The sequence below is a fragment of the Mesoplodon bidens genome, assembly GCF_964165515.1.
Source record: "Mesoplodon bidens genome assembly, chromosome: 1".
NCBI lineage: Eukaryota > Metazoa > Chordata > Mammalia > Artiodactyla > Ziphiidae > Mesoplodon > Mesoplodon bidens.
The window spans coordinates 84,447,660-84,575,389 of record NC_138176.1 but is presented as its reverse complement, the minus strand read 5'-3'; the positions used below and the strand labels follow the sequence as shown (position 1 = coordinate 84,575,389).

General features: G+C 38.8%; 2 protein-coding genes and 1 long non-coding RNA gene across 4 annotated transcripts; 1 reads left to right on the top strand and 2 right to left on the bottom strand.

Annotated features, from left to right (window-relative positions):
* Positions 1 to 49,696: 49,696 nt before the first annotated feature.
* PRSS12 (serine protease 12) lies at positions 49,697 to 122,284 on the top strand. Of its 2 annotated transcripts, none has more exons than XM_081226599.1 (13): positions 49,697 to 50,208; positions 66,856 to 66,994; positions 69,946 to 70,124; positions 73,833 to 73,983; positions 83,729 to 83,907; positions 85,665 to 85,806; positions 89,048 to 89,244; positions 93,686 to 93,827; positions 103,741 to 103,946; positions 107,624 to 107,702; positions 108,441 to 108,563; positions 117,574 to 117,854; positions 119,797 to 122,284. In XM_081226599.1, the coding sequence occupies exons 1-13, from the start codon at positions 49,719 to 49,721 to the stop codon at positions 120,102 to 120,104; spliced, it is 2,616 nt and encodes an 871-aa protein (XP_081082725.1). In that variant the 5' UTR covers positions 49,697 to 49,718; the 3' UTR covers positions 120,105 to 122,284. The 2 variants fall into 2 exon arrangements, with proteins under 2 accessions (XP_081082725.1, XP_081082724.1); XM_081226598.1 differs by lacking the exon at positions 49,697 to 50,208 and adding an exon at positions 56,560 to 56,592.
* LOC308613635 (ADP-ribosylation factor-like protein 6-interacting protein 1) lies at positions 64,258 to 65,286 on the bottom strand (the record flags this gene model as incomplete). The annotated part of the gene is made up of 1 exon (XM_081227399.1): positions 64,258 to 65,286. One exon carries the CDS (start codon positions 65,284 to 65,286, stop codon positions 64,675 to 64,677), a length of 612 nt encoding a protein of 203 aa, XP_081083525.1. The 3' UTR covers positions 64,258 to 64,674.
* Positions 122,285 to 122,380: 96 nt separating the features above from the next.
* LOC308613678 lies at positions 122,381 to 123,421 on the bottom strand. The gene is made up of 3 exons (XR_014015298.1): positions 123,036 to 123,421; positions 122,743 to 122,785; positions 122,381 to 122,532 (listed from the first exon to the last, which is right to left on the bottom strand). It is a non-coding gene; the product is annotated as an uncharacterized lncRNA (long non-coding RNA).
* Positions 123,422 to 127,730: the final 4,309 nt, after the last annotated feature.

Below are 127,730 nucleotides of genomic sequence, written 5' to 3'. Positions count from 1 at the left end.
GCAACTGCATCTGCCCGTGCTCTTCTCCACAACTCACTAGCCCTTGAGAAGTTTCCTATTTTACCATAATGCATTTTATGGATTCTTTAGAGAGGTGGGAGGGTGATAGTAAAGTATGTCTTGGTTTATGTCCTAGAGGTCAGAGGCTACGGGGGCCCTTTTTGTGCTTGTGCATTTGTCTTAGCTGGAAATAACCCTGAGATATGAAAACAAATAGCCTACTGATGTTTGTGGCAGAGGTGCTCAGTGATGATTCTCCTCTCTTCATAGGAAGGCAACAAGGACCAAAGTCTTAAAGTTATTACCATTATGCACCATATTTGTCATCTTATTCCAAATTCAAAGTAGCAGAAGTAGACTAAGACGTCATGTTGCCCCAAGTTTAATTGGAAATTGTGGCACATACTTACCAACATTAATAACAGGTCTGTTCTTTGAGAGAGGATTTAATTTTTGAAAATAGTATTAAATCCTCCAGATCAAAAGCAGGTGGGTCAGGCTAGGCCAAAAGTGGGCAGACTAGGCTCTTACTAATTGTCATGTCTTTCTCAAGAACTAGCTCTGAAAGGCAATTTCAAAAGAGGAATCCTAAAAATCCCTTGAGTAATGGCAGCACTGTTTGAAAAAGTATGTTAACTTCCAAGGGGCCTATACTGTAAAAGACAATACTAATTTGTACATATGAATTAAAGTGTGTTTCTTTCACACTCAGCTGCATCACCTGCCAGTCAGGTAAGCTGAGTACTGATTTGAACGATTTTTCAGTGATGTGAATAGGCATTTTGTTCACTCAAAAATTTATTATAGGGCTTCCCTGGTGGCGCAGTGGTTGAGAGTCCACTTGCCGATGCAGGAGATACGGGTTCGTGCCCCGGTCTGGGAAGATCCCACACGCCGCGGAGCAGCTAGGCCCGTGAGCCATGGCTGCTGAGCCTGTGCGTCCGTAGCCCGTGCTCTGCAGCAGGAGAGGCCACAACAGTGAGAGGCCCGTGTACCGCAAAAAAATATATATATATTATATTTATTGAGCATTTTATATGGCAGACACTGTGATGGACCCTTGAGTCTATCAAAGACCAAAAACCGAATCAGTCAGTTTTTCTTTAGGGAGTTTACTACCTAAAGGAGGAAAAAAATTTTTCCTGGTAAAGTGTAGTGCAGGTGCTGGTGGTATTTAAGCCCCATACTCACCTGAACTCTGCTCTGTGATGATGGTTGGGCTGGGAGTTTGCAAACTGTAGTTCCCAGCTTTCCTTGTCAGACAGTTTCCTGTAAGATTCTGCTAAGAATTCTTCACAGGCAGAAAATCAGAAGGTGGAACATGGGAAAGCTATTGTTCCTTAGTTCTCTTCCTCTCTGCTTCTGGTATCCAGGGCAGTGGCTGTGTCCTTTACAAAGTCCAGCACTAGCTGCAGCAACCCCTCCTTGGTGGTCCTGTTTTCCCTTTCCCTACACTCACGTGGCATCCCCAAAAGAGCATTTGCTCTTGGGCTCTGATAATGCCACCTCCACCTTCTGTTCTACCAGCTCTAGGACTAGTAGCCACTTCCTGCAGTTAGGAATTTCTGATGTAATCTCACCTTCCCCTTTATGCTCTTTTAGCCGTCAACATTTCTCCATAGCAAATGCTGTCTGTTTAGAATTCCTTATTTGATTTCTGTTTTCTTGCCTAGGACCTGTACTGATGAAGATGCAAATGTGAACTACCTTTAGTATTTACAAAGCCTTTGGAATGCAGCAGAGGGTTGTCCCGGTTTCCACAAAGAAAGGGATATAACTCTGAAATCTGTATCCCAACCAATGAATTTTAAAATACCAGACCACACCTGTGGAGTACTGTACATGCCTATCAGTAACATTTGTTCATCACAGCAACATAAGGACCACTAGGGAATGTGTGTGCTGGGGAGAAGGGGGAGAAGAAATTTAGAAAGTCCCCACATATAATTCATATTCTTTGAAAAAGCAATTTAACTTCTAGGTACTTATTTTAAGGAAGTAATGAGAGATCCACGTAACAATGAATGCATCTCCCTTGTTGGGCTGCATCCCATAGGCCTACAAGTCTCGTGCTTGCCCAGCTTCAAGACTAAAGAAAGAGCCCAGAGTCAGCAACAGAGACATCAATGCATGGGGGAGACTACACGTCTGAAGCAAAGTCCTGGAGCAAAACCCCACCGGGTGCCATGGAGGGCAGGCAGAACAAGGTGGCCGTCTTCGCTGTGGGGAAGGGAGGGAGATCACCAGTTACAGGGGAAATAGATGTCAGGTGGGCTCATTAGTTACCAAGGAAACCAGTAGAGGTGAATGCCCCTCCCCGCCTTTGATAAGAAGGCTAGCTGGGGCCTGGAGCAAGTACAAAGGAAGGTCAGTCATGTGAGTAGGCTGTAGGTGCAGCAGGCGCTGGTCGAGCAGGGGACACACAGAGAGCAAGAGAACAACCATCTTGAGTGGCCTGACCATACATTCCCCCTAAGTTCCTTGAGAATGACTCTTCCAAATCTATGTATCCAACTGCCTATTGTCCATCTTACTAAAATGTCCCTCACAATCTCGAAGTTAACATGGATATAACATGAATTTGTCAGTCACCCCCATCTTCTCAAAAATAATTTTTTAATTCTACTCCTAAGGTGTTTCCTATTTCAGTGAATGAGATCAATATCCACCCATTTTCCTAAATAAAAAGCACTCTACCTCTCCTTCAGCCTCCTTATCTACTCTGTGCCTGTAGTTCCACCCTTGACCTCAACCCTCACACACACACACACACACACACACACCATTCTTCATTTCTGCAAACACAACTTCTGATGATACATATCCTGATTCATATCCTAATTTCCCTACCAGTTTCCAGCCTATCAGATTCTTCCTAGAGATTTGTGGAAAATTATAATTTTATTACTTCCAACTCTGCTCAAAATTTTTTCATGTCTCCTCAATGTTTGGGGCAGTGCTGTCCAAGAGAACTTCTGTGTGAATATATCTTCGTTTCTTTGGGATAAATGTCTGGAGTGCAATTACTGTGTCATGTGGTAGTCGCATGTTTACTTTTTTGTTTTTGTTTTTTTAACTGCCAGACTTTTCCAGAGCATATGTATCATTTTATATTCCCACAAGCAATGTGTAAGTGATCCAGTTTCTCCACATCCTTGTGTGCATTTATTATTTTACCTATTCTGATATTTTATATACATACACACACACACACAGTGTGGCTTACATAGCAATTTGATGAAGCATAGAACATTGCAGACACATTCCTTGTTTTGAAATGAAAAAATTTCTGATGTTACTAAAAGCATCTCGTGGTTTTAATTTGCACTTCCCTAATGAATAATGATGTTGAACATCATTTTATTTCTTTATTTGCCATTACATACCTTTTTTGGTGAAATATCTCTTCATGTCTCTTACCCATTTATTAACTGGATTGTTTGCTTTTTACTGTTGAGTTTTAAGAGTTCTTTGTATGTTCCAGATATTAGTCCTTTGTTGCATACACAGTTTTCAAATTTTTTCTCCCAATCTGTAGCTTGTCTTTTTGTCCTCTTAACAGAGTCTTTCACAAAATGAAAGTTTTAATTTTGATGAAGTCTAAATTTTATTTTTATGGATCGTACTTGTGGTATAAAGTAATAGGTAACATTTTTTTTTGTGTGGAAATAAGCATCCTCTCTTTCCCTCACTTCCCTTGTCCAAACCATTGGCAGATCCTGTAAGAAACAATTCTAAAATATAACCTAAATATGTCTACTTTTTCTCCACTTTTACAACTATCTCCCAGGTTCAAATTACCATCATCAACTCACTTAATTTATTTTCCTTCTTCCCTTCCTTTTCTATTTTAAAACTGTAAATTAGATCATGTGATTCCTTAACTTAAAATTCTCCAAAAGTTTCCCATTAGGCTTAGAGTGAAATCCAAATTCTGCTACAGCCTATGAGAACTTACCTCATCTGGCCTGCCTATCTCTGACCTCACTTCAGTATACTAACCTCTGATCTTCCTGCACCTCACCCTAGTGCCCTAAACTACAGCCAAATTCTTTTCTGTTTGTCTCTCAAATACAACAAGCTTCATCCTGCTTTTGGCCCCAGCATTTACAGGTCCCTCTTCCAATGTTTGTATGACTAGCTTTTCCTCATTAGGTCTCTCCACAGTCAACTGCTCCAAGGTGCCTTCACTGATGGCCTTATTGAATGAAGCCTGTGTTTCTTTTATCACTTTGTGTTATTACTCTGTTTCACTATTATTATCTTTTTGCACTTGACCAGGTGAAGTTATTTGTTTACTTCATCTACCCCCACTTAAAGGTGGGCAGTGGCCCACCTTTATCAAAGCAGTGGCCTTGCCTTTCATATTCACCCATCTCAAACACCAAGCACATAGGGGTCATTCAAATACTATTTATTAAATGTTTAATATTTCCATTTTCTTTTTGAGTATTCAACTACTGGTAGATTCAGTATGTCCTCAAAAGGGACTATTTATAATATAATGTTTCTAATTAATTACAGAAACAAAGAAGGTGAGTTCTGGTTTCTGATAATTTCAGCTCATGCTATCTTACCACTAAGTCATGTCCTTTATTCATGTCTCATGAAGTAAATTAAAAATGTAGAACAATATATAACTCAAACATATCTTGATTCTAACTGCAAGACAGGATACTGTTATTGTGTTTCACAAGTTTCAGAAACCATGGAAATTTTTATCCTTTGACTTCACCAGTAATTCTATGATTTAACCTAGGCAAGTCTGAACAGGTCTTTACGGCTTAGTGTCTTGCTGTGTTAAAAGGATATAACACAAGCTTACCTCATCAAGATGCTATGTAAAACAGTTTCTATTTATTCCAAGTACTGTATGATTTTGTGTCTATATTTGTGTGGAATAGCACATTTATTACACAATGGCATCAAAAGAGTTATGCCACAAAGGATGCTACATTCTTAGAGATACCTCATCAAGATGCTATGTAAAACAGTTTCTATTTATTCCAAGTACTGTATGATTTTGTGTCTATATTTGTGTGGAATAGCACATTTATTACATAATGGCATCAAAAGAGTTATGCCACAAAGGATGCCACATTCTTAGAGATACTAGTGGGATTATATTACACCTGTTAAATTAATTTTGGGGATTGTGTTGCAATTAAATCTAACGATAAATTTGGAATTTAACTAGGCTGAAAAATTGTCTCGGATCATTTTAAATTGTGTTTTTAGAATAAGCCTCTTAGATATCTCAGGATAGCCTCAAAACTTTTGTAGAAAATCAGTGAAATATATCTTATAAACTTATAATTTTATAAAGTTTATGTGTGTGTTTATTATATAATTAGAACATTGAAAACACATTCCTTATTTTGAAATGAAAAAACTTTCTGATATTATTAGTATTCATTTACTTGAAACCCTGTGGAACTCAACACAATAATAGAACACAGGGATAGAAAAAAAAAAACTGTCATCTTATCCAAGATGTAAGTCTGATTCTGAAAGGATTTTCAAAGAAGCTGAAACTTGAAATATACTCTACAGTTTCATAAAATGCATTGTGTAGAGTTTTTAAAAGAATTTTAAAATGTCAAGAGTCTTTTAGTCACCTTAATATAACTAGCAGTAATATTGTAATAGAATTCAGCAAAATAACAAATGTAATTTAGTTTATAAAATTACAATTTTTATTTATAAATGTAAAGTAGGCTTTTAAAATTCTGGAGCCATGAAGATGAATTAGCTTTATGACTTGGATCAAGTGATCTAACCATTTTGTATCCCAGGTTCCTCAACTGTAATTCAAAGGGAATGAAATAATTCAGTGGTTCTCAAAGATTTTGGTCAAGGACCCCTTTACTCTCTTAAAACTGAGGACCTTAACGAGCTCAATTTGTGTTTGTGAGGATTTATCAATCATTATTTACAATATTAGAAATTAAGACTGAGAAACACTTAAGAATTTTTAAATAACTATTTCACTATATGTTAGCATGAACAATATATTTTATGAAAAATAACTATATTTTCCAAAACAAAAGATTTTTTTTGAGAAGAGTGGCATTGTTTTACATTATAAAAACTTGTTTAATGTCTGACTGGATTCTTATATTTTTTCCTGCATTAATTTTGCTGTCATATGTTGTTTTGGTTAAAGTATATGAAGAAAATCTGGCCTCATGCAGATATTTGGAAAGGGTTTAAGCCTTTAAAACTTTAATATTCTTTTAAGATAACTATGGATATTTTTCATCATACTGCATGGAAACTTGACATGTGATCATTTTTAAAGCCTAGTTGCTATGTGAAATCTGAAACCGTAGCAATGAATTTTTCATATCAAAGAGTAATAATAACTTTTTGGAGAATGGCTTGAAAAATGAATAGAAATTATGCCACCCTTTAGCATACCACTGAAGAGTGATGTGATGAGAGCTTTTTATTCCTTTATCTTTATTTGACTACTTTTCATTATTGAATATTCTTTCATTGTTTTAAAAAATATTTTTTTGGTGAATTTTCTTAAGGCTAGATAATAGTTAAATAATCTCTCTATATAGATGGGTAGTTAAATAGGTAGCACAGTAAAATGACAAATGCTGAATATCATTAATTTAATCAGAAGTTCTGTGAGTCTCTCTCAACTGAAAGATAGAAGTAGATTGGTGGGAGAGGAGAGAATGTAGAACAGTGTTAGTGACTAAGTACAGTCACAGTAATAGTAATAATAGAATAATTCTCTGATTCAGTTCTACCAGCAGAATCATGGGAACCTAACTCCTAAATCTTTTGTTCAGGATCGAGAAGTGCCCAAAATGTCTCTTAGATCTATTTACAATCTGAGTCTTCTTAGTCCTCTCTTAGCAGCCTCCCTTTCTGCTGCTGATAATGGCCTCCTGGGTCCTATATCACCAGATCTCTGATCATCTGTTCTTCCCTGAATTGAAGACACACCCTGCTCCTCATCTGTCTGTGCCATTAGGACAGACATAATGTAACTCTCCTCAAAATGACTTTATTCCATTCTTCATTTTATTTTGAGAGTTTCTTTCCATCCGACACTCTGGCTAAGAGGTTAAAGATTAGATCCTGTTCTCTAATGATTTAGGGATCTTATACCTGAGCCAGGGAACAGCTACCCAAAGTAGCTAAGCCAGCCATTGCCCTTCTCATGAATTTTACAGTTCTTCAAGGAAATAGACCCAGCAAGTCCACCTGCTTTCACCATAAAAGTAGCTGGTGGATACAAAAGTGGTACATGCTTTGGACCTCATTCTGGGAAACTACGTACCCAGAATTTTGGTCTACCTTGCTCTCTCTCTTGATTTTATTTTCTCTCAGTCTCAGATACTCCTGTGCCTGCATTCTCTCACTCTCTCTAGCCCAATTATTACTTGCTTAATCATAAGCAAGTAAATTTGATCCATGCTCCAAAGGTTTAAATACATCTCTGTGTCTTAGAATCATCTGAGGATATTTACAAAAGTTTTATTCTAAGGCTGTGTCTACCTCTTTCGAGATACAAAGTCTGTGTGTATGTGCCTGGAAGAGGAAGGAGGAGATGACAGGGAATGGTGACCTACAGATGAAGAGAGCTAGGCATTTGGAATGGAAGTTTGGTTGGAAGAAAAGTTGCCCTTTTCTCTCTCCTACATTGTTCTGGCCAATTATTCCCCATCCCATTGCCTCTTCAGGGCCTAAAAACAGTGGCATCAGCTCAGTGCCAGCCCAGGATAATAACGTGGTAGCATATAACAGTTAATGCAGGCAAGCTGGCTATGCCCTGAGCATTCATTTTACCCCTTCATCCCCTTCACCCCAACTCTTCAGCCAGATAATTACAGCTGAAGGAAATAGTTTCTGGAAGGAGCAGTGCCCAGGTTGGTAAAGGTGTTAGAAGGTCTCCTAAGGGATAGGATTGCCTGGTAGATCATGGAAAGGGTGGGGATGGGGAGTGGTCAATCCACATTGCAACATCAAAGACAAAGAAAACATTTTAGAAGATTTCTGAGAGACAATTCATATCGCCTATAAAGAAATAAAAATCAGATTGACATCAGCCTTTCATGATCAACTCTAGATGCAGGAAGAAAAAGTAGTAATATTTTCTTTCAAAGGATTTTACCAAAACAACTTTTAGCCTAGATTTTCACTTCTAGGTAAACTACAGTTTGTTTGGTTTTTTTTTCCCGAGTTTTTTTTTTTAACATCTTTATTGGGGTATAATTGCTTTACAATGTTGTGTTAGTTTCTGCTGTACAATGTAGGTAAACTACATTTGTGTGTAAGGGCTTGATAATACAAGCAGGCAAAAGTTTATTCCTCAGAATTCTTCTTTGAGAGCACTCTTGGAAGAAATACTCCATCAAGAGAGAAATAAATCCTAGAGAAAACAACTATATATTTATATTTATATTTAAAGGTGAACAATAAGTTAATTAAGCATTGACTCAAGGAAAAGAACACAAAAGAAACACTTAAAATATATTCATACCAATTCGGAACAAAAGTGCTAGATGGCACCAATATGGCCTGGTGAAGGGCTGGGCCAGAACAGAAAGAAATGGGCTGATGCTAAGGTCCTTATCTTGTTTGAGGCAAGACATATTTATTGATAAGCTTAACCAATTTATAGGAAAAATTGATTCTAACCCTTTGGGTTTTAGGAAGAGATAACAAAGAACACAAATAACACAATACATAACTTTTAAATTAGCAAAAGATAATATGCATTATCCTAAAGGAAGTAGGAAAGGAAGAAAAGGATATGGCAATTGAAAAACTCTAAATAAGGGATCAGAAAAGATTCCAAATATTACAATAATTTAAATCAATGTCAGTGGGTTAAATTAAAGATTACAAGGCAGAGATGTTCATATTGGATTAAAAATATAACAATTTCTGAAAAAAAATATATTTCCTAAAAGAGACTCTTTTTATTTTCAGAGAGATACATGGGTGAGCGTTGTATCCTCATTGGCATCTGCAGCACTGTCCTCCCTCATTACTGGACATCAAGAACCTACAGCCAGATCTTCACCATATCTGTTTTCAAGATCATTGCCAAAGCTTCCTAGAAAGCTTGGTGTTGAGGTTAAGCTTTACATCAGAAAATTTCTCTTCAGAGCTCTCCTAATAGCATGTCAATCAGTGTATATAAGGCCCTCAAGCTCTGGGAAACAATGAGGAAAAGTGCCACAAAAGCTGTCAAACACATCAATGAAACTATTGGGACTGCCTAGTAAACAAGGGACTGAGTGTTATGAATAGGAGATTGACAAACTGATGACAAATTGGCACTGAGAAGGAATTTAAATAGAAAAATTGTCAAACTAGGCATTCCCCTTGCTGTCAAGGCTGAAACTGCTGAAAAAGGGGCTCCCTCTCCTATCTTATTACCAACTAATCTGGCCATTCAGATGTCATCTAGTCAGTTCCAGTTTTCAGTGTGCTCAAGAAGGGATCTTACACCAGCAACAAGCTCACAATGCAGCATTTCATAATCCTTCCCTATCGGTGCTGCAAACTTCAGATAATCCACATGCACCAGAGCTGAGGTCTAACAAAACAGAAGAATGTCATCAAGGAGGAATAAGGAAAGATGCTGCCAATTCGGGGCATGGGTTTTTTTCTCTAAATGTCCTAGAGAATAGTGAAGCCCTGGGCTGCTAAAAAATATCATTGGAAAGGCTGCATACATGGATAAAGTTGTTGACATAGATGAAAATACCTCTGGTTCTTCCAGGGTTGGAAATAGCACCTGGATTTCAAGTCCTCTGTTAACTCTAGCTGGCATATCATATCTGACTAGTTATCAAACATGTACACGTTTTTCATCAAGGATGATTTGGTGGTGTAGTGCTGTTATGTATTTAACATCCTTTTGACAAGGATGACTGGGAAACTTGAAAGAAGTTCCCCAGCATACAGTTTTCCAGGTGGTAGGAGTTGATCTCATAGTGACCAACCCAAAGCAAACTTCCAAGGTTATGATGGGAAGTCATGCCATTGCATTCCTTTTTTTAAAAAATAAATTTATTTATTTATTTTTGGCTGCATTAGGTCTTCATTGCTGTGCGTGGGCTTTTCTCTAGCTGCGGTGAGAAGGGCCTACTCTTGGTTGTGGTACACGGGCTTCTCACTGCGGTGGCTTCTCTTGTTGTGGAGCATGGGCTCTAGGCGCGTGGGCTTCAGTAGTTGTGGCACATGGGCTCAGTAGTTGTGGCTCGCAGGCTCTAGAGCACAGGCTCAGTAGTTGTGGCACATGGGCCCTAGAGCGCAGGCTCAGTAGTTGTGGCCCACGGGCCCTAGAGTGGAGGCTCAGTAGTTGTGGCTCATGGGCTCTAGAGCGCAGGCTCAGTAGTTGTGGCGCATGGGCTTAGTTGCTCCACGGCATGTGGAATCTTCCCAGACCAGGGCTCAAACCCATGTCCCTGCATTGGCAGGAGGATTCTTAACCACTGCACCACCAGGGAAGTCCCATGCCGTTGCCTTCTGCTCACAGTGAACCAGATCAGCTCTGCAACTGAGTCTTTTCAGGTGTGGTATTTGGCTCAGTCCAAAAGGTAAATTCTCACTGTTTCCCATAATTCTATAGATATTGAGATATTATTATTGTCAACATGGACAAAACAAGACCATCCCTGTTCCAATCTAAGTGCTTGGCCAAGTACAATCAGGCAACAAAGAAACCAAAAATTCCTTAGACAAGCATTACTGAGCTGAGGAGGACCTCTGCTGCTATTCTAAAAGCAGGCAGCCCAAGATAGTATAAATACCTCTTTTGCCCATTTACATTTTGATATGCCCACTGCTAAACTGGAAACTAAGCTTGCATCTGGAACATGTTGGAAGAATATAGATTTTGTGTCTGGCTCAGAATTATCATGTAATCTCATCTTTCTCTATGAAGCTATATACTTACAATGTAGACCTTAAGGTCTTTGCAAGCAAGACCTCCTGTGGCTTTATGTGGTGGGAAAAAATTCAGTAACATACCTGAAATATTTTATAAAGGTCATATGTTAAGGGATAGAAAAAGAGATATCAGGTAAATATGAACAAATCTCTTTAAAAGAAACCATGATAGGGCTTCCCTGGTGGCGCAGTGGTTGAGAGTCCGCCTGCCGATGCAGGGGACACGGGTTCGTGCCCCGGTCCGGGAAGATCCCACATGCCGCGGAGAAGCTGGGCCCATGAGCCACGGCCGCTGAGCCTGAGCGTCCATATCTTGCACGTCTGGAGCCTGTACTCTGCAACGGGAGAGGCCACAACAGTGAGAGGCCCGCGTACCGCAAAAAAAAAAAAAAAGAAAAGAAGCCATGATAGCAAAATAGAATTTAAGGCTAAAGTTAATCTTTAAATAATCATATACCAGTGAACTGTAATGATATGAATATATTAGCAACAAGCAATATGGCTTTGAATTATATAAGGAAGCAGAAAGCACTACTGAGAGAAATTCATAAGTCAATTTAAGCTGGAGATTTTGTCATCCCTCTAAAAAAACTGATTGAAGAAGCTTTCAAAAAAATCAAAATTAAACAAAATTATAACATGATTTATAAACTGAAATGAAGAAATAAAGATGTAGAATCTTACACTCAACAGAGTATACATATTATTTTCAAATACATATGGAACACCCACAAAAATTAACCAGGTATTAAGTCATAAAGATAGCTTTATATATTTAAAAGAATCCATGAAATATAGATTATTTTCTTTCATCATTTAACAATTTAATTAAGAATAAATACTAAAAAGATGTCTGGAAAAAAATCCTATAAGTCTAGGAACTAAAAACGATTAATAGCCCCTGGATTAAAAAGAAGAGGAAAAAATTTAAGGGAAATTTTAAAATTCTTTTAGGTGAATGAATAACTTTAAATACATTTATCAGAAAACAAGAAAGATTGAGAAAAATAAAGAAAGAATTAAGCTCAAAGAACTGGAAAAGGAAACAATAGAAAACATACAGAAATAAGAAGGGAGGAGATAATACAAATGAGGAAAAATCAATAGGAAATAAAGAAATCAATAGAGATGATAAATAAAACCTATTTCTTTGAAAAGATAAAGTACAAATATCTGACAAAGCTGATCAACCAAATAAAAGAGAGTATAAATTAAATTTAACCCCCAAAAGAGAATTAACTACAGAAATAATAGAGATTTTAAAAACAACAAAAACTATGAACTATACAACAATATCAAAAATCTAAATAAAAAAATAATTTTCAGGGAAAAAAGTTGCCTGAGAAGAAATAGAAAACTTGGATAATGCGCTAACCATGAAAGAGATTTCTAATCATTCACCAGGACTCCAGTCTAAGTAAAATTTATGGTCAAGCTTCCTAATTTTAGTTAAGCAAATACACTGTAGCTAGTATACTCTGTAAAGGGTTTATTAAAGCATGTATAAATCACAGAATTGTTGGAAAGACTGAAATAACAGACTATGGCTGAGCTTTCAAGAATGATCTCCAAAACCCAGCAGAACTGAGCCACCAAAAGAACTCTGGCCACTATTATGATTGGGAATTTGTTGCCAGCACTGCTGGTTTTAGTCTAATACCACCACTGCCAAAATTTATACCATAAAAATGAAGGTACAAAATTACAGCTATAAGATAAAATAAGTACTAGGGATGTAATGTACAACATGATAAACATAATTAACACTGCTATATGTTATATATGAAAATTGTTAAGAGAATAAATCCTGACTTATCACAAGGAAAGAGAATTTTTTCTATTTCTTTAATTTTGTATATATAAGAGATGTTCACTAAACTTATTGTGGTAATCATTTCATGATGTATTTAAGTTGAATCATTATGCTGTATACCTTAAACTTACAGTGCTGTATGTCAATTATATCCCAGCAAAACTGGAAGAAAAAGAAATGAATGCACTGTACCCTGTTTCCACGTGACTCAATCTTGAATCAAAATCTCCCACAAGTGAATCTTATTGCCAAACCTTAAATCACATTCAGAATTCTAACTGTCAGGGAATCTGAAACATGTAGATTTTACTTTCAGTTTCTGCATGTTATAAAAGGGTTAGAATGAGATTGAAAAATTAATCCATAGAATCATACAATTTTTTGAGTTCTTCAAAACTTTCAAAGTAAAGATAATTCCAACCGATATAAAGTGTTCCAGAAAAAAGAAAATGAGGGAAAGCTGTGCAACTCATTTTAGTTCTCAATTCAAATTAACTTATTAATTATAATCTTCAGACCAATACTAGATTAGATCAGTAGAAGAAAATAATCTATTAGCCCATTTCACTTATGAACAAAATGTGAAATCCTAAATCAGTATTAGTTGAGTTCAACAGTGTTTTAATAAATAAAACATGGTGATGTAAATTTCATTTTAGAAATGTAAGGAGGTTCATCACCAGAAAAGATAGCAATACAATTTAGCACATTAATGACCTAAAGGGGAAAAAATTACTTCAGCATATGCAGAAAGAATATCTGGTAAAGTTTAAAACTTATTTATATTTTTAAGTGTTAAAAAATTAGGAATGAAGGATACTTTCTTTAACTTGATAAAAGCTTTTAACAAAAACCTATGAGAAGATTATGACACATTATGAACAGGGAAGAGAGGCTTGTTATCACAGCTCCCATAGTGAGGAGTTCTTAGCAAATACAATAAGATGAGAAAAAAGTAGTAGATGTATAAGGATAGGATAGAATGGATACGTCTGTCACTGCAGATTATGGGGTGATCTTCTATTGGAAGACTTAACTGAATCAATAGACAAACTAATAGAACTAATAGGAGAGGGACTTCCCTGGTGGCACAGTGGTTGGGAATCCACCTGCCAATGCAGTGGACACAGGTTTGAGTCCTGGTCTGGAAGGATCCCACAAGCCACAGAGCAACTAAGCCCATGAGCCACAAATACTGAGCCTGTGCTCTACAGCCCGTGGACCACAACTACTGAGCCCGTGTGCCACAACTACTGAAGCCCACTCTCCTAGAGCCCATGCTCTGCAACAAGAGAAGCCACCTCAATGAGAAGCCCGTGCACTGCAACGAAGAGTAGCCCCCGCTCGATGAGAAAGCCCGCGTGCAGCAGCGAAGACCCAATGCAACCAAAAATAAATAAATAAATTAATTAATTAAAATTTATTTTAAAAAAAAGAACTAATAGAGTTCAGAAAGATTGTGCAGATTCAGGATCAATAATAGGCAACAACAATAATAATAGCAAATACTAAGTAACACGTAAGCACTTACGAAGTACTATATAAGAAACTTTATAAATATTTTACTTATACTAATTTATTCAAGTTTCAAGTAAATATCAAAACAGTCTTCTGTATCAGCAGCACACAACTAGAAATAAGTATGGAGAATATGCCTTCACTCACATTAGCAACAAAAACTACAAAGTACATAAGATATAAACTAGTGAAGAAGTACTAATCCTTTACAAAGTACTTTTCAAATTGTATTAACTGACATAAAATAAGATTTAGGTAAAAAGAGAAAAGTAACATGTTCATGGACGGGTAAAACTACACTGTAAAAATATCATTCTCCGTAAATGAACTTATAAATTCAATGCAGTTTTGATGAAAATTTTAGCAGGGTTCTTTGTGAGGAACTAGAAAAATAGTTTCTGTGCATGGAAGAATAATGGACTAAAGAAAGGGAACTTGTCTTATTGGATATATTAAGACGTCTTATAAAACCATAGCAATAAAAACAGTATGGTACTGGTATAGGAACAGATAAAAAAATAGATGCAACAGAATACAAAAGCAATGAACAGCGTCTGTTATATATGAGGATGTGGAATGTAGCAGAAATTAGCATCACAAATCAGAGGGGGAAAAGAGAGATTATTTAGTATATGGCTCAATATATAGGGAAAAGTAAATTTAGATTCTTACCTCACTCCAAATACAGAACTAAATTCCAAATAGATTAAAAACCTAATTATAAAAGGCAGTATATAAAGTAATAAAATATATGAGGCTATCTTTGTGAACTAAGGATGGGAAAGGATGTTTAAACAAGACTAAAAAAGTATAAACTTTAAGGGTGGGTGGTAGAAATTGATGGATGTGTTCATATTAAAATTAAGTATTTCTATACGAAGAGGACATGATAGACAAACTTAACAGGCTGGTGGCAGATTAAAAGATGTTTTAAAAATTTAAATCTGAAAACTGATTATTAACAAATAGAGTACATAAGGAACTACTAAAATCTACAGGGAAACAAAAATTGGACAGGAGTAAAAATAGATAATTCATGGAAGAGGAATTCTAAATAGCCAAAATGTGTATGAAGAGATGCTCAACTTCACATGAAGTCAGAGAAATTCAAATTAAGTCAACATAATATTGGGAAAAATTTTAAAGTCAGCTAGTACCAAATGTTGGCTAGAATGAGGAGGCATGAGAAACTTTATGCACTATTGGTGGGAGAGCAAACTCATAACACTGAGTGAAATTAATTAGCCATATATTCAGTATACATCATTCCTTCAACTGGGTTTATACTGTGTACAAGTTTTTAAGGGGACATTTATGAGGTTAATATCATTGCATGATTTGTGTTATCAAGAAGTTACAAGAAGCCTTGATATCTGTCCCTAGAGAAATGAATAACCAGAATGTGTGGTGTATACATGGAATGGAATACAGTACAGCAATAAGAAGTAGTTAATCATTTTAAGGTATAGCAATATAGATAAACCTTAGAAATATAGAATGAATTCTATAGGGCAAAACAATTTATGTACATTCAAAACATACATGCATAGAAAATAATATATTATTTCTCAGGGTTATATTTTCAGATGCCTAAGGACATATATTGAATATACTATTGTAAACATCTCTGATGGGAAGGACAATGTAAATGAGAATGGGTAGGACAAAGGGGAAAGAATAATGAAATAAAATGAGAAGGGTGTTGCATGGACTTATAATAGCAGAAAATGAAATCTGTGTATTTGAGAGCCATATGACTCATGGATAATTAGCATGTTTGTCCTAATTTGGGAGAGGAATAAGTAATGTTCCCAGCAAAAGGATGCACATGTTTAAAAACAGATTCTTGGAAGATTTGAATGGTCTTATGTAGAAGACAGATGGATATCTGATTAGTATAAATTCTTGCTTTAAATATATTCCTCCATCAAAAGTGTTAGAAATTAATCTGAAATTTGCCTCCAGCAATCAGTCTGGGAAAGGAGTGGAAATTTGAAAATGTGATTTTTTAGTATTCAAAGAGAATTGCTCTGTAAACTGGAAAATGCAAAATACTCTGTAAGAAGTTTGCCTTTTGTTGAGTTTCATGTAATTTGTCAGGTAGTAGTTTAAAAAGCATCAGTTTGTTTTCTTCTGATGGTATTATCTCATTCCGTATACTCATTGACTAAACCTTTTATTCATCAATAAAATTTTCCCTATCATTTATTCTTGTGTGAACCATATACTACAAATTATAGCTTGTAGATGCTGCTCTGTCATGCTTAGCATATTGCATTATTCAATTGCTTTGGTATTCTTGGTATTAATCTTAGACTCTTTAATGTCTTCTGGGTATAGTGTCACCTCTGTCCACATTGTACTTAATAAATCATAGCCATGTCCTCTATATAATGAAATGAAGGTTAAATTCTATGGACTGTAATATTCAAAGAGCACTACTTTTTGATAGTCCAACCTCATTTAGAAGTTTTCATGGTTGTTTTTCTTGGTTAAATAGAAAGTGTTCAATATAACCATCTTTTCCTACTACTCTTTCACATTTTAGAAAAAATGTGATTTTCATTATTAATATTTTAAACAATATTCTTTAATCATAGTTAAATATTTCTACTAAAATATCTTGGAGCTTGTCAAAAATATTCCTAATAATGTTATATATATATATATTTCTTATTGTTTCAATATTTTGTGATTCTTATTCAATATTTCATGTTCTTTTCTAACTCACTGAAAAGTGGGTCAGTGTACAAATGTTCTGAGCATATTAATGTTCTTCTTTCTAATGTTTTTCATGCCATGGCAACATAAAATATGATAATATTTATAAAACACCCATAGAAAGCTCTGTGAAGCTGCTTGTAGCCAGAGGTAACTGCCCTGCCCTGTAGGTCTTGCCCAACCAACCTGAAGCTGAAGGGAGAGCTATTTCCTACACACTTAACACCTATTTGTGCTCCAGCAACTCAACTGGAAAGCTCTGAATTAATGCTTTGAAATTTTTCAAAAGAAAGAACTTCTTTCCCAGCCTCCAGAGGTAAGATTAGTTCTACAACATAGTGAGACCTCCTCTCTTATACAGAAAGAAGGAATAAAAGATGATAAGTTGTATGGCCCTTCAAAGAGTAGGGAAGACTCAGGGAAAATATCTGGAGACTACTTACTAGTAGTAGTAGTAGTAGTAGTAATGATTTATATTTGGAATCATGACATCAATGTCTGTCTAGATTTATTAGTATTTAACAGACGCTAGCAATGGGGCAGGCATAGAAAGGTGACAGGCAAGCAGGAGAGGACACTTGGAGTAACAATGGGGTGGACAAAAGGAGACTACGTTGCAGGTGAGACAAGGTTATTTGAGAACAATGATCCACAAACTGCTCAATCTTTTAATGTCCAAGATAATTGGGTGAAACCCTGAGTAGGTAATGATTGGACTGTCTTCATTTCCCAAACTGGATGCTGCAGGATATCTTTGTGAGATATTCAGAAGTGTTTGGAGGTGGAAAAAGATGAATCTCTTTATCAAATAAGTGTGAGAAGTTCTGAAATAACAAAGTTACACTTGATGCCTGATTTCTGAGTCTTTAATATGCTGCCATTATTTGTACGTTTCTAGGAGGAAACAGTAATAAATACCCTTTCTCAGATGAGCAAACTATAATATACAGCCTTTCTCAAATGTGTTTGGCCATGTGCACTTTATTTTTTCTCAGACATATTATTAACCCCTTCAGGACACTAGGGTTTTTTCTAAGATAAGAGTAGACCTATCTTACTGCCTTAAAGTGTGTCATTAGGAACAGTATGTACCAATTTTGAAGACTAAACTAGTGGTAGTAACTTGTACTTCAGTTGAATCAATAGAAGTGTTCTTCTTTTTTTACCTTTAATTTGTCTTCTATATCTAGTCAATATCTTTTAATAAACACTTGTAATATAAATCGATCTGTGACACATTTCTCAATTTATATAGCTGATTTCATCCAATCAATCTTTCAAGAGGTTGCAATTTTTCCCTATTCTGGAAAAATTTGGGGGAAAGTTATACATAGCTTTTATAGCATTTTAGTATTAATTTTACGTGCAATATTAATTTTTTTCTAATATGGTTAACAAAATTAGAAAATTAGACATTAATAAAACTGATTAAGTTAATTTTCATTTATAGTAAATTTTATTTCATTCATTAACCCAATTCTTTTGGGGTTTTTTTTGAATTTTTGAATTTTATTTTGTTTATTTTTTTATACAGCAGGTTCTTATTAGTTATCCATTTGATACATATCAGTGTATATATGTCAATCTCAGTCTCCCAATTCATCACACCACCCTCCACTCCCCCACTGCTTTCCCCCCATGGTGTCCATACGTTTGTTCTCTACATCTGTGTCTCAACTTCTGCCCTGCACACCGGTTCATCTGTACCATTTTTCTAGGTTCCAGATATATGCGTTAATATATGATATTTGTTTTTCTCTTTCTGACTTACTTCACACTGTATGACAGTCTCTAGATTCATCCAGGTCTCTACAAATGACCCGATTTTGTTCCTTTTTATGGCTGAGTAATATTCCATTGTATATATGTACCACATCTTCTTTATCCATTCATCTGTCGATGGGCATTTAGGTTGCTTCCATGACCTGGCTATTGTAAATAGTGCTGAAATGAACATTGGGGTGCATGTGTTTTTTTGAATTGTGGTTTTCTCTGGGTATATGCCCAGTAGTGGGATTGCTGGGTCATATGGTAGTTCTATTTTTAGTTTTTAAAGGAACCTCTATACTGTTCTCCATAGTGGTTGTATCAATTGACATTCCCACCAACAGTGCAAGAGGGTTCCCTTTTCTCCACACCCTCTCCAGCATTTGTTGTTTGTAGATTTTCTGATGATGCCCATTCTAACTGGTGTGAGGTGATACCTCATTGTAGTTTTGATTCACATTAATTTAATCCATTTACATTTAAGGTAGTTATCAATATGTATGTTCCTATTACCATTATCTTAATTGTTTTGAGTTTGTTATTGTAAGTCTTTTCCTTCTCTTGTGTTTCCTGCCTAGAGAAGTTCTTTTAGCATTTGTTGTAAAGCTGGTTTGGTGGTGCTGAATTCTCTTAGCTTTTGCTTGCCTGTAAAGTTTTCATTTCTCTCTAGAATCTGAATCTCTACCCTTGCTGGGTAGAGTAATCTTGGTTGTAGGTTTTTCCCTTTCATCACTTTAAATATGTCCTACCACTCCCTTCTGGCTTGCAGAGTTTCTGCTGAAAGATCAGCTGTTAACCTTATGGGGATTCCCTTTTATGTTAATTGTTGCTTTTCCCTTGCTGCTTTTAATATTTTTTCTTTGTATTTAATTTTTGATAGTTTGATTAATATGTGTTTTGGCATGTTTCTCCTTAGATTTATCCTGTATGGGACTCTCTGCGCTTCCTGGACTTGATTGACTATTTCTTTTCCCTTATTAGGGCAGTTTTCAACTATAATCTCTTCAAATATTTTCTCAGTCCCTTTTTTTTTCTCTCTTCTTCTTCTGGGACCCCTATAATTCAAATGTTGGTGTGCTTAATGTTTTCCCAGAGATCTCTGAAGCTGTCCTCAATTCTCTTCATTCTTTTTTCTTTATTCTGCTCTTTGGTAGTTGTTTCCACTATTTTATCTTCCAGGTCATTTATCCTTTCTTCTGCCTCAATTATTCTGCTATTGATTCCTTCTAGAGAGTTTCTAATTGCATTTATTGTGTTGTTCATCATTGTTTGTTTGCTCTTTAGTTCCTCTAGGTCCTTGTTAAATGTTTCTTGTATTTTCTCCATTCTATTTCCAAGATTTTGGATAATCTTTCACTATCAATACTCTGAATTCTTTTTCAGGTAAACTGCCTACTTCCTCTTCATTTGTTTGGTCTGGTGGGTTTTTTACCTTGCTCGTTCATCTGCTGTGTATTTCTCTGTCTTCTCATTTTGCTTAACTTACTGTGTTTGGGGTCTCCTTTTCGCAGGCTTCAGGTTCGTAGTTCCCATTGTTTTTGGTGTCTGCTCCCAGTGGGTAAGGTTGGTTCAGTGGGTTGTGTAGGCTTCCTGGTAGAGGGGACTGGTGCCTGTGTTCTGGTGGATGAGGCTGGATCTTGCCTTTCTGGTGGGCAAGACAACGTCCGGTGGTGTGTTTTGGGGTGTCTGTGAATTTATTATGATTTTAAGCAGTCTCTCTGCTAATGGGTGGGGTTGTATTCCTGTCTTGCTAGTTGTTTGGCATAGGGTGTCCAGCGTTGTAGCTTGCTGGTCATTGAGTGGAGCTGGGTCTTAGCATTGAGGTGGAGATCTCTGGGAGAGCTTTTGCTGTCAGATATGATGTGGGGCCAGGAGGCCTCTGGTGGACCAATGTCCTGAACTCGGCTCTCCCACCTCAGAGGGGCTCAGGCCTGACACCTGGCCGGAGCACCAAGACCCTGTCAGCCACACGGCTCAGAAGAAAAGGGAGGGGGAAAAAAGAAGGAAATAAATAAATAAAATAAAATAAATAAAGTTATTAAAATAAAAAATTTTTAATTATTAAAAATAAAAAAATGAAAGAAAGAAGAGAGCCACCAAACCAAAAAACAAATCCACAAATGATAACAAGCGCTAAAAACTATACAAAACAAAACAAAACGGACAGACAGAAACCCCTGACAAATGGCCAAACAAATCTATACAGACAAAATCACACAAAGAAGCATACACATACACACTCACAAAAAGAGAAAACAGAAAACAATTTATATATATTAAAAAAGAAAAGGAAGAGAGCCACCAAATCAGTAAACAAATCTACCAATGATAGTAAGCTCTAAATACTAAACTAAGATAAACATAGAACCAGAAGCAAACTAGAGGCAGAAAGCAAACTCCAAGTCTACAGTTGCTCCCAAAGTCCACCATTTCAATTTTGGGATGATTCATTGTCTCTTCAGGTATTCCAGAGATTCAGGGTACACCAGTTTGATTGTGGAGATTTAATCCACTGCTTCTGAGGCTGCTGAGAGAGATTTCCCTTTTTCTTCTTTGTTTGCACAGATCCTGGGGTTCAGCTTTGGATTTGGCCCCGTCTCTGCATGTAGGTCACCTGAGGGCGTCTGTTTTCACTCAGACAGGATGGGGTTAAAGGAGCAGCTGATTCGGGGGCTCTGGCTCACTCAGGCCAGGGGGAGGGAGGGGTACGGATGCAGGGCGAGCCTGCGGTGGCAGAGCCCAGTGTGACGTTGTACCAGCCTGAGGGGCACCATGCGTTCTCCCAGGGAAATTATCCCTGGATCATGGGACCCTGGCAGTGACGGGCTGAACAGGCTCCCCGGAAGGGAGGTGTGGATGGTGACCTGTGCCTGCACACAGGCTTCTTGGTAGCAGCAGCAGCAGCCTTAGCGTCTCATGCCCATCTCTGGGGTCCGTGCTGATAGCCGCGGCTGACACCCATCTCTGGAGCTCATTTAGGTGGTGCTCTGAATCCCCTTTCCTCGCACACCACAAAACAATGGTCTCTTGCCTCTTAGGCAGGTCCAGACTTTTTCCCAGACTGCCTCCTGGCTAGCTGTGGCACACTAGCCCCTTCAGGCTGTGTTCACGCAGCCAACCCCAGTCCTCTCCCTGGGATCCGACCTCCGAAGCCCGAGCCTCAGCTCCCAGCCCCCGTCCGCCCCGGCGGGTGAGCAGACAAGCCTCTCGGGCTGGTGAGTGCCTCTCGGCACGGATCCTCTGTGCGGGAATCTCTCCGCTTTGCCCTCCACACCCTTGTGGCTGAGCTCTCCTCCGCAGCTCCAAAGCTCCCCACTCCGCCACACACAGTCTCCGCCCATGAAGGGGCTTCCTAGTGTGTGGAAACCTTTCCTCCTTCACAGCTGCCTCCCACTGGTGCAGGTCCCGTCCCTATTCTTTGTCTCTGTTTTTCCTTTGCCCTACCCAGGTACATGGGGAGTTTCTTGCCTTTTGGGAAGTCTGAGGTCTTCTGCCAGCGTTCAGTAGGTGTTCTGTAGGAGTTGTTCCACAAGTTGATATGTTTTTGATGTATTTGTGGGTGGGAAGGTGATCTCCACATCTTACTCCTCCACCATCTTGAAGGTCTAGGGTATTGTTTTTAATCATGAAAGGGTGTTGAATTTTGTCAAATGCTTTCTTTTGCATGTATTGAGATGATCATGTGGTTTTTTTTCTTCACTCTGTTAATGTGGTATATTACATTGATTGATTTGTTGAACTAGCCTTACATTCTAGGAATAAATCCCACTTGGTCATGGTGTAAAATCTTTTTCATATGCTGCTGAATTCTGTTTGCTTGTATTTTGTTGAGGATTTTTGCATTAGTGCTCACAAGGGATATTGGTCTGTAGTTTTCTTTTCTTGCTGGGTCTTTGGCTTTGGTAGTGCTGGCCTGATATTATTGGCCAACCAAAATAGCTTACAGCTATTTTCTATTACAGCATCATTTATTCTTCACAGCCCTTATTACTCTATGATATTTTCTTCTTTGTGTTTTTATTTGCCCTACCACCACACATGCATGCACATGCACATATGCGTATGTACATACAGATGCATGCACACTCCTTAGAGTATAAGCTCTCTAAAAGGAGACATGGGCTTCCCTTGTGGCACAGTGGTTGAGAGTCCGCCTGCCAATGCAGGGGACACGGGTTCGTGCCCCGGTCCAGGAAGATCCCACATGCCGCAGAGCGGCTGGGCCCGCGAGCCATGGCTGCTAAGCCTGCACGTCTAGAGCCTCTGCTCCACAACGGGAGAGGCCACAACAGTGAGAGGCCCGCGTACCGCAAAATAAATAAATAAATAAATAAAGTGCTGTTCAACAGAAATATAATGTAAGTCAGAGATGTAATTTTGAATTTCCCAGTAGCCACAGTAAAATGGCTTTATTAAAGGATTAATTAATTTTAATTACATATTTTATTTCATCTAATATATCCAAGATATTGTCATTCTTACATGTAAATGTAAAACGGTTATTAATGATATATTTTACACTTTCTATATTGTCTTCAAAATCCATTGTGTATTTTATACTTAGCACATCTCAGTTAGAACAAGCCACATCTTAAGTTTACAATAGTCACATGTAGCTAGGGGCATCCATTGGACATCTAGGGTCTAGAATAATATACAAAAAACTGGGTGGGAGATGGGAGAGGGAAAGAGATTTATCTTTTACTGTATATACTTTTGTAATTTTGATTCTTGTGTTCTGTGTACTTATTGCCTACACAAAGAAAATTGAAAAAATGAATTAATAAATTAAAAGCATCATGTTTTTGTCTGTGCATGTGTGTGCATTCTTCCATGTCAGTGGTTTTCAACTGGGGGTGATTCCCCCCTCCCCAGGGGACATTTGACAATGTCTAGAGATATTTTGGGTAGGTGGGTGGGGACTACTGGCATCTAGTGAGTAGATGTCAGGAGTGCTATTATTATATATCCTACTATGTATGGCAGGGGTCCCCAACCCCCAGACGGCAGATCAGGCCACAGAGCAGGAGGTGAGTGGCAGGCGAGTGAGTGAAGCTTCATCTGCCGCTCCCCATCGCTCGCATTACCGCCTGAACCATCCTCCCCCGGCACCCCCACCACCCCATTCGCGGAAAAATTGTCTTCCACGAAACCGGCCCCTGGTGCCAAAATGGTTGGGGACCACTGATGTATGGTATAGTCCACATCCCCCAATTAAGGATTATATGACCCAAAATGTCGATAGTGTCGAGGCTGAGAAACTCTATTCTATGTATGTGCTTTAAAAAGTAAAAATTTTGTTACTAGGCATGATAATGTTACTAGGCTTTGATAAAGGCCCTGGGTATGCAAAGACGGTTCACACACAGCATCTGCACCTCAACGTCTCACAGTCTAGTGAGGGAGAGAGAGTAGGCAAATAATTGCAGGAATGTGATCAATTCTAGAATAGAGTAGAAACAAGGCATTAAGCAAGAGTTAAAGTATCTGTAAACATATTCACTAACTAGAAAGCCACTTGTTTGAAACATCAATTTGGATTGAATAGTTGAAGTTGAAACATCAATTCCAGAAGTCATTTTCCACCAAATCCTCTAGGTTGACAGTGTAGTACTTTATTCAAAGGCCTTAATGTGCCTCTATACTAATCTACAATCCATAAAAATGTCTGAGAAGAGCCCTTAATTGGGTTATAACATCTGTTATTATATTTCTGTGCTGAGTACCACATTTTGGAACTTTAAATGGACTCTAATATATTTTAAAAAGAATGTGTAAGTCATGACTAATTTTGTTGCTGTCTGAAGGAGATGGCTATATTTATAAGAACAACAGTTCAAGGGATTATCATGTTTTGCATATCTTCTCCCACGAACATCTCCATTTTTCTGAGAGGCTCACAAGTTCAACCATATTTCATCACCAATCAAAGAAACCAGACAAAGCTCAGACTCTGAAATCCATGGGCTTTGTTTCTTAAACCTTAGGGCTGTCATATTTTTGCTTTGGTTTAGTTTTTCACTAGTGAGCTCACAAAGTAGTGTACATATCTGTTTGAAAGTCAGAAGAAATCTTGTGTCCTTCTCACTCCCTGCAAGCTACCAACACAAGAGGCTGCACAGGGCAGTGGTGAAGGGCAAGTGCTTTGACATCTGGTAAGACCTGGGTCACCTCTTAAGGTGCAGCACATTACTTAACCTCACCAAACCTCGGTATCCTCATGTAAAATGTCTATCATGCAAGGGTTGCCAGATTGATTAAACTGAGATAGCATATTAAATTTATTTATCATTGCTAAGAATTAATCAAGTTATAGGAACTGTTACTACCCAAATGGCACAAAACAAAAAGCAGACAAAAAGCCACAAGTCAGAATAGAGTGCATGTGACTTCTCCACTAGAATTTATGTATTCATAGTCATTATTTTCCTAAAAAATAAGTGATTCCCTATCTTTTTAGTTGACACCTTAATTAAACGGAGAAATTTGAGTACTGTTTCGGCACTCTGGGTTGAATTGGTTCACATTTGTGTTCATTATTCGTTTCTTGCTACCTTTCACCACTGTGCTATTAGAACACAGTACTAGCTCCTGTTTTTTGATGTCTGCCTCTTCCCAGCTAATTTCACATTGTCTATTTAAAACCCAACTTTTTTTGAAAATCTCCCTTGTGCCCTCATTATCACACTAACTAAACCTCACTAAATAGTAACCTAAGTCTCTTTAGCAACAAGCCCATCCTCAATAGCTTGAAGAAATACACTGCAGCTCTACAGAGTTCATTTATAGACAGAGACAAAAGGCTTCTTCCTGATTGTAATTTCAACAGACCTAGTGATTGTAATGTTACTGTGGTAAAAAATGCAGCTGCATTTTTTCATGCTTTCTAGAAAAGTCGAGATAAAATCTTATAGTCACACCACTCATATTTTATAATTTAAATCTCAAAGAGGTTTTGTTTCATTCAAAAAGTTGAAATTGTAAATTTCATTTTGTTTGTGTGAAAAGTTATACTGTAATTAATTAATTTTATAGAAAATCTTATATTTCTCTTCTATTATGTTAAAATATCCACTGGATGCTTAATTGAAAGATGCAATAGTTTTCTTAATCTTTTAATATGTTGATATTTTACACTACCCTATTTTAATGATAGCAAAAAATTAATGACCAAATTAGATATTAGAGGAGGTTAAATAACAAAGAATATAGGTAATTTCATTGTTTTTCTTATGATCAATATTAATAATGATAATATTAACTGAGTAGAACATAAATAAAAGGCAAAATAATTATTTAGTAGCCTAATGACTTGAGACAGATAATTAAGGTTTCAATCCATCAAGGGAGATGAAGAAACCTCCAAGGTTAGTAGGTTTTTTGTAGAGAGGGAGGGCCTGGTTTCTGTCTTTCCCTTTGCCCCACAGAGGAAGATGAGAAACTGATCCAGGCTTCTTTCATCTTTCTTCTTTCTGTTTTTCCCTTTATTCCATTCCTGAGGGGAAAATTTCAGAGCTGGTATGTCCATTATACATGTAACAGAGCCCAAAAGAGGGTTTTGTTTTTTTTTTTTAATGATAGAGCTTATATAGGAATGAGGAAAATACAAACGGGGCAGGGAGAGAAAAATTTCAGGCTGAGTCAACTATGGAGAAAAAAAATAACACAGAAATGGACATGGGAAGAGACAAAGAGAACATTCAGGGGGAGAATGGCTGAAAAAATGAGGGGAGAACAATTGGGAATGTAGATGTTTAGAAATTACCATAGAAAATCTAAAGCATCAAGTGGATCATTTTATTTTTTCCCCAAAGAATGTGCTCAAGTTGATTCTTTATCCAGTCTGGATGGCTGTGAGAGAAAGTCGTTGGCCACATACCCAGCAGAATTTGAGCTGTTCAACAAGCTACTCATCAGAAGCATGTGTCTCAACCTGTTACTTGCCTTTGCCTCTTACCTGGTCTAGAATTTTAACCTATTCTCTCATTCCTTTAGGTGACACACCAAAGTGGATGGTTATCTTAAAAAGCTACAATTAAGACTGCTGGAGGTGAAGAGGCCCTGAGGGTTCTTTTAGTCTAGCACAAAGGAATGTATCGAATCAACAGCAGGCAAACACTGAGGGCCTGATGTTGTCCATAAGACAGTGTTTGTGATAAGGGACTTGCAGAAAGAGGAGAGTTTGCAGCTTGTACACCTCTGGGTACGAATAGCTGGAAAGTGCCAGACCTGGGAAAGCAGGCCCGGGGATCCCGTTCAGGAGGCATATTCCTACAGAGGGCAGAGAGTGCCCAAAGTGAAGAATATGGAAAAACAAGAAGTACAGGGTGTAGTTATTTATTTTTTACTTATCTATTTTATATAGTGCTTAACTTGGTTTGCTGTCAGTTAACAACCAAGATTGGAATGGGCCTCAGTGGGGTCCTTACTGTCTTGAGCAGGCTGGTACGAAAAAGTAGGGATTATACTGCTCTTCTTCCTAAAATTTACTGTCTGGAATGGGAATAGTGTCTGGGGGCAGTCTTGAGAATCCTGAGCTAAGAATCCTGGGCTAATGCTTTCAGGGGTTACAGACTCACCAAACAGTCTCCCAGAACTGATTGGGATGAAAACTGATCGATTCCTACCTAAATCAAGGGCAATCATTCGGGTGAGTTGATTAGCCATTGAAACTTAGGGCAGAGTCGTGAGGAATTCTAACAGGTAGTCTAGTACTTTTAAAATGAAGGCCATTGTTTTAATCAACATTGTGGACTAGAGTCCTCTGAAAGGATATTTATAGGGAAAAAAATGGACCTTGATTTTGTTTGTGTTTTTTTTGCGGTATGCGGCCCTCTCACTGCTGTGGCCTCTCCTGTTGCGGAGCACAGGCTCCGGACGCGCAGGCTCAGCGGCCATGGCTCACGGGCCCAGCCGCTCCACGGCATGTGGGATCTTCCTGGACCGGGGCACGAACCCATGTCCCCTGCATCGGCAGGCGGACTCTCAACCACTGTGCCACCAAGGAAGCCCTTTGATTTTTTTTTTTAATAGATTGATTTATTTTTTTAATTTATTGTTGGCTGCATTGGGTCTTCGTTGCTGTGCATGGGCTTTCTCTAGTTGCCACGAGCAGGGGCTACTCTTCATTGTGGTGCAAGTGTTCTCATTGGGCTGGCTTCTCTTGTTGCAGAGCATGCGCTCTAGGTGCACGGGCTTCATTCGTTGTGGCACACAGGCTCAGTACTTGTGGCGCACTGGATTAGCTGCTCCTCAGCATGTGGGATCTTCCTGGACCAGGAATCAAACCCATGTCCCGTGCATTGGCAGGCGGATTCTTAACCACTGTGCCACCAGGGAAGTCCCTGGACCTTGATTAATTGGCAACATTAAATAGGTGGAGAAGAGGATGAAGACAGTCATAGATTCGTTCATCTATTCCTTCAAGAAATGATTCATGAAGCCTCTATGGGAACTGTGCGAAGCACCAGGGATTTTGTGGAGAGCAAAAGCGACAAGGTTCCTGCCTCATATGGAGTTTACCTTCCAGCGTGTGGAGTCAGACAACAAACATAGTAAAAGACAAAGATCACTTCAGATAGTAGTAGGTGCTATGGAGGAAGGAGAACAGTTTAATGCGATGAAAAGTGACCTGGGGGGAGGTTGAAGGCGAGTGTTTTAGGTACGAAGGGCAGAGACTACCTGGGCAGGTAGATTTGATTGAGATCTAAGAGTTGAAGAGTGGCCCTGCGAAGACCCAGAGGAGGGGCATTCTTTGAAGAGGGAGTAGCAAGTACAAGAGGCCTGAAATAGCAATGAACTTGATACACTGGAGGACAAAATCAGCAACACCAACAATAAAAACAAAAACAAAACAAAAAACATTATGGCCAAAGAAAGTAAACAAAGGACAAAAAGTCCAAGACAAAGTTAGTAGGATAGACCACAAGGAAACAGTTCCTTTTAATCACAAAGAGAATTTAAAAGGAAGATTAAAGTAGAGGACAATTTTGATCCTGAGAAGACTCAGGAAAAATAAGAATCCATTAAAACAGCATTTTTGAGGATATAGAGAAAAGAGGGTAACCCTAGGTGTAACGCCCCTATACTAGTAAAGACAAGATCTAAAACCTGGTTGACACTCAATATCAGAAAGCTTTGGTTTACAAATGTGTGCTCCAGAAGGAAAGGTAAAACCCTCACTGCTGCTGTTGGCAGTAGGTAAGGATCAGTGATCAACCCAAACTACAATGTTGTAGCTGCCACAGTTGGTATTTGAAATCCAGAGGGAAATGGAGATGATTACCACTGATATCTTCATTAAACAACAACAAACTACATAGGTAAAACTTAATGGCCTAAGTGTTTTAGATTTTTAATAAAGTAAAAATGTTAAAACTCCTGTGTGAGAACCCAAAAAATTATCAGCGCATAATTTAGTCCTTAGAGGTAATATTTCATTTGTTTTATGTTTCAAAGGCTTAACAGCACTTTAATTTGGTCTGAATTCCTTTGTCTACCAATTTGAAAGGCAAAGAAAGTTCACTTCTTTCCCAAAGAAGCTGAGATTTTAATTAACTACACATTATTTATTGGACTTTGGGGCCCCAAATACAGACTGGATGAAATTTTTTTTTTTTTTTTTTTTTTTTTGCGGTACGCGGGCCTCTCACTGCTGTGGCCTCTCCTGTTGCTGAGCACAGGCTCCGGACGCGCAGGCTCAGTGGCCATGGCTCACGGGCCCAGCCGCTCCACGGCATGTGGGATCCTCCCGGACCGGGGCACGAACCCGTGTCCCCTGCATTGGCAGGCGGACTCTCAACCACTGCGCCACCAGGGAAGCCCTGGATGAAATTTTTTAAAGGTTAGCATGTTCTCGAGGATCTGTAGCAACTTTTCCTAACCAGTTCTACTTCAGCCTGGATTGTGAAACTGCATCTTGATTCAACATGCTTTGGTAGGAAAAAACTCTTAGCCTTTCAATAATATGGAACAAACACTGAGCTTAGACAAAGTGGAAAAAAATGGAACAGAAAACGTACCATCTGTTGAGTGGCCATGAAGTAGCGAACACAGCACTTTTCATATCCCCGCACAACAGCACTCTGGGGTGGCACTGTCACCCCCAGATGCAACTTGGAGAGAAACTAGCAAAAGTCTGAGCTATTAAATGGCTGAGGAGAATTTGCTATAACATCCTTTGGTTGACAGTCTATGTGCTGTCCACCAGACAATACAGTATCCCCTATTTAGATGTAACAGAGACGATAAGAAGAATTTGTTTACTAATGTTAAGAAAAAATGAATAAATCCAGCTTATGAATGGTCATCTTAATTGTAACACACCCCTTTTCTGATGGAAAAGTTACCTATTAGAAATTTGCCCAACAAAGTGGTAAGAATCCGCCTGCCAATGCAGGGGACACAGGTTCAAGCTCTGGTCTGGGAAGATCCCACATGCCGTGGAGCACTAAGCCCATGAGCCACAACTACTAAGCCTGCTCTCTAGAGCCCATGAGCCACAACTACTGAAGCCCGTGTGCCTAGAGCCTGTGCTCCGCAACAAGAGAAGTCACTGCAGTAAGAGAAGTCACCGCAATGAGAAGCCCGTGCACCGCAAAGAAGAGTAGCTCCCACTCTCTGCAACTAGAGAAAGCCCGAGCATGACGATGAAGATGCAACGCAGCCAAAAATAAATAAATAAAATTTATAAAGAAAAAAAAACAAACACCAGGCTTAATTTCGGTATGCTATTTGGTAGTCAAAAAATTGATTGTGTATTTTTAAAAAATAAGACACATGAGAATGTCGTAGGTTGGCTATATATATAGTCTCAGGGAAGAGATTAATAGAGAACTTTTATAAAATATACATTAAGGTTGGCAAAGTGTATCTAGGAGAGATGGGTAGGAGGAAGGTGGCTTTACTTCTTTTGCATCAAGTCTGTTCATGTTTATATGAATACGTAATAAATATCAGACAAAACGTATACTTGATATTCTCCCATGAGGTTTATAGTAAAAATTGGACTGAAATTTTTAACCTAAGACTTGAACTTGAGGTGGTATCATTAAGCCTTTCAAAACAAATAGAAGTCATCCAACCTGGAAGAAATGGACAAATTCTTAGGAAAGCACAACCTTCCAAGACTGAACCAGGAAGAAATAGAACATATAAACAGACCAATCACAAGCACTGAAATTGAAACTGTGATTTAAAATCTTCCAACAAATAAAAGCCCAGGACCAGATGGCTTCACAGGTGACTTCTATCAAACATTTAGAGAACAGCTAACACCTATCCTTCTCAAACTCTTCCAAAATATAGCAGAGGGAGGAACACTCCCAAACTCATTCTACGAGGCCACCATCACCCTGATACCAAAACCAGACAAGGATGTCACAAAGAAAGAAAACAACAGGCCAATATCACTGATGAACATAGATGCAAAAATCCTCAACAAAATACTAGCAAACAGAATCCAACAGCACATTAAGAGGATCATACACCATGATCAAGTGGGGTTTATTCCAGGAATGCAAGGATTCTTCAATATAAGCAAATCAATCAATGTGATATACCATATTAACAAATTGAAGGAGAAAAACCATATGGTCATCTCAATAGATGCAGAGAAAGCTTTCGACAAAATTCAACACCCATTTATGATAAAAACCCTCCAGAAAGCAGGCATAGAGGGAATTTTCCTCAACATAATAAAGGCCATATATGACAAACCCAGTCAACATCATCCTCAATGGTGAAAAACTGAAACCATTTCCACTAAGATCAGGAACAAGACAAGGTTGCCCACTCTCACCACTATTATTCAACATAGTTGTGGAAGTTTTAGCCACAGCAATCAGAGAAGAAAAGGAAATAAAAGGAATCCAAATCAGAAAAGAAGAAGTAAAGCTGTCACTGTTTTCAGATGACATGATACTATACATAGAGAATCCTAAAGACACTACCAGAAAACTACTAGAGCTAATCAATGAATCTGGTAAAGTAGCAGGATACAGAATTAATGCACAGAAATCTCTACATTAATGATGAAAAATCTGAAACAGAAATTAAGGAAACATTCCCATTTACCACTGCAACAAAAAGAATAAAATACCTATGAATAAACCTACCTAAGGAGACAAAAGACCTGTAGGCAGAAAACTATAAGACACTGATGAAGGAAATTAAAGATGATACAAACAGATGGAGAGATATACCATGTACTTGGATTGGAAGAATCAACATTGTGAAAATGACTCTACTACCCAAAGCAATCTACAGATTCAATGTAATCCCTATCAACCTACCAATGGCATTTTTTCACAGAACTAGAACAAAAAATTTCACAATTTGTATGGAAACACAAAAGACCCCAAAGAGCCAAAGCAATCTTGAGAAATAAAAACGGAGCTAGAGGAATCAGGCTCCCTGACTTCAGACTATACTACAAAGCTACAGTAATCAAGACAGTATGGTACTGGCACAAAAACAGAAATATAGATCAATGGAACAGGATAGAAAGGCCAGAGATAAATCCATGCACCTATGGTCACCTTATCTTTGATAACATACGATGGAGAAAAGACATCCTCTTCAATAAGTGGTGCTGGGAAAACTGGATAGCTACATGTAAAAGAATGAAATTAAAACACTCCCTAACACCATACACAAAAATAAACTCAAAATAGATTAAAGACCTAAATGTAAGGCCAGACACTATCAAACTGTTAGAGGAAAACATAGACAGAACACTCTATGACATTAATCACATCAAGATCCTTTTTGACTCACCTCTTAGAGAAATGGAAATAAAAACAAAAATAAACAAATGGGACCTAATGAAACTTAAAACCTTTTGCATAGCAAAGGAAACCATAAACAAGATGAAAAGACAACCCTCAGAATGGGAGAAAATATTTGCAACCGAAGCAACTGACAGAGGATTATCTCCAAGATATACAAGCAGCTCATGCAGCTCAATATCAAAAAAACAAACAACCCAATCCAAAAATGGGCAGAAGACCTAAATAGACATTTCTCCAAAGAAGATATACAGATTGCCAACAAACACATGAAAGGATGCTCAACATCACTAATCATTAGAGAAATGCAAGTCAAAACTACAATGAGGTATCACCTCACACCAATCAGAATGGCCATCATCAAAAAATCTACAAACAATAAATGCTGGAGAGGGTGTGGAGAAAAGGGAACCCTCTTGCACTGTTGGTGGGAATGTAAATTGATACAGCCACTATGGAGAACAGTATGGAGGTTCCTTAAAAAACTAAAAATAGAACTACCATATGACCCAGCAATCCCACTACTGGGCATATACCCTGAGAAAATCATAATTCAAAAAGAGTCATGTACCACAATGTTCATGGCAGTACCATTTACTATAGCCAGGACATGGAAGCAACCTAAGTGTCCATCAACAGATGAATGGATAAAGAAGATGTGGCATACATATACAATGGAATATTACTTAGCCATAAAAGGAAACGAAACTGAGTCATTTGTAGTGAGGTGAATGGACCTAGAGACTGTCATACAGAGTGAGGTAAGTCAGAAAGAGAAAAACAAATACCGTATGCTAACACATATATATGGAATCTAAACAAAATGGTGCTGAAGAACCTAGGGGCAGAACAGGAATAAAGACACAGACATAGAGACTGGACTTGAGGACACGGGGAGGGGGAAGGGTAAGCTGGGACGAAGTAAGAGAGTGGCATTGACAATATATACACTACCAAATGTAAAATAGATAGCTAGGGCTTCCCTGGTGGCGCAGTGGTTGAGAGTCTGCCTGCCGATGACAGGGACACGGGTTCGTGCCCCGGTCCGGGAGGATCCCACATGCCGCGGAATGGGTGGGCCCGTGAGCCATGGCCGCTGAGCCTGCGCATCCAGAGCCTGTGCTCCGCAACAGGAGAGGCCACAGCAGTGAGAGGCCCGCGTACAGCACACACACACAAAAAAAGATAGCTGGTAGGAAGCAGCTGCATAACACAGGGAGATCAGCTCGGTTCTTTGTGACCACCTATAGGGGTGGGATAGGGAGAGTGGGAGGGAGACGCAAGTGGGGATGTGGGGATATGGGGATATATGTATACATATAGCTGACTCACTTTGTTATACAGCAGAAACTAACACAACATTGTAAAGCAATTATACTCCAATAAAGATGTTTAAAAAAAAAAAGAGAGAGACTTGCCCAGGGTACTGGTACCTTTCAAAGAGTGTCTGTGTTGGAAGAGGCCTGGGGAAAGGGGGAAGAAGGTAGGTACAGCCTGCATGGGAGCCTTGGAAGCTTTATCCGTTGGAGTTTGAGGAAAGGGAATTTCTTCCAATTCCTTTGGCCTGTTACTATTCAGGAATTCAGGCAGAAGCCTAGGGTGAGCACTTTAAAATTTCCAGAAACTAGCAATCTATTTTTCCTTTCTTAACAGAAAATTAAGTGCAAAAGTGTAGGAGTTCTTTCAGGTAACATTTAGGTTTATGGATCAGTATTTTCACTTGGCCGAAGATTGCTATACTTGCTCTTAAGCATCAACCACTCTAGACCAGGGAGCCTAATGTTTACCCGGCTCCTGGGCAGGCTGAGTCTAACTGTTATTGAACCTGTGACTTCTCTAAACCACGTCCAAAGTTCTCTCCTACCCCTTTCTCAGAAGACAGTCTAGTGGCCTAGTCTGGGGCCAAATCCAATTGAAAGTAGTACAGAAAAGCCAATGTTCTTTTCATCTCCCCTCACCTGAGCTTTAGATGTCTTATTTTGTACTTGTTTTTTAAGAATAATAATTTTAGCAATAATGTTAATAGCCATCATTTATCCAGAACTTACTGTATACCAGGTATTATGCTGTTATTGCATTATTTTATTTAATCATCAAAGAATGATTGCCCCTAGTGTACGTATTAGAGTTATCTTAATTTTACAGATGAGTAAACTGAGCTAAAAGAAGCAACTTGCCTTATATGATAATAAGTATATAATTTCTTCAGAAATGTTTTTGTTAATGAATAGCAGCTTTCAAATACCTATGATTATTATTATTATTACTATTTTTGGCTGCATCATGCAGCTTGCGGGATCTCAGTTCCCTGATCAGGGATTGAACCTGGGCCATGGCAGAAAGCTCCAAATCCTAATCACTAGACCACCAGGGAACTGCCTCACATGCCTATTTTAATTATTTTTAATAAGAGCAGTTTATAAATTAAATACTTCTCACTTTCTCTTTGATTAATACTCTTTTAATCCCTCCCTCTCTCTCAGAGCCAGACCCAAATAAGTGCTTTACAAAAATTATCCCACTTAATTCTCATAACAATTTTAGAACGCTTACAGAAGTTATGTAACTTGCCCAGTTGATCAAATTGACAGTAATCTACTGAACCAGATTTGAACCCAAGCTGTCTGAGTCAAGAGCATGCATTGACAACAGCCAAATTATGTCATTAAAACTCACCTATGTGATAAAATCCTAATGAGGTCAGGCCTCAGTTCTGTGACAAGCGGTGTTCTCTCATCAGCTGTAATCTTCTCATTTGATTTTTCAGCTTTTCAACAGGTCGGATCTAAATATGCAGCTGGTGCTAAAGTGTGAAGATCTACCTGATAACTTCAGTCACTGAACTCAAATAAGTCAAGGCCCTGAAATCTACTTTTCTATGGCTGCACAGCTGCAGTTAACTGAAGCCTGATTCAAGCCTTCAGTTTAATATAGCTTTGTAGGTTAATGAAGTCTACTGGATTTTTGCTTTGCCTTTGAGAAATGGTGAATTGAATGCCTGTACTGAAATTTTTAGTTGAAGATAACAATTGGGATAATTCATTTGAAAATAAAACTTTTCTATGATGTAGTCATTAAAGGCCTGCTTAGGGATTTTATCTTAGTTGCTTACAACCTGTGTAGATTTAGACAAGTTAATTAAACTTGCTAAGCTTCAGTTTTCTCCTCTCTTCTCTTTTCAATGGGGTAATAATGCCTATATTATGGAATTTAGGAAATATTAATAAATTTGTATTAAATGAATGGTTGATAATGTGGTTAGTGCAGGAACTTGAGCATAATGTGTTCAATTAATGTCAACTCATTATTTAACCTAAAATGTCAAGACAGTTACTTTGGCTTTGCTCCTGCCTATAAATTGTATGCTGCTGACATAAACTTTGAATATGACGGTTCAATAGGCAGACAATTCTGAAGGAATAAGTATGTACTTTTTAATCTAGTATTTATTAGGTTTATTATTTATAATTCTTCTTCATACTTTGCTCCTTAATTGTTCATTTAGGGACTTCCCTCGTGGCGCAGTGGTTTAAGAATCCGCCTGCCGATGCAGGGGACATGGGTTCCATCCCTGGTCCAGGAAGATCCCACATGCCTCAGAGCAACTAAGCCTATGAGCCACAGCTACTGAAGCTTGCGCACCTAGAGCCCGTGCTCAGCAACAAGAGAAGCCACTGCAATGAGAAGCCCGAGCACTGCAACCGAGTACCCCCTGCTCACTGCAACTAGAGAAAGCCCGCAGGCAGCAACGAAAACCCGACGCGGCCAAAAAATAAATAAACAAATAAATAAATTTTTTAAAAAGTTCCTTTAAAGATTGAGTTGGCATTGATAACACAGTTCAGTTTGGAACAAATTATGGTAGATACTTAGTGAGTTATACAAAAAGAGAAAATCTTGGCTCTATTATTTGCAAATAAAAAGTACGCAATCATAAAAATTCTCAACACCTACAGAGTTACTTAGGTTTAGGAATAGTCAGGTGTACAGAATGAGAGTTTCCCTTTGAAACACAGATCTTCCTTGACTTACCTTGGGGTTATATCCTGATAAACGTTAAGTTGAAAATACCGTATGTCGGGGCTTCCCTGGTGGCGCAGTGGTTGAGAGTCCGCCTGCCGATGCAGGGGACACGGGTTCGTGCCCCGGTCCAGGAAGATCCCACATGCCGCGGAGCGGCTGGGCCCGTGAGCCATAGCCGCTGAGCCTGCGCGTTCAGAGTCTGTGCTCCGCAATGGGAGAGGCCACAGCAGTGAGAGACCCCTGTACCGCAAAAAAAAAAAAAAAAGAAAGAAAATACCGTACGTCGAAAATGCATTGAATACATCAAACCTAGTGAACACCATAGTTTAGCCTCAGCTACCTTAAACGTGCTCAGAACACTTACATTAGCCCACAGCTCTATACAGAGCCTATTTTATAATAAAGTGTTGGATAGAGCATGTATATGAATACCGTACTGAAAGTCAAAAACAGAATGGTTGTGTGGAGACAGAATGGTTAAGTGTGTTTCTTGTTTACTGCTGTGATCGTGCGGCTGATTGGGAGCTGTGGCAGCTGCTGTTACCCACTATCATGAGGTCATACCATATAATGCTAGCCCAGAAAAAGGTCAGAGTTCAAAATTTGAAGTATGGTTTCTACTGAACGCATATTGCACCGCCATAAGGTCGAAAAATCAAGTTGAACCATTATTAAGTCAGCGACCATCTACAGCAGCATTGTTAATACCATCTCTTTCTTTAAATACAGCAGTGTTGTTAATAACATTTTTTTCAACTTTATAACTTCCCAAAATATCAGATCCATTTATTTGTTTTTCCTGAACATAGTATATGTTCATTTTTGCTGATTTAAATAGGACAACTTATTTTTCATTCAGAATTGTTTATAAGATTAATATCTTGCAACTTCATGAGCTCTGTGGGCTAGAGTGAAGCTGTATACAAAAACAGTGAAATCTCAGCATTCTCCAGTATTTGCAAAAGAGAAATACAGTGTGGTTGTGTGAGTTCCCTGATTGATTTTGCAGTTGTATGATTTACTGTGACCACCAAAAGCACTATAAAAAATTTTTTTTTGTTGCTCCCAATTCATCCCCAGACACAAATTGTGTAGGTTACAATCCCTCTAGAATTGCTAATCCAATCCATTTTCTGAGGGAGTCAAAAAGAAAATGTAATGGGAAAAATACATATTTGTAGCAAAATAAAATATTCTAAATAAAGTCAGTTTTCTTTGTTTTATTTTTTACACATTTTCCATAAAACCCATTTAATTTGCAGAGAAAAAACTCTGCATTCCACTGCCTTCAATGCATCTAACTCCAGCCAACCATCTCACAAAGGTAAGCCACTGACCATCAAGAGAACGAGATAAGGGCTTCCCTGGTGGCGCAGTGGTTAAGAATCCTCCTGCCAATGTAGGGGACACAGGTTTGAGCCCTGATCCAGAAAGATCCCACATGCCGCAGAGCAACTAAGCCCGTGCACCACAAGTACTGAGCCTGTGCTCTGGAACCCATGATCCACAACTACTGAAGCCCGTGTGCTACAACTACTGAAGCCCGCATGCCTAGAGTCCGTGCTTCACAACAAGAGAAGCCACCGCAATGAGAAGCCCGTGCACCGCAACGAAGAGTAGCCCCTGCTCACTGCAACTAGAGAAAAGCCTGCATGCAGCAACGAAGACCCAACGCAGCCAAAAATAAAGAAAATTTAAAAATTAATTATTAATTTAAAAAAAGAGAGAACTAGATTAAGAGACTGGATATAGAGTCAGTGAAAAATATTTATTGAGAAACTTGTAGTAAGTAATGAGGATCTGGAAATGAATAAGATCCAAAGGCTTACTCAAGAGCTTTCTTAAGGAGAGCACAAATCCATCCAACCGCTTGAGTAAAAGTCCTCATTATGAAAAAGTCAGTATATTTTTAAGTGATCATTTGGATGCCACTAAACGGGTGTACATTAAAGATCCTTGTATTACCTTTTGTGCTCTTTCTTTCTAAATATTTATCAAACATTTTGAAAATGAAAAAATATAGAAAATTATAAAGTATAACATCATAGCTTCAAATTATAGTTACACATACTATTATGTATCACAATCAAAAATAAAAATCATGGCATTATCTATATTCTTAAAACTGATGTTATTGTTCAGGTTTTTGTGTTGATGTTCAGGGTTTTAAACATTTTAACCTCTTCAAGAGATCTATGTCTTAACACGTTTCTTCCTTCTGCCTTTATTATATTATATGTCCTGTTGAGCTAGTTAAGTTCCAAAGGTTAAAATTATTCAAAGTTATTGTTGAGTCTCTGAGATAATTTACTTAAAACATTTCTGAAGACAAGCATTCCACAAGACACATGCCATTACATTAACAGCCATTCTGTCACAGAATGAAACCTTACTAATTAACGTCTTATTTCAGGCTCCCAGATGGAACCCAGCATCTTCCATAAAATTGCCTTTGCTTAGACTCAGCTGTGAGCTGCAACAGAACTGATACTGTGTGCCAAGTATTGCTCTTCTTGTTGACTGGCTGACCATATTTCATTTTTCTGATGACCATTTGATAGCAAGGAACATTTAGTCATATGTAGAGCCTTTGTACACTGGGTAGAGGTTTTCTAAGCCTTCTAAAAATAAAGACTAGTCTAGAGTAGCATCATATATTTATTTATTATTATTATTAAATTTATTTATTTTTGGCTGCGTTGGGTCTTCGTTGCTGCACACGGGCTTCCTCTAGTTACAGTGAGCGGGAGCTACTCTTCGTTGCGGTGCACGTGCTTCTCACTGTGGTGGCTTCTCTTGTTGGGGAGCACAGGCTCTAGGCATGCGGGCTCAGTAGTTGTGGCTTGCAGGCTCTAGAACGCAGGCTCAGTAGTTGTGGCACACGGGCTTAGTTGCTCCGCGGCATGGGATCTTCCTGGACCAGGGCTCAAACCCGTGTCCTGCCATTGACAGGCAGATTCTTAACCACTGTGCCACCAGGGAAGCCCACAGAGTAGCATCATATTTTTAATGCCCTGAGTTTGTTTTACTACACAACTCAGCTATAATTACTGCCAATGAGTCTCTGTTTCAAAACTGTATCTATCTTTCAGTCCCCAAATGAGGGCAAAATGTCCTTTACAATGTAACTGTTTCATGGAAGGGTGGGAGCAAATGAAATTCTTTCTGATTTCAGCTCCACTAGCAAATTTTGTTTCCAGTTGTTATACATAAATAAGCCTTTTGATGCTTTAGGGTTTTTTTTTTTTTGAATGAGGGTGTGTAGGAAAGCAACAGTAATATACATAGCTTAATTTCTTAGACAAGAAACTCTGTTGCATTACAAAATGCCGGGAGTTGCTTTACAGATGGTGAATATAATTTAGCTGAAAAGGTTTGTAATATTCTCATCAAATTAAACCATGGCTATTTTTGTTTTGTCTTATCTTTCTTTTTCTTTAGCAATATTCTAATATGGACAGCCTTACACGTGATACAATTGCAGGAGGCATCTTCCTTATCCAAATTCCTGCTCTCCTGGGACTCAGTTCAGGGGATGCCTGAAAGCCCATACTTCCTTTGACCATGCATTCTTTTGTCTCAGTTAAAATGTTAATAACTCCAGCCTGGCTGACACATTAAGTCTTATCAGGCAGCTTGTACACTTGGGAGTCTTTTACTAGGAGTCTAGATACCTGATTCATTGATACAACCTTTCTTTTTTCTTGCAGACAGATAAAAAACAAGACTGAATCTGCTTATAATGTAGCATGGGAGATGCAATTCTGGGGAAATTAAGACACCTTTGCTTACAGCTGACCCTATGTTTCATGTAAAGTGATTGTTTAATTGACAATGCACTCCCAAAATATTTAGCATTTGGAAAATTCATGTAGTCACACTATAAATAAGTATCTGTTTAAATTCCCTGTCAACAGATCAATTTTGCAGAATGTAAATATGGTAGCCAGCCTCAAAGACGGCCCCCAGCGATCTCCACTTCCTGGAACTCACACCCAGCCTGCACTGTACCAGGGTTAGTTTACTTTGTGAGCAATAGAATATGGCAGAAGTGATGGTATGTCAGTTCTAAGATTAGGTTATGAGTCTTTGTGATTTCTGTTTTGGTCACTCTTGCTCTCTTGGATCACTGGCCCCAGGGGAAGCCAATACCATGCTGTGAGTGGCCTTATAGAGAATTCCATGTGGTGATGAACTGAGGCCTCCAGCCAACAACCTATGAGTGAGCTTGGAAGCAGATCCTTTAGCCCACCCAGGTCTTCAGATGACTGCAGCCCCATCACCACTTGGACTGCAACTTCATAAGACACCTCGAGTCAGAACCACCCAGCTTAGCCACTCACAGATTCCTGACTCCCAGAAACTCTGAGATAATAAGTGCTTGTTGTTTTAAGCCACTAAGTTGTGGGACAAAAACTTATGTTGCTATAGATACTAACATAATTACCCATTCATCATTAGTCTCCAGAATCCATAGGCTGAAATACCTATGAAATGTTATAATTTAGCATAAAACTCCTGCCAGATAAAAAAGTATAAACTAGGTGTAGTAAACTCAAATGCTCAAAAAGTCCAGGCAGGACTTCCCTGGTGGCACAGTGGTTAAAGAATCCGCCTGCCAATGCAGGGGACATGGGTTCAATCCCTGGTCTGGGAAGATCCCACATGTCGCGGAGCAACTAAGCCCATGAGCCACAACTACTGAGCCTGCGCTCTAGAGCCCGAGAGCCACAACTACTGCGCCCGTGTGCCACAACTACTGAAGCTGCGCACCTAGAGCCCGTGCTCCACAACAAGAGAAGCCACCGCAATGAGAAGCCCGCGCACCGCAACGAAGAGGAGCCCTCGCTCGCCACAACTAGAGAAAGCCCACGCACAGCAACGAAGACCCAATGCAGCCAAAAATAAATAAATAAAATAAATTTATTAAAAAAAAAAAAGTCCAGGCAAGTAGTGATCATGGTGAACTGAGGACTGTTCCCTAAGTCTAAGGATGGAAACAGCAATAGACATTTGTTGCCATGTGGGAATTAGGGTTGCAATGTTGCCAGATCTTTTGATTTTTCAAGCTATACATAGGTTGATCTCTTCCCAAGTTCCCAGATAATTAGTTCAAGCTAATCACAGTAAGTCTATCTTCCAGTCAGTGAATGTTTCAGGAACAGGCATGTGACCCAATAATGGCCTATAAGGTGTGAGGGGAAATCTCCTCAGAAGCTTCTGGGAAAAATTACTTCACTCCTGAAAAAGAGGCACAGAAAGAACAAGTCTCTTTTCTTCTTCTGAACATGGACTCTATCTAGATGTAATGTTCTGTTCTTTGCTGGCAGTCTGAAGATGAAGCCAACCCTAAGATGACCAAGCAGAGAGATACAGAGCCTGGCACCTCAAAGACATGGTTAGGCGCTGAAGCAATCAACCTGGATTGGTTGGTACTTCCTATTGTATGAGATCATATAATCCTTTAAAATACCTGCTTTTAAGCCAGTTTGATTTGAAGTGTCTTTTACTTGCAGCCAAAAGCTTTCTAACAGATACACAAGGGAGGCGGGTAGTCCATAATTTTATGGATGAGCTACTGATTTTAAATAATGTGTAAAGTTCAATTATTAAAATGATTCTCTACCAAACAAAATATTGATATATCTGAATGGCATGTCAATCTTGCTGGCTGCTAGTTTATGACATCTCTTGTAGACACTACACTACCATATTATAAAAAAATTTTAAAAGCTTGTTTGCATTTTATTTGAGGTTCTCACTTGTTCACTGTTTATTGGCTGACATTTTTAAAAAATTAACTTAAATTTTTTACAGCAGTTTTAGGTTTGCAGCAAAATTGAGGGGAACGTACACAGATTTCCCATGTATCCTCTGCGCCACTCATGCATAGCCTCCTCCATTATCAACATACCCCACCAGAGTGATTATATTAGCTACAATTGATGAACCTACATTGACACATCATCATCACCAAAAGTCCATAGTTTGCATTACAGTTTGCTCTTGGTGTCGTACATTCTATGTGTTTGGACAAATGTATAAGGACATGTATCCATCATTATAGTATCATACAAAGTATTTTTACTGTCCTAAAAATTCTCTGAGTTCTGCCTGTTCCTTCCTGTCCCCACACCTCAACCACTGGCAACCACTGATCTTTTTACTGTCTCAATAGTTTTGCCTTTTCCAGAATGTCATACAGTTGAAATCATATAGTATACAGTCTTTTCAGATAGGCTTCTTTTACTTAGGTGATATGCATTTAAGAGCCCTCCATGTCTTTTCATGCTAAGTAATTCTTTTTAGTGATGAATAATTCTCCACTACCTATTGGCTGCCATTTAAGGGCCAATCACTGTGGAATGCATAATTCTTTCCACTGGGGATTTTTTAATGTAGACAAATCTGGAACAATGTGATTGTGATTGTAGAAATTCTGTGTGTACAGCATGCCAGGCTAACACATATTGCAAGAGCAGAATTTGGTTAGGGAAGATTTCATAGTTTGAACAGGGCTTTAAAGGATATGTGGGATTTTGTCAGACTGACAAGAGTCTAGGTAACTTTGTTGTATAGGAGCCAGAAATTATGTGGCTGTGGAAAAGTTAATGCAATCATAGTGCGGTATTTGAAACAAGGGCGACATTTTTTTTTTTTCCACTGAAATCTGCAATGGGCAAATAATATCTGAGGTACTGTTTTTTTTTTTGTTGTTGTTGTTGTTTTTTGCGGTACGCGGGCCTCTCACTGTTGTGGCCTCTCCCATTGCGGAGCACAGGCTCCGGACGCGCAGGCTCAGCGGGCATGGCTCACGGGCCCAGCGGCTCCGCGGCATATGGGATCTTCCCGAGCCGGGGCATGAACCCGTGTCCCCTGTATCGGCAGGCGGACTCTCAACCACTGCGCCACCGGGGAAGCCCTGAGGTACTGTTTTTAATTCTATGAGCTGCAGTTTACTGCCACACTTGTCCTGATAACTGTCTTCACATATTTAAATGATAGTCAGTTGCTCATTGTCCAGCACTTAACATACTGCTTCTAATTCTTACAACTTTGTAAAATAGAATTATCTCCATATTACAGACGGCAAACTATATTTTAAAAGAGGTTAGCAGCCACTGATGGATGACGGGAAGCCAGGATCCCTGAATCCCATCTCCACTCCCCTCTCTCCCCACCACAGGCCCCACCCCCCATCCTCAGGCAATGAGTTCCCCAGAGGGCGTTTATGCATAGGATGCAAGCCCAGGCAAATGTGGACTTTTACAATTAGCGAAGGCTTTGATCCCAAACCCTAAAGCAGTTTCCTAGTAGTAGGCCAATGGCCACACAGCTAAACAGCTTCTCTCCCTCCCTTTCTTCCTCAACCTATGCCCATATCTCAACTTTATGGTCCTTAAGATTCCAGTGATGAAGTAGAAAAAACACTAAGCAAAAGGAGGGAAAATAGGGCATTGATCGTCTATGCTTATACAGACTTATGTTTATATCCCCCACGATAATACTGTTAAGGGAGTCTAGCAGTGTGAATCAATTGCTGTTCTTGGATCTGCACACTCCCAATCAGGACGTCTCTTTCTTTTCTTTTCTTTTTAATGTTTATTTATTTATTTGGTTGCACTTGGTCGTGTTGCGGCTTACCGGGCTCCTTAGTTGTGGTATGCCAACTCTTGGTTGTGGAACGCATAGTGGAATCTGGTTCCCTGACCAGGGATTGAACCCAGGCCCCCTGTACTGGGAGTGTGGAGTCTTAATTGCTGAGCCTCCAGGGAAGTCTCAGGATGTCTCTTTCTTGAAGGTGAAAAGAAGGGGCAGAGAAAGGAGTCTTTAGTGCCCCCTGGAGGTCAAGAAGCTAATGAATAATTTAACAGGGATTTGAACCCAGATCTGCTGGACTCTAAATTGACATCAAATCAATAGGAGAGTAGAACCAGAATCATAGCTGGATAAAGTAAGTTTCCACCTGGAGGCAACTTCTGGCTTAGTAGATGGGGAGATTTTCCTAACAATTTGGAGTTTCTAGAGGTGGAGCATGCTGGCTTCCAAGTAGAAAGTTCCTCCACCCATAGTTTTCAAGAAATACTTGGAAGTACACTTGTCAAGATGTTCTGAAAAGGACTCCTGCATTTGACAGAAAGTTGGAGCTCTAAGTCCTTTTCAGCATGAAGATTCTGTGCTTCCCAGATCACAGGCAAGCAGTTCTAGCCAGGCTTTTCTTTCAATCTGTTTACGTTTTTCATCTGTGGCCACAGCCCATCTGCAACTGAGGGATTTGAAACCACTCATTATCCTTAGGCAGACTCCTCATGAAAAGTGTTTTAACTCAAAATAGCTAGTAGTTCATTGGCTTTCAGGGACCAAACCTGTTGTGAGGAGGAGAGAGAAAACCCATCAGCGAGAACTAGTACTCAAGTGAGCGGAGCTGGGGCAGCCGCATGTTTGTCATCCTTCTTAAATGGGGTGCGGCAAGAGGCAGAAGCATGATAGGGAGGGGATTTCCTGCTTCACTGAGGCAGGCTTTCACAGGGTGACTTAGTTTGCGGGGTTAAGAATTCAAAGGCAGGGCTACCCTGGTGGCGCAGTGGTTGAGAATCTGCCTGCCAATGCTGGGGACATGGGTTCAAGTCCTGGTCCGGAAAGATCCCACATGCCACGGAGCAACTAAGCCCGTGTGCCACAACTACTGAGCGTGTGCTCTAGAGCCCGTGAGCCACAATGACTGAGTCTGCGTGCTGCAACTACCGAAGCCCGCGTGCCTAGAGCCTGTGCTCCACAACAAGAGAATCTACCTCATTGAGAAGCCCGTGCACCGCAACGAAGAGTAGCCCCTGCTCGCCACAATTAGAGAAAGCCCGTGCACAGCAATGAAGACCCAACATAGCCAAAGCTAAATAAATTAATTAAAGAAAAGAATTCAAAGGCAGTTACTGAGGCTAATCTACCATGTTGCAGTTGGCACTTTCTGAGTACTCTGTTCAACAGTTCACATGTATTATCTCAATTACCCCTCCCAGAGATCTATCCTGCAAACAGGATTGCCGTCCCTTTGTCACAGATGTTGAGCCTTTGGCTTAGAGCACTAAGGGAACTCGCCTAAGATCCCATAGTGAATAGGAGCTAGAGCCAGTGTGAGCACCAGTTTGATTTCAAGGCCAAGTTAACCTTTTTTCTTTTGTTTTTGGGAGCCACTGCAATGAGAAGAGAAGCCACTGCAATGAGAAGCCTACGCACTGCAACTAAGGGTAGCCCCCGCTCACCGCAACTAGAGAAAAGCCCATGCGCAGCAACGAAGACCCCATGCAGCAAAAATAAATAAATTAATTTTTAAAAACGGAAACAAAAAAGTGTGCAGTTTTATAAAATTTCATTTTGAAAAATGAGAAAAATAGAGATAAAATGCCTCTTAGAAGCATTATGAATACAATGAGTCAAGCAGAACTTTTCTTTTGCTCTTGGACACTGTATGTAAGGTCAACAGCCCTTACACATGGTTATATATGGTTAAATATAGAACAGCTGTTGCAATTGTGGGTCCTCAGACATCTTCATGGTGGAGGGCTGGCAAAGAAGAGTGTGGCTGATACAAGGCAGTGGTATAAACTTTACCTCTGCTGCCAGAGACGTCCTGCCAACAGAGGCCCTCGGCCCAAATCACTGTACCATTCATTTAGCAATTCATTTCTTATTTTCTGGATCTTTCTTTTATTTTCTTGTACTTTTAACCAAATACTATATGTTCTTTTATTGTATTCCCTGCCACCAAGACCTGATAATGTCTTATAATTTTAAATTTCCCACAGTCCCTAGACAGGGACTTATATTATTGGTATTATTTAATATATTTTTTCTTTTATGTGATACAGCAATGCTCAGTGTTCTTTCAACAACTTTTTTTTGCACTTGGAATTGTCCAAGTAAATACTGCTTCTTTGCCATATGTTTGAACGCTCTTAGCTTTTCCAAATACTGGCAGTACCCAAATAGTACATAGAACTTTTCCAAAAGTTATTTGATGTATTGGTTTTGGAACTCTGTAAAAATAAAATGTACAATATATTGGTTGTATTTCTAAATCGAACTACACTATTCAGCCCATCATGTATGTAAAGTAAAAGGATCCCCCCAAACCACCCTCAAATCAAATGTTTTTACTGTAACATAGTCACCACAGGAAAGTACAGATAGGCATATGTATTCGTGCCCCACCTCCATCCCCCAAGGCTGCACCTCCTTCCTGCTGTGATATGGGCTGGGAGCCTCTCCTCTTCACTTCCATTTTTAGGTTTTAGGCTGACAGGCTGGGGAGAGTTGAACTCTTGGGCCCCATATCACCAAGGTTGCTTGATGGAATTGGAGGTTGCAGAGCTGAAAAGAGAGACTGGGGGGCCTCGTGGGGCTTTCTAAGTGTTGTGATGGGAAATGCCTGCAAGATGTCGCTTGTTTCTTTCTTTTCCCTCTCCTTGCTCCTTTGTTGCTGCTGAAGGGATTGGAAAGCAGAGAAAGAATTGGCAGTGGGGTTCTTGCAGTTGTAACACAATGGAGTTGAGTTGCCTCCCCTTCTCCTTTGGCTTTGATGTGTGTGACAGAGGGTCAGGAGCGTCTGAGGAGGGAGTTGTGGCTAGGTGGAACCTAATCGAGATGGAAAGGAGGGGACTCCTCCCCATTCCCCCAACACAAATGATGTGATGGAGGAGGGAGGGAGAAATGCATTTCAGGGATTGGATGGAGAATTGGAAATCCTAAACATCTGCATGTCGGTAGCAGCGAGGAGAAATGAAAGAAGAGATTAGCAGAGGAGGGGAGTAATATGTAAAGAGCAGGTCTGTTTAAGTCATACTCTGCCTGTAAAGTAGAGGACAAAACCCAAACTGAGGGCCCTGACTTCACAGTCCAATTACAGACGTGCCATCTTATATTCTCAGAAAGATATGCTCTAAAATTGAAGCGATTAAATCCAGATGTGGAATTTTCTGTGGGTAACTCCACTTTGTATGGGTCAGCTTTATAATCTGTTAAATGTTAAGTAGACCTTGGAAAATCTTCAGCTCCTCTTAGGTGTATAGGAAGCTGGAGGAGAGGCCACCAGTGTCCCTCCTCTTTGGAGCTCAGTTCCAACCATCTTCTCTTCTACTTCTTTCTCATTTTCCTCTCTCCAAGGTATACAGGTGTGTCAGAATTGGGTCTGCCTCCAGACCCCCAGGAAGTGTGAAAGCCATGGGTGTAGGAGCCGTGCAGGGAAGGGAGGGCAGCAGGGTCTAAGCAAGCCAGCCAGAATCCCAAGATGAGCCTTCCCTGGGCCATGATGTGAGTGGCAGAAGGTGGAGAGCCAGTTTTGAAGGAAAAGGGTGACTTCTTTTAGAATTGTCACCTATTATATCAAGAATCTGTGATTGGTGAACTCTGTCGACCCTACTAAAATAAGTAAATCAACCTCCCCCAGAGAAGGATTTTACCTTCACTCTCTTCCCCAAGTACAGTTTTAACTATGCTTTTGGAGTCAGAAAACTATTAGTTAAAAAAAAAAAAATGAAGTAGTGGGTAAAAACATCTTGAATAAAGATTTGATAAATACATTCCTGGATTCCTAATATCATTCACTTGCCCACTTCTCTCTGTAGTCAAATCAAATGTTTCATTAATAGGAGTGAACAAAATTAAAAAAAAACAGATGATTCGAAAAGGTTAAACTAAGATAGATTATTATTTGAACTGGGGGAAGGAAATTAATTCAGTTTCTAACTGAAATCTAGGCTTTAACAATAATCGTTTAAGTCATGCTCAAGTTTTCTTCAGAGGGCAGTATATACTATGGGACAGTAGTTCTACCCCGCACTGAAACACGATTATGCCAGAAAGTAAAATATTGCCTTCTTTACGGCCTTCCTTTTTCTTGTTTAACTTCAGTGGCATAGTCAGGAACAACTGAAAGGGGAAATCCTAAAACATCCAGCTCCAGTGATTTTTTAAAAAATTCTAAACCAACTTTTTTTTTTTTTTTGGCGGCGGGAAGCTGTTGAAAGGGCTTTGCTAAGGTCGAGCTAACAGTTACAAAATTGCCGGCAGGCAGAGTCCACTTTGGAGAGGCGAAAGAGTAGGCTTAACTCAAGTCCCTTGCCGGGCAAAAACGAGGCAGGTGTTAGAGGGATGGCCTTTTTGGATAGGACGGAGACCCGGACGGATGAAGTCTTCTCTGGTTAGAAAGGAAATTTGGTCTTAAGAGGGCCTCACGGAATCCCAATAATAACCAAACAACTGGTGTTGTTCAGGGCACCGGTGGAAAGTGGGTGGCAGGAAGTAGAAAGGCTCAAGTTGTTTTCCCTGCGTTGGTTCAGGAATTTAATTTCAGCAAATGTTTACTGGAGCCTAATAAGTGTTGGCCACGCTGTTAAGCACTGGGATATAAAGCGGAACGGAACGTGGTCTTGTCCTTGAGGAGCTCACAGCTCAGGAAAACGGCTTCTGCATTCCAAGTCGGCTTTGATAACTTTCACCCCGGGACTTATCAAGGGAGAGTTGCAACTAAACCCATCCACACTTTTAACGATTTCAGAATAGAGGAAACGAGGCGCGGGGTGGAGGAGAGATGGCTGCAGGGGCTGGTGGCAGGCTTGGCAGCCGCCAGACGCGGGGCTCTGGTGGTGTCGCCTGCTGGCAAGGAGCGGCCAAGACCGTCCCCCTCGTTGGCACCCTCGGGCTTGGCTCGGGCACACTGAGGCCGCAGCGGTGCCATCAGGTGGTCCGGCCCAGGCAGCGGCCGCGCGGAAGTCCGGCTCCGGGGCGAGACTGCGTGCCCCGTGCCGGCAGCCAGGGGGCAGAGTTCCCGGGCCCGTGTCACTGCAGGCTACCTGGGGCTCCGGCCCCGCCACTGTCCGCCGGGTCCGCGTCTTCTCTTGGCGGGTTCTCTCCACCAGCCGGGACTCCGCGGAGCACAGGATTTCCCCACCCGCGATCGCTCCCGAGGCGCAGGAGCAGAGGCACGGCCGGGGATCCGCGGCGGGAGGCGAGGTGGGGAGGGGAAGGCGGACCGCGCGCGGGGGACGGGAGGGGGCTCGAGTACGGGATTCCAGGGACGCGCAGCCCCGCCCTCGCCCCCTCCTCTCCTACCCTTCAGAACCCGCGGAGCAGGGGGAGTATGGAGCAAACGCCGCTGCTCTGGCACCATGACGCTCGCCCGCTTCGCGGTGGCTCTGATTTTCGGGGCGCTCCCCGGAGTGGTCAGCTTTGATCCGGTCCTCAGTTATCCCCTCCACCACCGCCATCGCCATTCGCCCCCTCCGGGTACCCAGTACCCTTATTACCTTCCTACCCAGCAGCGTCCACAGAGGACACCTCTGCCGCGCGTCCCGCGCCCCACGGCGGCGCTCCGGGCCCCGCGCCTGCAGGCCCTCCACGCCCGGCACACGCCCGGGCCGCGCGCCGGGGACTGCCCCGCCGGCGAGCCCTGGGTCAACGTGACGGACTTCGGCGCCTCTTGTCTGCGCTGGGCAGAGGTGCCACCGTTCCTTGAGCGGTCGCCCCCGGCGGGCTGGGCTCAACTGCGAGGGCAAAGCCACAACTTTTGCCGGAGCCCCGACGGCGCGGGCAGACCCTGGTGCTTCTATGGGAACGCCCACGGCAAGGTGGACTGGGGCTACTGCGACTGCCGACACGGTGAGTGGCCTCGGGGCAGCGGCGGCGACTTGGACTGGCGGGGAGCCACCCTAGCTAGGAGAGGGCATTAGGTGTTCCTTGAAGAGAGAGAGTGAGAGGGGGTGCGATTGCGGGTTTGCCTCGCTCAGTGTGATGGTGGGCTGCCACTGAGTTACCATCCAGGTACCTTGGTACCTTGACTTTGAATTAGCAAGGCGGGCTTCGTGTGTGAAGGTTATTTGGGGCAATAGTTTCTCTGGAAGATGCTGCGCTCTGGGTTCCTGGATAAGGTCTTGTCTCTGCCGTGTGTGTGTGTGTGTGTGTGTGTGTGTGTGTGTGTGTGTGGCCGCGCGCATGTGTTGGGAGGATGTGTGTTTTCTGGATCATCTTGCCTTCAGAATGTTACCATATTTACGTAGACGAGGCAAAGCAAAGGAGGCGATAGTTTCTAATTACTTGTTTTGGAAAGGGAAATATTAAATCTAATATGACAATCAATAACCTTCCCCCCCCCGCACCGACCCGATTTGGGAAAACGTGGTAAAATTTCTGCCTTACTCCCACCACTGACATATATTTGAAAAAGTTTGGCAAAATTTCCCAGCCAAAATACAACTTATCAAAATGATGTTCATGTTCTGGGGCACAGTGTGATAAATATCATCAATGAGTGAAGAAAAAAGAAAGGGAAAAGAGATCGGAATAGTAACTATCTTAGAGAAGAAGCAACCTGACATAGTCAAGTGCGGTTTTCAAGAGTGCCAGTATTCAGCTGTGTATGTTGTTTGTGGAAAATCGGGATCAATTGGTAAAAAGATAAAGTTGGTAAGATGTTTTGGTTTTGTGGTAATAAAAGCATCACATTAACAGATTTAATGTAAGTGAATAATCGGCCTTTGAACAGTGCTTTGTTTTGAGTTGGTGTTTTGTTTAACATTAGGGCTTTTTTTTTTTTTCTTTAATAGTTGTGGAATAAAAACCTTACATGTCCTTCAAAGTTTGGATTTTCTTTAAAAATTCTTTTTTTGGCAGCTCTCCATCCAAGCTGTGGGGCAGCGGTTTCACTAATTGTGATTCTGAGATATGTTGTACTTTGTACCTTTTGGAGGTAATTTGGAGGTTAACTTTCACAGGGCCATTCTTTCCCTTCAGAAATTGTTATTTATCTGTGCTTTCAATTGCATTAGTGCTTTGAGTTAAAGGAGAGTGATAGGAAGGTTAAGATCAATTATCCTTTATGCTAGAGAATGAAGTCATCACTATACTTGTGTTTCACAGACAGAATGCCAATGTGGCTGTAAAAAATTTGAGGTAATATCAAGCAGAGAGCCCTAGCATTGTTTCACTATTTACTGTAAGAGATTATTTGTAGTAAAATCTCATGTTTAGCCAACACTGACAGTTTTTTCATCTTTCTATTATTATATTTCATATTTCCTACTGTATATACATAGACATAAATAAATGTATTTCAGAGTTAAAACACTAGATCTATTGTTCTCTTTCTGACACATAATTCTTTTCATTTTATATTCCAAATGAGGAGAGTAGCTTGTTCATTGATTCTCCCCACCCTCTTGTGTTGAAAAGAGATTTAAACCTAACAGCAACGCACTCTTTGTGATTCCTTTATGTTCATAGTCAATTCTCACTAGACAGAACTCTGAACACTGCGTAATAGTGTGTGTACTTCCTGGAGTACAGTGGTTGAACACGAGAAACAAAAGAAAACACCCAAGATGGGAGATAAATTCTCCCCCCGCCCACCCCCCAAAAAAAGAAAAAGAAAAAGAAAAAAAAACCAGGACAGCAATCTGCTGGCTATGTAATAATTTAATTACTCTCACAGGCTTAGTCTTGCTAACCCATTCTGTCATTTATTCCTCACATTCTGATTGGATGTAACTCATACCTTCAAAATGACTGGCATATTCTGAACCTATGACTTTTTTCGTTCCACATTTCAGTTAAGAGTGTGAACAAAGCTGTCATGGAGTGGTGAAAAGAGTTTGGAATTGTGCTTTAGAAAACACTGGTGTCCGCTTTGGCTCTGCCAGTAGCTATGCAGTATTGAGTAAGACTCAACCCCCAGAGCTTTAGTTTCCTTATCCGGAGGAAGGCAGCTTTGAAACAGGTTTATTCAAAGGACTTTCCCAGCACTGAGCATGTACCAAAACACCCCGGCCTGATAATAACAGGTAAGATTTATTGAGCATTCACTCTTTTTTTTTTTTTTTTTTTTTTGCGGTACGCGGGCCTCTCACTGTTGTGGCCTCTCCCGTTGCGGAGCGCAGGCTCAGCGGCCATGGCTCACGGGCCCAGCCGCTCCGCGGCATGTGGGATCCTCCCGGACTGGGGCACGAACCCGCGTCCCCGGCATCGGCAGGCGGACTCCCAACCACTGCACCACCAGGGAAGCCCGAGCTAAGTATTTCATATATTAGTTTTCTCATTTAATCCTTTTATTATTTTTTTAAACTATTTATTTATTTGGCTGCGCCGGGTCTTGGTTGTGGCACATGGGATCTTCGTTGTGGCATGCAGGATCTTTTTTTTTTTTTAGTTGCGGCATGTGGGCTTCTTAGTTGTAGCACGCACGTGGTTTCTAGTTACCCGACCAGGGATCGAACCCGGGCCCCCTGCATTGGGAGCGCAGAGTCTTACCCACTGGACCACCAGGGAAGTCCCTCATTTAATTCTTATAGCAACATTATAAGATAGTGCACATTTCACTCCACAGCTCATTTTATTCTTTAATTATATAAACATGTAGAAATACCTGTACTGTCTAATGATCCTATTCTTGTAGTTTAAAGACTAGTTTAAAAAGAAAGAGAGGGCTTCCCTGGTGGCGCAGTGGTTGAGAGTCCGCCTGCCGATGCAGAGCACACGGGTTCGTGCCCCGGTTCGGGAAGATCCCACATGCTGTGGAGCGGCTGGGCCCGTGAGCCATGGCCGCTGAGCCTGCGCGTCCGGAGCCTGTGCTCCACAAGGGGAGAGGCCACAACAGTGAGAGGCCCACATACAGCCAAAAAAAAAGCTATTAAAAAAAAAAAAAAAAGAAAGAGAAAGGAAATTATGTTTGGTCCAAGGTACATGATTTCCAGTCTCTTCTGACTTGAGAATATCCAGGGTTTTCTTTTTCTTTTCTTTCTTTCTTTTTTTTAACAAAACAAACAAAAAAAAAGGACAAAAGGAAAGAAAATTAGTTGTAATGAAATCCCTCCTTTAAAAAATAAACTGGAGGGCTTCCCTGGTGGCGCAGTGGTTGAGAGTCCGCCTGCCGATGCAGGGGACACGGGTTCGTGCCCCTATCCCGGAAGATCCCACATGCCGCGGAGCGGCTGGGCCCGCGAGCCATGGCCGCGGAGCCTGTGTGTCCGGAGCCTCTGCTCCGCAACGGGAGAGGCCACAGCAGTGAGAGGCCCGCGTACCGCAAAAAAAAAAAAATAAATAAAAAAATAAAATAAAATAAAATAAACTGGAGGCTAGAGTCATGTACTTGTTTGCATCGAGAGTAATGAGGAAGTTGGTGCCCCTGAGGTGGAGAGTTGGTTGAAACCAAGTTGAAGGGGTGGCAGGGGGATATCAGGTGAGCCAGGGCAGGGCATGGACACTCCAGTGGCTCAGATATCTGAGAACAAGAAAGACGATGCCTGGGCCCTGGTTGTGTGAAACTTGGAAATTAGTAATGAAGAATCATTTGGGGGATTCACCCTGAATCAGCCCTGGGAGTTAGTTCTTACAATGAGCATTAGAATCATGTGGGGGCTTATTCCAATGCAGATACCTGGGCTCTAGCCTTCAGAGACCCTGATTAAGTAAGCTAAGGAATTCCGCTCAGGAATGTGCATTTCTAATGAGCAGTCAAGGTGATTTTGGAGGCTGAAGACCCTTTGTCACTGTCAGGGAAAACCATGGGAGGGCATCAGAACCCACCTAAGCTGTGTAGCGGTGCGTGATCATGTCAGCTGAGTCTACCATTCTGTGACTTCATCCCGCTAGATTTAGGATCAAGCATAAGGCAGGCCTATGGTAACTTTTTGTGTGGTTTTAGAAAATGGTTTTGTTTGACCAGTGTGGGATAATAACAACTTAGTTCACCAGAATATGATTATTAACTGAATCTGAGCCCGATTATTTTCACATTTCTATAGGAAGAATTAACAGGCAACTGATTCCCCCCAACAATACCTTGCAATAATTTGGAGCTTCCTGACTAGAAAGAGGGATCCTTTTTCCAGTCTCCAGTTGGTGTGGCAGGTGGGGCAACTTGCTTACACTGTGCTAGGAGCTTCTCTTTGTTACAGGCAGACAAGTGGAACTCAACCATAGGTGACCAATGACTGATGGGTAAAATAGGTATAATAAACGATAATGCTCTAATGACTGAGATTTTGAAACAGGAGGGAAGGGGCAGGGCACAACCTTTAAAAGAATGACGTAGCCATAGGACATGACAAAAACTGGGTAGACCAACTAGGTCCAAGATGGCGGAAGATTTGACTTCCAGTGGACCTTGAGCCTCATTATATGCTCACTGTAATAAATGACACACCCACCTGTGCCTTGGCAGTTCTGAGGCTGATCAAAGATCAAAAAGTGGTCAGTGGCCCAATTCCTGGAAATCACATCTTCCCACTCATTAGCCTATGAAATTACCCAGCCCATAAAAACTAACCACACCATATTTCAGGGCCTCTCACCCTCTGAGATGGCCCACACTCTATCTGTGGAATGTGTTTCTCTCTAAATAAATCCACCTCTTATCTATTACTTTGTCTCTCACTGAATTCTTTCTGCAACTAGACGTCAAGAACCTGAGCTGTGTGATCTCAATTAAAAGACCATGGGTTCAAGTCCCAATCTGGGTTTTGGCCGGGTTTGAGTCCCAGCATGTGGGTTCAAGTCCCAATCTGGGTTGAATGGATTCAATTTTACCAGAAAGAGTGATTCATAGATCTGACTTTTTGTCATGTCATGCAGATTAGTTCACCCAAATCTCCTGATTCAGATAGAGATAGCGGACTTGTGGGATGATACAGGCTGTACTCTTTGAAGTCCATCTGGTGTTTGAAGTGAAGGTTAATTTAAAAAGTTGGTAGAAAGCAGTCCCTTTTTAAACTTTTTTAACGCTGCATCTTGATTCTATGTAGCAGGTGCTGAAAAACATTTATTAGCAATAACAGATTTGATACATTTCCTGGCTGGATTTTAAATATTGAGCTCACTCTGCTTTTCAGGCTAAAGCAGATATAAAATACTTTGATTTGGGGCATTATCTGACTTTTTACTAGTGTGAATTTTTTTTTTAAGAAGAAAATTAGATATCCACTTACTACTGCCTTTTATGAGTGATTATCCTGGACTCAAAAATACTCTCTCTCTCTGCATATATATGCAGTCCTTGGTGTGTGTGTGTGTGTGTGTGAAGGTAACCTTTGCAAAAGTAATTTGGTTCATAACTGTGAAGGCAAACCTAAATATCAAACAATAAGATATTACTCAGAGATCTCTTTATTCGATGGATACTCTGCAGCTCCTAAAGTGATAATAACAAAGATTGTCTATAAAAAATGGAAAAATGCTCACAATAATGTTAAGGGGAAAATATGGATACAAAATTTAGATACATTATGACTAACTGAAAACAAGGATGGCTGTGAAAAGTTTGGAAGAGGAAAGAGATGATAATTATGAACTTGGGTATGAGTGTGGCTTGGATCAGTTAAGGTGGTTTTGGTGGCAAAGAATAGAAAACCCAATTCAAAATGACTGAAGAAATAAGATTTGTTGTTCATATGACAAGAAGTCAGGCTCCAACATGGTACAGCTCTATTTCTCTGCTACTCTTGATTCCTTTATTTTCAAAGTGTGGCTTTTATCCTTAGGCTAATGGTTATTCCAGATTTCATATCGAGATAGAACAACTTGAGGAAGAAAGATAGAGCCCCCTCTTCATGTATGTCCCATTGAAAATGCAAGGAGACCTTCCCAGAATTCCACCCCCACCCCCAGACTTCCTCCCGTATTTCATTGGCCATACCTTCCTGGCACTATCTGGGAAGGAAAATGCAATTACCATGCTTGCCTAGATTAGTCAGGATTGACCTCTGAACACATGGGGACAATACTGGCAGGGAGAAGCAGGTAGTTATTGAGGAGGACCAACAGAGTCTGCCAAGAAGTGTGGTTGAGGTTTGTCCTTGTTGGCCTGCACCCCTCAGGCCTGCAAGCCCTGTACTTGCCCAGCCTCCTGACCGAAGAAAGAGCCCAGAGTCAGCGACAGAGACATCAGTGGTTTAATGGATGGGGGATCTTACATCTCTGAAGTAAGGTCCTGGAGCAACATCCCACCATGTGCAGCAGAGGGTGGGCAGGACATGGCAGCAGTCTTTGCTACAGGTGAGTGTGTGTGTGTATGTGTGTGGTGTGTGTGTGTGTGTGTGTATAGAGGCCTGGGGGTGGGAGGAGTAGGGGTGAGGGTGGGGGATGAGGGGGTAGAGAGGGAGGTTACCAGTTACAGAGGGAATTGACATCAGGTTGGCTCATTGGTTACCAGGGAAACCAGCAGGGGAGCACGCCCCTCACCACCCCTTTGATAAGCTATCATAGTGGAGATGTTCTGATCTAAAAATTAAAACAGTCTCTAGCTGGAGCTGAGGCAAGAGTGTAGGTGTTTACTGTTAGGCTCTATGATTAAGAGGGAAGGTCAGTCACGTGAGTAGGGTGTAGGTGAAGCAGGGACTGGTTGAGCAGGGGATGAACAGAGAGCAGGAGAGCTGCCATCTTGGGTGGCCTGACCATACAGTCCTTATACAGGTATCCCCACTTTGTGAAAGTTTGCTTTACGCCACTTCACTTTTACAGAAGACCTACATTGGTACCTGTTTCTGCTAGAAAAGAAATCCAAAGAGAACTTTTGCTCTTATGAAAGAGCAAAAGGTGAAAGGTGAAAATTGAAAAGAGCGTTCAGTGTTTGTTTTGCAGTGAGCCATTATAGAGGCAGCACACACCCAGAGCAGTGAGAGTGGCGCCCCTAAGCTCCTTCTCCAGGAACTATGCTCAGTATCTCAGCATCAGGCTGCTGTCAGGCTTTGAGCTGTGTCTGTGAGCATCTGTGCTTTTTCTCAATTTATTTTGTGCATCTCTTAGCAAGATATGTCCTAAGGTTAGTTGCTTCTTGGCTTTATGCCATTTTGGCTTACAAAAGGTTTCATAGGAAAATTCTACTTTTGGATAGCGGGGAAAACCTGCATTGGGGAAACTTAATGCAATTAGAAAATAGTTATAAGTAACGTAAAAAATTACACCGTGAAATGCTTCACACATTTTTTTGCCATATGTAGATGAATAACATTTAGACAGTGATTTAACTGGTAGAGCATATTTACTTGTTTTAAGATGCTATTTGCAGCTCTAGCAATTTATGTATGAAATGAATAATTCCATTGTTAAGAATATGGAAGTTGGTTCAGTTGTTAGGTAAACAGTGTTTAATTCTAATTTTTAAACTTTTTCCCCCTTGAATTAACCTGTAAAGAAGGAAGTCCTCTGAAGCCTGTCCCTTTAGTCTGCATAGCAGACGAGAGTTTAGTTGTGCGCTATATGAACAATTGTTGTAGACTGCCTTCTACATGGTTGACACGCTGTTGTTAGAAAATCAGGAAATGTTGATTTTTGCCTCCTTTGTATCTAACTTTTCCAGAGCAGTCACCTCCTCTCACCTCTTCTTCCTCTTCCTGAAAATTAGCACAACAATATTAATAAAAATTTTATTGTTTGCAAAACACTAAAGTAATGAGATTTGCCTGCAAGAAGCCATGTATGCGCATTCAGCTTCATGCTTTTTATAAGGGTCACCAGAGAGACGCAAAGACTGAGAAATGCTGATTCTTGTAGAAAGGCAAGAGTAGATTTCATTAAACATTTACTGAGTTCACACTAAGGGTAGAATTTACAAAGATGAATAAGAAATCACCTGTGTCCTCTAGTTGAGGATGGCCACTCTCTGGTTGAGATGTCAGGAGAGTACTAAGCATTTTTATTACCTTTCCTATGATATGTACTTTGGGAGACAGCTACGATTACTATTAAGTGTAGTTTAATTTCATCATTCAGAGTTGTACAATAAAATGGTAATACCCATACCATGTGTTTATGTGTGGATAGTTCAGAGACAAACAATTTGTGGAATTTTCTGCTCCAGTTATTTAAATGCATGTATTGTTAGTGTACCATAACTTAACCTTGCATAGAGTCTTCTTTTATATAACATTATATAACATTTTAAACCCACGAATAATCGATAAGATTTATAAATTTCTAATAAGCCCACTGTAAATGGGTAGAATTGCTTACAGAGGATATGCTCTCGTTGTGAACCAGACCAGTTCCTATTTTTTTTCTCAGTACTAAAGGTATCTACATGAATAATAAATGAACAATTAATATGAATTATAGATGTGAACTAATGGAGGCAAATATAGTTCAGTTGGGTAATAGTTCAGGGGAATGCTTCGTACGTTAAAAGATGATTTGATTTCATTTTGACATGGCATGATTTGAATAAAATCTATTTCGCAATGCTAAACTGGTTTCAGTTATGGGTAAATGTAATCATAGACAAAACAGAATACCTCAGTACCATCAAATAAGGTATAGGAAAAAAACCCATCAAAATTAACGTAACCCCCCCTACTGTTCTTGAAAAATTCAGCTAACTGCTGCCCAATTCATTTGTTTTTAGGGAGCGTGATTTTTTGTCTGTATTTTATAATTAAGATAGGAAATGATCATTTAGTATATTTTTTCCAGTGTTACCTTTGGTATAAGACAAAAGATTATGTTTCATTCTCAAATATGTGTACTAAATTGTCCAACATGTAATGGGCTTTTTTCTATTCTTTTAAATAGTTCATAAACTGAAATTTCTGCATTTTCAGCTTCAAGTATACTTTTTGTCAAGGATCTGAGCAATAGCTTGATGTCACCAGCATGGATTCTTTCTGATTCCACCAGAACAATAGAAATGACTAAAAGTAATTACTTCGTGCCTCTCTGAAGTTCAGTAATAGATGAGAAAGGATCTGTGTGATAACATTAATTTTCTTTTACTCATTTATCAAACTGTGATTTTAAAAGATTTTTAAAATATTTATAATTAATTCTATTCAGAAAACACTACTGGGATGGATCTTTGTTTTTTGCTGTTTTTCTTTGTCTTCAAGTGAGTGCTATTCTATAAATATATTTTAAGGAGTTAACTAAATAGGCATGTCTTTTCATTTGGTTTATTTTGGAATGAGCTGGATTTAGAGAACAAAGATAGCTGACCTATTTGGTTCCTTTCCTAATATTTCTTTTAGGCCTCCTTGAAGTATGGAGTATGAGAAGGGAGGTTTTGCCAGCTGTCCAAGGAGGGGTAATACCATAATGGCTCTATTAGTTTGCTAGGGCTGTCGTAATGAGTACCACAAACTGAGTGGCTTAAACAAAGAAACTTATTATTTCACAGTTCTGGAGACTAGAAGTCCAAGGTCAGTGTCAGCTGAGCCATGCTTCCTCTCAAGGCACTAGGGAAGGATCTGTTCCAGGGCTGTCTCCTAGCTTCTGATAGTTCCTTGGCTTGTGGAAGTTAGCTGCAACCTTCAGGTGGCCTTCTCCCTATATGTGTCTCTGTCCAGATTTCTACTTTTTATGAGAATATAGTCATGTTGGATTAGAGCCCTCCCTAATGATCTCATCTTATCTTGATCATCTACAAAGACCCTATTTCCAAGTAAAGTCGCGGGTATTCATAGGCACTGGAAGTCGGTACATCCACATCTTTTGGGGGAATGGTATTCAGCCCATCACAATAGCCTTAAAAACTATAAAACCAATGAGACTTGTGAAGACAATTTTAATCTAGTTAGCTGTCCTTCTCTAGATTACCTTGTGTCGAGAGAGGCTGATAACATGGTTAAAGAGAACCCCTCGGGAATGTCTCTTTGTTTTAGGAATTCCTGTTTTTTAGCAAAGTTGTCCACAAAGCAAATTTCTGTAACAAAAAACTTTTATGTTCCTTTTCCTTTATAAAACTGGAGCTACATTTACATAGAAGAAAAATAATAGTAAACTAAAATGACAGTAAGCTCAACATTTTTGGCAGGGAATTAAGGTAGTAGAATTCTTACCATTGTTGTGCACTGGCACATTTTGCCTTTAGGTAGCTGTAATAGCAGCACACTGGTACAGCTGACTGGTTTTTGTTGTTGCTGTTTTTTGCAACAATTCATTTCATGAACTCTGGGGCTCCTCTCCATGGCGTGCCATCATGCATAGCTTCCTAGTTCCAGACTTTCTTCTGTTACTGGTTTAGCCTATAAATTTGCAGTGCTTATTATAGTTGACCAAAAACCTCTGTTTGAGACTTCAACTTTTAAATTATTGTTATTACCACATTTTAAAAATAGGAATATTTAGAATAGAATATTTTCCATCAAATTGGCACATGAGAGACTTTAAGACTGCAGCCCTGGATTCACTGGGGTGTGGCCCAGAGGCATTAGCAGAGACTATGAGGGACATCGCAAAGTCCTGGGCTGGAGTAGGAGAGTGTGAGCGAAGGAGGACGGACCGATCAATTTTTGATAATAAGAGTCTGTGACAATGGAGCAGTATCGCCAAAGAATTGGTCTAGAATTTATCTGAAGGACTTTAGTATTAGTAAGGTAGCAATAGAAATAGAGTTTACCAGGCTATGAGCTTTGTGGATTGCTTTATTGTTTCATCCTCTCTCTCTCTCTCTGGTTTTTTTTTTTTCCATTGAGCTAAGGGTATTCCCTCTTGTAATTGTGCACCTATAAATTTGTGCAAATATATAGTTCTCCTACAAATTTGTACAGCCGATGGGACAAATCAGCCTCCACTGGAGGATCAGCCTCAAGTGTAGATCACCAGAAAGCCACTTCTCTCCTGTTGTGCAGTGTAGAGAAACTCTTCAGGCTGTCTTATGCTTCTGCCTGGCTAGTTTATCCCCATGTAATGTTTGGTAGATTAGTTGTAATAGTTCAAATAGAATGGTGAAAACCAACATGTCAGAATGCATAAACTGGTAGCTGAAGTATTGAAAGGTGCTTATTACATCACAGGGTCTTTGCTCAGATTGAGAGACAAGGGGACCATAGCAAGGGTGGGAATCTAGGAGGTCATGGCTCTGCAACTGCTCAGTTGATTGGGTCCATAGCTTACACATCCATAAATGAAGGGAAATGAATTACAGTTCAACCATCTCAACCATTCTAAGAGAGTCAATGAAGCAAGAACAGAGTAAAACCAAACCAAACAAAAACTACTGCCTGTCTTAAATGTGCATAGTGTGAATTGTGTGTTCATGCTTTTATTATTTTAGGCATATTATTAAGTTGATTTTTTTTTAAAAAAGCTCTCAAAAAATTATTAGAAGAATTGTGAACTTCACAGAATTACATACCAGTAAGAAATACTCACTTTGAGTTCAAGGTAGATGATTACTCAGAATATTTTGGAAATTTTTATGGCCTTAAGGAAAGGATAAACTATGTGGAGGGGCACTGCTAGGAAGGTGTGTGCCTTGGGGATGTTGGTGTTGGGAATGGATTCTGATAGAGAATTAATTAGTCATTGACATGCAAATTGCCTTTCCAGAATTGCAAATATTTGTCTTCATTTGTTAAAGGAAAATTGGATGAGCACTCCACCTTTCCTGCCATATAGCAGATGCAGCTAAATGAATCCAGGCTTTCACAGCATGTTGGGAGCATCTGAGAAATGATGGTGGAACTGATAGTTGACCTGGAAATTATTTCCAGTGTTATCATTTTCATTATAATGATGTTATGGTAACAATTATACTTTATGCAGAGTCTTTGCCTTCTCATTTGTAGATGCCTTAATCATTTAGATGATATGCATGCATCATTTCTTCTTGATAGTTTTTTAGTGATTTAGGCAATATTTTACATTTTATTATGATTACTTAACATGCATAAGTAGAGTTCCAGTTTGTTTTCATTACTAGAAATTTCTTTCACTGCTTTCACGTGAATAATTTGGTGGTGGTGGTGGCGAATTAATAAACAGATAATAGATTAAATATCATTTCAAATAAACATTTGTTTCAGGTGAACAAATGAATTCTTTGAAATAAACTGCTGGCATTTGTACTGTGCATAATATTATGTGGGTCTCTATAGAAGACATTTTGTGGTTAAAAAAAAATCATTAAAGGGCTTCCCTGGTGGCGCAGTGGTTGAGAGTCCGCCTGCCAATGCAGGGGACACGGGTTCGTGCCCCAGTCCCGGAAGATCCCACATGCCGCGGAGCGGCTGGGCCCGTGAGCCATGGCCGCTGAGCCTGTGCGTCTGGAGCCTGTGCTCCACAACGGGAGAGGCCACAACAGTTAGAGGCCCGCGTACCGAAAAAAAAAAAAATCATTAAAGTTCGTTAAACTCTTCAGACATATTTCTTTAAAAATATTCTGCAGTTCACAGTTTTCACCGAGCTAGACAGGGCTTCCTCTTGCTTGGTCGAATTAAAGAAGTTTAGAATATATGAATGATTTTTAGAATATCTGCCATATGAACGACCCACACCCATGTTCTCTCCTGAATAATCAGGATTTGGTAGTGCTGTGTTTGCCTCCATTTATGATTGCCTTTTGTTTGACAATTTTGATACAAAATTGACACTTTGTCATGTGAAATAGGATATGTTTCTCTTAAATAGTTACTTATTATTTTTTTTGGGGGGGATTCTAGCTTTTTTATTTTTCCCCTTTTACACACAACAAAGTAGAAGAAATAATACAGGATTAAAACTGCAAAAGTAGTTAATTGGTAGAACACACATACACACAAAAATCTAGGAAGACAAGCTTATTTACAATGAGGAAACACATGTAAATTATGGTAGTTTGTATATGAAACATTAAAAAAGAAAAGTCAAACATATGCTACATGGTGCCACTGTTTACAGCAATATTGAAGGGGAGAAAACAACACTTATTTAGGAACAGATATACCACAAGGTCCAGGTTTTACAGCATCAGTGCAATAAATTCACAAAACTATATTACAGGGCTTCCCTGGTGGCGCAGTGGTCGAGAATCTGCCTGCCAATGCAGGGGACACGGGTTCGAGCCCTGGTCTGGGAAGATCCCACATGCCGCGGAGCAACTAAGCCCGCGAGCCACAACTACTGAGCCTGTGCGTCTGGAGCCTGTGCTCCACAACAAGAGAGGTCGCAACAGTAAGAGGCCCACGCACCGCGATGAAGAGTGGCCCCCGCTTGCCACAACTAGAGAAAGCCCTCGCACAGAAACGAAGACCCAACACAGCCAAAAATAAATAAATAAATAAATTTATTAAAAAAAAAAAAAAAAAAAAAAAAAAAAAAAAACTATATTACAGCTAGTTAATCAGTTTAAGAATTGTTCCCAAATATGTCACATTTCCAGCCCTCGGACGTTCATTCCTACAGATTTCAACTATTCCATCTATGGGGACCAAAAGCAGCCAGTGTTACCATAAAATGAGAATCTTGAGGCTTACCTTTAAAGGCTTATTCTGGTCTTGAAAAACTGGTAGGATTTTCTACTGAAATGAATCTTGACTAAACACAGGATGAGTTTTGTTCTTTATTGGCTGGTCTTGGAGTGAAGGTCACAGACATGACTCTTAACCTATTATGTACTTTAGTTTCATTTAGCTGAAAATCTGAAATTACAAGTATGCTAAAAATCCTAAATACCGTCTTGCTTAAGCCTGCTACTAAGAAGCCCTTAAGGATGTACTAACTTCAAGTTTAAGTGCACGGGAACAAGAGTTCTAAGCCTGTCAGATTACCCATTTGGGAGGAAGGATCAATGCTTCCAACAAATTGCTAAATTCTGCACAAGGGAGAAGCCAACACAGACTATGGAATTACTTTCATTTTATTCCATGAGGATTCTTCTCCCGCAGTATGGAAACAGAATGAGGAATGAATCTTAACTGGTCTCTTCATCAGAAGTGGTAAACTTGGTTTCTATATTCACGAAGCCATACAGTTGTTTAAGCAGAGTGTGGAAGTAGACAGTAGAACCAGCTTCCTGTAGTCACAGACCACTATCTTGTATCCAGCTAAAGCAAAGATCAACTTGAACAGTTATCCCAGGCCACTGTTAACTGTACTAAAGGATGAAGTTCACCACTATATTATTTTAAAAGTAAGAGTTCAATTAACCCTGGGTGAGAAAAACCAAGACAAGTGGTAATGACGAATGAGTTGTCCATATAAGGCCAGCTGATGAGAACACACCCATGAAGACACTGGGCATAAAGCCTTACTTGGCAAGTCAGAATTTCTTCTAAGGGCAGAATGAGGGACAGCAAAGAGCTACATCTGTAACATTTGAGTATCCAGACAGCATAACAGACACTGTCCCCAAGGACACCATTAATCGCACTGAATAAAGCAGATATATTATTCATTTTTCTTTTCTTTTTGTTTGAGAAGCTTGTTTATCTCTCTTTTGGCCATTCCAATGTACTTCGAAATGATTCCATGTTGGTTTAGTCCAGGAAGCAAGAGTAAGAAAGTCACTATCAGGTAGGTGAGAAGGAGATTGTGGACTTGCTGTCCCACCCAAGCAACTGCAGCAAGAGAAATGATCATGGTCATGAAGTACATTTTAGGCTTTTCTTCCTTTAGCGTAAAGAGGCGTTTCCACCAGCCCACAACTCTGCATCGAGTTTTTACTAGATTGCTGCAAATTTCATGGAATCTCTGCTGTTGCTCAGTGATCCATTTATTGGAGCCAAAAATTCTAGGCACTAGAATGGGAATAAGGTAGTCAGCCAAGCACAAAAACATAACAAAACAGGAAACACCTGACAGAACGGATGGATCTAGATAGTAGGTAGTCAGAAACACCAAAAAAACCACATCCATGATGGCAGGTGGAAACCAGGCTCTTTCCCATCGGAGGACTTTATCTGCCATCAGCATCACTTCTCCCCATCCTTGCAGCTGCTCTTCCAGATTTGCAGTCTCTGCAGCCAGCAGGTTGGTGCTGCTATTATCTCCTTCCGCCATTGTTCCCGAGGTGCCCCCTCAGAGAGTGCAAGACGCCCCCCAAACCCGGCCTTCCTCAGAGGCACTCACGACAACCCTCAATAGTTACATTTTTTAAGGATGATTATGTGGAAAGTAATAATGGTAGGTGACTAGGCTAGTGCAAATGAAATGTATGGATGATTTGTGAATCTAATGTTTTCGGAAAATCATTATAAAGCCATACATAATGACTTTGAAGTATGCAAAACATGCCAGAAAATTTTGGTAGAATTTAATTTCTTAATTTCTTTACCTATGAAAAAAAGGCCATCCTAAGCAACTTTTCACAGAATTTTATGAAATTTTTAAGTTGTCTGAGTTTGATTCTATCTCTGCAAGTGTCCCAATTGCTGCCCGTCAGTCAGTACCCACTCTGAAAACCAATGACCATGAGAAGAGAAATGTAGGCCTTTGATCCACACTTCTTTAAAAAAACTGAAATATATTTGATGTATGATATTATGTTAGTTTCAGATGTACTGATAGTGATTGGATATTTGCATATGTTATGAAATGATCACCACAATAGGTCTAGTAACCACTTTGATCCACACTTAAGGGATAAGACATAAAATATTATTTTCCCCAGGGGTGCTTGAATTTAAATTTTGACTTTTAAGACTGAAAAGAATGACTCAAATTGTGGACTGTGAAGCAGCTGAGTGGGATGGTATTGTAAGGGGAAGTGAAGTTCCAGGGCCATTCAGTTACATCAAACTACTCTACTTAGCGGCGGTTTCCCTAAGACTAACTTTAGGCAATGTTTTCAACACTTAACACTTTTCTGAACTTATAGACATAAGCTTTAGACTTGTCACGAGTAGTGCTGGAGGCTAAAAGGGGAAAAGCATTTTATTCTTCTTTAGTGGAAGAACAAATCAGATAGAAGGAAGATAGAACAGCCAATAACAGGTAATTTATAAACAGAACATTAAATTTAGTTTCTCTGTTTTTTTTAATCTGTGACCTCATGTGAAGATGGAAAGTGATCCATAAATGATAAGAACTTAACATGTGATGTGATCTAATACTTGGGATGTAATTATCAGCCATTAGTCATAGTCTTTCCATTTTTCCCTTTGAAAATCATAATTGGACTTTGTTTGCCTAGATAAAAGAAAGTATCATTAGCATTGACATCAGGATGTTAATTACCAAAAACAAAAAAAGAGCCTGCTAGGGCTTCCCAGGTGGCTCAGTGGTTGAGAGTCCGCCTGCCGATGCAGGGAACGCGGGTTTGTGCCCCGGTCCGGTAAGATCCCACATGCCGCGGAGCGGCTGGGCCCGTGAGTCATGGCCGCTAAGCCTGCGCGTCCGGAGCCTGTGCTCCACAACGGGAAAGGCCACAACAGTGAGAGGCCCGCGTACCGCAAAAAAAAAAAAAAAAAGAGCCTGCTAAATCCTCATTTAAAGAAAGAAGCACATGCTGTGAACAGTGAGAAACTGGATCTCTCACCACTTCAGTGGAAAAATCATGTTATCAGTATGTTCAGTATGTTCAAATGATTATTTGCTATTAAAGGATTTTGGGATTCTTTTCCACTTTAGGGTCAGTCCGACTTCATGGTGGCAAAAACGAGTTTGAAGGCACAGTAGAAGTATACGCAAACGGAGTTTGGGGCACAGTCTGTAGCAACCACTGGGATGACTCTGATGCATCGGTTGTTTGTCACCAGCTGCAGCTGGGGTGAGTTCGCCCATCCTTGACCAAATCTGTCTGATGATATCTGAGAGGAATGCTGGGCACCCATCGTTACTGTTACATCTTCCTTCCTCATTCTCATTTTTCTCAGAAGAGATGTAAAGAAAGGGCCCCAAATGGAAGGAGTAGTTCTTTTACATACAAATGCACTTCACTTGTTACTAGCCCTACTGAGTAGGAAATGCGCAAATGCTAAGTGGTCCAAAGTTCAAAGCAGCTTTTGGCCTTTGAGTTTAACAAAATAATTGTTCAGTGCTAGGAAGCAAGGAATTTGGCCCTAAGAGTTTTACTTTCTCAGCAGCCTGTGCAGCCTGAAGTTGCTGTCATTTGCTTTTAACTTTCTACCTTGAGCCACCCACAAATTCCTTTTTTGTGTATGTGAAGGAGGTGAGGTTCACTCGTGCTTTCATCCCATGCTGGGTAAGGGGTGATATCCTGGGACATAGATGTCTGTGCCAAGGAGGACCTGTAATAGATGGCAGCTTCGCTCAGCCCCGGCAGCATCCACTGTCCTCTGAGAAGCTGCCCGCCCTTCCAGGACTGTAGGCGCACTTAAAATAGATTGGTGTATGCTGACGCCCACCAGGCCCTGCACCTTTATGCCTTGTTTCAAGGGATTTCCCAGGGGCAGAAGGTTACATTTTGGAACAAACGTTTTTGGTTTTTGTTGTTATTCTTATTGTTCTGTTTTTGTCTCATTTATTTTTTCGAAGTATACATGCCCTATATTTTTCTTGGTCTTTATCACCAGAGATCTTTAGAAAGCATGGAAAAGATCTTGTTATGAAGGTTAAAAGAACTGAAAGAAAAGTTTTCCATTTGCAAATATTTTGGATTAATAATCAGAGAGTAGTAATATCTAATGTGATGACACAAATGAAAATGTTAGTCAACTCCAGTCAAATCAGTAAGAATTAAATAAAATAAATTAATTATTTATTTTCGGGCTTCCCTGGTGGCGCAGTGGTTGAGAGTCCGCCTGCCGATGCAGGGGACGTGGGTTCGTGCCCCGGTCCGGGAAGATCCCACGTGCTGCGAAGTGGCTGGGCCCGTGAGCCATGGCCGCTGAGCCTGCGCGTCCGGAGCCTGTGCTCTGCAACGGGAGAGGCCACAGCAGTGAGGGGCCCACGTACAGCAAAAAAAAAAAAAAAAAAAAGGGTTGGAATAAATCAGGATAAAAGAAGGAAGAATGGGAGAGACTACAAAGTGTTAATGGTGTTTAGGATGTTAATTACTGATTTTATCAATGAGTATTTTGTCTGGCAAACAGTCACTGGCAGGTGGGCAAGTCACAAAAAATGTTGACTTGCTGCTTTTTCTTTTGAGGGCCTGGAGATGTAACAAATTTGTAGGCTGGTGTCAGTATCTTCCTTTATGTACATTTCTACCTGTGCTTTTATTACCCTGAAAATCAGGGAAGAATAAAATTTTCTGAGATTCTGACATAAAACAAAAAAAGGTACAAATAAACTTATTTACAATACAAAACAAATAGAGTTACAGATGTAGAAAACAATCTTATGGTTACCAGGGGGTAAAGGGGGGAGGGATAAATTGAGAGATTGGGATGGACATATACACACTACTATATATAAAATAGGCATAAAGGTGCAGGGCCTGGTGGGCGTCAGCATACACCAATCTATTTTAAGTGCGCCTACAGTCCTGGAAGGGCAGGCAGCTTCTCAGAGGACAGTGGATGCTGCCGGGGCTGAGCGAAGCTGCCATCTATTACAGGTCCTCCTTGGCACAGACATCTATGTCCCAGGATATCACCCCTTACCCAGCATGGGACCTTGTATAGCACAGGGAACTCTACTCAATACTCTGTAATGACCTATATGGGAAAAGAATCTAAAAAAGAGTGGATATATTTATTTATATAACTGATTCACTCTGCTGTACAGCAGAAACTAACACAGCATTGTAAATCAACTACACTCCATTAAAATTTTAAAAAAATAAAGAAAAAAGAAAACAAGAACATTGCAATGGAGACATGAATTACAGTGGTAGGTTACTAGTCTCTTGATTGATGAAAGAATGTAAACTATCTTTCTGCAAACATAAACTTCAGATAAGCTGATCTGATTCCTTCTATCATCTCTTAGTAGTCCATTAATAAAAAAGGATTGCACAATAAGAGCAGGGCAACCCAGCTTTATTGCTGTTAAGACACATTCATATTTTGGATAAACCCCAAATATTTACTGTTTGGTTAATGGAAGCTGTTGCATGAAGACAGTTCTAGAGATTATCATGTTATTCGGATAAGCATTTAATCTTTTAAAGGTGTAATACCAGTTTTGTACACATCAGAGTTAAAAATATGTAGATTATATGAGTTATTATCTTATTAATTGGTTTCAAAGTCTTGCTAGCAAATACTATATATAAAGTTAAAAAAATATGAATGGATTTCCTCTCTTGATACTATCTTGCTTAGACGTGGTAATAATAATTGTTTTGAAAACAAAAGCCTGAAATACTGGAGTAGGAAAGACTCTTCAACCATCCAGACTTCTTTTACATATCAGAAGGTGGAGCTTAGAGAGACTTTAGAGTGATTTGCAGCTGAGTTCAGACTAGAATCCAAGTCCCACTGGGCCACATGACACACTTCTTCCACAAAGCCACCCAGACTCCCTTTTTATTTATATCTGTAGTGTTTGCCCATTTTCTTCTAAAATCAGCCATAGATAGTAAAGACACATGCCTACCATTAGTTATTCAAGATTAACTTAGAAGATTACCATAGGTAATCAATCCAAGTTCTGATCTGATGTTTTGATTTGCTTGAAATTTACATAATGCATTATGTTTTTCTTTTTCTTCCATATCTGTCTTTATTGATTTCTTCCATTTTTAAAAGTCCTAGTGCTTTGATAAAAATTAGCCTACATTTGATAAACCTAACCTTATCATTGTACTTACAGAGGTAAAGGAGTAGCAAGACAAACCCCATTTTCTGGACTAGGCCTTATTCCCATTTATTGGAGCAATGTCCATTGCCGAGGAGATGAAGAAAATATACTGCTTTGTGAAAAAGACATCTGGCAGGGTGGGGCGTGTCCTCAGAAGATGGCAGCTGCTGTCACATGTAGCTTTTCCCATGGTAAAACAAAATATTTATTCTCTTGCTTTACTGTTATTGTGGTTTCAGCCTGATTCCAGATGATAAAAGTGTCTCAGTTAAATCATTTCCTAAAAGAGTTTAAATACAGACCTAAGTGGAATCATCATAGTCTGTCTCCAGTCTAATTAGATAGTCTTCAATAGGATTTCATCTAACAATTGGATTTCCATTTGACCTCACTTTTTATGTATTTTCTGTTTTATCTAATTTGCTTATAGAAATATTATATACTGTATATGAAAAGACTTATTTTAGTAATGGGAAATTGTGATGTAATCAAGTTAAAAGTCATGTTGAAACCAAACTTAAAATACAGCAATTACAACAAAATATTCTCACTTGATAGAATGGAATAGAATCATGGTACCAGTGTTCTTTTTTGAGTTGTAGACGGCACATTTCATAAACAAATTGCTTCCTTGGATAAGGGCTCCTTCTAAGCACCATATACTAGGCATGAGGTGATTAGAGTATGGTTTCAGTATGCAAGTATGCATATGTTCATGAGAAAGGAAGCAGAGGAGGGAATAGCTGCTTTCCACAATGGCAGATGGGTTTTCTGGGGTCCATGGTTGTTTTAATGTGTGACCACAACCTGAGGCTACCACACTGTCACAGTATCCCTTTTGCATTTTCCTTGGAGACAGCAGCCTGACCAGATGTCCCAGGTCTTAGAATGCCAGCAGCCAGCGCAAGGCAGTGGTTTCTGTTTGAGTGCAAGTATCAGGGGAGGAATTGAAAAGTTTCCACCGCAAAACATACAGAGACCCAATTTAGGGTCATTCCTGTGAATTGGCTGGAAGAACCAGTGGAAATGGTACAGGTGTGTGCTCGGAGAGCTACAATCCTTTTGTGGGTAGGCAAGGTGCATGTTACATCTTTGGTTTTTTTTTTTTTTTTGCATGTTACATCTTGATGTCTTGTAAGTTTTTCCTTTTCTTCTTTTGCCTCTCCACCTTTGGGTAATGCTACTTTTGGCAAATACGTGTTTACACATTGCTACATCAGGGATGCTGTGAATTGGGCTAAACAGTGCACTGCGTTTCGTAGATATTGCTTGCATTCTATGTTCAACCCAATTGATAAAATATGTTTAACATTTTTCAAGTAGTGAAGTAAAATCTTGAAAAAAATCTCTTTTTTCCAGGATCTCTATCTACTTTTAAAAAAAACCTAATTCTACTCTCTGTGATCTGTCCACTTGTTTATTCTCTGGTTGCAAAGATAAATTTAAGGTCCGTTGTAAGCATATATAAAACATAGAAGGTTGAGATAAATTAGAAGTGAGAGTGAAAAAAGATGCTTTTATGGTAAATTAAATGAGAATGTGAAAGCAAATAGCTCAGCAAACATGGAGTCTATCTTAAGGCATAGCAGTAGACTTTTAATACATTCTTTTAGTTTGGAATTTACATTTGGCGTCTAGTACTTTTCCAATGCTTACAAAGTAGAAGATCGTGTGTGAGTACTGGACACAGGAAATAGCAATCTAAATGAAACATCTGGGAGTTTTATTTATCCATATGTTAAATATGAGTCAATTACTTCACTGAAATCTTTTTCAAATGCTTTTTTTGCTTTTTTTTTGTGTGTGTATTTGTTGGGAGGATGTGAGATGTTGACTATATTTTGTCTTTGAGCTTCTCTATATTTTCACAATTACTTATAGAACCAGTGGAAAAACTATATGTTTTAAAGTAAAACATGACCTTAAAAAAATGTAAGGTAATATGCGATAATGTTTCTAGGTTGTAGGTGATTTTAAATTTCCTCTTAAAAAATTTTGTTTTTCTGTTTTCTCCAAGCTTACCATGGAGATGCGGGGAGGGGAGGTAGAGGAGAATATAATAATTTAAGAAATTTATACATTTTTTCCATCATTTTTTCTATATTTTCCAAGCTTCTTAAAGGAAAAATAAACATAATAACATGCAAATTTAAGTTTATTAGCATAATTCAGTGATCAGTCATTATAAGAAGCTAATATACAATATTGAGACCAGTTATGTTTATTAAACCTGTCTTTTATCCTTTTACAAATTACAAGTGCTAGTTGACATGTAAGAAAACTATATTACAAGTATTAATATATGAGTAGATGCAAATGTTCACTTTTCTAAATCCCTCCTCAAGTGTGATATTTGAATATAAATATGAAAGTCCAAATACCATTTATTGACGCCACTAACACTGTGAAAGAATTAGGAGCATATTTCATGTGGATAAATGATGAACATTTGGCAAAAGTTGCAACTAAATTTCCTGATAGGGACCCAGGCTGTTCTGAATCTTTTACCATCTCACATCCTTTATTCCAGAAAAAGTAGACTGCCACACTGTTTCCCCAATACATACAGCTTTGTGCTTCTATGTTTCTGTTCATACTGTTCGTTTTGCCTGAACTGCACTTCCCCCGTGTCTGACTTCTGAAATCCTATCCATCATCTTGGTCCTCTTCAGCTACCAACTTCTTCAGAAGAGATTCTCTAATTACCCCCACTGGTGAGCAAGCAGCCCTTGCACCTGAACCCCTGCAGGGTCTTCTCGATGTTGTCTCGTCTGTACTCATGTTGTCCATGTCCTGAGGCAGTATACTTCTTGAGGGTAGTGTTTGTGCAGTGCCTTTCTGCCTAATACCCGTTTAGTAAACTGATTTGAATGAACAGATATTGCTAATTATTTTTCCTTGTTTGGGATATCCTTTCTAGGCTTTTAGTTATCACTTGCCAGTCCACTCAGTCAACAAATATTTTTTACATGCCTCTGTATAGCTGGGTATCTGAGGTACACAGGCAAAAGGGAAGGGCATTCCCTGTGTCCTCAATTCTAGACCAGGATAAACAGGGAGAAATTCAGGGACTTCCCTGGTTGTCCAGTGGTTAAGGCTCCATGCTCCCAATGCAGGGGCCCAGGGTTCGATCCCTAGTCAGGGAACTAGATCCCGTATGCCACAACTAAAAGATCCCGCACGCCACAACAGAGACCTGGTGCAGCGAAATAAATAAATAAATATTAAAAAAAAAAAAAAGAGGGAGAGAGAAATTCAGAAACTGATGAAGCTAGATAAGGGCACTGTAGACTACAATACGGAATTTGCAGTGGGAATCCTCTGGTGGTTCTTCACCGAGTATGAACTGATTCATACGTAAATGAATTTTCAATATTGTTTTTTGAAGGTGCTGGTTGTGATGTCCACCAACTTGTTATAATGTGTTAGATGTTAACTTTGTCTTGATTTCTACGTAAATGTAAAAGTATTTCTATGCTGAAAACAAGTATCTTATAGACATAAGTGACATTCTTAATAATTACATATTGGTAATGCTCGAGTTACTGTAAATAAAAAACCAATGCCACCACCACAATGGTGGCAGCAACCCCGTAAAAATCAAATGGGTTTCCAATAACTGCAGTTTTGAGTGTGTCTTTTCTGGTTTCTGAGGTCCTTGGGGGAAAGTGAATTTAGACTATTTCCTCTTGAGAGCTATTTGTGTGAGCGTAATTCAAGTTGGAGTATTTTAATTGGTAGAGAGTACCATAAAATATATTAGACATGTGTGGGTATGTCCATATCACTTAATAAATATAACTTAATTATAGAGAATGGCAAAGAAATAAACTATACCTGATCTTCTCACCCGGTGTGAATCCGTAGGTTTACTTTGTTGTTAATTTCACGTTGTGCAGGCCCTGTGTTCCCCATCCTACGCCTTGCTGGGGGGAGTAGTGCGCGTGAGGGCCGAGTGGAGCTCTACCATGCGGGTCAGTGGGGGACCGTCTGTGACGACCAGTGGGATGATGCAGATGCAGAAGTGGTCTGCAGGCAGCTGGGCCTGAGGTTGGTCTTTCTTGTTCTTGTTTTGTTTTGCTTGAATTTTTGAGTTTATTATTTCCATACCCAAAGGTAGATGTGTTTAAATTGCAGATTTCTTTGAACAAATGGAAAAAGCCACCTTCTGATCTTTGTATTAGGCTGTAGGCTCCCTGAAGAGAATGGTATGTACTCTTAGGTCTAACCTATTTGTATCTGAATTCAGCTGATTTTATATCCCTAAGAATCTAAGCCTTTTACCACTTTTCATCAGGAGCCTTTACATTACTCCCAGGTAATGACTAGCATTGTCAGCTGCAGCGACTTACCAGAGTCATATGATAAAACTAGTTGTTAGGCTTTAACTGAAGTTCAATTCCTTTCCCCCAGACACTGTCTAAACTTTTGACCTTTGCCTCCTTATTTGTGAGGTATGTGCTTAGAACAAAGGATGTTTATTAGTGTACAAAGGAAATAATTCCTATGCAGGATATGGCAATGAAGCATGTGCGATTAAAAACAACAATATGAAAACCAACATTAAATGTTGCTTTAGTTGTGATTATTTTGGAATAGTATGTTATAATTTTGGATCCTCTAACCCCTGTCTTTATAGTGATTTTGAACATTGATATAGCAAGCCTAAAAGTTTCTCTAAAATTATATTAGGGAATCTTTTGAAAGTTGATATTTTACTTTAAATTAGAAAAAAAATTATTTAGCATGTCGTGGCAGGTAGGGGTGGGTGGATGTGGAGGCTTTTAAAGCTTCTCTATGTATCATTTTGTCGATTTAAGCATAATCTTTGACACTAGAGCATGAATTTTGTACCTTGAACCATCTACTGTAATTTTTTTGCAATTGTTTTGCAGCTGACCCCCCTATTTTTCAAAACTGTATGTTAATATTGAAGTATTTTAAATTAAAATAAAGACGTTTCAACATTTTACCTCTAAATACTTCAGTATGCATCTCTTAAAAATAAGAACATTGTCCTACATAGCCAAATTATCATTATCACAACTAGTATAAATGGTAATCATTCTTAAATTGTCTAATACCCTGTCATACTCAAATTCCCATAGTTGTTCCCACCATGTCCTTGACAGATCGTTTGTCCACAGCAGAATTTAGTCCAGGACCTTGCAGTGCATCTGGATGTTAAGTCCCTGAAATCTCTTTTAATCTAGAACGGCCTCTTGTTTTTCATGACACTGTCTTGTTGAAGAGACCAAAAACCAAGCCAGTTGTTTTGGAGACTATCCTACCTTCTGGATTTGTCTCATTTCTTCCTCCTGGTATCATTTAGCCTACTCCTCTGGTTCTTGTAACTCTTGAAATGGGAGGCTAGGTCCAACAGCTTGGTTAGATCCAATCAATCAAGTATTTTGGCTAGAAACCATCACAGGTGATATGTTCTCATCTTGCACCTCATCAGGAGTCACAGAACAGCTCTGGTTTTCCCCACTGATAAGGATAAAGTTAAGCACTGAATTAAAGTGGCATCAGCCTAATCCTTCACTGTAGGTTACATTTTCCCCCTGTAACTGATTCTGCAACCTAAATGCTCTTTCACAGTTTATGCATGGGAAAGGAATAAGCATGCAAAATCCTGTGTCCATAGGGCTTATAATTACTGGTGGTGTATTATCTGACTGGTATGATCATTTTCTTTGGATGGGTCAGGAATAGGGCCAACTAGCTATTTTTGAGAAAAACTGTTATTAATCATTAAATTTTTTTTTTTTTTTTTGCGGTACGCGGGCCTCTCACTGTTGTGGCCTCTCCCGTTGCGGAGCACAGGCTCCGGACGCGCAGGCTCAGCGGCCATGGCTCACGGGCCCAGCCGCTCCGCGGCATGTGGGATCCTCCCGGACCGGGGCACGAACCTGTGTCCCCTGCATCGGCAGGCGGACTCCCGACCACTGCGCCACCAGGGAAGCCCAATCATTAAATTTTGAGACTAGATCTTCAATACATTCTGACGGGGTATCAATTTCAAAACCAATTTTTCTCAAAATTTTAGATGGTTGTCAGAGTCAGCATAGCATAAGATTATGAGCATGTGCCCTGTACTCAGAATGACCTGAATTTGAGTTGTATTTCTGGAGATAAGAAAAATTGCAGAATATCTCTTAGCTGCAGTTTCCTCATCTATAACACATTTCCTGATGTAGAGAGTTTAGTGGTTATAAAGCAGTTAGCACACATAGTAGGTATACAGTATACATTGACTATAATTGGGGACTTATAGCTGAAAGATGTTATTAAACATTCAAAGAAGAATGTTATTAAACATTTCAAAGTAAGCTGGACATTTGGTAGGAGATCATCAAACACCATTCCTCTATCTAGAACTTCTATTTAGTTAGGTGTATCTATGAATTTCATATTTTTAAAAGACTCTAATGTGGGTATATGTGTATTTACTGTGTTACCAATTATAGTATCAGTGTTATGCTAATTGATTTTCATGTTAGTTACTAAGAAATCAATGTCTTTGCCAAAAATACAAGAATTTTAAGGGTATAGTAATCATATTTAACATTACAAGTTGCAGTATAGATTACTCTAAATTTAAGGTATAAGGCATTTATTATTATTTATATATTTCTGTGGGAAAGACAAGCTTTTGTTGCTTAGAAAAATGTGTAGAAAATTTAAATGACACTAAATTTTAGTTACATTTATAGTTATTCTAAAAATTCATGTTTTAACGTAGAGTTCTTTCTTGAGAGCCAAATTTTCTTTTTTCACTCATATAAACTGTTGTTAAACAAAGACCGTGTTGCAAACAGTAGTCTACTACATGGAAAGAATGTAGAGATAGAATCACAAGGAAGACTATATTAATGTTGAACACATGCGTGGGTTGAGTAAAGTGTTTACATCTTTCTCAAGCATTGGCTCACTGCTATCTTTTGTATGAGAAGATTTGTGTTCAGAAAAATGATTAAAAGGAAAAATATCTTCAAATATTCAAGGCAGCAAAGATCCTCCACAAGCCTATGTAATCACCAACAATCCAGCTTGGTGATTTGTTTTTATTATAAGTACTTTAGGTTTTGAGCTGACATTGTTCATTTGCTTTTCTTTCCCTTGATTTTATACTTCTCTCATAAGCTTGCAACAAAGCAATATTCTGCAACTGCTCTTCCCCTAGAATTTGTTTTGCTCACTTAATGGCACAGTACTTTCAGATGAAGTAATTTTTAATGTTACAAGGTTGATAGCAGACAGCATAATCATAGCTTATCTCAATTTATGATTTGTTCTTAAGCAAATTTCATCTCAGTCATACTAGCCTTGTCAAATTCCCAAAGGGAAACTACACCATGCCTCTCTGGAGTGCTGGTTACAATTTCTTTGTGAGATGCTGTCTTTGATGACCCCCATCTTTTAATGATGTCTGTAGATTTTGGTAGCTGGCAAGCTTCCTAAAATGCAAAAGGAATTACTGTACTTAAGATACTGAAATTTGATTAGCCTAGAACTCAGAGAAAGATGAGGAGCAGGAAAGGAGGCAGCCCGATGTTAGAAAATTGAACTTGAGAATGCATATGTACATAATGAAGTTTCAGGTAGAGACATTTTAATTGGAGTTCCTTTGGTGCACTTAACATTGAAGCATTTCCTATGTCTTTTAGAACTCTTAAAAGCGTAGTGTAGAACTGTGACATCATATTTTATGTGTGGATATGCCATAATTTACATAAGGATTTAAAATTTTGGAACACTTTTTCTTCTTAGGTTTTTTTTTTTGCTATAAAATTATCATGTAGAACCATACTACTGAGTGGTCAGAATAAAAATTCTTCTGGTACAATTAAAAATGTTTCTTTGGGGGGGCTTCCCTGGTGGCGCAGTGGTTGAGAGTCCGCCTGCCGATGCAGGGGACATGGGTTCGTGCCCCAGTCCGGGAAGATCCTACATGCTGCGGAGCAGCTAGGCCCATGAGCTGTGGCTGCTGAGCCTGCGTGTCCGGAGCCTGTGCTCTGCAACGGGAGAGGCCACAACAGTGAGAGGCACACGTACTGCAAAAAAAAAAAAAAAAAAGTTTCTTTGTTCTCTTATTTCACTGTTTATTAATTTCTAAAATACTTTATAAACATTACTGGTATGTGGAATTATTGAGCAGGAAAGAGGCCTTATATAACAAGATAAGAAAGTTAGGCCCTCTGAGATTACTCAAAGCCCCTAAATCATACTGTGAGTGAGGGCCAGAATCTTGAGACTTATGGCTTCCAGTGTAGGATTTTTTTTTCTTTCATGTTACACTGTTTGCAAAATAGACAGATGTTAATAAGAATACTTATGAATATAAGTCTGAAAGAAATAGGTAAATCAAGAAAGAAAAGTTAATTGTAGGAAGAAACAATGATGAACATGTTTTAGACAGACTGTATTTGCGATGCTGTAGCCACCTCACTGAAAATGCCCCAGGAGACTGCAAGAAAGCCAAGTGTTTCAGGGTCTGCTGTGTAGCCAGACAGGCCTTACCAACTCATGGTGGTGTGATGCTGGGCTAATTGTTAACTTCTGGACCTCAGTTTCCTCATTTGTAAATTAGGGATAATAACATCATGGGGTTGTAGGGAGGATTAAAAGAGTTAATACATATAAAGCTGTTAGACCAGTGTCTGGCATGCAGTAATCATTCAGTGTACTTCAAATATCATAATTGGAGATGGAGGGGGTTGTTTTCCAGGGAGAAATATAGGCTATTGATCATTAAAAATGAGCTTTTTTCATCCATATGTTACAAGTGCCACAAACTGATATTTGCAGTCAAAGGACCAATCTTTTATAACATATCAAGTAATTATCTTGCATGATAGAATTGCCTGACTCTATTCTCTGTCTATTCAAAGTAGTGGCTAAGCCTGGGGATTGAGTTAGTCAGATGGTACTATTTATTTGCTTTTTTTTTTCTATGGAAAACAAACAAACTTTATATGAATACAGTCAGATTAGCTAAGTAGGTTTAGGAATGTTTTGGGTAGAGATCAGACATAGAATCAATTCAGTGTTTATTGGGGATTGCTGCTATGTAGGTCAAACAGCTTTACAGAAAATAACCTAATAAATCAGTGTATTATATCAGAGAACCCCACAAATTTATTCTGTGGTCAGAGGGTAAGAGAGTAGGTAACACTGGGACTATTACTACAAATGAACTGCCAGGTCTGGTGTGGACATAATTTCCATAAAGGAAGGACAGAGAATACACAACTTTATCGAATTCACATAGCACTTATTTGCCTTTAACAACCCATGAGGTTTTTTTGTTTTTTAAAAATTTTTATTTATTTATTTATTTTTGACTGTGTTGGGTCTTCGTTTCTGTGCGAGGGCTTTCTCTAGTTGCAGCGAGCGGGAGCCACTCTTCATTGCAGTGCACGGGCCTCTCACTGTTGTGGCTTCTCTTGTTGCGGAGCACAGGCTCCAGACGCACAGGCTCAGTAGTTGTGGCTCATGGGCCTAGTTGTCCCGCGGCATGTGGGATCTTCCCATACCAGGGCTCGAACCTCTGTCCGCTGCATTGGCAGGCAGATTCTCAACCACTGTGCCACCAGGGAAGCCCGAACCCATGAGTTTTATGTTGCTTTCCCTAGTATTGCACAGTCTCTTGAAGGGCAGAGTCATCAATTTCTTTGGTATTCCCCTGAGAGCCAGCACAGTCCAGGGCACCAGGAAATACTAGTGACTGGCTGAAGGAATGTGTGTATTTATAAATATTATAATCTTAATTTTAATAGACTCAAAAATTAGCTAGGAAACCTACTTTGTTTTACATCATAGTTTCCTAGTTAGTTTTTTTTTGGTTCTTGAATTTATTATATTAGTTTTTCTGATTAGTTTATTTATTTAATTTTTTTATTTTTTTATTTTTTTGCGGTACACAGGCCTCTCACTGTTGTGGTCTCTCCCGTTGCGGAGCACAGGCTCCGGACGCGCAAGCTCAGCGGCCATGGCTCACGGGCCCAGCCGCTCCGCGGCACGTGGGATCCTCCCGGACCAGGGCACGAACCCGTGTCCCCTGCGTCGGCAGGCAGACTCTCAACCACTGCACCACCAGGGAAGCCCTGATTAGTTTATTTTAATTAAACATTTTTGTGATTATTAAAATAATGTTTGTAAATAATAGAAAATATGGAAATATATAAGGAAGAAAATAAAACACCCAAATGGTGTTTTAAGACTGCATTATAGGACTTCCCTGGTGACACAGTGGTTAAGAATCTGCCTACCAATGCAGGGGACACGGGTTCGAGCCCTGGTCCGGGAAGAACCCACATGCTGTGGAGCAACTAAGCCCATGTGCCACAACTACTGAGCCTGCACTCTAGAGCCCGCAAGCCAGAACTATGGAGCCCGCGTGCCACAACTACTGAAGCCTGCACGCCTAGAATCCATGCTCCGCAACAAGAGAAGCCACCGCAATGAGAAGCCTGCACACCATAACAGAGTAGCCCCCGCTCGCTGCAACTAGAGAAAAGCCCATGTGCAGCAAGGAAGACCCAATGCAGCCAAATATTAAAAAAAAAAAAAAAAAAAAAAAAAGACTGCATTATAACATAGATGACTTTCCCCAGAGTCACTGTTTGGGGCTTCTGCTCTCCCATCCTGTGTCCTCCCTTAAGGAAGGGACACAGTTCAGAGGCAGTTAATCAGGCCTTCTGTTTTTTCCTAGGACCTCTATCACTTAACCTTTAACATATTTGAAATACAATATATTTCAGTTACTCTGTCCAGCCCATCTCAAGTCACTCCCAACTAACGAATATTTTAGGCTTGGTTTGTTATTTTTTTCATGAGAATAAAAAGGCTTTAGTTTGTAAACCTTTAGCCTAAATATTTAATGAAAATGATATTAAGGATATGTATGAATGCATTCTTACTGTTTTAATTTGACCATTGTAAGGTTGAGCATCTTACCATATGGTCAGTGGCCATGGGTATTTCTTCTTCTTCTTCTTCTTATTTTTTATGTTTGATTTGATTTATTTATTTTTGGCTGCATTGTGTCTTCATTGCTGCGCACGGGTTTTCTCTAGTTGTGGCGAGCGGGGGCTACTGTTCGTTGTGGTGTGCGGGTCTCTCACTGTGGTGGCTTTGCGGAGCACAGGCTCTAGGCACATGGGCTCAGCAGTTGTGGCACATGGGCTCTAGAGCGCAGGGTCAGTAGTTATGGCGCACAGGCTTGGCTGCTCCGCGGCATGTGGGATCTTCCCGGGCCAGGGCTCGAACCCGTGTCCCCTGCATTGGCAGGCGGATTTTTAACTACTGCGCCACCAGGGAAGCCCTATTTCTTCTTCTGTAAATAACCTGTTCCTCTCCTTCACCCTGTTTTTTTATGTTGGTCATTTTGTCTTTCCTTATGATAATAATAAGTTATTATTTATTTCTAGGAGTGTTTTTTTCTTTGATTGTGGTTACATTTTACAAATATATCCTCCAGCTTGTTTGCCTTTTGACTGATTATGGTGTATTTTGCTATACAGTAGTTCAAATTTATATGTGATTAAATTTAACTTTTTTAGTCTTTGTTTTCTGACTTCTGGGTTTTTTATTTTTTATCTTGCTCAGGAAATTATCTTATTACCAAGGTTATAAGAACTATGTTCTTCTTATTTCATTATATTAACTTTTTAGCCATCTTCCTTCCTTCCTCCTTCCCTCCCCTTCCCTTCCCTTCCCTTCCCTTCCCTTCCCTTCCCTTTAGGTCTTTTTTTTTTTTTTTTTTTGCTGTACGCGGGCCTCTCACTGCTGTGGCCTCTCCCGTTGCGGAGCACAGGCTCCGGACACACAGGCTCCGCGGCCATGGCTCACGGGCCCAGCCGCTCCGCGGCATGTGGGATCTTCCGGGATAGGGGCACGAACCCGTGTCCCCTGCATCGGCAGGCGGACTCTCAACCACTGCGCCACCAGGGAAGCCCCCCTTTAGGTCTTTAAACCATCTGGAGTTTATTTTTTGTTTCTGTTATGAGTTTGGGATAAAATTTTATATTCTCTCCTACTGGTCCCTGGTTTTCTTATAGCACCTAATCTTGGCTCAGTGAATTATACCCATTGAAATTCTCTTTAACAGATCTTTTTCTTTCCTAGCATTTATCCCAGGGCAAAGATCCAAGGAGGCTGTTAATCTGCCATTCTCCAAAGCTTTCCTATCTGGCTTCCCCATGACCTGCATTAGTCATTCTGTCTCCTTCTCCTCTGTTCTCCAACTTTCAGTGTTCTCTAAATCAGTTTCCATATTTGCTTTCATTAATCTCTTTCCTCTAGAGCAAGGGTCAACAAACTTTTTCTGTAAAGGGCCTAGACTTTCCAACTACTCAACTGAGCTTTTGTGTAGTGCAAAAGCAGTCACAGACAATAAGTTGGGAATCAGTGTGCCTTTGTTCAATAGAACCTTATTTCTGGACAGTAAAATTTGAATTTTATATATATAAAAATTATATTCTTGTTTTGGTTGTAAATTCTTAAGATAGTTATAATGTTATAAGAAAAGGACAACTTAAATAATGGGGAATAGATGCAGAATCATTGAAAAACAAACTGCAAGTATAAATGCTCTAGTCTAAAAATTAAAAGGCTAAAAGGGGCTGAAGATGCAATTTCTGAAGTCATTAACCATTTTGACAGGCAATCGTGATCTTCTTCATTTAAATCTGGGGTTCTAGAAGATGGTGTCACGTTGAATTGTGGGAGAAGTAAATTTAGTCAAATAAATTTGAGTGAAGAGATATTTGGCCATGAGTAACAGAGAACTGAAGATAACAGTGGCTTCAACAAGACAAGAGTTTACTCTTCTCTCTCAAGAGACCAGAGATAGCTCAAGGCTGATATGGTGGTTCCACAGTCATCAGGGCTGCAGGCTCTTTCTTCATTGCAGTTCTTTCATTCTTAGTGTGGCACCTTATGGACCAAGATAGCTTCTCAAGCTCCAGCCATCACCTCTGCCTGACAGTCAGCAGGAAGGAGGAAGTGGGGCAAGGATACTTCCTGGAAGTGATACATGACACTTTTACCTAAAGGTTATTGGTCAAAACTTAGTCATATAAAATGAATACAGAGCTTCAACTTGGGATGACTAAAAAGTTCTGGAGGGCTTCCCTGGTGGCGCAGTGGTTGAGAGTCCGCCTGCCGATGAAGGGGACACGGGTTCGTGCCGCGGTCCGGGAAGATCCCACATGCCGTGGAGCCTCTGGGCCCGTGAGCCATGGCCGCTGAGCCTGCGCGTCCGGAGCCTGTGCTCCGCAATGGGAGAGGCCACAACAGTGAGAGGCCCGCGTACCAAAAAAAAAAAAAAAAAAGTTCTGGAGATGGATGCTAGTGATAGTTGCACAACAAGGTGAATGTACTTAGTGCCACTGAATTGTACACTTAAAAATGGTTAAAGTGGTAAATTTTATGCCATGCATATTTTAAAACAAACAAACAAACTTCACTGTAAGGAAGGGAGGGTGGGAAATGTGGTCTTTATTCTGGATAGCCATTGTCCTCCTAAAACTCTGAGGTTCCTTTACTAATGAAGAAAAGGGGAGTAAATATTGGAGAATAACTAGCAGTCTTGGAAAGATTTGTGAGAGCTGAAAATATAAAGATCAACAAACAAGCAAACAAAAAAGAAATAGAGCAAGTCATGTGTGACCTATGGAGTGAATTGATAAGGGAAATTATGAATTAATCATAATTTTACCTTTGCCAGGGGCAAAAGAAAAAAGTCAGACCAACCTTTGATCTGACTTATGTTCTTATGTTTGTTCAGCGGCATTGCCAGAGCATGGAATCAGGCATATTTTGGGGAAGGATCTGGCCCAGTAATGTTGGATGAAGTACGCTGCACTGGGAATGAGCTTTCTATTGAGCAGTGTCCAAAGAGTTCCTGGGGAGAGCATAATTGTGGCCATAAAGAAGATGCTGGAGTGTCCTGTACCCCTCTAACAGGTAAGAGCTTCACCCCATTAATCTTAACCAACACTTGCCCCCAGCACCATTTGGGCTTACCTTCCCTTCTCCTCAATTTAGCTGATATTACTAAATGAGCTTACAAATAAAGCCCCCAAATAAAACTTTAAAAAAAAGTAATACAAATGATATATTAAAATGCTATCTCCTTATTCATAGATATTTCTGAATTTTTCAGTTGCAAGCTATACAGTCCTATAAAGCTAGGTCAGAAAATATGATCTTGTTGCAATATATAGTACCCAATAGTCAAAATCCGTGTGCAATGATAAATTTCGTGTGTTAGGTATTATACTTCTATGTTTAGTCCATTCATACATTAACCTATCTTGATTCTAGGAATGTGATCGTAGCTGGTAAAACCATATTGATGGGATTGTTGATTAAAGCACACTATTAAAGAACAAAGTTACCTTTGCTGTGCTCAATATTCAGACTATTCCAAATCACAGCATGCTTGTCAAGTATGTCTTGCATTGCAAGAGGACATTTCTGAGTGTAAATGAGTGTATGTGTATGTACTTATATGTTTGGGGGGAAGAAGAGGGAAATGGAGAGGCAAGAGAAGTGGGGTCATCACAAATCTGTTGTTTCTACAGTAAAAAGAGCTTGAAGAAAAAAATTGGGGGCTTTAATCTTTTTTTAAAAAAAATCAAATGAAACACTTCTTAGGGACTGTGAAATGCTGAAGTTCTACTTTTTTATTTACATAGTTCTATACACACTGTTGTTTTTATTAGAATAATACATTTATACACAATAGAAATATAAAATTTACACCAGATTGTAAGCCAGAGCACTTCATTCTCTTGACCCTCCATTTTTTCCTCTTTCAAGTGAGGATAGTCTTATAATGTTTCTGAGATGGTCAAATGAGATAATAGGTGTGACAGTGCTTTGCAGATGGTGAAGTTTTACATTTGTAAGTGATTCTGTTGCTAGGAGACCTTCATTTACTTTAAAAGATCCCAGAAAGTCATGAGAAGTATGACTTTTACCCAAGATTATTTATGTTTCATTTGTTGGGGGTTGTTTGGATTATTTTGGATGGAAATAGCTTTTTAATATACTTTTTTGGGAATAAATTTATTGTATTGTGTATCTGCTTAGAAGCTTTTTATGGAATTCTCTGGGAATTAATTATTCATCGAATTCACAAGATTCAAATTCAGATTTGTATTATTGATAAAAGAACAAAGGGAAAACATGAACCCCAGTTTTGTAACTTATGAATGCCTAAGGAATAATAAATGCCTTGACATGATAGATCACTCTGTAACCAGAATAGCTTTTTCTGTCTCCATATTGCAATATTTTTTCATTCACAGTTAAATTTTTGAGCTATTTCCAAGTTACTATTTTTTTAACTTTTAAATTTAAATGACTAATACTGCTCATACTTAAGGAAATTGAAGCCATAGGAAATTTCCCAAATATTATGTAATCTGGAAAAATCTAAATAACTACTTTGGAGTTCTATCAGAATATGTTTTTCTATTTAGAAATAGGAGTACAAATAAAAAGGAAAGACTATTTTGTTAGGACAGATATGTGTTATGACTTTTACTCCAGAAACAATCCAGTGACCTCAGGTCATTGAGCACAGTTCTAATGGAAGTTTAACGAAAGGCCTAGAGAGAGATCTGAGTAGGGTGATATTTCTCGTGCAATTAAAATGTTGTTCTACCATTTTTGATAATTATTTGATTAGTATCTATGTCTCCTTCTTGTCACAGATGGGGTCATCAGACTTGCAGGTGGTAAAGGCAACCATGAGGGTCGCCTGGAGGTGTATTACAGGGGACAGTGGGGCACTGTCTGTGATGACGGCTGGACTGAGCTGAATACATATGTGGTTTGCCGACAGCTGGGATTTAAGTAAGATCCATTGACAGGAGGCAGCTAAATGCCAAGTTATATTTTTAAGAGTCTCATTTTGTAATCCTTACTTGTAATTTCTATAATACTAAAAATATATGTTCACAATCATTATCTACCTATCTATTCTACCTACCTTCCTACCTTCCTTATCTACCTTCTCTATATGGAAATCCAACAACAAAAAAACCAATAACATTTTCTTTGATGATAAATAAACATATCTTGCTGTTTATCTCATTTGCCTTTCCTGCCACCACCCCTATTCTTTTTTTTTATAAATTTATTTATTTATTTGGCTGCATTGGGTCTTCCTTGCTGTACGTGGGCTTTTCTCTAGTTGCAGCGAGCAGGGGCTACTCTTTGTTGCGGGGCGCGGGCTTCTCACTGCTGTGGCTTCTCTTGTTGCAGAGCACAGGCTCTAGGCACACGAGCTTCAGTAGTTGTGGCACGTGGGCTTAGTTGCTCCGTGGCATGTGGGATCTTCCTGGACCAGGACTCAAACCCGTGTCCCCTGTACTGGCAGGTGGATTCTTAACCACTGCGCAACCAGGGAAGTCCCACCCCTCTTCTTGAATAATGGAGCCATGGATGACTTTTAGGTCTCATTGTGTCTGTTCAAGTAAGACTGTATGCTTTGAATGCTCAGTTTTATTCTGATGCTTCACTACTATTGGATGTTTTTAGTACTGACGTCACTGTATCTAAAATTGCAGAGAAGTCCAGTGTCAAATGCTTTGCTATTACATTATTTCCTTTCTCAGAATGTGATGATAATTATCACTTTTATTTGAGAAAAACAGCTTTCTTGTCATGAGATGACCTTTAGAACTCACCCTTGACCTCACTCTCTTAGAAACTGAGTATCACACTTTGGGCGATATGTTTCATGTCACACACATAATGCATTCCAGAGTAAAGACTTAAGTTGGTTGAAGTAGCTGCAAATGATGCCTTTGAGCTAATATCTGAATGAAACCCATGAATGCCCATTCTTTCTTGTTTTCCTTATTTCTGTGTCATGCTTGAAGTAATTGTCTCATGCTTGAAAAAATGAGTAAAATTATTTCATTTCAGCTTGAGATAGAGCTAACTGCAAATATTTGTTAAACCTTAAAAATATGCTGTCATTCAAGCTAGGTATGACCATGTTTAAACATATATTTTTAAGTTTGTAAAAGTAATATAAAATTTCAGAGAAAGTTTGGAAAATAAAGAAAATAAAAAACTACCCCTTAAAAAAAAAAAACTACCCCTAATTTTTCCATTCTTATACCATCATTATTATAACTTGTGTGTATAACTTTATAACAGCTCTAGTAGTAGATATGTAATTTTTCTATTCATTTTTTTACTTTTATATTATTACACAGTCATAATTTTTAATAACATAATAACTATTGAATGTTCATACTATAATTTACTTAATATTTAGATTAGTTGAATTTTTCCTGTTATAAATAATGACATCATGAAGATATAGATGCATGTTATTGACTAATATTTTGAATTTTCATGGGCAGTGCAGTTATTATTATATAATTGTCAGGTCAAGGGGTATGACATGCCAGCCAAATAAATATTGTTGTTTAATTAATAAGAATTACTTAAAAATATCATTTCATCTGAGTAAATCTCTGTTAGTTTGAGAACTGTATCCTGTTGTCACAGACTTAGAAAGATTCAAAAATACTATTATTTACTATTTTTATATTTTTCCTTATTAATTAAAACAATTGAGTGACTAATTTTTTTCCATATTTTATTTATTTTGTTTCACAAATACATTCAGTTTTTCTTGCATATACAGAGTATCAGAACTTAATGGTTTTAAAAATGTTCTCAATATTTGTTAAAAGTTCTAAATGACTGTTAGAAGGTAGAATAGGCATGTGCTACATTTACATTTTAGTTTATGAAGGAGTTTCTGAAAGAGAATACTCTTTTGGAATGAGAAAGAGGGTAAACTCTGGGTTTCTTCATACAAATGAAATCCTAAAGTAAAATGACCTCCTGCTGTCTGTTATATAGTTGATATGGACAGATGGTAATCACATTGATGCATTTTGTGGAAACATGGTATAAGTTGAAAGTGATAGCAATGTGGGATTTGGGATAATTACTTTGCTATCTAAGACTTGATTAGTCAGCACAATAGAAGTCTTAGAATGACTCATTCAAAGTTACATTGTTTTAATTTATTGAAATGTTTACCTTGTTAAATAAATTTAATAAATAAGTGCATGGTAAAACAATTAGGAAAATTCATGGGGAAACAATTAGGAAAATTCATCTTTCAAACAGAAAGATCTCTTCATATTCTTAGTACAGAAATAATAAAAACATTCAGTGGTGGAAGTGACTGACATAAAATTTATGAGTAAGAGTTTAATTATATAGACCGAGAACTGAAAGACACTTCAGATAACTTTTAGCCCAGGAATTTCTGGAGGTTTGTTTGTATTCTACAGAACAAAAGAAAACAAAATTGAGGGGAGGTTGAATGAAGGTAGAGACTGACTTAGTTACCAATTTTTAATTTTGCAGGTCTTTCCTATTTCTATTAATACATTTAGGATTTTTTGTAGTGCAGTGTTACAAATAAAGTCAATTGAAACACAAATATATTTATAAAAATCTTAAAAATCAGATTTATGTAACCTTATGAAAAGCTAAGAACATTGTCATTAATCTGATTTTGATGGGCTGAAATCCATGTTTCATCATGGTTTGGAAATGGTGCTTGAGAAATCACTGAACTAATACACACTTTTTATTTTGGAAGAGAGGATACCAAAGAGGCCTAGAGAAGCTAATGAAATCAAATGAGCTTTGATGGCTCTTCAGAGGCTGATTTAAGACACACGTTCTTACTTTCTGGTCCACTGTGTTATTTCCATGGTCAGGAATTTGAGGTTTATCTCTGTCTGCATTCTCTGTGGTTGGTGGGTTAAATTGTAGACAAAACACAAGAATGGTTGGGAAAAAAGGATTAATTATCCACTAGTTAACCAAACATTGTTGGTTAACTAGTGGATTAGTTAACCAACATTGTTAAGATGATCAAAATATGTGATGGAGCAGAACACTGCTCTGAGAACTGAGTTCTCAAGATAGGAGAAAGAACAAATACTTACCCTCTGAAGTCATGCTGCTTAATTAGGTTGTTTGTTTTATGTTTTATGGTTCCTTGAAACAAGAGACAAAAGTTCTATGCACAGTGTTTATTTTATTGCCACAGATATGGCAAACAAGCCTCTGCAAACCACTTTGAAGAAAGCACAGGGCCCATATGGTTGGATGATGTCAGCTGCTCAGGAAAGGAAACCAGTTTCCTTCAGTGTTCTCGGAGACCCTGGGGAAGGCATGACTGCAGCCATCGGGAAGATGTTGCTATCTCCTGCTACCCTGGCAGGGATGGACACAGACTGTCTCTGGGTGAGGTCCTGCCACAGCTCTTGAGTATCCGTATTTCAGTAGCCACTACACCTCTATCCACTGGTCTTGAATGTGAAGCATTTCTCATCTTTAGCTTTTTTTTTTTTTTTTTTTTGTCTGTTTCCCCAAATGCTCTAATTTTTACTAATTTGCATTCAGAGAAAAATAGTCTTTTGAGTCTTTCCGCCAATGTTATAAATTTCTACTCCTAATTTTTCTTTACCTGTAAGCCTACATTTCTCATGTATCTGAAAGATGGATTAAAGAAGCCACGATGTCCATTCCCCAAATGATTAGTCACCTATTCTGCTTCTCATTTACCTTGAATTCTAATGAACTATTTGAGAAAGGATTAAAAATAAATCAGAACAAAACAATAGCTCTCTTTCCCACCCTCCATGATTCATTTCTTCTTTAGTCCCGAGGCCTTGTCAATCATTGGTTACCAACCAGCCTTTGCTCTGTCCTAACCTAGATTTTTCAAGTTTCTCACTGGGCTCCTAGGTGGATTCATTGGAGTAAGTAGCCCACCTATCTTTCTAAGATACCCTGTTACTAAAAATCCATTAGTGTCCTTTATTACTCCCTAGTTCCAAATTTCTTCAGACTTATGGTCGGATAAAAGGTACCTAGCTCATCTAACAGTTTTAAATATTTGTAGATGAAGGTCCTTTTGTGAGCAGAGAGCAAATAACTATATATCCTTGACAGACTTAATATCCAACAAGGAGGGCAGAATAAATATGAATGAAAAATATAGAGGGACATATTCAAAAGACATGCCAGGACTCTACCATAGCTCTATTTGTATCTATACATGTTATTTTTTGGTGCATAGATGTTAAAATAACCACAGGTGGTTCTTAAGTTTCACCTCAGGCTTGAATCAGCCCTTTTTGTATCCTCCTGTTTTGAGACTGTGAAGCTGGAATCTTCACATTATAAAATAATGGAACGTGTTGAATCCCACAGTATTAACTGTTTTGTATACTTAAGTTTGTCAAAGTACGTGGTTGATTCCTCATTGTACTCTATCTTGTGAGATCATAGTGACTCACTGCACTAATCTAGCATTACACCAGGTAGAAATACAGCCTTTTACCCCATACCTTATGGGTCATATTTTCAATTTTGTTTCTTTTTTTTTTTTTTTTTTTTTCGGTACGCGGGCCTCTCACTGTTGTGGCCTCTCCCGTTGCGGAGCACAGTCTCCGGACGCGCAGGCTCAGCGGCCATGGCTCACGGGGCTCAGCCGCTCCGTGACATGTAAGATCCTCCCGGACCAGGGCACGAACCCACGTCCCCTGCATCGGCAGGCAGACTCTCAACCACTGCACCACCAGGGAAGCCCAATTTTGTTTCTTTTTGTTTGTTCTCTTCCCTTGCTCCTTTCTTCTTATAAAGGATTTATGATCCTCCCAGGATTATGTGATGATTCCATGTGGTTGGGGGAGTTAGAGCCTATTTGCTAGAACTGGATCCTCTTAGCCCCAGAGAGCGGGTATTTGGACCATGGAGTGATATGTTCAGGCACATTCCATCAGTGTTCCAGGTAATGAAATATTAGAAATACAAAATACTATAATCTGAGTTCTCTGAAGACCTGTGTGGTTAAATATACACATAGAGTTAGGACATCTAATCCTTTCAGTTCCCCTAAAAATCTTTAATCCGAGGGTGATAATTATTAATAAAATATGGGATCATTATTATGAATTCTTTGGTCCTAATTTTGGTAATATATCTACTAACCACTCATTTGTCCAAAGGATATTATATCTGAGCCAAATTATCCTTTTGGAATAGAATCAGATTACCATTCATTCATCCAAAGAGATCATTACTTTCCCAGTTATCAAAAAGGACTGCATAATGAAAAGAGAAGGAGATCATAGAATAGTGGTATAAACAACAGCATTTTAAAAACAATTGAGATTTTTTACTTCCTTGGCACTGTGATAAGAGCTGTTAGACTATTACAGTTTTCAACTATTTGAAGGGTAACTTGTGGATCTTAACTTTAAATGTGAATGAAAACTTTCCTCAAAATTAGTAGTAGTTCAATAGACACTTTCTAATTTTGGGTGTGTGGTAGATGGAATGCTCAAAAGCAATATTCTAGGTCGGTAAAAGTAATTTTAGTAAGAATGCAGTTAATGCCTATGTGAATTGGGAGAAATTTGTGGGATGGTCAATATGTAGATTTCTCATTTAATACTGCTTTAATTCTAAAGTTTAGAGTATTAAATCTTAGCAGAGATTTCTTTCACAGTGAGAGTGTCTCTTACTCAAAGTTTGACTTTTAATTTACATTTCTGCTAGATTTTATCTTTTTTCCTAGGAAAAATATTATTTTCTTAAGATAATGTATTAAATCAGTGTGACAGGAAAATTGAAATAAAGAAAACTCTACTGTAATCAGAGTTTGAGGTATATAATTAAAGATGCTGTATACCCACAGGACTGTTTAGTTTTCCCAAGCATTTTATATTTATTTAAGATTTTAGAAATAAAACATGTATATTATTATTGCCATAACAGATAGAACTTAAGCGGTAGGGTGGTATTGATAGAATGGCTTTGTCATTCAGTTTCCCTTCAGGCATTGAAAATCCAATAATTTTATAAAATGGATGGCTAAAATTAGGTTCATAATACTGTATTATTATTTTTACAAAGTACACAACTTAGGCTTTAAAAACACTTTATCATTTTTATTTTTATGGTATGTGAAAAGCTGCCCATAAAACAACTAGGGTGGAATGTGGAGTTCTAACTCCATGTACATATGATTTCTTAATTTTGCACCAAAGATCTAAAAAATGTAAAAATTGAAAAATTTAAGAATTTCATCTGTTTAAATTATTTTATTGAGGATCACATTTTTGCCTTGCTCCTCTTGCAGAGAATCCCCAAATTTCAGATACAATAATAAGAAATGTTAAGTTTCAAATACACTGTGTTTTGTGACACACCTAAAACACCAAGATTTTCAGCTAATGTAAGCAGTGCATAGAGTAGGCACTCCACAAACATTTGTTGATTTTGACTTTGCTATGTTGATTCTACTGTGATGCCTGTTCCACGAAGTATGATCACGGACGGAAATTAGAGAGCCAGCAACTCTGGGGGCAACAGAGAAGAATCAGAGGAATCAAAGTAGGATGTGTCCATCTTGCCAACAGTATTTTCCTTCAGTTAACAAATGTTGTCTAGTGATTCCATATGTTGGTTTAAACACATATAGAATGATACTCTGTTCATTAGCTGCTTACTTCACCTCCTTGGTTCTGCTAATTTCACTGTGTTTGATGGTATTCCCTAACTCCTTATCAGTCAATCTTAAGGGCTCCGAAGCTGGAGACACTTCTAGTAACTAGGTAATCTAAAGTATATATATTACTGTAATCAAGTATCACATACTGGGTGGCTTAAACAACAGATATTTATTGTCTCACACTTCTGGAATCTAGAAGTCCAAAACTGAGGTTGTCCACAGAGGTTGGTTCCTTCTGAGGGCCGGGAGGGAAAGATCTGTTCGAGACCTCTCTCCTTGGCTTACAGGTGGCCATTTTCTCCTATGTCTCTTCACTCTGTCTTCCTTCTGTATATTTCTGTGCACAAATTGGATTAGAGCCCCCTCTAATGACTTCACAATTCAACCCCTGGCAGTATGCAAGCCATAGTGAGGGCTTTTGATAAAACAAAACCGTATTTATTGGTGTTGATAGAGATGTGGGAAAGACTCTATAAACCACTTTATTTGCATAATTTAGATAAATCCCAATTTGCTAGAGGTCAGTTTCTCAACTTTTACATCTTAATAATTTTTATGATTTTAGCCCTTCCTTTGGAATCCATAGTAAATAGGAGGGCTGAGATAGAAATTGTCCTTGTGCTTGCCTTTTTATTTTTCTTCCATCATTCAAGTTACTCATGCATTTAAGGGTATATCTAAAAATCCTTCCTAAAAATCCTAGCTTTGGAGTATAAATTTCTAGGTTCATGGATAGGTGAGTAGATGTAGAACAAAAACAACTCCAAGTTAATGTCTTTTACTAACTAGAAGTTAGTGGTAATAAAACAATCCACGATTTTACGGTGATATATATTCATTTATTCAAGAAACAGCTATTACGTGTACTCTATACACTATAATGCCAGGCACCGCTCCAAGTGCTGGGAATACAAAGTTAGACAGGATCAGCACTCTGACTTCAAGGCTACAGAAGATATTGCAAAAGTAGATACAGTTTTTTTTTTTTAATTGGTATCTCTCCTCTCTCTCTCTCTCTCTCTCTCTCTCTCTCTCTCTCTCTCTCTCATTGCTCAGCTGATTTTTAGCTCCTTTTACAAACAAATAGTACTTTATAAAGTCTCTCATGCTTTAGTATCAGTTTGCTTGTTTTGGCTTTTCTAATACTTTTGAATCATGACTTAGGTTTTCCAATCAGACTGATGGATGGAGAAAATAAGAAAGAAGGACGAGTGGAGGTTTTTATCAATGGCCAGTGGGGAACAATTTGTGATGATGGGTGGACTGATAAGGATGCAACTGTGATCTGTCGACAGCTTGGCTACAAGTAAGGAAAACCTAACTCTATTTGGGATGTTCATCTGATGAAAATTTCTGATTTTTTATCCTTGTTCTTGCCTAAAATTAACTTCTGTGATTCAATTGAAAATACTGGCAGCATGCTTATTTGATTCAGAATTATAAAGAAATACGAAGTAGAGTCTCTTTAAATTTTTCTATTTTCTCACAAGAAATATACATTATGTTACTTAAGAAATGTAGCTTTTATCTAGTAACAAATAGTCTAATAACTCTTGGCTATTCATTCTACTGCTTTTGTCAGCCAAAGGTGTTAACCTTTTCTCTGTGATTTATGTCGTAACACAGTAGCCTTATAAGGGATTCTACTGTTACTGAAATTACAGTTGGTTCTTGTTGTTTGAAGTAGTTACATTCTGTAAAGTCACTGTGAACATCGAGTTAGAAAATACTGAGCCATTGCTTCTAGACCTGAGGTTGAACCAAGCCATGTTCTGCCTTGTTTTAGCTCTCGTGCTTGCAAACAATTGCCCTTTTTGCAGTCTCCTAGTGCTTTTTTTTTTTTTTTCCATTTCTGTACCTTTTTGTTGATGATTTCCCTGTTTAAAATGTTCCCCAAGAATTTTGCTGAAGTGCTGTCTAACATTCTTAAATGAAGGAATGCTGTGATATGCCTTACAGAGAAAGTAAGTGTGTTAAATGGGCTTCATTCAGGCATGAGTTATAGCATGAAAAATGTGGCACTAAATGAGGTGAGAAAAGACACTTATTTCCAGTTTGAGAGCTGAACTAGAAAGGCAGTTTATCTCCTTGTGAGACCTCAGCTGGGCAACTCAAATTTTTTGAGACTTTACGCATGTCTGCAAATGACTGTGAAAGGGCTGATTGATTTTGGAGTTGCAAATATATGGAACATGTTACAGTTTAGAGGGTCATGAAATTTAAGCTAATATACATAATTTGCCTCATTTATATTGGATTACTAACAGTGGTTTGGATTTTAAAATATATCCTTAATTACATATCTATGTGTATCTTAAATATTGATCAATTTAACTGGTTATTCCTGTGCAGAATACATTTTTCTTTTTAAAATTATTTCTATTTTGATAAAAGTTCAAATGCATTTTTTTCCCCTAAAGTTTTAAGTCAGAATTTGTTTTTGGTTACTCAGATACTACTTCAATTTACGGTTCAGTTTTGGACCTAGTTGCAATTCCAGTTGTCCTATGATCAGTGGGTCCATTATTTGTAATATAGATTTTCAGTATTCAAAATTGGTGGTATGTGACATATTTTCAGCTTTCAAAATATGGAGTAGTAGAGGAAGGGAGGAAGCATCTACATTAGATGCCTAGATGAATTCAGTCAACAATTTAAGTTTCCTTTGCTCACTACACTTCTAACATTTCGTTCTCCATTTGAAAAAAAAATGTATATATATACACACATATATACATTATTGTTCTTACATTACATGCCCAGTGAGTTTCCTTACCTAAAGTCAGCCATTAATGTATATACTGCTTGAGACTGGTATTTTGGCTTACTTTTATTTTTTTGGTAGAGGTGATCCAAGAACCTAGTGTTACCTTTGGAAATATGAAGCAAAATATGAAAGAAAAGGTCAAATTTGATCCTTGAATTGTGTGTCTAAGTCATGTTTAAGGAGAAAAAAATTTGTAAGAATATTCATCAATGCATTTTCACTTTGATTTCTTTCTAAATTTTTCATTGCTTTTTATTTATCATTAAGTCCATTTTACGTTCAATTCAAATGGTGAATTTAGGTAAGAACAATCTAGATTAAGTGAACAAAGTTTGTAGCAATTTTCAATACTATTTCTGTAACAATTATCAAGAAAAGCATTAAAGGAAGATCATACTTCATAATTGTTTTTAAAATAAAGCCTCTTAACACATAATTCAGTAATTTAATGTAACTATGACAAATTGGATAGACATCTTCTAGTGCACAAGCTACAATTTGCCATCAAATAGTATATAAAAGAAAATCATTTCGATATTTGATCAATCTAAATATACTTGAACGATTTATAATTTTCCACCAAGGGGAGATGGAATTTTATATAAGAACATATATATAATTGTAAATAGGTATGTGATTAGAACAGGGTTTTTTTCCCCATGTTACTTCGAATTAATAAAAGTCTTTAATAAAGCAATTTATTTGTAGAAATCAATCCAGAAAACTTTGAAATTGTCAAAAGGCTTGAGTTTTATTAATAAGAATTCCAGAGAACTGTCCCCCAGCCAGCTATATCACACTTGAGGATTAGTCCTTGGAAACACTGAGAATCAAAATAGCATTAGAAAGCTTCTTCATAATGGGAGAAACAGAAATGAAGTAATAAAAACCAGGAACATGAATGGTAACTAACATAGATATGCTTAGAGTGAACAGAAAGTAAAAGGCACTCTTTAATGATGTATTACCTAATGTCTGACAAAGTCTAGCATATGAGCACGTTGTTTTTAGAGGGTTGAGAGAGAATGTATTGCTATCAGTTAGCCTCGTTAAGAAAGACTAAATAGCCATGATGGAAATTCCATTCTATCTGAACTTTGTGTGAATCCATTAGCATATATTTCAATATGACATTGTTTTTTTTGTTTGTTTGTTTGTTTTTTTGCGGTACGCGGGCCTCTCACTGTTGTGGCCTCTCCTGTTGCGGAGCACAGGCTCCAGACGCGCAGGCTCAGCAGCCATGGCTCACGGCCCCAGCCGCTCTGTGGCATGTGGGATCTTCCCGGACCGGGGCACGAACCCGTGTCCTCTGCATCGGCAGGCGGACTCTCAACCACTGCGCCACCAGGGAAGCCCCTGACATTGTTTTTGAACTGTGTATTTATTAGAGTAGTATCCCTTAAAAGAATTTAAAAAATGATGTACCCCTATTGTCTTAGTAGAGACCTAAAGTTAAGTATATCTAATTTTTATCTTACATTTAAATAGCTGCAAAGGATTTAATTTCTGGCATATTTGTATATGACATTTAAAAATAGAACAGTTACTTCACTCTTAATTATATCCAATAAAATATAAATATAGTGCTTTGATACTCTGTCATTCATTTAAAAAATACATGAGCAAGCTCTTTTTTGACCTTCACAAATTTTACATAGTTCCTTTTTCTCCTGAAATTGTGGTTTAAATTTTCTTTCCCCACAGAATCCTAATGTCCTATGTCTTTAAAAATGTGTGTGTGTGTGTGTACACACACATGGAGAGAGCGAGAAAGAGAGAAATTAAATTCTTCTAACAAGTTCCTCTCAGGATTTTATGATTTCTAGTATACAACTAATTAAAAACAACAACAACAAAAAGTAAAATTTGATAAATAAGTATTAAACATAGGAAAGAAAAGTTGACCAAAGCTTCCATTTCCTAGACTGATGGGCTGGGTTTTTGGTCCTTGGATAAAATTTATTTTGAATTGTTCTTTTGGCCACTTTAGAGTCTTTTAAATCTTGGAGCAATGCACTGTGATTGGATTTGGGATGAGTGAAAGATATGCCTTTGTTTTGTGCAGTGGGAAAAGGGAAATTTTAAAAGAGAAGTTGACCTTGACTTTAGTAAGACCAGTTTTAGGAGAGAATACACGTGGGTTTTGATGATCTGCATATCAGTTCCCATAAAGTCCTTATGTCCCTTGGAAAGTCATCACCTACTCCCAGGAGCACTTGATACTCAGTTTAAAGACTAATGTATTAGAGCCTATCGTCTCATTGGAATTCTTAGCTATGAATTACTGCATGCTTATAGTCCAGTGAGAAGTCTCTATAGGTAACACAGTCCTTAATTATTTTTTTAAAAGTCAAAAAAAATTTCTTAGATTTCACTATATCATTGAAAATGTCTTTAATTATGTACTTTCATTAGTTAAAATGTTCTCTAATTCTACTTGTTGATATATCTAAAATGGTGCATTCTCTTTAGTTTGTGCATCGATTGGTAAATTGCTAAGGAATCATCCTTTTGTTTTATTTAATGAGTCTAATTTTATTTTCTACATGTTTACTTCCACCTGTCATCTACTTTTTTTTTTTTTTTTTTTTTTTTTTGCGTTACGCGGGCCTCTCACTGTTGTGGCCTCTCCCGTTGTAGAGCTCAGGCTCCAGATGCGCAGGCTCAGCGGCCATGGCTCATGGGCCCAACCACTCCGCAGCATGTGGGATCCTCCCAGACCGGGGCACGAACCCGCGTCCCCTGCATCGGCAGGCGGACTCTCAACCACTGCGCCACCAGGGAGGCCCTGTCATCTACTTTTATGCTATTTATCATGCTTACTGTCTGTTCTTTGTGTAATCTTCGGTTTTTTTATTTGCAAGCAATCCAATTTTCTTTCTCTCCTTTCTCTAGTTGTCTGGAATTTCAGCATTCTTGTTGTTTTACTAGAAATTTGAAAAAATTTTTAGCAAACATACTGGCATATTTTCTTACCAATTTCAAAAATTATTTGTAACTTCCCCTTCCTGAAAAACATCAAGAGATTTAGCATACTGTTATTTACCTTCTACCTCTACTCATCTTCACACCCAAAACTGATGGGAATCATCTGGGATATTAGTTTCAGGATGCTATTAGTTTTTAATTTTCTTCAAAGTATACCTATTTGAATTTTAAGTTGCTCTACATTACGCATGCACTTATTAGCAATTATTTCCATTTTTTAAAAAGATTAATAAAATAATTCCTGACAATTCTGATTAAGAAGAAGGAGAGAATACAAGTAAACATCAGAGAAAAGAAAAGGAATATAAGCACAGATACACAGAGGGTTAAAAATTGTAGAATACTATGAACTACTTTTAGCTAATGAATTTGCAAATCTAGATGAAATGAACCATTATCTAGGAAACTGTACATTTTCAACAAAAATATAATTATCAAAATTGATACAAAAGATAGAAAGCCCAATTTTTTTTTAAATTGAAGTGTAGTTGATTTACAATGTTGTGTAAATCTCTGCTGTGCAGTGACTCAGTGATACACAGAGACATTCTTTTCTTTTACATTCTTTTCCATTATGGTTTTTCCCAGGAGATTGTATATAGTTCCCTGTGCTATACAGTAGGACCTTGTTGTTTATCCATCATATGTATAATAGCTTACATATGCTAAGCATAAACTCCCAGTCCCTTCCTCCCTCCCCCCCACCTTGAGAAACACAAGTCTGTTCCCTTTGCCTGTGACTCTGTTTCTGTTTTGTAGATAGGTTCATTTGTGCCATATTTTAGATTCCACATAGAACTGATATCATATGATATTTGTCTTTCTCTTTCTGACATACTTCACTTAGTATGATAACCTCTAGTTGCATCCATGTTGCTGCAAATGGCATTATTTCATTCTTTTTATGGCTGAGTAGTATTCCACTGTATATATGTACCAATCTTCTTTATCCATTCATATGTTGATGGACATTTAGGTTGTTTCCATGTTTTGGCTATTGTGAACAGTGCTGCTATGAATATAGGGGTGCATGTATCTCTCTGAATTATCATTTTGTCTGGGTATATGCCCAGGAGGGGGATTGCTGGATCATGTGGTAATTCTATTTTTAGTTTTCTGAGGAACCTCCATACTGTTTTCCACAGCGGCTGTACCAACTTACATTCCCACCAACAGTGTAGGAGGGTTCCCTTTTCTCCACACCCTCTCCAGCATTTGTTATTTGTAGACTTTTTAATGATGGTCATTCTGACCAGTGTGAGGTGGTACCTCATTGTAGTTTTGATTTGCATTTCTCTAATAATTAGTGATGTTGAGCATCTAGAAAACCCAAATAAATTAATGATGACAGAAGAAGTGACTCTGACTTTTTGACCAAGAGTTTTAACCAATCTTTAAGACACAGATGACTCCTGAGTTATATGTTATTGTAGAGCAAAAAAAAAAAAAAAAGATGAAAATCTTTCCACTCATTTTATGAGGCTAATATAACTTGATTTCAAGACTAAACAAGATAAATACACATACACAAAAGAAAACTCATGAATCTACATTAAATATTCTAAACAAAACATTAGCAAATTTAATTCGGTAGTGTATTAAAAGAACAATATCCCACAAAGAGAGTCTATTGTAAGAATATGAGAGTGGTTCAACTGAGGCATTCAATCAGTGTATTTTAGTTTGTTGTCTATAAGTGAAAACAACTATGATCATCTTAATAATGTTGAGAAGTTACATGATAAAAATCAACACTCCTTCCTCATGTATCTTAGGAAGCTGAGGATGAAATAAAACTACCTTAACTTTATATCACAAACAAGCATGAAATAGGAACAAATAAGGGTGCCTGCTATTTCTGCAATGACTAAATATTGTCTGGAGTTTCCACTCATCATTAAGAATTGTATTGGTATTGAAAAAAAAGTCAGAATTGTTATATGAATAATATGATGTCCACCTGTGAAATCCAAGAGAATCAACTGGAAAGACACTAGAACTAGTGTTTATTAATGTAACAGTATGAAGTATAAATATTTTTTAGAAAGCAATAGTGTTCCTATATGCTAGATGGAAAATTTTTAAAAATCTCATTTATAGAAAGTACAAAACTGAAAAAAAAATCAAGGAATAAACTTCATAAGAATTGAGGTCTGTGTGAAAAAAAATAAACCTCTACAAAAGCTAGAAGACTTCATAAATGATACTCTACAACCCTGAATGGGAAGACAAAATAGAAATTAATCTATACATTAAATCCTCATAAAAATCTTTTGTTTTCCTTGGTGTGTGTGTTGGTTGAGGAGGGGGACTTCCAAATTTATCTGAAATAAAATCCATGGGATATTGGCACAGGAATAGGCAAAGAGGTCAGTGATACCAACTACGGCAGTGGTTAACAGCCTTGGTTGTGCATTGAAATCACTTTGGGACTTAAAAAATATTACCCCTGCCTCACCCCACTCCCATTTTACTTGATGTCTTAATTCTACTTTAATTGACATCAGGTGGGGTTCAGGTGGTGCTATATTTTAAAAGCACCCAAAGGTAATTCTAATGTGTAGCCAATTATTGAACTATAAAGACCAAGAAATGGCTTGTGTACTTATAAGCATGATAAATAAGTAAATAAAAAAGCCCTTTAAATCAGCAGGAAGAGTTGTTGGGACAGTTACTTTAGCGACAGAACTAAAACTAGATCCCTTACTAATACTAAACAGAAATAAATTCCAGACACATCAGAACTGTGATATACAAAGTAAAACAGAAAAATACCTTTTCTTTAAATGGTTATATACATATTTTAAATGCATAACTTGCTTCCCAAAGATTTGTTCTGTATTCAGCAACATATATCCAGAATCTTAAAAAAAGTTTATACCTGTTGAATAAAAATTTCACTTCTGGGAAGAAATCTAAGCTGCCCACAAAGATTTATGTATAAGGATGTATATAATTATAAAAAAGTCTAAAATTCTTAAAATAAATGTGCAACAATAGGGAAATGAATTCTGTTTTTTTCTACACTAAAGTCTGATGCAGAACCACCTGTATAAGACTCACCCACTTAGTTTGAGATTCACTAATCTGTACAATGAATTTTTTTTAACCATTAAAAATTGTAGTTAGGGGCTTCCCTGGTGGCGCAGTGGTTGAGAATCTTCCTGCCAATGCAGGGGACATGGGTTCGAGCCCTGGTCTGGGAAGATCCCACATGCTGCGGAGCAACTAGGCCCGTGAGCCACAACTACTGAGCCTGCGCGTTTGGAGCCTGTGCTCCGCAACAAGAGAGGCTGCAATAGTGAGAGCCCTGCGCACCGCGATGAAGAGTGGCCCCCGCTTGCCACAACTGGAGGAAGCCCTCGCACAGAAACGAAGACCCAACACAGCCAAAATAAATAAATATTAAAAAAAAAATTGTAGTTAGTATGCAATATTTTCCCCATAAATGTGTACCAAATGCTAGCAGAGTGTTGTTGGGATTTTTTATACTTTTATTTTGCAAACTTGATACAATGAGCATTTATTACTTATACAACTATTAAAAGTTTTGTATGTTAAAAAAGAGTAACTTTTTTTCACCAACACTCTTTATTGTCCATCTCTTTGACAATGGCCATCCTAGTAGGTGTGAGTTGTGTCTCACTGTGGTTTTGATTTGCATTTCCCTGATAATCAGTAACACTGAGCATCTTTTCATGTGCTTGTTGGACATGAGCATATCTTCTTTGAAGAAATGTCGATTCAGATTCAAAAAAGAGTAACTTTAGAGTTACCTGTTTGATCTTCCATGACTGTAAGCATTTCTAATGGGTTAAATCTTATTTTTATTTGCAATTTATGTCAGAGTAGCAGTTACCAATACAGAAGAAATGACGGGGTATATTTTTGAAATGAGTGTACTGCCAACTACAAGCATGTGAGGCCAGGTCTCATTGCTGAAAGAGGATTATTCAAGCAAATTCCTCAGATAATTCATATCAGTAAACTACTTTGCCTGAGTTCCTTGCATAACTATAAGGAAAGTATAATAACCTTATCTTAACTAAGTAGAATATTTTAGTGTTAGAAATCTGGTCCAAATTGTCATTTTTAATAAGACAGTTTCTTTTGATTTAAAACCTGTCTTTTGCCTGTTTTTCTATTAGGTTGTTGGTTTTTTATTCTGTAAATGAAATTTGAGAGTTATTTGTATATTGTATGCTACGTCCCTCTATCAGAGAATGCATCCACCAACATATATATATATATATATATATATATATATGTATTGCAAATATATTTGTCAACTTTAAAACTTATCTTTTCACTTTCCTGTGGGTGGTTTTTAGTAAAGTGGCATTCTTAATTTAATTTTTGTTGAATTTATCAATCTTTTAATTTAAGGTATACATCTGTGTCTTGTTTAATAAGTCTTTCCCTAACTTGAGGTTATAAGGATAATTTTCCTATAATTCAAACTTTAAAACTTTTCCGTTCTTATGTCACTAATTTAGCAGGAACTGAGTTTTGAATATGGTGTTAGTTTGAAATATTTCACCAAAAATATTTTGTATTTGGATATTTAAAAAGAAGTAATATATTATTAAAAAAAACAGAAACCAAAGAAAAGTGATATACCAAAATAAGTCTGCCTTCTATTCATGATTCCTGGTGTTCTCTTTCTCAGTTAAAAATTGTGCTTTTGTACTTCTAAAGTAGGCTTTAAAAATTCTTAGCTCCCTAGGTAATTATTTAATTCTCGTAATTTTCTTGGAAATACTGTACCAATTTCTTTTTTATTAATTTTTATTTAGTTTTGGCTGCGTGCAGGCTTTCTCTAGTTGTGGTGAGCGAGAGCTACTCTTTGTTGCGGTGCGCAGGCTTCTCATTGCGGTGGCTTCTCTTGTGGAGCATAGGCTGTAGGTGCGCAGGCTTCAGTAGCTGTGGCGCAGGCTTCAGTAGTTGTGGCACGCAGGCTCAGGAGTTGTGGCTTGCAGGCTCTAGAGCACAGGCTCAGTAACTGTGGCACACAGGCTTAGTTGCTCCGCGGCATGTGGGATCTTCCCAGACCAGGGCTCAAACCCATGTCGCCTGCATTGGCAGGCAGATTCTTAAGCACTGCACCACCAGGGAAGTCTTACTATACCAATTTTAAGAGAGTATTATGCTCTGGAAGGGAGTAGAAAATTTTGAGGTGATTTTTTTTCCTGATTAAGCTAGAGTTTAAGACTACCATAAATTTTTGACATGCCATTAAATGTGACTTTCTTAGTAGGAGCTAAGATGTAATCAAGAAGTTCGGAGATATGAAAATAAAGAATGTATAGTTATTACCTCTCAAGCTTTTTTTTTTTTGACAGTCATGAAATAAGTGTTTTAATGTATGAGTTAAGAAATATAATTGAATGAGGGTATATGTTGTGATTTATTCAATTGTATGTTTGACTGATTCTCCACATCCTCAAGAATGCTCTGTTTCCAGGGGTCCTGCCAGAGCAAGAACCATGGCTTATTTTGGGGAAGGAAAAGGACCCATCCACGTGGATAATGTGAAGTGCACAGGAAATGAGAGGTCCCTGGCTGACTGTATCAAACAAGATATCGGAAGACACAACTGCCGCCACGGTGAAGATGCAGGAGTTATTTGTGATTATTTTGGCAAGAAAGCATCAGGTAACAGTAATAAAGGTAAGTCACCTTCTGGGGCTTATACAAGTCAAAGAATACAAAGCCACACTTCATTATTCTAAGCAGTACTTTGATAATGAAACTCCCCTCCATAAGAATATACTCAATCCCTTGTTCCTTCTGCTAGTATTTAGAGGCAGTGGTTCTTGACAAACTTTACTGGATGGGACTCACAAGGGAGAGCAGGGTTCAGGGGCAGGAGTGGATTTACAGGATTTTGTAATCTCTGAGATTGTCCCCTTTTGACATTCTTAGCCATTTCTAACCGTTCCTTCTCTGGATGTAATAAAACTATCAAACTTGCTGGTATTCTTGAAGATTCAGAATTTATATTTGCTTCATAAAAAGAAGAAATGAAAATTTAAAGATGAATCAGAGAAGGGCACTTCTTCCACTCTTATTAATATCTTAAACAGCAAGGATAATTTTTAAAATTAATTGCAAAAAGAAAATTATCTTTTGTAGATTCTACTCTCTGAAATTTAAAAATGTAACTGGGGACTTCCCTCGTGGTGCTGTGGATGGGACTCCGTGCTCCCAATGTGGGGGCCGGGGTTCGATCCCTGGTCAGTGAACTAGATCCCACATACATGCTACAACTAAGGAGCCCGTGAGCTACAGCTGAGGAGCCTGCCTGCTGCAATTAGGGAGCCCATGAGCTGCAACTAAGGAGACCGCCTGCCGCAGCTAAGACACAGTGCAACCAAATAAATAAATAAATAAAATTTAAATAAAAATAAAAATGTAAGGAAAATACAAGTAATCTTCTAGTATAATACAGTAATGGATGTGTCATACATATATAAATAGAAGAGTTCCTAAAAGCTCTGAGTTTAATTTTTATGAAACAAATACAGCTTTAAATGAATAAGGGGGAAAACTAGCTCTTTTGGAGAAAACTATGGTTATGTTTTATGAAAAGAACAGTCATTTATTTATGTGGATTAAGAATCCATGGTTTTGGGCTTCCCTGGTGGCGCAGTGGTTGAGAGTCCGCCTGCCAATGCAGGGGACACGGGTTCGTGCCCCGGTCCGGGAAGATCCCACATGCCACAGAGCGGCTAGGCCCGTGATACATGGCCACTGAGCCTGCGCGTCCGGAGCCTGTGCTCTACAACGGGAGAGACCACAACAGTGAAAGGCCCGTGTACTGCAAAAAAAAAAAAAAAAAAAAAAGAATCCATGGTTTTGATACTTAAGATTTTCTTAAAATCAAGTGCATCTAGGGCTTCCCTGGTGGCGCAGTGGTTGAGAATCTGCCTGCCAATGCAGGGGACATGGGTTCGAGCCCTGGTCTGGGAAGATCCCACATGCCGCGGAGTAACTGGGCCTGTGAGCCACAATTACTGAGCCTGCGCCTCTGGAGCCTGTGCTCTGCAACAAGAGAGGCCGCGAGGTGCATCTATATCTGAGCATTCTCTTTTTCTAACATCTTTTAATAACCATTAAAGACAATGCAATAAATAAATTGGACGTTGTTAATATGATTCTTCACTATCTGAGGGTCTTTTGAGTGTGGAGAAGAATACTTATAACCCTTTGTGCTTTGTTTCATATATATATATATTATATATATATACACACATATATATTACATGAAATAAATATGATTTGGTAAGCCAATTTTTCCTAAGTATTGACTATAATTTAATGTATTAAATTCCCTCCAATAATTTAAACCACAGTTACAAAGTGAACATAATTAATTCTTTGGATTGTGGAAAATTTCTTAAGCAGCAGAAAAGCATAAAAATTCAGTAATTGTAAAATGTTCTACCATATTTCTATGTAAACCTATTTTAAAATATGAAATACCATATTTATTTCTTCATTATTAATACATTTGTTTTAATGCCTTCCAAAGGTGTAGCACTGCTTATTTTGATACCCTTCCATGGTCTTAATTCTACCATATCTGAAATAAAAAAATTTCATCTTAGACTAGCTGGATTACTGAATCTGGTTTATTATTAACCTGTTGACTTTGTGTGGAGGCTCAAGACCTAATAACTTCTATAAGGTGATTCAAACCCAAGCCATTGGTTATTGGTCATCTGATGGGATCCTTTTATAAATGAATTTCATTTTACTTTATAATTTTTTTATAATAGTGGGTTTTATGGCTTTAAATAGATTTTACTTTCTTGCAATCTGCTTCCTTACTCCAGAATGATGTAAACTTCCAGTTTTGCTTGCTTTGTATTACATCATTCCTTGTCATGGCATTATATACATTGACCTGACTTGGAACATTACTGGAAACTTCTGTTTTTCTGGTATCTTATAATTTGCAGTGTCATGTAGAGGACTCATATCCTAAGAGACGAGGATTAAGGTTTGACAGCATGTCTCTGAGATCCTTTGACAAATTAATGATCTTGGTACACATTGTTGAACCTCTCTCTTCATGAACCTCTCTCTCCGTGCTGATTCCATATTGGGCTCCCTTCTACCTGGTTATTATGGGAGAACATTAGTGCAGACTAGACTTTCATGGTCTTGGCACAATTCCTACCCTTCTCTTCTTACACAGGTAGAAAAACAGTATATATCTATACTTTATACACGTGTACTTAACCAAAGAAACAGCGTATCCCCATACAGATTCTCCTACTTTCTAAAATTATTTTTAAAGCTAGTCATAGTTTATTTACTCTTCTTTTATACACCACCTTTTCATATATTTTTAGTTTAACTCTTCTTTTTTTATGCTCTTGACAGAAATCTGTTATCTTGAGAAGTTTGACTATATATATCCTTAAATACAATTTGCCACTTAAATTGGCTTAATAAATCCTTTCCATATATTAACATGCTATATGAGTAAATGTAAATTTATGTCAGAATTTCATCCTGGGAATGTGCTTTGCTCCTATGAATTACATTTGTGTATGTGGCTTGGAAGAGTGTTGTCTGTGAAAATCAAATAATTCAGAGCATTGTTGCCTTTTGTAGTTCTCGTTTAATATTTCTGAACTCCCGAACAATCTCTATAATCAGCAGAGGAGGAGATGTGGGTACCACAAGGATGATGTACTAGACAGGGCCAAATCATTCAGCAGCCTGTGAAACCTCTTCAGAACTGATTGTAGGAAACCTCATAAAGTTCCTTGTCTACTTGTGAATTATTGTTGCCTTGGTTAAATGAGAAAACAACTTTTAATTTTTATTATAAGATAGGACTTCCCTGGTGGCACAGTGGTTAAGAATCCGCCTGCCAATGCAGGCACACAAGTTCGATCCCTGGTCTGGGAAGATCCCACATGCTGCAGAGCAACAAAGCCCATGTGCCACAACTACTGAGCCCATGAGCCACAACTACTGAAGCCCATGTGCCTAGAGCCCATGCTCCGCAGGAAGAGAAGCCACCGCAATGAGAAGCCTGCACACTGCAACGATAGCTCTTGCTCGCCGCAACTACAGAAAGCCCATGTGCAGCAGTGAAGACCCAATGCAGCCAAAAATAAATAATATATATAAATAAAATAAATAAAATTTTAAAAAAGTTTAATTTTTATTATAAGAAAAATAGCCTATAATTTGAAGAGAAAAAGCACTTTAAAATAGAGGAAGCATCAGGGGAATGTGTCACTAAGCATCAGGGGAATATGTCACTTGTGTCTTTATCCCACTATCAGCAATATGATAGTTTAATTAAAAACCTCTTTCTGCTTCAGAGTCTCTCTTATCTGTTTGTGGTTTGAGATTACTGCACCGTCGGCAGAAGCGGATCATTGGTGGGAAAAATTCTTTAAGGTAAAAGGTTCCTTAAATACAGATTACACTGATAATTTCACTGTCCTTTGACCTATATTTACTTTATATAGACCATGTTCTTCAAATCACTGTCCCCTGATTTATGAGATAGATGGCTTGCTGAAAGGTTATGTGGCAGAAACAAACTAATTTAACAGGAAATCTGAAAAAAATGTATAACTACAAATTCATTTAATTTAGAATATATTTGTTTTGGACTTGACTCACTTTAATATAATTTTTTTATTTGTTGAATTTACTAGTGGAAAACCAGTGCTTTGCTTATTAAATACTTCTTCCGGGGAATTCCCTGGCGGTCCAGTGGTTAGGACTCGGCGCTTTCTCTGCCGTGGCCTGGGTTCAATCTCTGGTCGGAGAACTAAGATCCCACAAGCCAAAACAAAAAACAACTTCTTCAGGCTGCTTAGGTGAGGGAGAAAATATGCTTCAAATCATGAAATATAAAGAAGACACATTGTTTCCAAGAACATCAGAATTTGGTGGGATGCATACACATCCTATAGGCAAGTCTTCAGGGTGGTCTGCTCAAAGTTGTAGGACTATTCATTCTCAAAGTAGGAAGGGAGTCTACATCCTAGAGTCCCCTTTTTCCTCCCACCTCCCCTTTTTACTTCTTTCCTCCCACCTCCCAGCCTTCTAAGTCCTTGTTTTGCTGGATGACTGTCCTTGCTTTTCAGCCTTTTATGGATATTGATGAGTGGCTTACTTTCTTCTTAGGGGTGGTTGGCCTTGGCAAGTGTCCCTCCGGCTCAAGTCATCCCATGGAGATGGCAGACTCCTTTGTGGGGCCACACTCCTGAGTAGCTGCTGGGTCCTTACAGCAGCACACTGCTTCAAGAGGTATGTGTTCACCTTTCCAAACAACTCGGTTTGGCTCTTATTGGCCAGCTCTTCCAATCCCTTCCTGCTCTACAGCATGCAAGAAACTTGGGGTTTCAGAGCCAGGGTATAGGCCTTCCTTGTCTCTACCAGCGGCACTGTGGAAGTGAGGGGGTAACATCAGGAGCAAACAGCTCTCAGGAAGCTACTTGCTACCTGGTGTTAAAGCAAACTCTAGAGTTAAGGAGAAGACAAGATCGGTTTTTGAAGGGGAGGCGGCTGTGTTAGTGCTTCCCCCAAGAACATATCTGAGGATGAAATTATATCCCATATTGCTAGAAGAGACCTCAGATTATTTGATTATGAATGGTAAGGAATAGGGAGTCCAAGTTTAGTGTTTTGATTTGGTGTTTTGATTTGAATTTTAGAACCTTTGGGTCTTCTTGGTGTTCTGTGTCTTTTAGATTTCTCTATTTGTACCTGTCAGGTTGCATCCTGATTATTTCCGTTTGTCCCAGGAATTTTATCAGCCCAATCTGAAGTTTTCCCAGTTCAGAGGGGAAGCCATGCAGAGAGATTCAGTGTGCCAGAGTCACACTGCTTATGGTGACAGCACCTGCACTAGAACCTAGTGGTCCTTTCTCCTTGTCCTGTGCTCTTTTGTGGGCCCTGGCTAATGGCCATTTCCTCAGCATAAGTTTTAGTATTTAAAAATGTATACCATTGCTTGCAAATATTGATAGTTATTGAATCAAGGTGATGAGTACAAGGGGTTTCACTATTCTGTGTACTTAAAAATACTCATAAAATGTTTTAAGTAAAACATGTACCATAGTGTTGAAAAATTGTTACAACCAAAAATTTGTTTTGTATTTTTTCATATGTGAAAATATATGGCCTCTGTGTATTTACAATCCATCCATGTAGATTTTAACTGCCATATGAGTGTTAACTTCTATTGTAAGATGAAACCAACCTCAGTTTACTTATTCTCCTACTGGTGGAAGGTTAGGTGCTTTCCATTCTTTCATTATTAACACAATGTTGCATTAGATATCCATTACGTGTCTCATTGGTACAGACATGTGGGAGCATTGTGCTGGGTCCTGGAGTATGGGTGCCATTCAATTTTACTAAACACTACCAACTTATGTTCTAAAGCAACTGTATCAGTTTATATCAGAGCAATGTGTAAGTTCCTGTTTCCTCACATCCCTACCCCAACTTGATACCATCAACATTTTCAATTTTTGCCAGTCTTAGAGTTTTTGGATTTCTTTTTAATTCTGTTTTCCTGATTAGTGTCTTCCTCTTTCATGAATTATTTGTTCACGTCCTTTGCTTATTTTTCTATTCGATTGTCTTTTGTAATTGATTTAAACATTTTTTTGGATATATTCTTTGTACAGAATCTTTGTTATTATGTGTTACAAATAACTTTTCTCAATCTGGGGCATGTCCTTTCACTAGTTTAAGGTCTTTTTCTTATGAAGATGTTTTAATTTTAATATATTTAAATGTGTCAATTTTTAAAGTCTTATAAAAGCTTTGTATATCTTATTTTAAAAATTCTTCTTTAGCCCCATATGAAGATAGTAGTTTTTTACAAAAAAAATGTACAATTTTGTTTTTCCTATTTAGATTTTTAATCTGTTTACAGTTTTTGTGTGTGTGTGTGTGTGTATGGTATACGGTATAAGGAAGGGACCTAATTTTATATTTTTCTTTATGGATAGTTAGTTTTCCCAGTACTTTTTAAAACTAAACATTCCATTCTTTACCAGCTGATTTATGTCAACTGTGTTGTTTGCCAAGTTCTCATGTATCTTTGTTTCTAGAATCTCTATTCACTTCCTCTTATCTATTTTGATAAATATTATGGAGTAATGTTCCATGTTCAAGGTGCTGCAGAAGACACAAATCTGTATTTTACATAGCCTTTGTCATTTCTGCGGTAATAATTGAGTTTGAGAGTTCACCTATATACCAGTGGGTTTAATATAGTCCTGTGTTACATGAATGGCACAGACAATAAAGATTCATTTATTAACTTAACAAAAAGTTATTGAGCCTGTCATGTTCGCAGGAATGTGCCATGCGCTAGAAATATCTTGGAGAATAAGACGGATAGGACCCTTGGTACCATAAGGTTTTTTTGTTTGTTTGTTTTGTTTTTGTTTTTGTTTTTTGCGGTATGCGGGCCTCTCACTGTTGTGGCCTCTCCCGCCGCGGAGCACAGGCTCCGTATGCGCAGGCTCAGCGGCCATGGCTTACGGGCCCAGCCGCTCCGCGGCATGTGGGATCTTCGCGGACCGGGGCACGAACCCGTGTCCCCTGCATCGGCAGGCAGACTCTCAACCACTGTGATACCAGGGAAGCCCATCATTTTTCACATTTTTCCTAGTGTTAATACAGACTTTGGAATGCAGTATCCTATTGGCTGTTTGAAGCAGAAACTTGGATAAATTTTTTCTGCAGTTGCCCTATGAATTTTACACAATATAAATTGCTTGCTTTTGCTATTTTCTACTTTTTTTTTTTTTTTTGCCACGCTATGTGGCTTGCAGGATCTTAGTTACCCGACCAGGGATCGAACCCCTGACCCCTGCAGTGGAAGCATGCAGTCCTAACCATTGGACTGTCAGTGAACTCCCACTATTTTCTACTTTAAATCATTACTACAAGTACTGTAAAATGACCCTCTCTCTATGGTGGTATGGCAATATAATTGAGAGAAAAATTCCTGAATGTTAAACTAATTTCTTTTAATTGCTTTTTCTGATAACAAACACCACTTTGGAGGAAAGAATGTACCCAAAACAAGGATTCTTTCATTTCTGTAATTCTTCTGCAAATTTGATTTGATCAAGAATATAGCTTTACCTGATTTTATCTATTTGACTTTTTTGCCTAGAATCACCAAAGAAGCTGGAAATTGTCAGAGATTGCTGCTCTGAAAATCAGAAATATCTAAATTATTAGACATTATAATTAGAAAGATGAGCCAGAGTAATGGGACTTTTTTTTTTTAAGTTTTACCTTTTTTAAAAAAAATTTGTTTATTTATTTATAGCTGTGTTGGGTCTGTGTTTCTGTGCGAGGGCTTTCTCTAGTTGTGGCAAGCGGGGGCCACTCTTCATTGCGGTGTGCGGGCCTCTCACTATTGTGGCCTCTCTTGTTGCGGAGCACAGGCTCCAGACGCACAGGCTCAGTAGTTGTGGCTCACGGGCCTAGTTGCTCCGCGGCATGTGGGATCTTCCCAGACCAGGGCTCGAACCCATGTCCCCTGCATTGGCAGGCAGATTCTCAACACTGTGCCACCAGGGAAGCCTGGGACTTCTTTTTAAGAACAAAATGTGTGCAGTACTTAACATATGTTCCACCATGACCTAGTATATGGTAGAGTTCTTAAGGACATGGTCTTTGGTGATATATACAATACCATCAACTATGCTAAAACCATTTCCTGAACACACACTATATGTATGTAAGGGAGAGTGCGAGGTTCTACAGGGAACGTCTCTTCTCCATAAGCAACTGGAACCATTTACACAAGCAATTTCAGTCAACTACTTTTTGAGTTTCATCCAGACAACAGAGAAAAAAAAGATTCTAGAAGTAGCAGATGTGTACCGGCTGATGTAAAATACTGTCTTTTTGAAGAGATGAATCTATAAGGAAAGAAAATGACCGTCATAAAGAAAATGACCATCACCTGAATTAACTCTTCTAATTCTAGAAAATTTTAATTGTAGTTTAATTCCAGAATCTCAGAGAAATTAGAATAGTGGATTTTACTAACTGCCCTGTCTCAGATCCTCTCTTGCTCAAACTTGTCCAGGAATTTCATCCAATTTTTATTTGAGGGGGAGTTGAAAGCATTTCAGCAAAGCAAACAACTGAATGGCTGTGTCAGCCAAAACCTGAAATGTTTGTTTTAGAAACGTTTTTGAATAAAGTGTATCAAAATAACAAAAAGCTCAACTAGAAAGCCCTTAAAATGCATTGAAAAAGAATTCCTTGATATATTTTTCTTGAGAAGCCTAGAACCATGGAAAATGATTTCAAAGTGCAAAATCATACTGGTAACCTCAGCCAAAGTGTTATCCCTGAAGTATATAATTGCACTCACTAGGAGAGGTGACACTGGAAGACAAATATTTGGTTAGAAAAGTAATCCAGCCTTGTGTCAGATGCTCTTCAAATTCCAAGCATAAATCTATTCTAAGAATAACTGGAGTGAAAGGAGTGTGGGAATCACTGCTTGGATTTAGCTGGTCCATTTCTTAAATCAGGATGACTTTAAAAGTATAGATTCTAATAAGGAACTTCATCTTAACAAGAATGATGCATTTTTCCTTCTTGTCAGGTAAATATTTTATTTTTATTCTCAGGTTAATATCAACTCCTGCTTGGTGAGCATATTAATTTGGGAGTATACTCAAAAATACCCGCTGAAATCTACCTGATCTGAGAACACAGTATAAGTATGGAATGTGTACATGTTTGTGTTATGGCAGTCTGTTAGTCATCTCTTAGGATGCTCACTTCACCCAGTGAAATTCCAGGCATGAAGAGGCAGGCGTTATGCCCGTGCCTTTAAGTCTCTGGTTCAGTGGTTCTCCAGACTGACTGTGAATTTGGATTACCCATGGTCCTACATCAGCCCTATTAATTTAATGTTCTCAGAGTTTGTATGGCCTGGACATTTGTATTCTTTTTTTTTTTTTGAGGTACGCGGGCCTCTCACTGTTGCGGCCCCTCCCGCCGCGGAGCACAGGCTCTGGACGCGTAGGCCCAGCGGCCACGGCCCATGGGCCCAGCCGCTCCGCAGCATGTGGGATCCTCCCGGACCGCGGCACGAACCCGTGTCCTCTGCATAGGCAGGTGGACTCTCAACCACTGCGCCACCAGGGAAGCCCCTGGACATTTGTATTCTTAAAAGTGGTACAGGTGATTCTGATGAACAGCTAGTATTAATGAGAACATGAGCTCTTTGTGGAGACTTTTTTTAAAAAGTAACTTTTGTGAGGGTGTTGTTATAACATAGGAATTGGTGAGAGGAGGTCTCATTTCAGTAAGTACGGGATCAGACTGTATGTATGTGAACAGAACGTGTCTTCCAAAGGAAGTCATTTAACATATATTTATTAAGAGCTTTCTCTGTGCAAACCACTTTGCTTGGTGCTGAGGATACAAAAGTGAGCACGACATGGACTTTACACTTAAGGAGCCTTTAACTGGGGAGACCTGACATCTTAACAAGTGGTAGAAGCTGTTATAAACGCTCTGACAGTGCTATTGCGAGTGTTCAAAAGAAGGATTGGCTAGCTTTCAGGGAGGGCAGGAAGAGCTTACTAGGAGATCTTGAGACTTGAAAGATAAAATCAGTTTTTGCCATATTAGGATGAGGGGTGGAGGGAATGATATTGCAAATAGTCTGAATAAAGACAGGTTTGTCAGATACCTCTTCAAGCGGCCAGAATGACAGGGACACAGACACGAGGACGAGGGTGGTGTCAGAGAGGTGGACAAGGGCCATTCTTCGATGGGTTTGTATATCATTTAAGGAATTTGAACTTTACTATGTAGACAGTGAAGGGTATCTATCTGGAAGGGTATCCAGAAGGGTAGTTATATTGTTAGACAGAAACATTGCTCTGGCTGCAATGTGAAGGATGGCTTGAAAAAGTTGAAACTTGAAGCAGCAAGGCCATTTAGCAGACTGCTGTAGTAATCCAGGCATGAAGTGACGCATTAAGGCAAGACTTCCCAAGACTTTAAAACTGGGATATTTAAAAAATAAATTTCCTTGCTGTAGAAATGTCCTGTTTCTTTGTTCACTGGCTGAAGACTCAATTTTTAGATAATGTAGGATGTATTCATATAGCCAGTTTAGATGCAAGGATTATTTTAGCTAAGTGTCACAGCTTTTTTTCAAAGAATGGAAAATATTGTTGCAATAAAACTTTTCTTTTTGGCTGAACAGTAATGTAATTATCTTAAATATAAAAAGTTGACATATGAAGGGAATGTCTCATAACTCGAGCTTAAAAGTTATAAGCAACACAAGAAACTGCATTAAAGAAAAATTAAAAAATAGGATGCCTACTTTATGCCATAGTATTTCTCTAGACCAGTGTTATCTACTAGAAATATAACGTAAGCCACAAATACAAATCTTGTATATAAGTTTAAATTTTCTAGCAGCCACATTAAAAGATTAAAAAACCAAATGGGTGAAATTAACTTCACCCATATGATATATTGATATATATATATATATCATTGTATATAATGATATATTTCATTTAACTCAGTATATCCAAAATATCATTGCAAAATAGGATATAAAATTGAGATATTTGATAGTCTTACTATCTAGAGAAACAATATATTTTATATTCTTTTTTCATAGCAAATATTTGAAATCTTGTGCATATTTTTGTACTTTTAGCACATCTCATTTTGGACCAACTGCATTTCAAGCACTTCATTAGCCACATGTGGCTACTGTACTGGACAGTGAAGCTTGAGATAATTTCTTAAATTCCACTCCAAAGATATATGAAACATTTAAGCAGCACTTTCAAGGATGCATTGACAGTTATTCTTGTTAGAAACATAAATCACTTGGGATTTTGCTTTAAAACCTGAATATATTAATGAGTCATATTGAATTTTTAAAATACATTAGTATCAATACACAGAAAGTAGAAGTGAGAGTTATTTAAATATCTGATTATTCTTCATGACTATTACTTTTTGAGTTTCAGGATATGAAATAATCCTAAACTTAAAGTTTTAAGTGGAATCCATAAGAAGATAGTCTCTAGGTACAATATATGAAAAGCCTTCTGAACTTTAAAGATATGTGATAATTTAAGGTTGAAAATGGAGAATTTCAAGCAACCACAGGAAATTATTAGTTTCACAGATCACTGGTAGGTGGTTGTGTAAGCTAAATCATCTTTGTTGCATTGTTCAGTTTTTTGAGCTGACACAGTTAAGAAAATCACTTTATATATTGCAATGTTGTTAGAGCCCTACTTAGGGCTATAAGAATCTTTGAGCAACTTATAACTTCCAGAAATTTTATAGGAATAAATGAAAGGTTATTTCAAATAGACAGTCACTAGAAACTTCCAGTTTTTGAATACCACTTCTCTAAATTCACATTCAAGTACAGGACCCATTTCCAGTGGAAGATATTGAAGTTTTGATTAAAAAAAAAAATTAAGGTGAGAGCTGTTAAATGTTCCTTTTGAACAGTCAGATGCTAGCGGAAAGTAGGTGGTGAGTTGATGAAACCAGAGTTGGAGTTTTGGCAGATCAGGGAAAGAAGGATTGAGAGCTTTTGCAAAAGAGTGATGATGGAATCCAAGCCTTGTAAGAAGTCATAAGCAGAGTGAGAATGACATGAAAAAACTAGTGGGGCCGACGGATTGAAGTCCAGTGGGGGTGAAGAGCTGTGGATGGAGCTGTAAAACTGTAAAGATAGGAGGTACTTAAGTATGAGTAGAGCTGTAAAACTGTCAAAACGAGATGCTTGAAATCAAGACTTCAAAAATGTCTAATATTTGGTGAGTATGAGCTGTAGGTGTGGGGCTGAGATCAAGCAGAGAAAACACTCTCTGCAGGTGAGGTTAGGGAACTAAAAGGGAAAGGTGTTGGGAATTAAGTCATTGAGAATGTTTTAAGTAGCTATAGAGGGGAAGCGAGCAAGGTGCTATACTCTTCAGTGAGAAAGAGGAAGTGATCAGGAGGTGGGTTGGATGATGTATTTTAGGTTGGCGGTTCTCAAGTGGGGACAATTTGCACCCTAGGGAATATTTGGAATGTCTGGAGACATTTTTGGTTGTCAAACTGGGGTGTGTGTATAGGAGTGTGCATGCTACTGGCATCTAGTGAATAGAGGCCAGGGATGCTTCTAAACATCCTACAATGCACAGCACAGCTCCTTACAACAAATGATAATCTGGTCCCAAATGTCAGTAGTGCTGAGGTTGAGAAACTGCTTTAGGCAGATGTATCAGAATCAAGGTATGTTGGCTGAAAAACAGGCTGAGAACTGTCAGTCAAGTAAATATTGTATTTCTATTTTAATTGAATAGTTCCTATGGAAAAAAGACACATTCATTAAAAATAAACATTCATTCATTCACTAAATCAACAAACATATGCTGCATTCCTACTTAACTGGCATCACTATTCTCAATGTGTAAGATTCATCAGTGAACACAAAGATCCCTGCCCTTGAGTACCTTTTGTTCAAGGTGGGGGCGGGGGAGACAGAGAACAATAAATACAATAAACAGTAAATTAGATAATTTGTTAGAAAGTGTTTAATAAAAAAGGAAAAGTAAAGCAGATTAAGGATATTGGGAGTACTGGGGGATGGGAGCACAAGCAAGGGTGGGTTGCAATTTTAGATGTCAAGGTAGGTCTTACTGAGGTGATGTCTGAACAAAGATTTAAGAGATGAGAGCATATAATGAATGTATGTTGCCCTGAAGATAGTTTTGGTTTGCATTCAGTTCACAGAAAAGGGGAGTGAAGTGGATTGTGCTAAGTGCTTGGGGGGATACAGAGTTAAATCAGTTTCCACCCTCATGGAATTTCATGATGAACTAACAATCTTGGAAATGATAGAAAAATGACGACAGCAAACACAGGATGGTAATTTTGCCCTATACTGTTTGTTCCTGTTTTGATCCTTTTTCATGGTGGGGAAATGACAGGTTAGTGATTAGCCCTTATTTTCCACATTTGCTCCTTCTCAGAAAACAGAGTTAGATGGTAACCTGGGTTAAATAGTGAAATGAATGAAGAAAAAAAGTGATGACAGTGGGTTTACAGTGTGACCCCAAGAGCAGTGGGATCAGAGAAAAGGAAAGGAAGGTTAAACTTATAAAAGGGATTAATGATTTGGAAGAAAGGCTTACAAGCATCTCTATTAACCTTCCTGGCTGACAGTTATCAATTTACAACATTTGAAACAAGCTTCCCATTAGCTCTCTCTGCCTCCCAGGTATGGTAACAGCACTAGGAACTATGCTGTTCGGGTTGGGGATTATCATACTCTGGTGCCGGAGGAGTTTGAAGAAGAAATTGGAGTTCAGCAGATTGTGATTCACTGGGAGTATCGACCAGACAGCAGTGACTACGACATCGCCCTGGTTAGATTACAAGGACCAGAAGAACAATGTGCCAGATTCAGCAGCCACGTTTTGCCAGCCTGTTTGCCACTCCGGAGAGAGAGGCCACAGAAAACAGCCTCCAATTGTTACATAACAGGATGGGGAGACACAGGTAACAAATAACCCAAAGAAACAATTAAAAGCTGGGCACCTGCTTGTGTCTGGGATTATCCATACATTTGGGTGTACAGTGGGTAGCAAAATCTTAAAGGGGGTTCAGGCTTAGTTGTCTGGAAATTTCGCCAAGTGTGAGATGCATGCATGTAATCTGGATTCATACCCTGAGGGTACTGTGGTTCCCATTAGAACTTAGACCCTACTCAGGACTTGGGCCTAGCTGTCTCTATTTTAAAGTTTTCCTTGGGCTTCCCTGGTGGCGCAGTGGTTGAGAGTCCGCCTGCTGATGCAGGGGACACGGGTTCGTGCCCCGGTCCGGGAAGATCCCACATGCCGCAGAGTGGCTAGGCCCGTGAGCCATGGCCGCTGAGCCTGCATATCCGGAGCCTGTGCTCCGCAACGGGAGAGGCCACAACGGTGAGGGGCCTGCGTACCAGGGTGGGGGAGTTTTCCTAATGACTTTGATGTAGCTCCCCCAGCAAAGAGCTTTGGTGTTTGATGGTTTCTTTGTAATGGAGCCCTTTATCAAAGTGAATCTTATGCAGAATTCCTAAATGAAGAACAGACAAAAATCAGAGCTGCTGAGGTTCAAGTGGAAGGATCCAGCTCACTTGGGTTTCTCCTTCCACAACCCCCTTCTCACTCTTACCACCTCCCCATCCCCAAGCAGGATAGTGTTCAGCTTTCTGTATTGTCTTGCTAGAGTTAACATGAGCTAGTGCCTGCTCAGGATGGTCTTCGAAACATCTAGGTCTCACCTGGATTAGGTGCTTGACTCACACATGACTACCGAGTAAGGAGAAATGATTGGGTTGACTGCTTTCCATGAGAAGTAATTAACACTGAAAAGAACATCAAATAAGTATTTCTACAGGTGATAATTTCAATAAGGTTATATTTAGTAAATGTAAGTATTTGTTTTCATTTTATCGCATGCTACATTAAATCTGGGCTTTAAACTTACGTTATTTCATAGCAGCAAAATGTAGAACATCTGTAGCAGATATACAATACTGAGAGTTCTGCGACCAATCCTGAAATAAACCTTAAAAAGTGGAAACATTTCCTGGATGATATAATAGAACCAGGTCAGAGTAAATGCCTTCTCACAACGCTATGCTGATCTGTGAGGCAAACTGAAGGCTGGAGTATAGCTGCTGAAATTATTACTTCATCAGGAAAATGAATCAATCACCTCCCTTTAGACACTACATCTGAATAGAGATGACAAAGAAAGTAAATTTTACAGAATGTTTTATTATGGATGAATCACTCCAGTTAAGTAAATTGGATTGGACAATAATGTGGAGTTTAGATCCAAGAAAAGGCTATCATGGAGAACCTATCAATTATACATTTTAGCCACTAAATAGAGAATAAGTGGCTTACTAGTAAATAGAATACATTAACAAGTGGTTAAACTTCAGCCTGTTTCTATGTAAGAATGTTGTTTCTGAATCATCTTTATGGAATACCATGTTTCTCTTGAGGATAGTAACTGCCACCTTATGTGCTTATATAGAATTATTTTTAATTAATCCTCAAGTCAGTAAAGTAGATGAGTCCTACAGCAGTGGATTTGCTAATACAGAACCAGCATGAATGCACCCTCAGTGTTTTAATATACAGAATTCAAATTCTAAAGCCTGCACAAATGTGCTTTCTGTAGGTTACCTTTTTCTACTGGGCAAGTCCGTAAGCATTACTAAAGTATTCTTCAAAAAATGCAGTACTGAGAAACAGAATGGTGAAGGGTTAGAGTATGGTTAAGTGCAAATAAAGAAAATACCATTTATAGTTACCACTCAAACTACACTAATGCCACAGTAGGGCTTTTTATTTTAATAGGGCTATTAAATGTTCATTAAACTGTTAAATGTAGCTCTTTTTGCTCCCATCTTTACCTGGAATCTAATTCAATTATTTGGTCTGCATAGGACGAGCCTACTCAAGAACTCTACAACAAGCAGCCATCCCCTTACTTCCCAAGAGGTTTTGTGAAGACCGTTATAAGGGTCGATTTACAGGAAGGATGCTCTGTGCTGGAAACCTCCATGAACACAAACGTGTGGACAGCTGCCAGGGAGACAGCGGAGGACCACTCATGTGTGAACGGCCAGGAGAGAGCTGGGTTGTATATGGGGTGACCTCCTGGGGATATGGCTGTGGGGTCAAGGATTCCCCTGGTGTGTATACCAAAGTCTCAGCCTTTGTACCTTGGGTAAAAAGTGTCACCAAACTGTAATCCTTCATGGAAACCTCAAGAAAATAATATTTAGAGAATCTGTTGGAAACTTTCCAACATTGGCATTTAGCCGAGATGCCAACTAATGGGAACGAAGATCCCTGTTTCTGTGTTTTGTGTTGTGATAAGAACTGCGCATCCCTTTGCTGCTTGAGAATTTGTGATGTGAACATTTTGGCTACAGATACCTCAGTGTAGTAATGATTATCCTTATTTAGCATTGTTGCCTACCCAAATTAGTTTAATGGACACTAAATTCATTATTCTCATCAGTCTCGTCTCTGCCTGTTCTCAGCATTCTCCAGAGATTATTGTATATTGATTGTGCAGTCAGGCTGTTTTTACATTTATTTGGATTGAGAACTCCTTTATAACTGAATCAATATGGTATATATTCATAAAGAGCCTACATTTGACATAAAAAAATACTCTTTACTCAAAATAAGAGTGGCATCGTTTTCTGTTCATGTAAGTTTTTAAGCTCAGATTTTTTTCATTAGGCTGATAAAAAAAAATCAGACCACATCTTTCTGGCCTTTCGTGAGAAAATTGAAGGCCAAAAAAGATAAAGGAATTCTGTTATAAACAGACTGGAAAAGAATATCATTGTCACAGTACATTCCTGAATGAAGCCTTTGTACCAAGCACTATGGCAACTAAAGAGAAAAACATTCTAGCTACCTTGTATGTTGTTAGCACAATTCAGCATTCCTGATAACATAATAAAGAATGCCTTCAAATTGTTCAATGCACAACCTAATTCAATCTGCTTGATTATTTTTAATCACTTCAAATTTACAGCTTGGTAAAACAAAAATGTTTTTTCCTTAGCATCATGCTCTTTTCCAGACAATGATTTAAGAGTGCCACCTATTGCAACCTTCTGGTAACTAACTTAAACCTGCAGACTATCCTGATACAGTCCCATCTAATAAAAATAGACTATTAAAAATGCTTTCCCTGTCTACAGTTTGAAAAAGTCTAAAATAACTTATATTTAATCCATATACCACTTATGTGCTAGGTGGCTATGCACCTCATTGACAATTTATAAAAGGTAAGATTTTATATTTCTAGTTTTCAAATGGGTTAACAGGCAGAGGCCAAGATGAGACAGCTGTTGAAAGGCTTTGAATCCAAACTCCAGGACAGGAAGAGTCCCAGTGCAGACAAGAGCATCTCCTCCCACCCCTCTAACCCATGGTTCTCCTGTCTAAAGGTAAGGAGAACCATAGGTTCTCCCTCTGGCTATTTCCCAAAGGAGTAAGGGATAGCTGCTTATGTAACCTACAGGGCATTCTTGGTAGCAGCACAAAATCTTTGCCCAAATATAAAAGCTAAGCCCTCAGGATACTTGAGTAATCCTTATCAGAGGTGACATGACTGCTATCATGAGTCCTTCCCAAAATCCCAGGTAGTGAAAAAAGGTGAAGCGTTGTGAGTGCAAACTATAGGATTAAGAATGCTTAAGTAATCCTCTTAAATGGCTAAATCACCACGGAGGGACTTCACCCCCATTCCTTTCCCTTCTGTATCATATTGCATCCCTTTTGTAAATTCTGAGTTATGTAAAAAAACTGGTGCTAACCTGAAAGTGCTTTATAGTTTACTACTTGGCAGAACTGCAATGCAGTTCAAGTAGAATAGCATTAGTTTTCTAAACACTCATGACTTTGGTAAAGGAAAAACTTTGCATTTACATCTAGAGATGACGGAGCTATAGACGGTGCACACATGCACAGGGGCTTGGGAAAAACCTGCATGCAGGTGCGAAAATTTATCTTCCTGAAAGTTTCTCATGGGCCATCCTTGTAATTGAACTACAGCGCTGATGCAAACATTTATATTGGCTTTTTAACTAGACCAGAGGCTGGCAAACTTAAAGAACAGATAGTTAACAGATGGCCTGCAGTTTGCTCAGCCTTGAGGTAGAATGTTTAGTTCATAAAATATGCATTTATCATAGCTTATTTTTTTGTTAAATGTTAAGTGTGAGTTTTAAAGATGCACGTGTTCAGTGCACATCTGTGTAAGTAAAGTGCATAGCTTTTCACCGTGCAGTTTCCTTAATCTTCTGTGTGGTATTAAATAACCCTGCTCTCTTCCTCAGGGGTAAACTGGTTTTTATGTATAAGAGTTTTCCCCAAATACCTTACACAACAATACTAATTCATGTTACTTCCACTCGAGCTCCCAACAGTGGAACAGGAGGTAGCCTGTTCACTACTTGTAGTTACCTTTGCACTTATTAGTCATTCAGTCAGGGAACACTGACATCTGTACAAATCGAGCATTTTATTGATACAGCAAGGAAGCACTTATTTATTCTCCATTTAAATACCATACTTGAGATTTAAAATCACATTTGGCAGTGTACTTCAGGATGCTAAGTAAGACTTCACCCATATCGCTTTGGATTTCTTGACTTCTGCAAGAGAAGAAAACCAGCTTTATAAAACTAATTTGTGTACTTACCTCATGGTGTCGAGTCTTAGCAGCTACTTCAGTTACTTTCTATTCAGTTGGCTATTAACTCTTTTAACAAAATGCCAGCAAACTATGCCAATTTTGGCCTTCCAAATCCTTAGCACTAAGGGTTTTTCAGAAATAAATATATATATATAAAACAGGAACGTACCTTGTTGTTTTCCATCATCCATTGGAACAATGAGCTCAGCTTCCTAAAAACATTTGAACAGTAGTTAGATGTCTGCCCAATAACGCAGTACCCTCCTGATTTTTAAAGTGAAGAATGTTACTTGTGCAAGTCAGAATCTGATACCAATTAAATGGTGACAGCTTTGCCAATAAACAAGAATATGCTCTTCCATGGCTAGGAAGGGAGACTGCCACAGCTGACAGGTCCCAAAGATACATGGAGATTCATAATCCCAGAAAAGACCAGCAAGGACAACTACAGATACTACTCACCACCTGGATCAAACTGGCGGGTTATCAGGGTGCGGCGTTACTATTTAATAGTGGTGGAGTAGATTCAAGATGGCCACATGACACCAACAGCGAAACTAATGACCTTAACCGGAGTCATCAGCTGCATTTAACCTTTGCCGGAAGGCCCACGGCCCACGGGCGCTAGTTTTCCGACTCAGCGCCCCCGGCTGAACGTGGCTGCCCCGCGAATCAATGAACATTTAAGTCCACTCAGGCGTTTGAACCTAGAGGTTTTCCAAGCTGACGTTGATCTACTTCTACAAGACTGTTGCATCTCCTGCATTTTAAAGTTGGTCGAAAGTTCTGTCTCAAGTATTTTAGCGCACGAAACACAAAGCGGAACTCCCACATAAACTCGACGCTTCCCGGATGTAAAAGGCCGAGTCCTTCGCCACACGCTCTTTTATAGAGCGGGTGACGCTATTCCGGGGAAGCGCCGCGAGGGGCGGGGCCTACGCGCTTTCTCCCTCCGCCCCGCCCTCCCAGCTCCGCTGAGGTTCCACCCCATCCGTTGGTCACCGCCTTCCTGATGGCCCTCCCCTTCCTCAGCTTCTCCACCCCGCCTCGCCCCCCGGCTAGATCTGGGCTGCTCACGTGGCCTCCGATTCTGACGCGTGCGCATTCAGAGTTGCCAAAAGTTCTCGCGAAATCAGGAAATCTTGCCGGACTCGCGCGTCCGCTGAGTGAAGAAGGCGGAAGGGTTGTTTTGATAGGAGAGTTATTTTAGAAGTCACCCTTGTTACCAAAGCACCAGGTTCGATAGTTCTCTGCTTCTTAACCTTTTTGTTGGTTGGTTTTCATGGAACTAGCTGATTTTTTTTTTTTTTTTTGGTCTCTGCTAAAAAACTCCGTATCTTCCCGTGTTCCGCCGACATTGCTGTTCCTGAAGCGCAGGTGTCAGTGGTCTGCAATCAGTTTTTGTTTTGTTTTGGAGGAGTCTAATCTCTTAGGAGTATTTGCACTCTACTGAAAGCCTTGCCAAACGATTTTGTAAACACAAGATTAGGAAAAGGAAAGGGTATTAGACCGGACGAGCGTGCGGGAGACCCTTTTACATGCGTGTGTGAACGTTTCCCGTGTTTCCTTCGGACCCATGGTTTGTGGTCCACAATCTAGCCGCTCCAGAGCTTCTGTTGACTCTTGCAAGTAGACACCTGGGTCTTAACTTCCCTGCTGTACGTTTCTTTGGGGGTGCAGCTAAAAATATCGTAGGTCTATTTCTTGAAAAAGGGAATTACAGACGTTTAGGAATACTTTCAGTCCTAGATATGTGCTTGTTAAGTGCCATTTAAATTTATTTTCTATTTTCCCTTTTAATTTTCCTCCTGTATGAGACAAAAGGGTGGATCGAGGTGAAGCTTTTACTTACTAGTGGACCATTTGGGGCACTATGTTGCAGCAGTTGCTGTCAGGGATAATGTTATCAAGCGATCTGGTGAATAAAGTGCTACAAGAGAGATCTGTGAAGCTTCATGAAATCACTACATACTTTTCTAGGGGAAACAATTTAGGGCAAAAATTTCTGTTAGGGTTGGAATGGACAAGTTTATAGGGCATAAAATTAGAAAGAACTAAAGTTGTTTTTAAGGCTCACTTTTTCCTTTCTTCACCTTAACTTTACTCTCTTCATGATACTAGTGAATGGAAAGAACTACACAATAATAAGGTTTAAATAACATCACAGTGGGGAATTTTGCCAAATTAGATTTGATTTAGAATCTCTAACTGAGCATGTGTTGTTTTGCTAGGCCTGGTCTAGCAAAATACCACAGACAGGATGCCTTAAACAACAGTAATTTATTTTCTCATAATTTTGGAGACTAGAAGTCTGAGATCAAGGTGTCCACAGGTGTGTTTCTTCAGAGACCTCTTCTTGACCTGTAGATGGGCCTGTTTCTTCACATCGTCTTCTCTCTGTGCCTGTCTATAACTTAATATCTTCTTATAAGGACATCAGTCATATTGGATTAGGGCCTGTCCTAATGACCTCTTTTAACCTCAATTATTTTTTTAAAGACCTTACCTCCAAATATAGTCATATTCTGAGGTACTGGGGGGTTAGGACTTAAGCATAATGAATTTCGGGGGGACTTAATATAGCCCCTAACACCATTCACTTATGCTAACCTAGTAAGACTTAGTGAAGATCTTAAAATGAATGTTTGTGTTGGGTTAAAGTGCTAAAACACTGGATGAATGAGAGAGAGAGGGAGAGAGAGAGAACCCTCATATTTTGTTTATGCTCTTTTCTCCATCTTGAATGTCTTTCCATCTATTTCCCATCTTTTCTTTTTTTCTTCCTGTAGTTGACATAACGTTAGATTAGTTTCAGGTGTACAACATAATGATCTGATATTTGTATATATTGTGAAATGATCACCACAGTAAGTCTAGTTAACCTCCATCCTCATACATAGTTAAAACATTTTTTTTTTCTTGCGGTGAGAACTTTTAAGATTTACTCTCTTAGTAACTTTCAAATGTGCAATACACTTATAACTATGGTCACTATGTTGTATATTACATCTCCAGGAGTTACTTATTTTATAACTTGCAGTTTATATTATGAGTCTATGAGTGGTGGTGGTGGTGATTGTTTTTTTGATTCCACATATAAGTGAGATCATACAGTGTTTGTCTTTCTCTGTCCAGTGTATTGCATTTAGCATAATACCCTCAAGATCCATCCATATTGTCACAAATGACAAGATTTCATTCTTTTTTATGGCTTAATAGTATTCCTTTGTGTGTGTGTGTGTGTGTACCACATCTTTTTTCATTCATCCACCAGTGGACACTTAGGTTGTTTCCATATCTTGGCTGTTAAAAATAACCCTTCAGTGAACATGGGGGTGCATATATCTTTTTGAGTTAGTGTTTTGTTTTCTTTGAGTAAATACCAAGGAGTGGAATTGCTGGATCACCCTCTAGTTCTACTTTTAAATTTTTGAAGAACCCTCATAATGTTCTCCATAGTGGCTGCACACAAATTACATTCCCACCAACAGTGCATGAGCGTTCCCTTTTCTCCACATTCTTACCAACACTTGTTATTCCTTGTCTTTTTGATAATAGCCATACTAACATGTGTGAGGTGATATCTCATTATATTTTTGATGTACATTTCCTGATCACTAGTGACACTGAGCATCCTTTCAAGTGCCTCTTGGCTGTTTTCATGTCTTTGGAAAAATGTCTATTTAGATCTTCTGCCCATTTTTTTTTTAATTGGATTGTTTGTTTTTGCTATTGAGTTGTATGAGTTTTTATATATTTTGGATATTAGCTCCTTAGCAGGATATATGATTTGCAAATATTTTCTCCCATTCAGTAGGCTGCCTTTTCGTTTTGTTGATGGTTTCCTTTGCTGTGCCAAAACCTGTTAGTTTGTTGTAGCCCCACTTGTTTATTTTTGCTTTTGTTACCTGTACTTTTGGGGTCAGTTTCAAAAAATCATCTCCAAGGGACTTCCTTGGTGGTCTAGTGGTTAAAACTATGTGTTTCCAATGCAGGGGGCATGTGTTCAACCCCTGGTCAGGGAACTAAGTTCCCACATGCTGTATGGCACTGAAAAAAAAAAAAAATCATCACCAAGACTGATGTCAAGGAGCTTACCACCTATGTTTTCTCCTAGGAGTTTTATGGTTTCAGGTCTTACATTCAAGTCTTTAATCCATTTTGAGTTCATTTTTGTGTATGGTGTAAGATAGTGGCCTATTTTTAATCTTTTGCATGTGGTTTTCCAGTTTTATTGAAGAGACTATCCTTTCCCTATTGTATATTCTTGGCTCCTGTGTCATAAATTAACTCATTGTATATGTGTGGGTTTATTTCTGGGATGTCTATTCTGTTCTATTGATCTATGTGTCTCTTTCTGTGCCAACACCATGCTGTTTTGATCACTAGAGCTTTGTAGTATAGTTTGAAATCAGGGAGCGTGATGCTTTCAGCTTTGTTCGTCTTTCTCAAGATTGCTCTGGCTATTTGGGGTCTTTTGTGATTTCATACAAATTTTATGTTTGTTGTTCCATTTCTGTGAAAAATGCCATTGGAATTTTGGTAAGGATTGCATTGAATCTGTAGATTGCTTTGCATAGTATGGATGTTATAACAATATTCTTCCAATCCATGAGCATGGATAATCTTTCCATTTGTTTGTGTCTTCAGTTTCTTTCATCAGTGTATTATAGTTTTCAGTGTACAAGTCTTTCACCTCCTTGTTGAATTTATTCCTAGGTATTTTATTCTTTTTGATGCAATTGTAAATGGGATTGTTTTCTTAATTTCTTTTTCCAATAGTTTGTTATTAACGTATAGAAATGTAACAGATTTTTGTATATTGATTTTGTATTCTGCAACTTTACTGAATTCGTTTGTTAGTTCTAACAGTTTTTTGGAGGAATCTTTGGGTTTTCTATATATTAAATCATGTTGTCTAAAATAGTGACAGTTTTACCTCTCTCCAATTTGGATACCTTTTATTTCTTTTTCTTGCCTAATTGCTCTGACTAGGACTTCAAATACTATGTTAAACAAAAGTGGTGAGAGTGGGCATCCTTGTCTTGTTCCTGATATTAGATGAAAAGTTTTTAGTTTTTCACTGTATGATATTAGGTATGGGATTGATATATATGGCTTTTATTATATTGAAGTACATTCCCTCTATACCCACTT

Bases quoted from the DNA above. Each gene is read 5' to 3' on its own strand.
- PRSS12 (XM_081226599.1), top strand. From the start codon at position 49,719: ATGACGCTCGCCCGCTTCGCGGTGGCTCTGATTTTCGGGGCGCTCCCC. The intron at 85,807-89,047 runs GTAAGATCCATT...TTATTGCCACAG, and splicing joins TGCCGACAGCTGGGATTTAA to ATATGGCAAACAAGCCTCTG. The intron at 107,703-108,440 runs GTAAAAGGTTCC...CTTTCTTCTTAG, and splicing joins GGTGGGAAAAATTCTTTAAG to GGGTGGTTGGCCTTGGCAAG.